This window comes from Pelophylax lessonae (assembly GCF_965119305.1).
Source record: "Pelophylax lessonae genome assembly, chromosome: 2".
NCBI lineage: Eukaryota > Metazoa > Chordata > Amphibia > Anura > Ranidae > Pelophylax > Pelophylax lessonae.
In genome coordinates this window covers 583,444,842-583,566,737 of record NC_138769.1, presented here as the reverse complement: position 1 = coordinate 583,566,737, position 121,896 = coordinate 583,444,842, and the positions used below count along the sequence as shown (strand labels likewise).

Genomic DNA, 121,896 nt, shown 5'->3' with positions numbered 1-121,896 from the left:
CGTAGAAGGAACAGGGTAGGCACTGCTGACAGACCCCCCCTTCATCAGAAAGGGGGGCTGTCGGCCAGGAGGAACATTGCGACTTAGGCCGAGGCCGGGTTGTATGCACCCTCGCGAGATGTTTAACTCGCAGGTCAGCCCACGTCCAGTGGGGCAATGTCGCAGCCGAACTAGCGCGGAGCTGAGGCCTCTGCACGCCGGACCCTCTGGATCTAGATTATCCAGTCCGTTGCCCAGTCCAAGAGTTGATTGTAGATTCTCACAGGAACAAAATAAAGCTAGGAAAAAGTTCAATTTAAAAAGGAGAAAATTGACAAAACCAGAGATCCCAGCAAGGAACTAGGTCCTTACTCCTGACAAGGCAGAAAAAAAACAAAGTGCCTATAGCTGAGAGTAGGAGTAAACCCCTGGGACTGCCCCATAGGCATAGTCAAGCTTTTTCCTGTCTGGTGTTCTACTCCTGTAGGGGGCAGTATAACCCAATGGTTAAGAAGATAAGGAGCTGTGTCCCTCAATGGATGAAAGAGAAAGTAAAATTGGAAAGACAGGAAAGCATATGTAAATGCATATAGAGCAGGAGTTATGTATTGGAAATTAAATTAAAATAGTTGGCTAAACAAAATTATTCTGCAGTCACTTGACTCTTTCATAGTACACACAGATTAATTTATTTTCATATTAAGGTAGTTTACATGAATACTCTGAAATGTTTGCCGCCCTTTGAACTCAGAATCTTAATGAACAAATCACATTTTATAAAGCAGAGCAGGTGTGGTTAATCTGTAGCTGTCTGGTGGCTGTGGTACTGCAAGTCACAGCAAGTCTTGCAGGCGGGCAACCAGAAGTTACATAAGCATAAAATAAAAAAAAAAGGTAAGTATATGAACAGAATCTGCAGTTAACCAACTTTGTTCTCCAGTTAACAAATCTCATATTTCCTATTCCAAAAAACAAAAAGGTGTCCATACACATTATAGAATCACTCAGTGTTTGACACCTTCAAATGTGGGCAGATACCCAGGCTGACTAATCTCTGGGAGAAAAATTGATAGGTCAAGCTGAACTTTCCTGCTGATTGCCATTACTGTATTTCTCATAGAATTAAAGGATAAGTTCACCTTAAAAAAAAAAAAAAAAAAAAAGTGCATTTACTATTTTTTTTTTAAAAAAAAAAGGTGCCTGGAAAGAATTTTACCAATGATCACTAGATCACTCATCCTATGCAGGTCTCCTGTGCCCATACATTGTGCAGGCAGGCACTTGTACACTGATCAGTATAATTAATGAATTACTACAGTGTTTAACTGCACAGTGGTACTTCACTGAGGACTACAAGCAGACAACCGCAAAAGCGGTTGGTAGTCGTAGTCCATTCATTCACAGAACAATGTAAATGAATGATGCAGCTGGGCGTCTTTTTTTTTTAGATTGTGGCAGCGAGCGCGGGAGAAAATTCCATGCTCACTGCCAAAAGAGGGATGGGGGGGCTGGTATATTTGTAACATGTTACACCCTGAATAGGAGTATAAAATATTACAAAAGATTAAATTATCCGTTAAGCATTTGCTTGATAAATGAACGCAGTGCCTAAATGATACATGTGTGCATACATTGATCAGGGGAATGCCTGTTTGATGATCAAATTGTAAATCTAATGACCACGGGCAGCAAGATGTGATCTTATTCACAGGTAGCTGAATGCCTCCACCCTGGGCCATCTGTGCAAATAGTGTTTGAAAGGATACATTATACACATGTAATCTAAAGTGGCTTTGCGTATCAGTATTCACTGACATTTTGTTTTTTGCCAAATATAACCAAACCCTAGCATGCAGCACCCTGCACTAAACTGAGTATAGACACCAGTACGCTTGACACATGCTAATGGCCATTTCACACACTGTGTATGACAGCGCAGCAACAAAGTGTGCCTGAAAGGTGTTAGTACTAAAAGCAGGTATTCCTCACAATAACCAATCAGATTCAAACCTGTCTGTCTGACAAGTGATTGTGGACAGCCAATTCTTAGCACTGACATTTGATATACAAGGCGCTGTTCCCATAACTTTAATTTACAGCTTTGACTGGGAAAAAGTTAAAGAATCCCAGGTATTAAGTGACGGTGCAAAATTTTCAGAAACCAGTAGTCTGCTGGCAAAAAAACATTCCAAATAATAAATTATTCTCAAATTACCTTTTTATTATTTAAAAATTGAATAAAGGATTAAAGCACCTCTTTGCATTTTTTATTGATCATCCTTCAACTCTTCACATATGAAACATGCAGCATTACATTACTCTTGCTTTGACGCATACAAACATTTCCAAAAGGTAGTTTACTCCTTGGCAACCAGTACAGAAATGTACTTTAAACAGTGACATTAACTTTGTGTAAAACAAAAAAAAAAAAAAAAAAAACTGTGCCAGTGCAAATAATTACACCCAGCGACTACATATGGTCATCACATCTTCTATAAAAGGATTACGAAGACCTGCCTTGGATACATATTGTATGCGGACAGTTATCTACATGTTCCTTCTGAAAAGATGATCTAACATGTACTAAGTGAAGTACTACTGCAAAATATCAGTATCCTCAAGAGTTCAATATCTGTCATGCTGGACTGGAGTACTGTCCATTCTTGTAAGCACTAGCACAAGGAATTTAGATTTAACAAAAATGTTTACAGAATTTAAAATAGATGTACCAGTATTAAAGAAGACTCTTCATATATGTGCACAATATTTACTTTTTGCCCTTTATGCAGCTATTATGTCCCATTAACAGGAATCTTCCAGCCCGAGTCAACAATCTGCCAAGACCTCAGGTTATCTTGAAGAAGGCCTGTTCACTTACAATAAAAAGATGAAGGTATGTGCAGGAGGTAGGAAGTGGTATAAAGGGGATGCTAAGCTTTAACAGTATATATATATTTTGTATTTTATTTTACTTTAAAGGACCTCCTTTTCCTATAACAGGAGTACAGAAAGCACCGAGCAGACATCCCACTTCAACTTGTGTCTAAACATCCTGTATTCTATTTTGGGTTAATATTCTAAAGCAGAACGTTGTGGGAAGTGCTCACGCAGTGATGTCATTCGTTGTATAAAAGAGTTAGCCCGCTTTATTTTGATTTTTTTTTTTTTTTTTTTTTGCTGCTTCTTTATGCCCCCTTCCGTGCCTCAGAATTCTTCTCACCACATGGTGTAACCTCCGTCCGAGCCACCCATGAAGTAATTGCCTTTTCTTTGTGTAACCACAACATTGGCACCTTGCATGGCTGCCAGCTGGGCTGCATTTGGAGGACAGCCAGGTGGTGGTGGCTAAAAAAGAAAGAAAAAAAAAAACATGAAAAATGCTTCTGGGTAGGTTTACAATTATTGTGATTTAAACAGGAACAAGAATAGGATGACTGTCTCTACTGCAGTTATTTAATGTAATTTACACACTAAAGCATCTCTTGGCGAAAGGGCTACGCTTTTTTTTTTTTTTTTTTTTTTGTGAAAACTCCAGGAAGAAGAAGAGAAAAAACAAAGAACTAAGCTTTTGCTAAACCCTACGATTGTTTGCAATAAAAAAACAAAATTAAACAAAATTAAATGAGCCTTTTAATGCCCATTCACTGAGCTACCCCACTCCCCCTCTCCAGAAATGCATACTAACGTGACATCGACACAATGGTTGCAGCTCTAATATTGGTTTACATCCAGCTACCCAAGTCTTTACTGTCTTGATCACACCTGCACATTACCACCCTATAGGCTTCCATCTATCATCCAGCATCAAGATATGACACCTTTAGAATTCAATGTGGCACTACTGCACAAGCATGGCCAGGACATGGGCAAAGATGACTTCCAGTATTGGACGTAGACAAATAGCGGAACTGCGGCTGTTGAATCAAAGTAAATAAGCATCTGTTGAGGGTGGGGTAAAGTAGGTTAGGTCAGGGGAAGGTAGCAAGGGGTTTTAAAGTGCACTTCTCTTTTAAATGGTTTTTAACCACTTGACAACCAGCAACGTACTAGTACGTCACTGGAATTTGAGGAGTTACACTGGAATAATGCCTGCAGCTTTTCAGCCAGTGGTCAGCTAATTTGCCGCCGGATTGCTTTTACAAGCAGCAGGAGGGGAGACCCGAGTGTTCAGTCGGCTGACCATAATGCTCATGGGAGTTTGAGATGGCCCCATTCAGCTCTATGGTCTAGGAAACGGGAAGCGATGATCATTTAATTACTTCTGGTTTCACTGGATGTAAAACAAACCTTTTCGTGGTTAAAAAAGGCATTGGATCATACCGATCATGGTATGATCCGAAGCTTTCGAGGGGAGATCTGTCATTTTACTCCAACCTTTCAATATTTTTTTTTTTTTTTTTTTTTTAGAAAATGTCCCCATTTCAGTAAAATGTGTCCTTTTGAAATCTAAAATTTGTGTTTTTGTAGAAGATTTTTCAGTTCTTGTTTTTATATTAAAGTGAAAGTCTTTTTTTTTTTTCAATATAACAAACATGTTATACTTACTTGCTCTGTGCAGTTGGTTTTGCACATAGTGTCTCTGATCCTCCTCTTCTCGAGTCCCTCTTTGGTGACAAAAAGTGTCACTTAGGTGTCAGATTTGTCTGCCACAATGTCGCAGACCCGCTAGAAATCGCTGATCGCCGCCATTACTAATAACAATAAAAAAAATAAAAATAAATCTATCCCTCTATCCCATAGTTTGTAAACGCTATAACTTTCGCGCAAACCAATTAACCGGGAACGACAAACCTCAGGCGCCAGGTCGCTATTGCGACTAGAAAATGCAGACTGGTGCCTGGTGTCAGTCCCAGTGGCTAGCATGGGGGGGGGGGGGAGCAGCCAGGTGCACCATTGCCTGGGCAGCCGGCACAAACTTTTGTTTTTTGAAGCCTGGGGTGACGAAGGGAAGCGCTGTGATGCCGGGTTAAAGGAGGAAAGGGGCAGGACTGTGAGGGGTGGGTTAGAGCAGACAAAGGGCTGTAAAGTAGTAGGAACAGCGGGTCTGAAGAGGGGCGGAGCTGACAGGGGCAGAGTGGAGCCCCTGGCAAAAGTGTGCCCTGTGCGTCTCTCTCCTCCCCCCTGCTGAGTATGCATCTAGATCGAGCTTTCCGGGGAGACTCCCTGGAACAGGAACCGGCGGCTCTGAATAGGCTCAGCAATAATCCCGAGCTGGATACCACCTTGCAGGGATACCCCGAGCACTCCGGTTCCCCCCACTGGATGAGCCCTGACTGCGGCCCTGAATCAGATCCAGCCAGCCCAAGAGCCCTCTACCCCCTGAACAGCCGGTGTGGCCACCTATTAGTGCCCATATTAGTGAACATCAATGCTACCTTATCACTGCAGCCTTATCAGTGCCCATCAAAATGCTACATTATCAGTGCAGCCTCAGTGCCCATGTTAATGTCCATTAATGCTGCCTTATCAGTGCAGCCTCATCAGTGCCCATGTTAGTGTCAAATTCTGCCTTTTCAGTGCAGCCTCATCCAAGCACATCAGTGAAGAAAAATTACCTATTTGCAAAATTTTAGAACAGAAATTAAGAAATTAGCTTTTTTGTTTTTTTAATGTATTTAGCAAAAAATAAAAAACCTAGTGGTGATCAAAAACCACTAGAAGAAAAATAGGTCTCAAATAAAATTGGAAAAATTTAATTTGGGTACAGTATTGCATGACCGCGCAATTGCCTTTAAAAGTACAACAGCGCTGAAAATTGGCCTGGGTGGGAACGAGATGAAAGTAACCAGTAGGCAAAAGGTTTAAAAAAAAAATAAAAATAAAAGAAAGAAGGACGATTTTTGGAAGGAACAATTGACATGGACCAAGAAACACCTTATCCCTGTAAACCACCAGGAGGGGTGAATGACAAGACAGCGCCGCAGTTCAGACACCCTGTGCGCAGAAGTAATGGCCACCAAAAAAGCCACCTTACGAGACAATTTAAGCAGGGGAATCTCCCTAATATTTTCAAAGGGAGGCTTCTGGAGAACAAACACCAAATTGAGGTCCCACGGTGGCAATGGAGACCGCACCGGGGGAACCAAGCATCTCACGCCCTGTAGAAAGGTACGCACTAACAAGTGTGTGGCCAACGGACGTTGAAAGAAATCCGCCAAGGCTGAGAAATTGCCCTTGAAGGTACCCAAGACCAGGTGCTGCTTAACCCCTCGGAGGGAAGCCAAGACCCGAGTCACCGAAAAGGAGGAGAGGAGGAACTCGGGAGGGATTCACACCATGCAATGTACGTCTTCCACGTACAATGGTAGCTCTTCCCACAAGATGATTTTCTAGTTTTTAACAGCGTAGGAATCACCAAGTCAGACAACCCTCTAACCTTCAGCACCTGGTGTTCAACAGCCAAGCCGTCAAAGACAGCGACTGTAAAGCAGGATGGAAGATTGGCCCTTGGGACAGCAGATCTTCTCTGAGAGGAAGTCTCCAAGGAGCATTAGCGACCAGCCATACCAGATCAGTGTACCAAAACTAGCGAGGCCAGTCTGGAGCCACTAGGATGACCGGAACCCCTTCTGCCTCAAACCTGCGTACGAGTCTCGGCAGAAGCTGAAGAGGAGGAAAGGCATAAATCAGACGATATTGACTCCAAGGAGCCACCAGCGCATCTGTAGCGTCGGCTAGAGGATCCCGAGACCATGCCACAAACCTATGAACTTTTCTGTTGAGGCAAGAGGCCAACAGAACCACCTTGGGAGTACCCCACCAGAGACACAACTGATGCAACACCTCTAGATAAAAAGGGACCATTCTCCCTGGTCTAACGCCTGTCAACTGAGAGAAAACGCTTGCCAATTTTCCACCCCAATTTTACAGCAGAGAAGGCTGGAATGAATAGTTCTGCCCACCTTAGAATGCCGGCTACTTCCCGAGCCGTCAGGACACTTCTTGTTGCCCCTTGGTGATTGACATAGGCCACAGCCGTGGCATTGCCTGATTTAATCCGTACAGGACACCTCTCGAGACGACGTGTTCAAAGATCCAGACAAAGTCTGATCGCTCAGAACGCCAGTACATTGATTGGTAGCCTAGACTCTTCCAGAGACCAGACCCCTGGGCACACTGTGCCAAGCATGCCTTCCCACCCGGACTGGCTGGCATCCATGGGGATAACCGTCCAGTACAGGGGAAGAAATTTTCCCTGACGAAGTGCAGGAGAATGCAGCCACCAAACCAGGGACCCTTTCGTACTCTGGCTCAACAGGATCAGATTGTCCAGAGATCTCGTGTTGAACTATGCAAACGGAACCGCCTCGAAGGTAGACACTATCAGCACCAGCATCTGCATTGCAAGTCCGAAGAGACGACTGTCTGCTGAAAAGCAGAAGCCGAATTGCCTCCTGCAACATTTGAAGTTTCTCCAGGAAGAAACACTCTGGCTGAGGACGATTCCAGAGATAGGCCCAGGTAGTCCAGGCTTGTGGACGGAACCAGAGCAGACTTCTGAAGATTCAGAATCCAACCACACTCCCTCAGCATTTGCAGAGTATTCTCCAAGTTGTCCAACAAGGCAGTCGAAGACTCTGCTCGTAAGTGCATATCGTCCAGGTACCCCAGTACCACGATTCCCAGCTGATGCGGTAATGCTAGGACCGGGGCCAACACTTTCGTGAAGACCCGATGAGCGGATGCGAGACCAAAGGGTAACGCCACAAATTGATAATGCTCCTCGCCCACGGCAAAGCTTAGGAAGCGCAGATGGGTGACACATATTGGGTTGTGAAGGTAGGCATCCTTGATGTTGACGGAGGCGAGAAAGTTCCCCTAATGTAAGGATGCCACCACCGTGCGAATGGACTCCCATTTGGAACTTCTGTACCCGCACAAAACAGTTTAGCTCCTGGAGGTCCAGTATTGGATGCACCTTGCCCTCCTTCCTGGGGACTGTAAACAGGTTTGAGTAAAAACCTTGAAAATGTTCCGACTTTGGAACCGGAACAATCACCCCTTGAAGTAACACGTCTTTCACCACGCCATAGAGCTTCTTTAGGCGATCTGGGGACAGGTGCAGGTTGGAAGGGAAGAACCTTTCCAGAGGATATGATCAAAACTCAGTCTTGTAGCCGGAGCGAATGACTTCGTGGACCCACTTGGGTCAGCGAGGTCCACGGATCCGGAAAACAGTGAAGACGTCCCTCCACCCCAGATACGAGTGAGGGCGCCCCTTCATGCAGAGGAATGTTTGTCTGCAGGTCTGGCAGAACCCACTCGTGGTTTGCCCTACCAAAACTTCCTTACCCTTGGAAGCCTGAGGAAGAAGAGTACTCTTTTCCCTGTGAGGCCTTTTCCAAGCAAGCTCCAAACAGGCGATCCCGCACGAATGGAAGAGCAGACAAGCTCTTTTGAGAAACCGGGTCCACAGACGAGCATTTCAGCTGGATAATGCGCCATAGGACCACCGCTGAGACAGTCAGTCTAGAAAGCAGGGGAGCGTGGTTTCTTCTCCAGGACCCGGCGTAGAATTTTAGCCCAATCAGTCATAGCTTTTGACACTAGGGCAATAGTAAATACCGGACTAAGTGCCGACCCAACCACAGTGACCATATGGGGGGTCAAGGCCTCCGACCGCCTAGCAGCCAGGTCTGAAGACCGGGGACTCCTGAACCGGAATTACAGTGGCTTTATTTACCTGGAAACCAGGGAGTCCACTACATTTTTTAAAGGAGGGACTCACCGTAAGGGTACCACATTGCAAAACGCTTAGGGATTGCAAAGGTGTGCTTAGGGCACCCCCATTGTTTTGAGACAATATAGTCAAAGGCGGCGGGAAAGGGGAACTCTAGACCACCAAGATGGGGGGGGGGGAACGTGAACTGGAAGGGAGAGGAGCTTGGGGGTCCTACCATCCCAGGGAGGGGCCCACGTCCACCCCAAAACCCGCCAGGGGTAGGGGGGCTGCTTACCACACCAGGAGCGGTGCTCAAGGCCCTGTTCCGGACAACACTCCAGGATAATGTGGGTGCTGTCGGCCAGGAGGAAACCCTGTGACTCAGGCTGAAGCCAGTTCGCATGTGCCCTCACGAGACGTTTAACTCGCAGGCAAGCCCCCGCCCAGTCGAACTAGGTCAGGCCACCCTAGCGCAGAGCTGCGGTCTGCACGCGCTCACTGGCCGGACGGGGGGGGGGGGGCACTAAAGATCTAGATTATCCAGTGCGTGGCCCATTCCGGCACTTAATTGTAGATTCTCACAGGAACAAAAATAATAAAGGTAGGAAAAAAAATTCCATTTAAGAAAAATGGCCAGGACCAGAGATCCCAGCAAGGAACTAGGGTCCTTACTCCTGACTGGGAGACCCTTTAGCAGGAAATGGGAGTATACTCCCAGGGACTGCCCCATAGGCGTGTTCCAGCTTTTTTCCCTGCCTAGTATCCTACTCCTGTAGGGGGCAGTATAACCCTACGGTCAAGAAGATGAAGTGCTGTGTCCGTCAATGAATGAAAGAGAAATAAAAAAAACGAAGAGGTGATCAATACCATCAAAAGAAAGCTCCATTTGTGGGGATAAAAAAAGGACATCAATTTTATTTGGGTACAGCGTCGCACAACCACACAATTGTCAGTTAAAGCAATGCAATCCCGTATCGCAAAAAAATACCTGGTCATTAAGGGGGGTAAAACCTTTCCAGGGCCGAAGTGGTCAAACCAAAAATATTGGTGATCACTAGAAGCTAAAAATTCTATCCCACCACAACATTGGACAGTCGTTTCCCATTTATCAGTACTAGGTCTAGATTATCGTCACTTTTTTTTTTTTTTTTTTAAACAGATACTTGCTCCCACTTCCTCATTCATCACTATGTTCAGTCTGGCATTCCAAATCCCCTCCACCCGCAGCCTCCTTGGATCACGTCACACATCCCAGGAGGCTACAGGGCTAGTCTCCCAGCAGTCAACTGTCTCATGCATGCACAGTAGGGAGCGCTGGTTGTGAGCCATCAGGAAGTGACAGCCAGCTCCCAAATCCAAGATGCAGCAAGGGAACCTAAAACTGGGCATACATGGGTAGTTTTTTTTTTTTTTTTTTTTAATCAACCAGCAGGCTGACAAAAAACTGAACTGATTCCGCCAACCACACCAATAAGGTGGATAGAGGAATCCTCCCTGCTGTGTTGTTCCGATAGAGCTGTAGCGCTGATCGAACAAAAATTTTCCAACAAGCCTGTAGGAAGGTGCAGTATGCTTCCTCCACTGCAGGTGGCGCCTGAGTGGAGAGGCATCACAGCTTGGAGAGGAAGTCAAAGAAAATTGGGATTCTCTGTGGTTTCCTGGATTCTGGAGATAGCGTTCCAGTTGGCTGCACTGTATCCGAGTGACCCTTGGCGGCTATGTTGGGTCAACAGAGTCTTTGTCCCTGTTCCCCCAAGTTTTGGCGTCCATTCACGAGTGGGCAATGTAGGGACAGGTCACCCGTCTGTCAGGGACAGTATTCCAGATGAGAAGGGAAAGGTTCCAGATGAGAAGGGAAAAACTTAGGGCTCATTAGTTCCTTGGACATCTTCCTATTGGGGTACGAGACAGCCAGGCAGCATTCTGCCCCCTCCAGACAAATGCTGTCAGTTCAGCGCATACCTGCTCCTTTACATGCTGTAAAGAACAGGAAGCCCCCCCCTTATATAACCCCTCCCATACAGGAAGTACCTCACCAGGTTTTTTGCGAGTGTCTTGAAGATGAGGGGCACAGTTGTTAAGCTGAAATTTCTGCCTAGGCTGATTCATTTGAGAATTAAGAGATGGATTTATCGGATTCATTTGGAAGGCAGAATGCTAAAATAAATGGTACCGGAGCCTCGAAAAGACAGAAGACTCAGTAAGGTTTTGCCTGTAATGCAACTTTTTGGTGCTGGACTCTGCCTGACGGAATCCTGGGCACTACAGAATGAATGCAATTCTGGAAGGGTGCTGTACAGGTCCAAGGGAGTAAAACCAGATAATAAAAAGGGTACCCATTCCTTAAAGGTGCTTAAGTGACAAATCCTGTTGTGATGTGGGAAGATTTGGCTCTAAAATCCATAGGTTAAAGTGTTAGCCCACCCTAAAAATCAAAATCCCTGCATCTGTAGACCTCCATGATCTAACACTAATCTATTTAGCCCTGTAAAAGACAAATCATTATACATAACTTTTTTGAAGCCCATCCGATCCGGTCTCCAGCGGCAGCAGCTTTGCAGAGGACACAGCCGACAACGGCTGTGAAATAAATGGGGAGTGACGTCACCAATAGAATTACTATGGGCCTTCCATTGTCAGATGTGTCCTCTATACCCGCCTCCACAGCAAACCCGCAGCTGACAGGTCAGCATGGGATCGGGTCAGATCAGCTTAAACAAAAAAAAAAAAAAAAAAAAAAAAAAAAAAAAAAAAAAAAAAGAAGGTATGTATACTGATTTTTTTCTTTTCTTTACAGGGTTAGATAGGTTAGTGGTAGATCAAGGAGGACTATAAATGCAGAGATTTTAGTGGTAGGATGTACTTCCTTTCTAAGCCCTGCAGCGAGATTGGTAAGTAAAGCCCCTTTATTTACACAAATGGGGTTATAGGATGGCTGCCTTTTTTGTTTTATGCAACTTTCAGTGGTCAGCCATTTTTATTGAATTAGACTGTTTCTATTGCTCTGTTTGACCACCAGGGGGGCACTGGCACAGAGGCCTTGCTTCATAGCTCCAGAATGGCACCAAGGAGACATAGGAGCAAGCAGGCTTATTGCTCCTCTTTCATTAGTCTCTCTTCCTGGTACCTTGGGGCCAGTAAGGTAGGTAGTGAACAAGGCCCACAAGGCTGAAAACGCGTTTACATCTCCATGTCTTTTATGGAGAATCAATACATTTTAAAGATCTTAACCACCTCCTTCCCAAGCCTTATCCGACACTTAGCACCTACAAGAAAAACATCTTTTTTTGCTAGAAAATTACTTAGAACCCCCAAACATTATAATATATATATATATATATATATATATATATATATATATATATATATATATATATATATATATATATATATATATATATATATATATATTCTTCTTTTTTTTTTTTTTAGCAGAGAGCCTTTAGAATAAAATGGTGTTTGTTACAATTGATTTTTTTGTCACACGGGATTTGCGCAGTAATTTTCCAAACACAATTTTTTTTGAAAAAAAAAAAAAACAGTAAAGTTAGCCCAATTTTTTTGTATAATGTGAAAGATGATGTTACACCAAGTTAATAGATACCCAACATGTCACGCTTTAAAATTGCATCTGCCCATAAAACTGCTGCAAACGACAGTGCATTAAATTATCCATAGGTGACACTTTAAAACACCCTTACAGGTTACCAGTTTGGAGTGGCACAGGAGGTCGGGTGCTAGAACTATTGCTCTTACTGACATTCACAAAATACCTCATGTGTGGTGCGATCACCGTTTACATATGCGTAAAAAAAATTTTACACCTTTTTTTGTACAAACTTTGTTGCTATCACAAGGGATGAAGGCCCTCTTTATGGAGAGATTTGGGGTCTATTAGACCCCAAATATCTCCTCTGGCCTCCCATGCAGCCGATCAGACCGAGATCCGTCTGATCGGCTGCTTTTCTGGCCGCTGGTGGCCAGGTAAACAAAGATACGGAACCGGAAGTGACGAATATTCGTTGCTCCCAGTTTCCAGGTTTATAGAGGGAGGGGAACGACGTCAGTTCCTCTCCCTTTGTACCAGGCAGCCATCGCCCTCGTGGCTCCCAGCCTCCGTGATGAGACCAGAGAGCCCGGGAGAGGCGGTGGCAGGAGGTGGTGGAGCCCCCTTCCACCACCCGCAGAAGTGATCGAATGGCTAATTAGCCACTCAGATCACTTCTGCCTTGTAGAGATTCGCTGGCTGCAAACAATGGTATCGGTATGATGCCTGGTGATTATGATGAATGGTACTCATTGGAAATGGAGTATGACTTGTCATGCGACTTGCAGTCCCAAGTTGCAGCACAAGTCACCCAAGTGTGAAAAAGGGCCTTACGATTCATTTCTGCCCACAGGCGCCATATAAAAAGATCCATATTGACTAGATTTGAATATAGTGCCATAACAACCCAAGCCAGGTATAAGGACCGAGTGATAGCAAATAATGATAGGCTGAAACACCCATAAAACGATGCACATACAATATGCTGCAGATCATCACGTGAATGACCTGGCTGCCTCTGCGCCCTGGCCCGGGATATACTATTGTACAGAACATAGACACTATGAAAAAATGTGGTGGCCCCACATCCTTAGCGTATGCACACCCTCATATAGTGCCATAACTTGAGGACCATCTCTACTGCAGGGATGTCAGCATAAACACAATTGCTCTTGAGGAGATAAGGGATATACCATAAACCCCTGAAGCTAGAGGATTGGAATCATGTCCTATAAGCTACCAGTGACAGGCCCAGGGAATAGGTCTGTTAATGCCTGAATGTGTGGGATATGATTGTCTGCTGGATGAAGCCTCAGGAGCTAGGTCTCCTGGACAATCCATATACAGATACAACTCCTCTGATTGCACCCAGACTGAAGGGGGAGGAAGGTGCCTGGCTTCTTTTAAAGAGGAGACTAATCTTTTTTTAGGACCCCAAAGGATTCTTTTGCACCAGATTTGCTTATTTGCAAATATTTTTAGCCAAAAATCGCTGCTACCACTAATTAGCATTATGTGCATAGTGGTTTACTAAGTACAGAGGTGGCTTCAGCATACTCTGAGCTTGCCTTGGAGCGGTCCTGGCAAGCAGCATCTACAGGGCAGGGTGGGAGACATCCTAAAATGGCCAGTCTCAGAAAGGGAACCGCAGCATTGGGACCTTTAACTGCTTCCTGCTTTGCCCCCAGCTGCCCCCATGCAGGTTGGTGGAGATACCTGCATTGTCGCCTTCTGGTATCCTGTGGTCAGCCTCTCCTGATGAAAGTCAGTCCATTTGCCGTTAATTTTTGGATTACTTTTGCTACTTTTCTCTTTTGAAAATCGTGCCGCCGCCCGTAAGTGACATCTGCCTCCGGCATCCACGAGATGGCTATAGACCAGAGGCGCGTCACCGGAAGAGATGCAACCAGGAGGATGCTACAAGGGGAATGTCCGCGGTCAGCCTGGACAGGCTCCCACAGAACAGAGGTGCGCCCCCCCTGCTTGCTCGAGAGGATTGCTGTGGCTAGCAGGAACTAGCCTAGAAGATCCCTGCAGTAATCGTTGCTCCATGTATGGTGTAGGGGGGATGCCTCCTGCATCTTCACAGCTAAGGGGATGGTTGCATACCCCTCAGTAGGGGTGAAACCTCAGACAGGGGCTAGCTTGCCCCAATAGTGCTGCTCCTGACCCGCACTGCCCAAGGCTCGATGAGCTAAATTCCTGTCTGTTTTTGGTCTGCCAGTGTTCATTCATATATAGGTGACACATAACCCAGATAGTTAAAGCGGAGTTCCGGGCACAAAATCAACCTTTTTTTTTGTGCCCATCCGCTTGGTCTCCTTCACCTGAAAAGGAATTGGATAGTTAGGGTTTTTTGTTTTTTTTTACTTACCTTGTAATTGTAGAAAGAAATACTTCGTCACTTCCTCCCTCTGTGGCCGCGCTGCCACTTCCGGTTTGCAATGATTCCTGGGAGCTGAATGTCATCGCTCCCAGGAATCAATGCGACGGCACTGGCCCCGCTCGTCACTTCCGGGGCGACGCCGCATTCCCTGCTAAACAAGCATGCCCAGAAGCTGTGGAGGAATGCGGAGCTGCACCGGAAGTGACGAGAGGAGCCGGTGAAGGCGCATTCTGGGAGAAGAAGACGCGGAAGAGGACGCAGAAGAGGATCGCGCCGGCTTCAGCTGCCCACAACAGAGATGGCAACGCTGGAGAAGAAATTTTAAAAGTGAGTATTTCTTCTTGCAGGTAAGTGCGAACCGGGACAGATCAGAGGCTAGCCATTGTGTAATGTACTAGCCCTGACTGTCCCGGGGGTATGTTTATTGAAATTTTGTTTTTGTGCCCAGAATTCCGCTTTAAGTATATAGCCTGCTCTGTGTCCTGTGATGTACTCCAAGAAATGGATTTTCATCAAATTTTTTTCAGCACTGGTAAAGATGAGAAAGATCAGAAAAAATCCGCTTTAACAGGTCAAGCCACTCCTGATGTGAAAAGGGATACCACACGTGTGCAATACTTGCTGTTTGCACCCATAGTAGGTCCCTGAAACAATAGTGCGCATTTAGCATTCAATTTGTAATAATGCAGGAGCACTGCAAGGTTCATACAAGATCAATCCTGCTGCCAGATGTAGAGGATTAGAAGTTCCAATTAATTCTGTTTTATTAAACACTTAAGTCCCGGAAGATTTTACCCCCTTCCTGACTAGGGCCTATTTTGCGATTCAGCACTGCATTGCTTTAACGGACAATTGCGCGGTCATGCGACGCTGTACCTAAACGAGTTTGACGTCCTTTTTTTCCCCACAAACAGAGCTTTCTTTTGGTGGTATTTGATCACCTGTGCGATTTTTTTGATCATGCGCTATAAACAAAAAAAGAGCGTCAATTTTGCAAAAATAACAATATTTTTCACATTTTTTTTTATATGAAATTCCCCCAAAAAAATATATAAAAATCAAAATTTTTTAACATTTTAGGCCAATTTGTTTTATGCTACATATGTTCGGTAAAAAAAAAAAAAAAAAAAAAAGCGTATTTTGATTGGTTTGCGCAAAAGTGCGTTTACTAAGGGAAAGATTTTTGTCATTTTTTTTTTTTTAACGAGTAATGGCGGCGATCTGCGATTTTTTTTTGCGGGACTGCGACATTGCGGGCGGACAGATCGGACCCTTGACTGACATTTTTGACACTTTTGGGGTTACCAGTGACATTACTACAGTAATCAGTGCTATACATATGCACTGTTACTGGAAAAATGACACTGGCAGTGAAGGGGTTAACTTTTGAGAGGGAGGGGTTAAGTGTGTCCCTAGGGGCGTGCTTCTAACTGTGATTGGATGTGGCTACTGGTGTAAGAACAGAGATCAACGGTCCTACATAGCAGAACCGTATGATCTCCATTCTTACACAGGGAAGAATGACAGGCGGCTTTGTTTACATTAGCCGCCTGCCTTTCTCCCGGTGTAACGGACAATCGCGAGTGCCCGGCGGACATCGGGTCCTCCGGGCACACGCCGGGAGGGGGGTCCGTGACCGAGCGGGAGCGCGCCTCCGGCGGCCCGCGCTCGCTCCCTAGAGCCTCACAGGCTAGCGACGTAATCCTACGTCGCTTTGCCTGTGAGGAGCTGACCGCCGCAGTAAATAGTCGTGCGGCGGTCAGCAAGTGGTTAAATGAACATTAATTTGAGGAATATAGTGTTTTTATTAAAATTAAAGTTTACATAAATTTGTTTTAATTCAAACACTTTAATGACTATGTTAAATAGTAGAGAGTCCCAATGATCCAACGTTAGTTCACAGATCAGGCGTTTCAGCCTTGTTGCCCCAGAAGGACTACTTACAACCAATTAAAGTACATGCAAGACATACAGTATCTCACAAAAATAAGTATACCCTTCACATTTGTGTAAATATTTTAATTTATCCTTTTCATGTGACAAAACTGAAGAAATTACACTTTGCTGCAATGTAAAGTAGTGAGAGTACAGCTTGTATAACCGTGTAAATTTGCTGTCCCCTCAAAATAACTTAACACAGCCATTATATAAAGGGGGAGGGGAGTACAATGGATAATAGGAAAGGTATTATGGGATCGGCATATTGGGTAAGATAATAGAATATAGGTATAATCCGTGACATATGGTATTATTCTTAAAAAGCCGATACCCAACATATTTGGTAAGATAAAATGGGAAAGGGGGGACAAACGGGACTTTATATGAGGTGTGTGGAGTCGGTGGACATAATAAATTGGTACAGTCACCTATTATAGGGTAAAATATTTAATATGCATCATATAGTGGATATCATATAAAGCATGAACAAAAACATGCATGATACATCAGAATTACATACATGTAATAATACAGTAAAACACAGTCAACACAGCCATTAATGTCTAAACCTCTGGCAACAAAAGTGAGTACACCCCTAAGTCGAAATTGGGCCCCTTTAGACATTTTCCCCCACCAGTGTTATGTGACTCGTTAGTGTTACAAGGTCTCAGGTGTGAATGGGGGGGGGGGGGGGGGAAGCAAGAGTGGTAAATTTGGTAATATCGCTCTCACTCTCTCATACTGGTCACTAGAAGTTCAACATGACACCTCATGGCAAGGAACTCTGAGGATCTGAAAAAAAAAAATAATTGTTGCTCTACATGAAGATGACCTAGGCTATAAGAAGATTGCTAAGACCGTGAAACGCAGCTGCAGCACGGTGGCAAAGACCATACAGCAGTTTAACAGGACAGGTTCTACTTAGAACAGGCCTCGCCATGGTCAACCAAAGAAGGGGAGTGCACGTGCTCAGCATCCTATCCAGAGGATGTCTTTGGAAAATAGACGGAGTGCTGCCAGCTTTGCTACAGACGTTGAAGGGGTGGGGGGGAGGGTAAACCTGTAAGTGCTCGGACCATACACCGCACACTGCATCAAATTGGTCTGCATGGCGTCCCAGAAGGAAGCTTCTTCTAAAGATGATGCACAAGAAAGCCCACTAACAGTTTTCTGAAGACAAGCAGACTAAGGACATGGATTACTGGAACCATGTCCTGTGGTCTGAAGAGATAAAAAAAAAAAAAAATGATTTAGTTTAGATGTTGTCACGGGTGTGTGGTGGCAGCCAGGTGAAAAGTACAAAAGACAAGTGTGTCTTGCCTACAGTCAAGCATGGTGGTGGGAGTGTCATGGTCTGGGGCTGCACGAATGCTGCCGGCAATGGGGAGCTACAGTTCATTAAGGGAACCACGAATGCCAACATGTACTGTGACATACTGAAGCAGATCATGATCCCCTCCCTTCGAATACTGGGCCTCAGGGCAGTATTCCAACATGATAACGACCCCAAACACACCTCCAAGATGACCGCTACCTTGCTAAAGAAGCTGGGGGTAAAGGTGATGGACTGGCCAAGCATGTTTCCAGACCAAAGTCCTATTGAGCATTTGTGGGGCATCCTCAAAACGAAAGGTGGAGGAGCCCAAGGTCATCACCATCCACCATCCACCAGCTCTGTGATGTCGACAAAAAGGAGTAGAAGAGGACTCCAGTGGTAACCTGTGAAGCTCTGGTAAACTCCATGCCCAAGGGGGTTAAGGCACATAATAGTGGCCAAACAAAATATTGACACAATAGGCCCCAATTTGGACATATTCAGTTGGGGGTGTACTCACTTTGGTTGCCAGCGGTTTAGACATCTATGGCTGTGCGTGGAGTTATTTTGAGGGGACCGCAAATTTACACTGTTATACAAGCTGTACACTCACTACATTGTAGCAAAGTGTAATTTCTTCAGTGTTGTCACACGAAAAGATATTATAAAATATTTACAAAAATGGGAGGGGTGTACTCACTTTTGTAAGATATTGTATGTCCCTCAATTTTCTGAAATTTGAAGCTTTTGATGGTAATCACACGCTTCAAAAAAATAAATAAATACATAAAAGGACTGGTGTATTTCTGTGCTAATAAGAGCCGGGTTAACACTGAGGCGACACGACTCCTTACTATTTCGGGGGGCGACTTGTGCATTACCATGCACCACGACTTCGGAGCGACTTGCAGGGACTTCACATAATGGAAGTCTATGCAAGTCGCTCCGAGGTCGTCGCGAAATAATACAGGACCCTTTTTCTAAGTCTGAGTGACTTGTGTTGCTCCTATTAAAACGGGTCCTGTAGCGGTCAATGGACCGCGACTTGTCAGGCTGACAAGTCGCCTGACAATGCGCGCTGGTGTGAACCGGCTCTAAGACTTTTTGCTTTGGTTAAGAGGATTGTAGCAATCTACTAGCAGTATTGGAAACAGTAAACAACAGTAAAGAGAATACTTACTGGCACAGATCCACTACTCCCAGCACCGAACCTTGCACCTGCATCAAACCCACCATCCACAAGGACTGTAGAGCCATGGGGATACATAGGTCCAATTGGGTAGTAAGCCAGGGGAACGGAGGAAGCCATTTGTGCTACTGGCATCGTTTGAGGCATTGGCACATACATGGAGGTTCCAGGGTATGGGGCTGAGAGAGTTGGCATATTAGGAGCAGGTTGGTGAACATACCCTTGGCGATAAAGCTGCAGAAAAGCAGAAAAACAGAATTAGGAAAAAAAAAAAAAAAAAACATTGCGACCACAATGTCAACTAACTTCCAGAACCCCTGAAGCCACGTATTTCACAGATTTCCTGGAAATATGAGCAAGACAAAACATTTTAAACAGTAATTTCGTTCACAATAATTTTTCCACCTACAAATACATCTGTGGTCGCTGTAAAGTGATGTGTTACTTTACCTCAGAATAGGCAGGAGGAGCATCTGTGTAGGGAGGAGCTGGTGGAAGATGCATGGCTGGTGGATAGACAGACTGTGGATTGGGAGGCTGGGTTGGATAGGCTGGGGCTGAAGGGTACTGGCCTGTAGAGGAAAAGCAAGGAGAGATATATAGGTAAACAGAATGTTATGACTGGTGTTTGTGAACTTTCAGTCACATACATAAGCATGCCATTGGGCGATTCCATATATCAAGCATCTTACACAATTCACAAATTTCCACAATTAGACTATCATATCAGTCTACTGAAACAAGTAAAGAAGCCCTCTACAAATTGTCCTTTTTATGTGCTGGGACAAGGATCAACCCCATAACAAAAACTTGAAGCCAGCAATTATGTTCTTTCTTTAAACGCAGGGTAATAAAAAAAAAAAAAAAAAAAAAAAAAAAAAAGGCTAAAGCCAGTGTAAATTCATTGATTTAACTGTTTCCCAACATTTTTCATAAATGGTATTGAATCCTCAATATATCTTTGTTTCCCACAGTGTTTTTATTTACATTCTGCCTACTAACACATGCGCAGTGAATGCTACATTCAAGTCATTGCCATTCCATTGCCAGTGTACTTATGTCATCTCTTAACTGAACTTTCAAGCCCTCAAATTAGTGGTGTCATGGGTTTATCACATGTACAGCATCATGGCATATATAGATTACAATAGAGGCCAAGATGGTGCCATCTTTGGCTGCAAAAGTGTATGAGGGTTTAGTTCCGCTTTAGCATACAGTGGTCACTGTTTAGGTATGTTGGCTACATGGGCCCTTGGGAACAGTCCTGCCCTGCATCAGGGTTGCCTATAAAGAAACTCTGCCTTTACAAAATTTATACAAAAGCACAGAACCAACCAAGCCTTAAAAATGTCATCCACTGGTTTAGAGCAGTCTGCAAAACTATGACTGTGGAAAAAATGCAGCTCACTCGAAGATTTTATCTGGCCCTCTCATCTGGTAAAGGATGACTGATAGGGTGACTCTCATAAGTGAGAACTCTAATGTAAGGGCAATTTTAATGGGGACTTTTCTGTTCTGGATCATATAAAAGTTAATTATACAAAAAATACCCCAAGTAAAACATTCATTTAATTTTTTCACTTCTAAAACATATTTTTGGCCTGCAAATATTTTAAAAATGAAAAGCAATGTGGCCCTTGAACTGAACAGTTTGGAGACCACCTGGCTTTCAATATGGTCAGCTATGGGAAAAGTATCATGTATTGTTAACAGTGAGTATGGATGGGCTCAGGTGTGTTTGGATCATATCCGCCAGGAAGCCGTCACCGCACACCGCCAATCATAGGCATTGAGGCATTTCCCGGCCCGCAGCTGCACATATACACGCCGAGTCCATCATTACCAGTGAGCACTATACTGAGTGAGGATTGCAGCACTTACTTTGCTGCCACCTTCAGGTGATTGGACACAGCCAAAGGAAAGACGGGAATCCTTGCCCAGGCATAGCCCATCCCAGATCAACACAGTTTCAGATTTCTAGCAAGCCATGAACAACAAAATGAAAAAGGGTGGGATCCCTGTGTCTTGTAATGTGCTCCAAGAAAAATGTTTTACAGCTAAGCTATTTTCTCTATTGTACATCACAGTAAACAGGACATCTGCATATTCATTACAATAGGGATGTCCCAACGCACTGTAAATGAGGGGATGGCAACAAGACATAGGGATGTCCCAAAAGAACCAAACTAGAACAGGTGAGAACCTCACACAGCTGCCTGCAAGGACCAGATAGTAGCCTTACAAGCTTGAGCTGCAGAAGCCTGATGTTAGATAGCCCAGGAAGCACCAACACTCCTGTTAGAAAAGGCACCTACAGAAAACAGAGGACCCTTGCCTTTAATCCAATAGCATGAGAAATAAGCCAACAAACCCATTAAAGAAACTGTAGATTCGGGAGCTGCGTGATCCTTCCTAAATTGAGGTTCCATGACCAGTGGAACAATCAAGCCAAGAGTCAACAACCGGCGTAACAAGATGCGTGAAACCTTGTATGAATGCACGTACCAAGGAATGAAACACAATGAGTCTTTGTAAAAACCTCCAGGATCTAAAACTGATCTTTGATACTTGGTACTTAGGGCCAGACTGGTGAAGAACTGAATGAAGACAAGCCAGGATGCTGCCCACACTTACAAGGTTAAAGCCTCAGAGCCTCGTACCAGGCAAAGAAAGACTTCCAAGTTTGTCACCTTCCTATCTTTCAGAAGTGTCAAAAGGCACCCCATGTCTCACAAGACCCTGGCTTTAACAGCATTGGTAAAGAAGACTGGAAAATCAGACCCCGTGACAGAAGGTCTGGTTAATCTGGCAGCCTCCACGGATTACCCACTGACAAGTTTATGATATCAGAGTACCATGTTCTGCTGGGCCAGGTCAGTGCAATCAAAATCACTGGAATCCTAAGTGCAGCCTGCAAAGAAGACAAGGTAGAAGCTTTTCCAGAGGAAAGGCATAAACTAGAGAGAGACCTGTCCCATGGTGTCACCAGAGCACCCACCACAAAATGTTTGAGAATCTGTGGTCCTGGATACAAATCTGTCCAACTTACATTGAATCCAAATGCTAGAGGATCCACATCCAGCATTCCCCATCTCTAACAGAGTATCTTGAACATCGCTGTGTGAAGAACCTATTCCCCTGGATTCAGCCATTGACAGTCTTTTGAGCAGTTTGAGCAGTGTGACTTCCAGTCAGTGGCGGAGCTAGACTTTTAAAACAGGGGTGGCAAGGTATTATTATATATATATATATATATATATATATATATATATATATATACACATACATACACACACACACACACTTTTAGATCCCGTTCACACTGGGGCGACGCTACTTGCCGGGGCGACCTCACAGGTCGTGGTGCGCAGCTCGCACCACGACCTCGGAGCGGCCGGCACGGACTTCATATCATTGAAGTCAATGCAGGTCGCTCCAGGTCGCCCCAAAGAAGCTCCGGACCCTTTTTCTAAGTCGGAGCGACTTGTGTCGCTCCAATTAGAACGGGTCCACAGCTACTCTATGGCAGGCGACCTACAGCGACCTGTCAGGCGACCAGGTCGCCTGACAGGTCGCCCCAGTGTGAACAGAGTCTTATAAATAAATGTAAACCTAAACAAACATTCTAAGCGGTATTAACCGCTTGCCGACCGCCGCAAGTAGATTTACTGCGGCGGTCAGCCCCTGCCAGGCAGAGTGACGTTAATTAACGTCACTAGCCTGGGAGGGTCTGGGGAGCGAGCGCGCGCGCCCGTGGAGGCGCGCTCCCGCTCCCGCACGGTCACGGACCCCCCCGCGCGTGTGACCAGCGGACCTGATGTCCGCCGGTCACTCGGCGATCGTCGGGGGAGAGGGAGAATGTCAGGCAGCTTGTGTAAACAAGCCACCTGTCATTCTCCTCGGTGTAAAGACACTGATCACACGGATCTACTATGTAGATCCGTTGATCAGTGTCCTTACAGCTCAAGCCACAGCCAATCACAGTAGAAAGCACGCCCCTAGGGACACACACAGCCCCTCCCTCCCAAATAAAGTTAACCCCTTCACTACCAGTGTATTTTTACAGTAACAGTGCATATGTATAGCACTGATTACTGTAGAAATGTCACTGGTAACCCCAAAAGTGTCAAAAATGTCAGTCAAGGGTCCGATCTGTCCGCCGCAATGTCGCAGTACCGCAAAAAAAAAAAACGCAGATCGCCGCCATTACGCGTTAAAAAAAAAAAACAACAAAAATGACAAAAATCTTTCCCTTTGTTAGTAAACTCGATAACTTTTGCGCAAACCAATAAAAATACGCTTTTTGCGATTTTTTTTACCAAACATAGGTAGGATAAAACAAATTGGCCGAAAATGTTAAAAAATTTTGATTTTTACTTTTTTTTGGGGGGGAATTTCATATAAAAAAAAAATGTGAAAAATATTGTTATTTTTGCAAAATTGTCGCTCTTTTTTTGTTTATAGTGCGTGATCAAAAAAAAAAAAAAAAATCGCACAGGTGATCAAATACCACCAAAAGAAAGCTCTGTTTGTGGGGAAAAAAAGGACGTCAATTTCGTTTAGGTACAGCGTCGCACGACCGCGCAATTGTCTGTTAAAGTCACGCAGTGCCGAATCGCAAAATACCCCCTGGTCTTTTAGCAGGAAAATCCTCCGGGGCTTAAGTGGTTAAAACATTTTTAATTAAACAAACAATTATCAAAAGTAAACATTCTTTTAAGGCCGCACACCGATCACAGGGCTCTGCTCTAAAGGGGATCTATGGGGACCCTGCTCTAAATGGGGGATCTATGGCATAGATCCCCTTTAGAGCAGGATCCCCATATATCCCCCTTTAGAGCAGGCTAGGGCAGGTCCCCCATAGATCCTCCTTTACAGCAGGCCAGGGTGAGGTGAGGTCCCCTATATAGATCCCCCTTACAGCAGGCCAAAGTCCTCCCCCAGACAGCCCCTCTCAGTCTCTGCACTGACAGGATTGGGTTCGGGAGCTGAGCAGCCAGGGGCAGAGAGCAGCAGACACAGCGGCGGCGGCCATGGCAGAAGCACTGCACGAGGGTGATTAGGGTGTGCCTAGGCACACCGGCACACCCCGTGCGCATGCCTATGAGTAGGGCTGCACAATATTGCCCCCCATCAATGTAGTGACCAGCATGCCCCCCCCCCCTCAATTGACAATGTAGTAACCAGCATCCCAACCCATCAATCTAGTGACCAGCATGCCCCCCCCCCCCCCATCAATTGACAATGTAGTGACCAGCATCCCAACCCATCAATGTAGTGACCAGCATGCCCCCCCATCAGTTGACAATGTAGTAACCAGCATCCCAACCCATCAATGTAGTGACCAGCACGCCCCCCCCCATCAATTGACAATGTAGTGACCAGCATGCCGTGTCCCCTTCAATCATGCAGAGACCAGAGAGTCTTACCTAAGGTTACAGGTAGAAGAAGAAGAACTGAACGAGTGGGCGCCTGTGCAGCTAGTTCTCTGTGACTGAGCGTGGTGAGCAGCAGCAGTGCCGTGAGCTGCTGCACAGCTAAACAATCACGCGTGCCTGCACACCTGATTGGTTCGCTGTGCCGCTACTCACCGTGAGTAGCGGCACAGCGAACCAATCAGGTGTGCAGGCACGCGTGATTGGTTAGCTGTGCAGCGGCTCACTGCGCCGCTGCTGCTCACCGCGCTCAGTCACAGAGAACTTGCTGCACAGGCGCCCACTCGTTCAGCTAATGTAATGTTATGAGCATAAGCGAGCAGGGTGGCAACAGGGGTGGCAAGGATTTTGTCTGGGGTGGCAATTGCCACCCCAGCTAGCCCTCTGGCTCCGCCACTGCTTCCAGTTCCCCTGATGATTAATTTATGCCACTGTTGTGAAATTGTGCCACTGGATTCTCAACCATAGACCCCCCCCCTTAAGTGTGCAAACCCATGCATCAGAGCAAGTCAAATTGCCCTTAGTTCTAGAATTTCCTATGTCCTATGACGACAAAAGTTCCCTCAGCCAAGAGGTTCTCCAGAACTCCACCCCAACCTACCATGACAGATGCAGAAACAATTCCCTTCTCCAGAACTGGTGTAGAAATCCACTAATCCAGAGACACTCTTGAGATTTATGCCCCATACACACGTGCAGATTATCTGCAGACTTACCAAAACCATATAATATGAGGTCAAACCTAAACACTTTCAATTTGTATGCAATCCGGCAGGCCCTTGCACTACATAGAAAAGGTAAATCTGCAGACAAAAGTCTGCAGATAATCTGCACGTGTGTATGGGGCATTAGAAGCATTAGAAAAGTCCAGCAACTGCATTCTTATGTCCCATGCTGCCAAGACATTCAGTTGAAGAGCCCTGGACAGAAACTGGGCAAAGAGTATTGATCTTTGATGTGTTTTTTAGAAAAACTATACTCACAAAAGCTTATGGCTAAAAAATGCTCATAAACCCTGAATATCATACAGTTGAAAAACTCCTCTTCAAACCAACTAATTCTGGGATTTTTTTTGAGCCAGAAAATGTTGGCGCCAAAAAAAAAAAAAAAACACTGATAAAAGCCTATATGTGCTTGGACACAGGATAACATGCTGGGGGAGTTTACTGTCTGCAGAAAAAAAAAAAAAAAAAAAAAAAAAACACACACACACACACACACACACACACACACACACACACACACACACACCTAAAGCCAAAAACAACAGCTGTAAAAAATGTCCAGTGTACATGAGGCCTTACAGTTTAGAATCACTTTAAAGATTTCGGGGGGGGGGGGTTGAGTTCTCTCTTACAGCAACTAGACCATATATTTGAGCAGGTTTACATCAGCTAATAAGCAACTAGCTTCTTATATTTTTTCTTCTCCATTTCTGGAAAGCCAACTTTTTTTTTTTTTTTTTTTTAATTGGGGGGGGGGCATGAAAATAACTATTTGAAATAACCTTTATTTTTTTTAAATATGGTCAAGATGTCTAGGAGGAAGCAATACTTTGATTAATATGCAACAATGGGACATAGCTGTTTACTTCTTGTTAATCTTGCATACAACACCTGTACAGCATATTAATGCTAGTCCGTTGTTGAGAGAGTAGCGTGCATAGAAACTTAACATCAATCCCCAAGGCTTAAGGCTTCCCTTCAGGCAGCACAGAGGGCCTATGTGCTGCTTGGCAAAGAACCATCCAGCAAGGATTCCACATCCCAGGTCATAAACACAGCACAAAAATAATTATTAGAAAATGCTATGTCAGCCTTTCTGCCATGGAATAGAACTGAAATATACAATCATTTTTCACTATATGAAACCTATGGTGCTAAAGAAATCAGTAGTCAGAGATGCTTCTGCAGTATGACGTAGCACAGTCACTCCGTTCTGCAATCTCAGCACTTCCTAATGCTGTACAGACCTAAGAACACAAGATGTATGGAGCTCTGGAACAAAGTGAAATGACTGAACTGGGCAAACACTTGACTGGCATTCTGCCTGCTTTTTTCTGCTTGTGTTAACTAAGGACAAGCATGTTGCAAATACAAGAAAGAAAACCCATGCAGCAAGTTAAAGCAAGAAAACTTGAATGATTTTATTCAGCAAGGTTTTCAAAAAACAAGATGAAAGAATGTTGATGAATAATTCTTCTAGGCTACAATTCAAGAAACTGAAATCCATGGTCTCCAATAGGCTCAGTTTACATCAGCACGTTACGTTGACGTGCGCTTTGTGAAAACGGAACATGCTGCATTTAAACAGTTGAACACATTACAACACATCAGAGTTGCCTGCAAAGCACATTCTTTAGTCTGTTTGAAAAAAAAAAAAAAAAAGTCAGCAGCTACAAATTCTGTAGCTGCTGACTTAATAAAAGGACATTTACCTGTCCAGGTATCCAGCACTTTCCTCATCTGCGTCGTTACGTTTACTGTGGGAAGCTGGCTGTGATTGCCTGCTGCTTTACAACCAGCTTCACACTGAGCATGTGTGACCGGACGTGTCCTATAAAGGTTGCTGGCAGGGAGGAAGATAGTTAACATTTCCGCTTAGATAGGCAATCTGAACGAAAGTGGGAGCGGGTACCTATCAAAACTAGGTATCCGCTCCAAACACAAACCCCCAAAAACTACAAAAGCGAGATATGGGGAGGGGAGATAAAGTGGAACTTCCCTTTACAGGTGAAGTTCTGCTTTAAAGGGAAATAGAAAAATATCTATGGAACGTTAAAACAAAAATACAGATCAACGCAACGCACTATAAAACAGATGTCAATAGGTCAGCTCGGGTGTATTTAATGCGCATCAGTGTGCTAAATGCAGTTTCTGCGATGTAAATCTAACCTTACAGGTAATTCCTAGATTCTGAGATTTAAAGAGGAAGTAAAGCTCCCTCTGTAGCTTGTACCTATAGGTAAGCCTATGATAAGGCTTACCTATAGGTACTAAACATGCATCGTTTAGGAGATATTTACTTTGCATGCAGCCAGTGACATCACTGGCACATGCGCTCTGAAGGAAAGGCCACCTGTGTAGTTTCTTCAGACCCCTGTGCCGTAAACGGCGGCTCCCGCACGCATGCGTGGGAGTGACGTCATTGCGGCTTCGGCCAATCAGCTGACAGAGGACGCAAACCCGGAAGGAAGATGGGTGAACATGCCGGGCCGTGCCAGTGCTGAGTGGTTGGTGCTGCAGGGGCTTCGTTCCAAGTTAAGTTTTTCATAATGAGCTAGTATGCGGTTCATACTAGCTCATTATGCCTTTCTCTTTCAGGGTTTTTTTTTTTTTTTGTGGAGGTTTACAACCGCTTTAAGCATCAGGAAATGTACAAGAACAAAATTGGAGTACAATCCAGATCTTTCATGTCAAGCATTGTCAAAAGGGAGCAATTAGTTATGACAGAAGTTCTGTATAAGGGTTTTTCACATCTGCATGCTTTGGTCATTCCTTAGATGCTTTCTAAAGCTATAGAAAGCAGACGTGACATATCATTGCTATTCTTAGTGTACACTGGCTTCAACAAGAAAACACTAGAGCAAGGAATAGCTCAAGCACTTACAAAGCTTCCAGCAAACTCTATGCACCTTACCTCATCAAGCTGTTATATCACGTTTCAGCACCAGTGTGGAAATGCTAAGCACTGCTCTAAAAATTGCTTTAAACAGAATCTGATTTGGCCTATATACCAATTTAAAAGTGACAAATGTGCTAAAATGTATATCTCTAGATGAGCATAAAACGACTTGTTATTTTTCACATCAATCCATCTGCTGGCATGGAACCCTTTAGACCAAGTTGCTCAAACCCTGCAGCGCCTCTGGCATAAGCTATGCCCCCGTCATTCAACTGTCAAATGCCAGCACTTCAGTGTGAAGAGATTTTGGCCTTTACCAGCTGAATGATAGGAGGTGGGGCATAGCATCATGAGGGGGTGTGGCTTATTGCAACTTTGGCAGAAGGGGCCCAAGGACAGCCATTGCCTAGGTTCCAAGAAGCTCTACAGAGATCACTCTGAAGATTAACAAGTGCTTGGAGACACCACAAGCCTTCTTTACTTCAACATGGTCTTTACCATGGAAATGCTTTAGGTCAGGTCAACACCAATCAGAATTCAAGGTAATTCACTGCAGAATATACAGTGTCAGTGGACAGACAGTGTACTGCCTAAAGCCTGTGCACATGCAGATTGACAGGCAGATATAAATCCATCCAATTACTGTAAGAAAGGTTTCTGTACTGCATTTTTATACTTCAAGCTTCCTTAGACAGGCAGGCAGCAAAGAGGGTTGTCCCATCATCACAAGCAGGTGTGTTTAAAGATCAATTACCAGCAACAAAAGTGAGTACACCCCTAAGTCAAAATGTCCAAATTGGGCCCAATTAGCCATTTTCCCTCCTCTGTGTCATGTGACTCATAAGTGTTACAAGGTCTCAGGTGTGAATAGGGAGCAGGTGTGTTAAATTTGGTGTTATCTCTCTTACTCTCTCATACTGGTCACTGGAAGTTCAATATGGCACTTCATGGCAAAGAACTCTCTGAGAATCTGAAAAAAAGAATTGTTGCTCTACATAAAGATGGCCTAGGCTACAAGATGATTACAAAAACCCTGAAACTGAGCTGCAGCATGGTGACCAAGATCATACAGCAGTTTAACAGGACAGGTTCCACTCAGAACAGGCTTTGCCATGGTCGACCAATGAAGTTAAAGAGGTTGTAAACCCTCTCTTTGAACTTGCTCCTATAGGTAAGCCTTTCATAAGGCTTACCTATAGGTACTGTAAATATCTCCTAAACTTGCACCGTTTAGGAGATATTTACTTTTAATGCAGCCGATGACGTCATCGGCGCAATCGCTCTGAAGGAACGGCCACCTGTGCCATTCCTTCAGAGCCCTGTGCCGTGAACGGCGGCTCCCGCGTGCATGCCCAGGAGAGACGTAATTTTGCCTCCGGCCAATCAGACGTCCGGAGGACGCGAACCAGGATGGCTGAACATGTCGGCCGTCATGTCGCTGAGCGGACAGCACTGCGGGGGCTTCATTCTAAGGTAAGTATTTCATAATGAGCTAGTATGCGATGCATACTAGCTCATTATGCCTTTGTCTAAAGCCCCGTACACAGGTTCAGATAATAGGATGACTTATCGTTCGCATTTTGTTGCATGATACCAACATCAAATTCAACAATGCATACAAACCGTATGATTTTTGTCGTACGATTCAGGAAAAGCTTCCCGGTTGCTTAGCTTAGTTTACTTTTGTCACCACCGGTTTAGTGAGTGGAGTTATTTTGAGAGAACAGCAGATTTACACTGTTCTACAAGCTGTACACACTACTTTACATTGCAGCAAAGTGTAATTTCTTCAGTGTTGTCACATGAAAAGATATAATAAAATATTTACAAAAATGTGAGGGGTGTACTCACTATTGTGAGATACTGTATATATACAAACACTGCAAAATAAGTATTGAGCAGGTCACTATTTTTCCTGGTAAATATATTTACAAAAGGTACTATTGACATGAACTTTTCACCACGTCGGTAACAACCCATACATACAAAGAAACCAAAACAAATAAGTTCGGAAATAAAGTTAGTGTAATAAAATGGAATGACACAGGAAAAAGTATTGAACACATGAAGAAAGGGGGAGGTGCTAAAAGGCATGAAAAGCCAAGACACCAGCTGAAATTTATCAGTAATTAGAAAGCAATCCTGCCCCTAGTCAGTACAAATTAATATCAGCTGGTTCAGTCTCAACGGATGGCCTATAAAAAGGTGTCTCATTACCAAGGTGTCACACAAGAGACATCTCATGACGGTTAAAAGCAAAGAGCCAGACCTTTGCAAACGTATTGTTGCAAAACATACTGATGGCATTGATTACAGAAGGATTTTTAAACTTCTGAATGTTCCAGTGAACATTGTTGGGGCCATAATCCGGAATGTCATGTCAGTAGCACCTTTAGAAATAAATTTACCTAGCAAAATGGTGACGTGTTCAATACTTATTTTACCTTGTGTGTCTGTCTACACACACACACACACACACACACACACACACACACACACACACACACACATACACACATACATACATACATACATACATACATACATACATACATACATACATACATACATACATACATACATACATACATACATACATACATACATACATACATACATACATATATATATATATATATATATATATATATACACACACACACACATACACATACATATATACACACAGTGCTCAGCATAAATTAGTACACCCCTTTTCAAAGTAAGATCACAATCAATACCTAAATGAACACAAGAACCATTTCCAAAATGTGGATAAAACTGAGTTTTTTTAGAACATTTGTTTAGCTTCATTACATGAAGGTAAGGTTAATAATATAACTTAGATTACAAAATTTTCAGGTTTTACTCAAATTAGTTGATGCAAAAATGAATACACCCCACAACAAAAACTACTACATCTAGTATTTTCAATGACCTCCATGATTTGTATGAACAGCACCAAGTCTTCTATGCATGGAATAAACATATTGCAACATCTGTCTTTTTCCATTCTTCAATAATGACCTCTTTTAGAGTCTGGATGCTGGATGGAGAGTGATGGTCAACTTGTCTCTTTAGAATACAGGTGTTCGATTTGGGTTCAGATCAGGAGGCATACTTGGCCACTGAATTCCTTTCACCCTGTTCTTCAGAAATGCAACAGTGGCCTTAGATGTGTGTTTTGGATCATTATGTTGGAAAAGTGCACGGCGACCAAATACACAGAGTGATGGTAGCATCTTCTCTTTTATTAGAAATCAGTACATCTGTGAATTCATGATACCATCAATGAAATGCAGCTCCTTGACACTAGCAGCACTCATGCAGCCCCACAGAAAGACACTACCATCACCATGTTTCACTGTTGGCATCATACATTTCTTTGTACTCCTCACCTTTGCGCTACCATCAGCTCCAAAAATATTTATCTTGGTCTCATCACTCCAGAGTCCCAGTAGTCTTTTTGAGCATGGGCCCTGGGAAATTCTAGGTAGGCTTTTTGTGCATGGGCTTTAGGAGAGGTTTCCTTTGTGGACGACATCCATGCATGCCATTTCTCTGCAGTATATGCCGTATTGTGTCATGGGTAACAATCACCCCAGTTTGGCTTTTTACTTCTTTAGATAACTGCAATTAACAAATCTTGGTTGCAATCAATGGCCTGCATTTGTAGGAGTAATTTGTAGTATAGTGACCCATAGAAAATGTTGATTCAGACAGGAAAAGTTTTCTGACAAACCTGTTGTCTGTTGGGGTGTGTGTATATATATTTTTTTTTTTTTACACATATACATACACACACATACACACAAATTTGTTCAGCTATTTTTCTACCCATACCAGGCACCACTATCCATCCAGATCTGACTTCATTTCAATCTACTGCAGTTATAGGTAAAGCAGCTTGGTCAAGAGCCAAAATTGTACTGATTAGCGGAGTTCTGTAATTCCTAAGATCCGACAGACATATCTGCCTATTTATTGTATTAATACAATATTATATTAACATACTTTTATATGAAACTGATTCATTATTTGTTGTTACTAAGACATAAACCTGCTGTTCCACTTATTATAAGGTAAAGAATATTTTGCCTTAAGTAAAGTACTTATGTTACCGGGAATGCAGCCAAGAACAAACAGTATCCAATTAGTACATATGTAGCCTTTCAGTTCCTAAGATCTGGCTGAGTCATGGGCACTATGACTTCACAAGGGATCAGTTCATTTTCCATTTCTTAATTAAGAGATAGTCATGAAATGGTCCTTAGTGAAAGATATATATTAAGAGGCTTAAAGTGTTACTAAACCCAGACCCTGAATTCACTATATCTGGTCTCCTACAGAACATGGAAATGCAACTATTTTAGTAAATATAAACTGATAACTACCTTTTCTCATCAGCTGTATATAGCAATTAGAGCAATCTTGTGACATGTATTCAGTGAGTGCTGATAGTTTGTAGGAGTTTTTTTATCCCACGATTGTCCTATCAGGCTTCAAGATCCTTAATTCTCTGTCTGAACATGTCTGGACAGTGCTGATTGGCCCTGTGCTGATCACATGTACCCTCCGAAGAAGAAAAAAAAAAAATCCATCAATCAAGATGTGACATCCCTCAATCAAGATGTGACACCACTGTGTTCTTTTTTAGTTACTGGGCATGGAGGGAGGGAGGGACTGGGCTGTTATTTAGGATCTGTATATACACCCATATGCAGTGTTGGTCATCTTACTTTAAAAAAGTAATTAGTTACAGTTACAAATTACTTCTCCCAAAAAGTAATTGAGTTAGTGACTCAGTTACCACATTGAAAAGGTAATTAGTTACTCAGCAAAGTAACTGCGACTTTTTTAATTATTCTATAATGCAATTACGTTCTAAAAGATCTTTAATAGTTGTGGCGGTGTGGCACACTGTGGAGGTCTCAGTCCTGAGTCCTCCTGACTGTGAGTAACTGTATTTTGTTTTGTTTTTTGGTACCTGCTGCCTGGAGTGGCTGGCTGTTGGTGGTGTGGCACACTGGTGGTGGCGGCGGTGTGGCACACTGGTGGTGGCGGCGGTGTGGCACACTGGTGGTGGCGGCGGTGTGGCACACTGGGGGTGGCGGCGGTGTGGCACACTGGGGGTGGCGGCGGTGTGGCACACTGGGGGTGGCGGCGGTGTGGCACACTGGGGGTGGCGGCGGTGTGGCACACTGGGGGTGGCGGCGGTGTGGCACACTGGGGGTGGCGGCGGTGTGGCACACTGGGGGTGGCGGCGGTGTGGCACACTGGGGGTGGCGGTCTGAGTCCTGACTGAGGTTTTTTTTTTTGGTACCTGCTGTGCTGGGCTGGCTGCTGGAGTTGGTGTGGCCTGGCAGGCACTTGCACACTGTCCGGGTCCGTCTGGCTCCGTCCTCCTCCTGGGGCTGGCGCGCTGTGCTCTCTGCCTCTCAGGTCGCCCCCGAAGTCGGAGCGACCTAGTGTGAACCGGTGTAGCGTGAAAAATCGATCTCCCAGAGAGAAGCAAATGCGCAGGATTTCCACCGAACAAGCCGAGCGCCGAGCCCGCTTATACCCATTATGAGATGATGGCTGCAGAGGGGCGGAGATGATGGCTACAGCTGCGGAGGCAGAGATGATGGGGAGATGCACAGCTCTGGCAGAACCTGCCTGGCTACATATCTATCCATGGAGGGTCCTGCAAACTACGGAGATGAATACAGCGGGAGGAGGCAGATCGTTTTTCATGCTACGGAGCTGCGGTGTGGAGTACGGGGAGATGCACTGCTCTGGGGGGGGACTGCAGATGAGTGTGCGTTGGGCCTGTTTAGTAGTGGGATGGGAGTTAGTTGCCTTATGGTGGATGGCAACCCCCAACTCCTGATGTTTGCAGGACCCTCCATGGATATACATGTAGCCAGGCAGGTTCTGCCAGAGCAGTGCATCTCCCCGTCATCTCCCCCTCCACAGCTGTAGCCATCATCTCCGCCCCTCTGCAGCCATCATCGATCTCATAATGGGTTAATCATAACAAGGTATAATCGGGCTTGGCTTGTTCGGTAAATCCTGCGCATGCAGACCGCTTCTCTCTGGGAGATCGATTTTCACACCGGTGTACTGCCGATTCCCTCGTGTCTCCTTGTCCGAGTCTCCTCCTCTTCTCTTTCCTGTGCCGCAGACAGCGGTCATAGAGGAGAGGGGAAATTACAATTACATCTACTGCCATCTGGTGGCGGTAGATAATTGCAGTAACGCAGCCGAAAGTAGGGGCAACGGCGTTCCAGGGAGGGAACGGGTAATCAGATAGATTACTCGTTACCCTCAAAAGTAACTGCGTTAAGTAACGCCGTTTACTTAAACGCAGTTACTACCATCACTGCCCATATGTGTGATGTTAATACCATCTGACCTGAATAGCTCAGCTAAAACCAGGAAGTATTCTCTGAGCAATAGAGACAAAACTGAGCATGTGCAGCTGAACTACACTTACTGTGCTTATCTGGACTTGTCTACAGTGAACTTGCAGGAGGGGGAGGATCTGTGCATACAGGTTTACACAGTGCAGAGGATTAATCACTTTAGTGATTATAACAAGCATGCTATTCTGCAACTATAGACAGATTTTACTGTTGTGGGTTTAGTAACATTTTAAAGCAACTTGCATATCAGCAGTCAGCAAATATATATGAAGTGAATATTATAGATTCTCTAGATTAATTTACAAGGTGATGATTACCCTCCAGATTTCTTGGATCCCAAAACAAAATCAAGTAATTATTCACTTCCCGCAAAGCGACGTAGCTGTACGTTGGCTTGAAGACGTGGTTGTACCGGGATGATGCCTGCAGCTGCAGACCCGGTACCTTTTTTTTTTTTTTTTTTTTTTTTAAGAGCCGGCGGTCTGCTTTCAGGAGATACCAACCAATGCAGCTCAGCAGCCATTTGGCCTATATTCCAGTGAGCCGGAGGGGACGCACAAACCCCCCCCCCCCCCGGCTCCGCCTGGGTCTCCCGTCCCACCAGGAGACTCGAGCATCCAGCCGGCATGACCGCCGTCTGGTTGGAGTCCCGAATGAAGCTGAGTTCGGCTTTGATCGGGTCTCCGATCCTGTAACCTGGAAGCGACGTCACTATGTCACTTCCGGTTTTGCTCGGATGCCAATGGAACCGATTTAAAAAAAGTGTGAGTATTCAAAAAAATACAGATTTATGCATTTTAAATACTTTAAAGTGCAGTGGACCCCAGATCCCTCCATATAGAGTACCTGTCACTGCCTAGTACTGTCACAAGGGATGTTTACATTTCTTGTGACAGCAAAAAATGTGATCAGTTTTTTTTTTTGTTTTTTAAACAGTATAAAATAAAATGAAAAAAAATAAAAGCGCCCCTGTCCCCGTGACTCAAGCAACAAAAAAAAAAAAACGCATACGTAAGTCACACCCCCAAAAATGAAAACAGTGTTCAAATCACATATGTGAGGTATCGCCATGATCGTCAGACTGTAGTTTGTCGCCGTTCCACGAGTGTGCGCAATTCTAAACTGCAACAGGTTAGGTATCTATTTACTCAACCTGACATCTTTCACAATATACAAAAAAATTGGGCTAACTTTACCGTTTATTTTTTTTAATTCAGTGAAATGAATTTTTTCCAACAAAAAAAATTGGAGTTTGAAAGACTACTGTGCAAATACCGCATGACAAAAATATTGCAATGACCACCATTTTATTTTCCAGAGTCTTTTTTTTTAGCAAAAACATATATAAAATGTTTGAGGGTTCTAAGTAATTTTCTAACAAAAAATACTGATTTTAACCTGTAAACAACATGTGTCAGAAATAGGCTTGGTCTTAAGTGGTTAATATACAACTAAAGGCAAAATGTTTTTTTTGGATAGAGAGGAGAGGGATTAGTACACCTGTCTGGTTTTTATTGCTTTCTGTGCCCACCCTGTTGCCACGGAAAGTAAAAGAAAATCCCACTTTCTGGACTGTCCCTAGAACAGTAATACAGGGGAAATGATCCAATGAAGACTAGTTCAGTGACAAGCAGGGGTTCTCTCTCCCTTTTCTGTTTTGGCCATGGGACAGAAAGTGAAGGTAAATCTCACCAATGGGACACAGATGGCGAAACAAATCTGACAGGTGTTAAAACCGTTTTGTACTCTATCCAGAACAAAAAAAAAAAGTGCCTTTAATTCTTCTTTAACTTATAGTCATAATTATGTGGAATAAATAATGAATCAGTCTTGAATACATAAAGTTGGGGCACAGCTTCAGCTGACTGGCAGTGATCACATTGAACCTATACTTTTGTTTTTAACTTTTTTTAAGCCATACCCAAGACATCATAGCATGCCCATTATATTTATTACACATTAAAGCGGTTGTAAACCCTATAAAAAAAAAAAACCTGCAAGACAAAGGCATAATGAGCTAGTATGCATCGCATACTAGCCCATTATGTGTAACTTACCTTAGAACGAAGCCCCGACACGGACCCCCGGACATCGCTGCGGACGCTGCCATGATCCCTCGTCGTCTCTTCCGGGTTCGGCGGCTCCGGCGCGCTGATTGACCGGAAGAGACGGCTCCGGCGCGATGATTGGCCGGAGCCGCGATGACGTCACTCCAGCGCATGCGCGCGGGAGTGATTTTTCCGGCAAGCTCCCGGCAACTTAATTGAAGGTCCCCCCGGACCTTCAGAGCGCATGCGCCGCTCGCGCGAGCGGCTGCATGCACTGTAAATATCTCCTAAACCGTGCCGGTTTAGGAGATATTATTTGTACCTACAGGTAAGCCTTATTATAGGCTTACCTGTAGGTAAAAGTGTCAAAAAGCGGGATACTACCGCTTTAAAGCCTAGCTTCAGCTTAGCCATCAGGCCCAGAAACAAAGTTTAAAAATAACTCCATTTCGGTTGAGAAAACAACTTTCCCCTCCGAGTGATGTATGTACATTGAAAGGATTTTAACAAATTTTATTGCAGATTCCTACCTTCTGTTATTCTGAAGAAATAGCTGTTTGTGTTACAGAGTCTGCATCCCATTAGATTTTCCCTTTGGGAGTATCTCACCAAAAATGATATTTTTGTTGCAGGGGATGGCCAAAAATCTAATTTGCAGACTTCTGAGAAAATCAATAAATGCATCAGGACAAGCAGGAAATTACATTTTTAGGGGGCATTCTGTACACCGCGCATGTACAGAACGCCCCCTTCCCCCCAGGTAGCCATATTTCTCTGCATTTTACAAAAAACTACAGTGCTGCAGATTGAATGGTCATTCTTAACATTCAATTAAAATTGACCTATATAATTACAATTGTATGGGCTATATTTTTTTTATGTGCAATTTTCTTTCCCATGAAAGTGGACTTACCCTTTAAACTAAATTAAAGCAAGGTACAAATGGACATACTGTGGATTTTGTAATGTTTGCTCTCCAATTCAAGTTTATTATGGAATAAAGTTTCCCTATAAAACTGACTCCAGACTTCCCTTCCCTCTTCCACAGGTGTACAGGCTCTTTCACTTTACTAAAATTGCTCATATCAATTTCACTGCACACTGTGAGCTTTCCTTACTATGCATTAACACTACAGCAAGTCACATAAAGCCTGCCTTTAAAGCTAAAGATTAGTCATTTTCTATAAAGATTTAGTAAGCCAACTTGCCTATGATGAAGTTTGTCCTCCATTGTGCAGGCAGCTGGATCCTGCAGAAATCTTCACACCGGGATGCCACTTTTTGTGTCTGAGTTTCCTCTCAGGTCATCTGTGAAGCTGTTGTGCAAAAGTTCCATCCAGGACCCTTCCATATAGAAATGTTCTCTCTTTGCTATCAATGCATGTAACACAATCTGTGAATGGGGGAAATGCTGGTGGGTAACAGGATTCCCTTCCCCATTCACAGATCGCATACCAGGTAGTGAAAGTAAGGAAAAAATATTTCCCAATAAAAAGGAGGAGGTGGGAGGGTCCCTGCCAGGAACTTTTTCACAGCAGACCTGAAACGATTATTCCCCACAGCGCCGGATGTTCAGCAGCAGGAAGAGGACGGGGCAACCCTGAAGTGAAAATTTCTACAGAATTCAGCAGCCTGCATGATGTGGGATATCCTTTATTCTAGTTACCTCAAAAAGCTAGAGAATAATTTTTAAGGCTAAATTTCAGCTTTTAAAGTGGTTGTAAAGGCTGTTTTTTTACCTTTCATTCATTCTATGCATGAACGTAAAAAGAAACGTGTGTGCTGCTCCCCCATGGCCCACTTACCCGAGCCCCCTCTCGACCCAGTGATGTGCACGAGAGCCTCGGCTGTCCCAGGACTCCCTCTTCCCATTGACTGTCATTGGCTCCCACTGATGTCAATCACAGCCAGTGAGCCAATGAGGAAAGAGCAGGGGCAGGGCTGAGCCGCAGTTCTATGTATCTGATGGACACAGCCTACTAACATAGCCCACAGCTCAGGAGCAAGCACCTACCAGTGCCCCCATAGAAAGCGGCTTGCTATTGGGGGGTACTGGCCAAGGGGGAGAAGCACCAACCGGAGACCTGAGACGAAGAGGATAAGGGCTGCTCTGTGCAAAACCATTACACAGAGCAGGCAAGTATGACATGTTTGTTTTTGTTTTGGATTTTTTTAAAGCCAAACCCTTAGGCCCCGTTCACATAGGGGCGACGCTACTTCGCACCGCGACCTCCGAGGTCGCGGTGCGAGCAGCGCGCCGCGACCTCGGAGCGGCCGCCATGGACTTCATAACATTGAAGTTTATGGGGGTTGCCTCCTGGTCGCCGCAAAGAAGCTCCGGACCCTTTTTCTAGGTCGGAGCGACTTGTGTCGCTCCTATTAGAACGGGTCCGCAGCTTCCCTATGGGAGGCGACCTGTGAGGCGACCAGGTCGCCTCACAGGTCGCCCTAGTGTGAACCGGGACTTATACCACTTTAAGCAAGCAGAAATCAGTTAGTATGCATAATAGATAAACTCCCACCTTCAGAATCTGGGGTAAAATAGGGTAAGATTTGAGATCTAGAGTTCTGCTATAAGACACTATAAAGATATTTTTACTTCGACACAGCAGCAATAATTTAGGGGCACTACAGTTTTTTTTTATAGTTCCCAGCTACGTTCTATACATTTCCAAGTGTTTAAATGAGCTCTGGATGGGAGTCTATACAATACAAGCCTGAAAATCAGTGTGTTGTCAGTCTGCAAGCTTTGTCACATGCTTTAAACTTGAATGGCTTCTGAAATTCCAGCTGTCCTTGATGTCATTTACATGCTGGTCAATCCCTACCCTGAAAGCAGAGGCACTCTGTTTAGCACTTAGAACTGTATATTTGACACAGGCTGCCATTTCAGAAACGGTCAGCCCAGTAAGCTAATTCAATTCTAATTATAAGCAATATGCGATGGACATTTGGAAGTTTAAAGGAAAATGTAACAAGGTGACTTTCTTGCACATGGTATATTTAGCCCCCATTCACACCTGTTAACTTGTCATGCTATTTGACAGGTCAAATTGCATGACAAGTCGCACCCTATTGTCAGCAATGGAACTATTCAAATCAGTCACACTACCTAGCAGGGACACAGACTGCAATAAAATCTCAACAGGGATTCTCATCCATACTTACCCTATATAAAAAAAGAAAGAAAGCTTTGGCTATATTATACAGTAGATCCAGAATATAAGTAGTTTAAGTGCCACATCACTAAATATGAATAATAATGTATAGAAAGAGGATGGGATTTTTTTAGGCACCCAAAAAAAAAACTATATAAAATTAACAAAATGTTATTCAGCATAGTACTTGGTATGGTCCGAAACAATATACCAACATTACCCCAAACTTTTAGAAATAGCAGTTAACCTCAACACGTTTGGCTATACATACACCAAGTCAATAATGACATTTAATTCTATACTCATGCTACTGGAAACCGGGAGGAATGGAAACCTACCCAGAAAAGTCTAACTGTAAAAAAATAAGAAAACTTGCCGTGGGGCACTGCGATGGTAAGAGAATTGTTAAGGGAGTATGAAAAGAGGCTGTAATACCCTAATTCCTTACTCTGACTTGTGGGCAGGCCCTCAGTGTAATAAAGGTACAAATGCAGGCCTATTTGGCAACTATTACACCACCTTCCTCTATCCCAAGACTTTACGGGCATTTAACCCTTGCCGTGGCTGGAGAAGCACTGAGAGGGTCATTTTTTGATGCCCAGAGTGGTTTTTGCTGTTTTGTGCCATGACTACCCAATACAAATGGTCAAAAAGATTGTACCAACTTTCATTTTTGCGCGCTACCAGTTTGGAGTGAATCTGTCTAAGTAGGAAACAAAACTGCTGTTGCCAACTTCTTTTTAAAACCCCTAGTTTCCTGGCTACAATGCTCACCATCTGACACAAAATCCCAACCTTTATACTTTTTCTGAGTCAGTAATGCAAAAGACCTATCCTGACATATAGAAATGTCTATAAGAACTTTTCAAGGGAAGCACCCGATTTTTCTAAATGCCGGTTTACATTGGTACGATGTGGGAACTCTGTAAATCCACTGCGAGTTCCCGCATTGCACCTGACTTGCAGGCAGTTCACGTTACCATATGCAAACTGCTGTGATTTGCATAGCAGTGCAGTGCGAATCCCGCGCGATGTCTGACAATCGCTATAGTGTGAACCGGCACTTACCAATATGGACTAAGTAATGTGTTCAGAACGAAAGGATGCCACATTGTTTGATGGAAATGAAAATTATCAACCTACAGAGGGCTGAATTCAAAGACACCCCAAAAATCAAAGTGAAAAAAATGATGCAGCAGGCTAGTCCATTTTACTGAAATTTCATTGCAGCAACTCAAAAATGGTACTCAGTAGTTTGTATGGCCCCCATGTGCTTGTACGCATGCCTGACAACTTTGGGACATGCTCCTAATGAGGCGATGGTGTCCTGAGGTATTTCCTCCTAAATCTGGACCAGGACATCACTGAGCTCCTGAACAGATTGAGGTGCAACCTGGCAGCATCGAATGGACCGAAACATAATGTCCCAGAGGTGTTCCATTGGATTTAGATCAGGCGAGCGTGGGGGCCATTCAATGGTATCAATTCCTTCATCCTCCAGGAACTTGTTGCATACACTCTCCACAAGAGGCCGAGCATTGTCGTGCACCAGGAGGTACCCAGGACCCACTGCACCAGTATAGGGTCTAACAATGGGTCCAAGGATTTCATTCCAATGCCTAATGGCATTTAGGGTACCATTGTCTAGCCTGTAGGGGGTCTGTGCGTCCCTCCATGGATATGCCTCCACCAACCATCACTGACCCACCACCAAACCAGTCATCGTGAACAATTTTACAGGCAGCATAATGTTCTCTGTGGCTTCTCCAGGCCCTTTCATGTCCATCACGTGCTCAGGTTGAACCTTCTTTCATCTGAAAAGCAAAGGGCACCAGTGACGGACCTGCTATATCTGGTATTCAATGGCAAATGCCATTAAGGACCTTCTTTGGCCATGTCCAGCTCTCCTAGAGTAACTGCCTGTCTCCTGGAATCTCCTCTATGCTCTTGACACTGTGCTGGAGACACGGCAAACCTTCTGGCAATTGCACGTATTGATGTGTCCTCCTGGAGGAGTTGGACTGCATGTAAAACCTCTATAGGATCCAGGTATCGCCTCATGCAACCAGTAGTGACAATGACCCTAGCCAAATGCAAAACAATCAGAAAAGATTAAGAAATGTCAGTGGCCTCCACCTGTAAAACCATTCCTGTTTTGGAAGTCCTCTCATTGTTGCTCATTTAGTGCACCTGTTAATTACCACCAAAGCAGCTGAAACTGATTAAAAACCCCCTCTGCTACTTAACTGACCAGAACAATATCCCAGGAGTTTAACTGACTTGATGCTATACTCCGATTAGAAAGTGTTCCTTCCATTTTTTTGAGCAGTGTAGGGGCCTGGTCAAATCAGCTGTTTACTAAAGCACAATTCTGGGGGAATGGACTAAAACTTGAGCAGACGGAATCTGGTGAAGCTGTACTTCATTACCAAGCTGCCACAAGCATCAGCTTCTTCAATTGGGCTTTGAAAATGAAAGCTACAAACGGATTTGTTACCATACACAGCTGCTCCGGTTTTATAATGGTCATACACACTTCTCCTGATAGCAATAATCAGTTTATAGTTGACAACCCATTTGACTGATATGCCACACAATAGGAAGTGGCTTTCAATTGATAGTTTGAAGATAGGATCGTAAGATATCAATCACCGCTCTGTTTTCATACTGCAATCTCATAACCTGCTTGAATGAAACACGACTGAATCTGTGAAAAAAGTAGCTCAGTGCTTGCAATACAACATGATTGATATTTTCCACCCTGACCAATTAACCTTGTTAAATCAAATTTGATCTAAACTGAATCTGAATTGATTAAAAGATATGTCTATTCAAATTGTTTGTGAATTATATCATTTTGACTGGATTGCTCATTGATCAGGTAATAAAATCGAATCATGTGTGGGCAGCATACACTATAAAATCACCTGTAGATCTACCAACAACTATGTAATGCAAGGGACTCCCTGACTAGCTAGCTTAGCTAGGTCATTATATTACATAGCTTTGGCAAAGCTAAAGTTGATTGTACAAGCAATATATGGTCAGAATGTAACATGTACAGTGACCCTTAGAGTCGGTTCACACTAAGGCAACACGACTCCTTACTACTTCTGGGGCGACTTGTGCATTCCCATGCACCACGACTTCGGAGCGACTTGCAGGGACTTCACATAATGGAAGTCTATGCAAGTCGCTGCGAGGTCGCCCCGAAGTAGTACAGGACCCTTTTTCTAAGTCGGAGCGACTTGTGTCGCTCCTATTAGAATGGGTCCTGTACTACTCAATGGACCGCGACTTGTCAGGCTGACAAGTCACCTGACAAGTCGCGCTAGTGTGGACCGGCTCTTAAGGTGACTATACCCTACATAATCTGATTGTACAATTGCCTTTAAATAGACCAACAACTATGTAATGCAAAGGCCTGTGAATTTAGATAGAAATGAATTGGATAGGTTTGTCCACTCCTCATTTTACAGTATTGGTAAATGTAAATGAAACTGTACAATCAGATTGCAGTGTGCACATGGCCAGCCTAAAGCCAATACACAAAGGATGAACATCCGATGGCATCAGCTGGTTCAATAGAAACCGGCCAACAGTCATGAATATGGGGAGATGGCTGTACTGACATTGGATCGTTAGTATAGCGGCTCCGACCTGAGCTGTCCGTTTTTAGTAGTGTGTAAGAGGATTTAGACCTACCATCATTTATGTAGGGCAGAGCCCTGCCTGACTGGATACTAACTGGATACTAACGGAACAGATTACTTAGGTATGTCCTGATATTACATAGTTTTGTTAGCTCTAATGGAAATTGTACAACTACACGTTTTATCACGTGGGCTGCTGCCTAACATGCCAAAGGTGGGGGAGAGGTGAGGTGCACTGTTTCAGGGCAAAGCCCTGTTTTACCTTTTATTTTTAGAACTTCATTGAAGCGTAACAAATTTACTCTTACTTCCTGGTCTCCGCACAGCAGTGCATTGCGGGTGTGATCTGTGGTGCAATCTGATTCAGTACATGGTGTCGGCAATTTACAGCACATACCACCAGTGTTGTGGTGAGAACAGGGCACACAGGAAACAACTGCTATCTAAGTGGCCTTGCTCTTAATGGGAGTTAATCAGCTGCCGACAAAAGCCCATCACCATGGTATATACATTGATCAGCCAAAACATTGTGATCACTGAGATAGTGAGCAACAGTTATTTTATTACAATGAAAGTATGTGGGATCTTTTAGGCAGCTCATAAACATGTTGTCCCTGAAATATACTGTAATGAAAGCGGGAAAAAAATTAGCAAAGGTAGGCATTTGAGCAACTTTGACAAGGGCAAAATTGTAATAGCTGAAAAACCAGGTCAGAGCAACTCTGAACTGCAGCTCATGTGGGATGTCCCCAGTCTGCAGTGGTCAGGACCCATCAAAAGGGGTCCAAAAAAGAAAAATGTGAACCAGCAACAGGGTCATGGGTGGCCACAGCTCACTGATGTACATGTGGAGCAAAACCTGGCCTGTGTAGTCTGAACTAATAGAAGAGCTACTGTAGATTAAAATAATGAAAAAGTAAATTCTGGTTGTTACTGAAGGGTGTCAGTGTATGGGAAAAACAGTTAGGGTGCCCATGCTGACTCCTGTCCACATCCAAAAAGCTCCTACAATGGGCATGTGGCCATCAGAACTGAACTACGAGACCAAAGGAAGGTGACCTGGTCTGCTGAATTCAAGAATGGTTCGAGGAACACAAAAGGGAGTTTGAGGTGTTGACTTGGCCCCCAAATCTCAATCCAATGCAGCATCTGTAGGATGTGCTAGAAAAAAAAGCCTAATTCATGGAGGCCGCACCTCACACCTTACAGGACTTGTTCTGTTAATGACAGCTTGGTGCCAGATAGCAAAGCATACCCTTTGAGGTCTAGTGGAGTCCATGTCTCCATGGGATATGGTGGGCGGTCATAATGTTAAGGCTGATTGGTGTAAAGTGCAGACATGAAGACACGGCTTGGTGCCAGATAACACAGCATACCTATAGAGGTCTACTGGAATCCATGTCTCGATGGGTGGTCATAATGTTAAGGCTGATTGGTGTAACGTGCATACATGGAGACACGGCTTGGTGCCAGATAGCACAGCATACCTACAGAGGTCTAATGGAGTCCATGTCTCAATAGTGGGTCATAATGTTATGGCTGATTGGTGTAATGTGCATACATGGAGACACGGCTTGGTGCCAGATAGCACAGCATACCTACAGAGGTCTAATGAAGTCCATGTCTCAATGGGTGGTCATAATGTTATGGCTGATTGGTGTAAAGTGCAGACACACACAATTCTACTCCATGGCCTGTAGAGCTGACATGTCATCCTGGTGTAGGACAGGCTCTGTGTGCTCCCCCAGGTGGAGGGGTGTCCATTGCCCCGCACAGTGCAGCACCCCGGACAGCTCGCCTCCCTGCAGGTGCATGTAGCAGTGTGGGGGCGGATGGCCGCAAAGCATGCTGGGAGCCGACTCCGGCCTGCACAGCTCGAGCTCCTCGTACTCCGGTATACTGTCGGGACGCCTATGAGCCAAGGCAGCCTATTCCGTTCCCGTCCCCACCTTCCTAGCTTACATAAGTGCCCCTTCCCAGACACCCCAAACCCGCACCCCGGGCTCACCCTCCCGCCCCGCACAGAGGTGGCAGTAACCCCCCTCCCTCCTCGTATTCCTCTCACTGAAGCCCGCCAGGCCCATACTCGCCTTTATTATTCATGCCTACGGTGCGGCTAAGATTACAGCGTCTCTGTGTTTTTCCGTGTTGTTGTTGGTGATGATTCCACTTCCGCTTCTGTCCACTTCCTGGTTGTGCGCTCTACTCACTACAGAGGCAAGATATTCGCAACAAGCGGCTGCGAAGAGTATCACCCCCTGCAGGCCGTGCGTGGAACAGCAAGAATCCCTCCTCCACACGTGCACGTGTACGCCGCTGTCTTCCCACGCTGAGCGCGCGCACTTCTTTGTTTGCGCGTCCCCGCTCTCCTGCTCCAGTGGCCATGAAGGGGCAGAGATGATGATCTTGCATGAATTAACCCCTCATCGCTAGAAGTCCTACAAATATTGTTAGAACCTCTTCCTATACTAGCAGCATCTCAGTTTCCTACACTGGGGTTTCCCTGGGGATGTGGGAGTGTGTGTTAGCTTTTCCCACCCGCCTGCATATAAGGGTTGTCTCTTCATCCCTTTAATCCAGGACATATATCACATGTGTCAAACACAAGGCCCGCGGGCCTATTTTGGCCCTTGGATGCAGGGCAATTTTTATAGCCAGAAGTTAGATTTAGAAAGCATGTGAAAGAGAGCTAAACCTAGCACACAGTGCATAGCACACCCCTAAAGCCTGCACTCTGTATGTAATGCACTCCTCAACCCTGCACTCCGTACACAGCGCAGCCCTGAACTCTGCATTCTGTGCATAGGGCACCCCTAAAGCCTGCACTCTGTATGTAATGCACTCCTCAACCCTGCACTCCGTACACAGCGCAGCCCATGAACTCTGCATTCTGTGTATAGGGCACCCCTAAAGCTGCACTCTGTACATAACGCACCTCTGAACCCTGCACTCAGTACCTAGAGCTCCCTTGACCTCTGCACTCTGGGAATAGGGCACCCCTGAAACTGCACTCTGTACATCTCTGAACTCAGAATAAAACACACATGTGGTATTTATTGCCCCTTTAAGATCCTTCCACTTTTGCAATTTGGCCACACACCCACTGTCTGATGCGGTTTTAGGGGGGGGGGGGGGATTAAAATTGTATAGTCTTACAGATACAACCGGCCCTTTGAGGGTAACCATAATGATAATGCGGCCCCCGAGGTAATGGAGTTTGGCACCCCTGACATATATGAATTACACAGGTTCTGAGGCTAATATAATGCATAGGGCACCCCTAAAGCTGCACTCTGTATGTAATGCACTCCTCAACCCTGCACTCTGTACACAGCGCACCCCTGAACTCTGCATTCTGTGCATAGGGCACCCCTAAAGCTGCACTCTGTAGGTAGCACACTCCTCAACCCTGCACTCTGTACACAGCGCACCCCTAAACTCTGCATTCTGTGCATAGGGCACCCCTAAAGCTGCACTCTGTATGTAGCACACTCCTCAACCATGCACTCTGTACACAGCGCACCCATAAACTCTGCATTCTGTGCATAGGGCACCCCTAAAGCTGCACTCTGTATGTAGCACACTCCTCAACCCTGCACTCTGTACACAGCGCACCCCTGAACTCTGCATTCTGTGCATAGGCCACCCCTAAAGCTGCACTCTGTATGTAATGCACTCCTCAACCCTGCACTCTGTACACAGCGCACCCCTGAACTCTGCATTCTGTGCATAGGGCACTTCTAAAGCTGCACTCTGTATGTAGCACACTCCTCAACCCTGCACTCTGTACACAGCGCACCCCTAAACTCTGCATTCTGTGCATAGCACACCCCTAAAGCCTGCACTCTGTATGTAATGCACTCCTCAACCCTGCACTCTGTACACAGCGCACCCCTAAACTCTGCATTCTGTGCATAGGGCACCCCTAAAGCTGCACTCTGTATGTAGCACACTCCTCAACCCTGCACTCTGTACACAGCGCACCCCTAAACTCGGCATTCTGTGCATAGGGCACCCCTAAAGCTGCACTCTGTACATAACGCACCTCTGAACCCTGCACTCAGTACCTAGAGCTCCCTTGACCTCTGTACTCTGGGAATAGGGCACCCCTGAAACTGCACTCTGTACATCTCTGAACTCAGAATAAAACACACATGTGGTATTTATTGCCCCTTTAAGATCCTTCCACTTTTGCAATTTGGCCACACACCCACTGTCTGATGCGGTTTTAGGGGGGGGGGGATTGAAATTGTATAGTCTTACAGATACAGCCGGCCCTTTGATGGTAACCATAATGATAATGCGGCCCCCGAGGTAATGGAGTTTGGCACCCCTGACATATATGAATTACACAGGTTCTGAGGCTAATATAATGCACATAAGGCACCAAGTGAGTTTAATTACCACCTTAATCATTTAAGGACAGGAAGGTTTTACCCCCTTAACCACTTGCTGACTGCCTGCTGCAGATATACTGTGGCAGGCTGACTCAGCTGTGAGAACATGAACAACGGTTTGCGGGAGCGCTCCTGGGGGCATCCCTGCCCCATTAGGCAAAGCCGATCCACAGGGTTGGCGGCCGCGATTGTCGCTGGGCACCCATGATTACTCCCCGTGGAGAGAGAACGACGGTCTGCTGTTGTAAACACAGCAGACCGTTGTTCTCTCTGGAATGAACACAGAGCACCTGTGATCATCCTATATAGGATAACAGGTTTTGTGTTCATTCCACAAGTCCCTCTTCCATACAGTTAGAAAACACCCCCTAGGCTCACACTTAACCCTTTGATCGCCCCTGAGTTAACCCCTTCCCTTCCAGTGTCATTATTACAGTAACAGTGCATATTTTTAGCACTGTTTACTGTAGTAATGTCACTAGTCCCCTAAAAGTGTCAAAAATGTCAGCCTGCACTCTGTATGTAATGCACTCCTCAACCCTGCACTCCGTACACAGCGCAGCCCATGAACTCTGCATTCTGTGTATAGGGCACCCCTAAAGCTGCACTCTGTACATAACGCACCTCTGAACCCTGCACTCAGTACCTAGAGCTCCCTTGACCTCTGCACTCTGGGAATAGGGCACCCCTGAAACTGCACTCTGTACATCTCTGAACTCAGAATAAAACACACATGTGGTATTTATTGCCCCTTTAAGATCCTTCCACTTTTGCAATTTGGCCACACACCCACTGTCTGATGCGGTTTTAGGGGGGGGGGGGGATTAAAATTGTATAGTCTTACAGATACAACCGGCCCTTTGAGGGTAACCATAATGATAATGCGGCCCCCGAGGTAATGGAGTTTGGCACCCCTGACATATATGAATTACACAGGTTCTGAGGCTAATATAATGCATAGGGCACCCCTAAAGCTGCACTCTGTATGTAATGCACTCCTCAACCCTGCACTCTGTACACAGCGCACCCCTGAACTCTGCATTCTGTGCATAGGGCACCCCTAAAGCTGCACTCTGTAGGTAGCACACTCCTCAACCCTGCACTCTGTACACAGCGCACCCCTAAACTCTGCATTCTGTGCATAGGGCACCCCTAAAGCTGCACTCTGTATGTAGCACACTCCTCAACCATGCACTCTGTACACAGCGCACCCATAAACTCTGCATTCTGTGCATAGGGCACCCCTAAAGCTGCACTCTGTATGTAGCACACTCCTCAACCCTGCACTCTGTACACAGCGCACCCCTGAACTCTGCATTCTGTGCATAGGCCACCCCTAAAGCTGCACTCTGTATGTAATGCACTCCTCAACCCTGCACTCTGTACACAGCGCACCCCTGAACTCTGCATTCTGTGCATAGGGCACTTCTAAAGCTGCACTCTGTATGTAGCACACTCCTCAACCCTGCACTCTGTACACAGCGCACCCCTAAACTCTGCATTCTGTGCATAGCACACCCCTAAAGCCTGCACTCTGTATGTAATGCACTCCTCAACCCTGCACTCTGTACACAGCGCACCCCTAAACTCTGCATTCTGTGCATAGGGCACCCCTAAAGCTGCACTCTGTATGTAGCACACTCCTCAACCCTGCACTCTGTACACAGCGCACCCCTAAACTCGGCATTCTGTGCATAGGGCACCCCTAAAGCTGCACTCTGTACATAACGCACCTCTGAACCCTGCACTCAGTACCTAGAGCTCCCTTGACCTCTGTACTCTGGGAATAGGGCACCCCTGAAACTGCACTCTGTACATCTCTGAACTCAGAATAAAACACACATGTGGTATTTATTGCCCCTTTAAGATCCTTCCACTTTTGCAATTTGGCCACACACCCACTGTCTGATGCGGTTTTAGGGGGGGGGGGATTGAAATTGTATAGTCTTACAGATACAGCCGGCCCTTTGATGGTAACCATAATGATAATGCGGCCCCCGAGGTAATGGAGTTTGGCACCCCTGACATATATGAATTACACAGGTTCTGAGGCTAATATAATGCACATAAGGCACCAAGTGAGTTTAATTACCACCTTAATCATTTAAGGACAGGAAGGTTTTACCCCCTTAACCACTTGCTGACTGCCTGCTGCAGATATACTGTGGCAGGCTGACTCAGCTGTGAGAACATGAACAACGGTTTGCGGGAGCGCTCCTGGGGGCATCCCTGCCCCATTAGGCAAAGCCGATCCACAGGGCTGGCGGCCGCGATTGTCGCTGGGCACCCATGATTACTCCCCGTGGAGAGAGAACGACGGTCTGCTGTTGTAAACACAGCAGACCGTTGTTCTCTCTGGAATGAACACAGAGCACCTGTGATCATCCTATATAGGATAACAGGTTTTGTGTTCATTCCACAAGTCCCTCTTCCATACAGTTAGAAAACACCCCCTAGGCTCACACTTAACCCTTTGATCGCCCCTGAGTTAACCCCTTCCCTTCCAGTGTCATTATTACAGTAACAGTGCATATTTTTAGCACTGTTTACTGTAGTAATGTCACTAGTCCCCTAAAAGTGTCAAAAATGTCAGTTAGGGGTCTGATCTGTCCGCCACAATGTTGCAGTCCCGCTAAAAATCGCAGATTGCCGCCAGTACTAGTAAACAAAAAAATAAAAATGATATAAATCTTTCCCCTAGTTTGTAGATGCGATAACTTTTGCGCAAACCAATCAAAATACGCTTATTGGGATTTTTTTATACAAAAAATATGTAGCAGAATACAAATTGGCCTAAAATGATGAAAAAAAAAACATTTTTTATTTTTTTGGGGAATGTCATATAGCAGAAACTTTCAGAAAGTAAAAAATATATATATATTTTTTTTCAGAATTGTCGCTCTTTTTTATAGCGTAATAAATAAAAATAAAACTACACAGGTGATCAAATACCACCAAAAGAAAAATTGGGGTAGTGGGGTAGTGCTGCGCTACCTCTAGGAAGTAGTAGATAGTAAAATAGAAACAGCTCAAAAACATAAATGTAGGGATGATCGAACTTTTGAAAAGTTTGGTTCGACCAGAACACCCGAACTTCCTGAAAGTTCGGGTCCGGATTTCAGAACCCCATTGAAATCAATGGGACCCGAACTTCGGTAATCAAAAAACACCAGTTTGAATGTTATGCCTGCCTCCAAAGACGCCCAAAAAATGCCCAAAAAAACGCCTGCAACAACATACCTTGGCGTTTTTGTTGCAGGCGTTTTTTTGGACATTTTTTGGGCGTCTTTGGAGGCAGGCATAACATCTGAACTTCTGTATAGGGGTATATATACACACACACATATATGTATATATACACATACACACATATAGGTGTTATAGGAGCGGAGCCCTATGCCTGCAAATAATTTCATTAGTGCAGGCATAGGGTTCTGCTACTTTCACACCTATATGTGTGTATGTGTATATATACATATATGTGTGTGTGTATATATACCCCTATACAGAAGTTCAGATGTTATGCCTGCCTCCAAAGATGCCCAAAAAATGACCAAAAAAACGCCTGCAACAAAAACGCCCAGGTGTGTTGTTGCAGGTGGTTTTTTTTGGGCATTTTTTGGGCGTCTTTGGAGGCAGGCATAACATCTGAACTTCTGTATAGGGGTACATATACACACACAAATATATGTATATATACACATACACACATATACGTGTGATAGGAGCGGAGCCCTATGCCTGCAAATAATTTCATTAGCGCAGGCATAGGGTTCCGCTATTTTCACACCTATATGTGTGTATATGTATATATACATATATGTGTGTGTGTATATATACCCCTACACAGAAGTTCAGATGTCATGCCTGCCTCCAAAGACGTCCACAAAAAAGCCCAATAAATACCTGAAACAAAAACGGCCAGGTGTAAAAGTAGCAGAGCCACTACCCTGCTCTACTGCAATTCTAATACAAACAATCTTTTTTCTATGGCGGTCACCCTGACATGGAAGAGTTTGGTCACCCTGCCATAGCAGTCAGAGTCAGTTCACCCTACACTACACTACGGTCACCCTGACACTTAACACTTTCCCTACAGAAACTAGATTATTGAATCTAACTATAATGGAAAATAGTACCCTAACTACACTAGATATCCCTTTCCTCACACTAATAATTGCTAAATGACACTTTTGAAGCAGGAGTAACAGAACTGCTTCCAGTCTCTTCCACAGCCCCTGTATTACAGTGCTAGAGATTTGGCGGGGCTATGTTATATACTGGGGGGCGTATTCACTACTGATTGGCCTCTGGACCCCCTAGTCACTCCAATCACATTCCTAGCATCCTCCCGCCCCCTCAATTGGCTTTTACTGATGGTTCTGGTCCAATCACAGACTTTTAAAGCCCAGTTCCTGTCCCATTGCATTTTGGTCAGTTCTGGTTGCCAAATTCCGAACTTTTTCTGCAAAAAGTTCGGAATTCGGCCGAATTTCGAACAGTCAATGTTCGGGTCGTACCGATGGTCGACCCGAACCGTTCGATCATCCCTAATCTCTATCAGTCGAGCAGGAAATAGGTGGATATATGAAATGTAAACCAACTCATAAATATAAAACCAAGGTAAGCAGAATGTAATACCAGTAAGCAATAAATATGAAGAACAATAAATAGTGCGAGTGCAATAATAAAATGCTAGAGGCCCTGGATCTAATTGAGCAATTTGGCCGCTTCTCAGGCCTTAAAATTAATTGGGACAAATCTCAAATATTGCCCATAGACGATGTCTCCTCCTTCCCTATTGACCGAGTCTTCCCCTGCAGAGGGTAGATCATATTAAATATCTAGGAATCCAGTTTACCGGCTCACCGACAGACTATATAACTGACAATCTGCAGTCCCTGTTTGCTCTAGTCAAGACCAAGACACAAACCTGGGCCCGTCTCCATCTGGGGGTGATGGGCTGCGTCAATCTGGTGAAGATGGTGTTGCTGCCCAAGCTACTTTACGTGCTCTGGCATTCCCCAGTCTACCTCCCTCTCAAGTACTTCCTACAGCTGGAATCCCTTCTTAAGCCCTTCATATGGGGATCTAGCAGACACAAGCTAGTCTGGCGCAAACTTAAAAACCCCACTGATCTGGGCGGGCTTTAATTTGTATTATCTGGCATCACAGCTTTACCAGTTTTTCCACCTAAACAACTCAGACAGGGAGAGGTTCCTGGCTCTTCTGGCTCCCTCCTGGGCACATGCATCCGCAGATCCTTTGTCGATTGTTACAACGGGATTCTGAGGGGCTGAGACCCGCGGAGGTAGGACATCTATGCTCTTCCACTATAGACAAATCTGGGACGTGGTGTCTGATAAACTGGATCTCCCTTCGCTTCATGAGCATACACTGCTGTGGCATAATGCTCGGCTCCCCGAGTTCGCCTCCATCCCAGATGCGCATGCGTGGGCCCAGTTTGGAATTTGTTTCCTTTCTTATATGCTCACGAATGGCACACTCAAGACCTTTGATGCTGTAAAACGTCAATTTGGGTTGCCTAACTATATGTTTTTCCACTACTTGCAGATTCGCCATGCATTTCACTCACAATTGCCGCAGCCTGTGCGTGATATAGCCCTGATCTCCATACTGGAGGTGGTCAGGGGCTCAGACCCTAAACATCTCATCTCGAACCTTTATAATATACTACATTTACCAGCTTCTACGGTTTTAGCATATGCCCCCAAGACCAAATGGGAGGGGGATGTGGGAGCTCTGGAGGACGAGGACTGGGGTGACACACTTGACACGTGTAAATTGTTCTACCCCAAGCAGTCCGACCGCCTCACCCAAATGTACATCCTTCACTGAGCCTATCTCACGCCTACTATGACGGCCAGGTACAGAAGTGACGCTTCCCAACTCTGCCCCATGTGCCAGTCGGAGCGGGGCACCTTCTACCACCTCCTATTGAGCTGGCCGGAATTGCAGGGATTTTGGATGCAGGTGGTCAGATTTCTGCATGACACAATGGGCTCCCCTCTGACGTTAATCCCCAAGCCATGCTTGCTGGGGATATTCCCCGATACCAGTGTAGACAAATTCACTACCCTCTTCTTGCATGAGACACTATTTCTGGCTAGGACAGTGATTGCACGGCAATGGATGCGCGGCAAACCCCCCATGTTTCATGACTGGCTACGAGAGGTTAATAACACGCTAACCTATAAAAAGCTAATATATGCCCACCGCGGGTGTCCTTCCAAGTATAACAAAATACGGGATAGATGGATACAGGCTTCAGAGATATGTATTTAACTTTGCACTGTTTACGCTGCAATTTTTTTTTTTTATTCACCACATCTCCTGCTCTGGTTTACTGTTAGGAACATAGACCTATTACTGTTTCAGGTTTGGCAATTTTCACACTCAATACATGTGATGGATGTACCAAGGTATTCCTTCTTTGACGGTCTTTATTGTACTGTATTCTCATGACAGTTTCTCGATTTGTATTTTTTATCAATAAAGCACTTGTTTGAACGGAAAAAAAAAAATAAAGTGCTAGAGGATGGTGCAAATACTGATAAGAACAAAGGTGCTATATGCTGATATAGTCAAAAAGTGCCTAGTGCAAGGGGATAAAATAATGGTACATAATTAGTGTTGAGCGAACACGGACTGTATTATTCGTGTTCGTACCGAATAATTGGATTTTTTGTACCCGAACACGGACACGGACACTTTACTGTATGTTCGGGTAAAAATCCGTGTTCGGTCGTTTTATTTCCGGGTTTTGCATGCTTTGGCGCTCTTTTCATGGCGGGCTTTCAACAGCCAATCAACAATCGTTTAACTGGTGTGCCTTAAGCCATCCCAGCCATGCCTGCAAATGTCTCAGTAGCTGTGATTGGCCGTCTGAAGCATGTGACCAAGTCTTTATAAGTTCGAGGCAGCCGCAGCGGCGTCATTATGCTGCTTAGATTCAGGGACAGAGCACACATCAACGTGCTGGCTGCTGATTAGGGAAAGATAGGCAGGAAAAAACCATTTGTGTCCGGATAGAATTGAGGGACAGGTCGGAGTGTTTAGGCAGGGCGAGTTGTAGGCATTTTAGGGATAGAGTCTGCTGAATTATATAGGGTCAGTGTCTTCTACAAACTACAATCGATATTGCTGTGTGGGGGGTGGGGTCTGCACTCAATCCTGATCTACGATCTCTTCTCAATCCTGTTAGGGACAGAGTCTGCTGAATTTTAGGGAAACTGTGTTCTACAAACTACAATCGATATTGCTGTGTGGTGTGGGATTGGAGATAGGCAGGTGTCAGTGATCCACATCCATTTTTCTGTGTGTGAGCTGCAGTGAACACAATCTTTTTGGGCTGCAGTGAACACAATCTTTTTGGGCTGCAGTGAACACAATCTTTTTGGGCTGCAGTGAACACAATCTTTTTGGGCTGCAGTGAACACAATCTTTTTGGGGTGCAGTGAACAAAATCTTTTTGGGGTGCAGTGAACACAATCCTTTTTGGTGTGCAGTGAACACAATCTTTGTGGGGTGCAGTGAACAAAATCCTTTGTGGGGTGCAGTGAACACAATCTTTTTGGGGTGCAGTGAACAAAATCCTTTTTGGGGTGCAGTGAACAACATCCTTTTTGGGGTGCAGTGAACACAATCTTTTTGGGGTGCAGTGAACAAAATCCTTTGTGGGGTGCAGTGAACACAATCTTTTTGGGGTGCAGTGAACACAATCTTTTTGGGGTGGAGTGAACAACATCCTTTTTGGGGTGCAGTGAACAAAATCCTTTTTGGGGTGCAGTGAACACAATCTTTTTGGGGTGCAGTGAACACAATCTTTGTGGGGTGCAGTGAACACAATCTTTTTGGGGTGGAGTGAACAACATCCTTTTTGGGGTGCAGTGAACAACATCCTTTTTGGGGTGCAGTGAACACAATCTTTTTGGGGTGCAGTGAACACAATCTTTGTGGGGTACAGTGAACAGAATCTTTGTGGGGTGCAGTGAACACAATCTTTGGGGGGTACAGTGAACACAATCTTTGTGAGGTGCAGTGAACACAATCTTTGTGGGGTGCAGTGAACACAATCATTGTGGGGTGCAGTGAACTCAATCTTTGTGGGGTACAGTGAACACAATCTCATACTGAAGGTTTGAGGGTGCTGCCTGTTCCATACTCCCCCTACTCCTCATCTAGCCTTTTAGGGGTACAAACAATAGTAATTGGGGCCTAGTGTGGTTGTGTACGTGTGATATACATACACTTTTTTGGGATCATATTTTCTATTCCGCTATTTAATCAAAAACCTTTGGGGATCAGTTAAATTGGGGGATAGTCTGTGTTGGTACGTGTGAGAGAGATCCACCTTTCCAAGTTGTTGGGGTTCATCTCATACTTCTGAAGGTTTGAGGGTGCTGCCTGTTCCATACTCCCCCTACTCCTAGCCTTTTAGGGGTACAAACAATAGTAATTGGGGCCTAGTGTGGTTGTGTACGTGTGATATACATACACTTTTTTGGGATCATATTTTCTATTCCGCTATTTAATCAAAAACCTTTGGGGATCAGTTAAATTGGGGGATAGTCTGTGTTGGTACGTGTGAGAGAGATCCACCTTTCCAAGTTGTTGGGGTTCATCTCATACTTCTGAAGGTTTGAGGGTGCTGCCTGTTCCATACTCCCCCTACTCCTAGCCTTTTAGGGGTACAAACAATAGTAATTGGGGCCTAGTGTGGTTGTGTACGTGTGATATACATACACTTTTTTGGGATCATATTTTCTATTCCGCTATTTAATCAAAAACCTTTGGGGATCAGTTAAATTGGGGGATAGTCTGTGTTGGTACGTGTGAGAGAGATCCACCTTTCCAAGTTGTTGAGGTTCATCTCATACTTCTGAAGGTTTGAGGGTGCTGCCTGTTCCATACTCCCCCTACTCCTAGCCTTTTAGGGGTACAAACAATAGTAATTGGGGCCTAGTGTGGTTGTGTACGTGTGATATACATACACTTTTTTGGGATCATATTTTCTATTCCGCTATTTAATCAAAAACCTTTGGGGATCAGTTAAATTGGGGGATAGTCTGTGTTGGTACGTGTGAGAGAGATCCACCTTTCCAAGTTGTTGGGGTTCATCTCATACTTCTGAAGGTTTGAGGGTGCTGCCTGTTCCATACTCCCCCTACTCCTAGCCTTTTAGGGGTACAAACAATAGTAATTGGGGCCTAGTGTGGTTGTGTACGTGTGATATACATACACTTTTTTGGGATCATATTTTCTATTCCGCTATTTAATCAAAAACCTTTGGGGATCAGTTAAATTGGGGGATAGTCTGTGTTGGTACGTGTGAGAGAGATCCACCTTTCCAAGTTGTTGAGGTTCATCTCATACTTCTGAAGGTTTGAGGGTGCTGCCTGTTCCATACTCCCCCTACTCCTAGCCTTTTAGGGGTACAAACAATAGTAATTGGGGCCTAGTGTGGTTGTGTACGTGTGATATACATACACTTTTTTGGGATCATATTTTCTATTCCGCTATTTAATCAAAAACCTTTGGGGATCAGTTAAATTGGGGGATAGTCTGTGTTGGTACGTGTGAGAGAGATCCACCTTTCCAAGTTGTTGGGGTTCATCTCATACTTCTGAAGGTTTGAGGGTGCTGCCTGTTCCATACTCCCCCTACTCCTAGCCTTTTAGGGGTACAAACAATAGTAATTGGGGCCTAGTGTGGTTGTGTACGTGTGATATACATACACTTTTTTGGGATCATATTTTCTATTCCGCTATTTAATCAAAAACCTTTGGGGATCAGTTAAATTGGGGGATAGTCTGTGTTGGTACGTGTGAGAGAGATCCACCTTTCCAAGTTGTTGGGGTTCATCTCATACTTCTGAAGGTTTGAGGGTGCTGCCTGTTCCATACTCCCCCTACTCCTAGCCTTTTAGGGGTACAAACAATAGTAATTGGGGCCTAGTGTGGTTGTGTACGTGTGATATACATACACTTTTTTGGGATCATATTTTCTATTCCGCTATTTAATCAAAAACCTTTGGGGATCAGTTAAATTGGGGGATAGTCTGTGTTGGTACGTGTGAGAGAGATCCACCTTTCCAAGTTGTTGGGGTTCATCTCATACTTCTGAAGGTTTGAGGGTGCTGCCTGTTCCATACCCCCCCTACTCCTAGCCTTTTAGGGGTACAAACAATAGTAATTGGGGCCTAGTGTGGTTGTGTACGTGTGATATACATACACTTTTTTGGGATCATATTTTCTATTCCGCTATTTAATCAAAAACCTTTGGGGATCAGTTAAATTGGGGGATAGTCTGTGTTGGTACGTGTGAGAGAGATCCACCTTTCCAAGTTGTTGGGGTTCATCTCATACTTCTGAAGGTTTGAGGGTGCTGCCTGTTCCATACTCCCCCTACTCCTAGCCTTTTAGGGGTACAAACAATAGTAATTGGGGCCTAGTGTGGTTGTGTACGTGTGATATACATACACTTTTTTGGGATCATATTTTCTATTCCGCTATTTAATCAAAAACCTTTGGGGATCAGTTAAATTGGGGGATAGTCTGTGTTGGTACGTGTGAGAGAGATCCACCTTTCCAAGTTGTTGAGGTTCATCTCATACTTCTGAAGGTTTGAGGGTGCTGCCTGTTCCATACTCCCCCTACTCCTAGCCTTTTAGGGGTACAAACAATAGTAATTGGGGCCTAGTGTGGTTGTGTACGTGTGATATACATACACTTTTTTGGGATCATATTTTCTATTCCGCTATTTAATCAAAAACCTTTGGGGATCAGTTAAATTGGGGGATAGTCTGTGTTGGTACGTGTGAGAGAGATCCACCTTTCCAAGTTGTTGGGGTTCATCTCATACTTCTGAAGGTTTGAGGGTGCTGCCTGTTCCATACTCCCCCTACTCCTAGCCTTTTAGGGGTACAAACAATAGTAATTGGGGCCTAGTGTGGTTGTGTACGTGTGATATACATACACTTTTTTGGGATCATATTTTCTATTCCGCTATTTAATCAAAAACCTTTGGGGATCAGTTAAATTGGGGGATAGTCTGTGTTGGTACGTGTGAGAGAGATCCACCTTTCCAAGTTGTTGGGGTTCATCTCATACTTCTGAAGGTTTGAGGGTGCTGCCTGTTCCATACCCCCCCTACTCCTAGCCTTTTAGGGGTACAAACAATAGTAATTGGGGCCTAGTGTGGTTGTGTACGTGTGATATACATACACTTTTTTGGGATCATATTTTCTATTCCGCTATTTAATCAAAAACCTTTGGGGATCAGTTAAATTGGGGGATAGTCTGTGTTGGTACGTGTGAGAGAGATCCACCTTTCCAAGTTGTTGGGGTTCATCTCATACTTCTGAAGGTTTGAGGGTGCTGCCTGTTCCATACTCCCCCTACTCCTAGCCTTTTAGGGGTACAAACAATAGTAATTGGGGCCTAGTGTGGTTGTGTACGTGTGATATACATACACTTTTTTGGGATCATATTTTCTATTCCGCTATTTAATCAAAAACCTTTGGGGATCAGTTAAATTGGGGGATAGTCTGTGTTGGTACGTGTGAGAGAGATCCACCTTTCCAAGTTGTTGAGGTTCATCTCATACTTCTGAAGGTTTGAGGGTGCTGCCTGTTCCATACTCCCCCTACTCCTAGCCTTTTAGGGGTACAAACAATAGTAATTGGGGCCTAGTGTGGTTGTGTACGTGTGATATACATACACTTTTTTGGGATCATATTTTCTATTCCGCTATTTAATCAAAAACCTTTGGGGATCAGTTAAATTGGGGGATAGTCTGTGTTGGTACGTGTGAGAGAGATCCACCTTTCCAAGTTGTTGGGGTTCATCTCATACTTCTGAAGGTTTGAGGGTGCTGCCTGTTCCATACCCCCCCTACTCCTCATCTAGCCTTTTAGGGGTACAAACAATAGTAATTGGGGCCTAGTGTGGTTGTGTACGTGCGAGATACATACACTTTTTTTGATCATATTTCCTATTCCGCTATTCAATAAAAACCTTTGAGGATCAATTGAATTGCGGGATAGTCTGTGTCGGTACGTGTGAGAGAGATCCACCTTTCCAAGTTGTTGGGGTTCATCTCATACTTCTGAAGGTTTGAGGGTGCTGCCTGTTCCATACCCCCCCTACTCCTCATCTAGCCTTTTAGGGGTACAAACAATAGTAATTGGGGCCTAGTGTGGTTGTGTACGTGTGATATACATACACTTTTTTTGGATCATATTTTCTATTCCGCTATTCAATAAAAACCTTTCTAGGGCAAGATCTTAAATTACAGAAATATGAGGAGACCGTCAAATAAGGGCCGTGGCCTGGGTCGTGGTGCTGCTGGTAGAGCTCCTGTTGCAAGGAGAGGACATGGTCGATCTGTGCCAGCTACACGCACAAGTGAAACACCTTCCTCAAGTGTGAGTAGGCGACAGAACCTGCATCAGTATTTGGTAGGGCATCAAACGCCCCTAGAAGTGATGAGGCCAGAACAAGTTGAGGCGATAGTAGATTGGTTTGCTGCTGACAGTGCCTCCAGTTCCTTCACATTGTCTCCCACCCAGTCTACTGCAGAAAGGTCAGAGTTGGCACCTGCAGCCAATGTCCAACCGTCTTTCACCTCACCCCCTTGCAAATCAGGCCAGCAGTCTGAGCCCCAAGCCATACAGCAGTCTCTTATTCTTTTTGAGGACTCTGTCAGCAGGGTTTCCCAGGGCCATCCACCTAGCCCTGCCCCAGAAGTGGAAGAGATTGAGTGCAGCGATGCCCAACCACTTATTTCTCAAGATGAGTACATGCAAGGATCATCGCAGCACGTCTCCGATGATGACGAAACGCAGGTGCCAACTGCTGCGGCGTTCAGCATTGTGGAGACCGACAAGGAGGGCAGGGGTGAAGACTGGGTGGAAGATGATGTGGAGGACGATGAGGTCCTCGACCCCACATGGAATGAACGTCATGCAGGTGAACTGAGTAGTTTGGAGGAAGAGGCGGTGGTCGCACAGAGCCACCAGCACAGCAGAAGAGGGAGCAGGGTGCAGAAGCGGAGCGGCCGTGCCCTAGACACTACGCCCGCTACTGCCCAACGCAGCAAGGGAACGAGCGCACCAAAGTCAGCTCAAAGGAGTTCTCTAGCGTGGAAGTTCTTTAGAAAATGTGCTGATGACAGGACACGAGTGGTTTGCACCCTGTGCAATCAGAGCTTGAAGCGAGGCATGAACCTTCTCAACCTGAGCACAACCTGCATGATCAGGCATCTAAGTGCAAAGCACGAGCTGCAGTGGAGTACACACCTTCAAAACCAAGAAACGTCTCTGGCTCATCCTGCTTCCTCTTCTGCTGCAGTCTCGGCCGCTCCAGCCACATCTGTAGTGATACCGGCACCTGCCACCCCGCAAACAGACGATCTGTCAGCAACACCACCACCTGGGTCACCAACAACCATCTCCACAATGTCCCGTGGAAGCGTTCAGCTTTCCATCTCCCAAACACTTGAGAGGAAGAGGAAGTACCCCCCTACCCACCCGCGATCCCTGGCCCTGAATGCCAGCATTTCAAAATTATTGGCCTTTATTGGCCTTTGAAATGCTGTCATTCCGTCTGGTGGAGACGCACAGTTTTAAAAACCTTATGTCGGTGGCTGTCCCACAGTACGTCGTGCCCAGCCGCCACTACTTTTCCAGGCAAGCCATCCCTTCCCTGCACAACCAAGTGGGGGAAAAAATCAGGTGTGCACTGCGCAACGCCATCTGTGCCAAGGTCCACCTAACTACGGATACGTGGACCAGTAAGCACGGTCAGGGGCGTTATATCTCCCTAACGGCACACTGGGTAAATGCAGTGGCGGATGGGCCTGAGGCGGATAGCAATTCCACCACCGAGGATTGCAGGGCGCTTCAGTTTGCCTCCTGTTCCTAACTCCTCCTACTCCGCTTCCTCATCCTCTACCGCCTCCTCATCCGGACAGCGTAACACCTTCACCACCAACTTCAGCACGGCCAGGGGTAAACGACAGCAGGCAGTTTTACAACTTGCCTGTTTGGGGGACAAACCACACACCGCGCAGGAGTTGTGGAGGAGCATGGAACAGCAGACAAATGAGTGGTTGCTGCCAGCGAGCCTCAAGCCCGGCCTGGTGGTGTGCGATAACGGGCGAAATCTCATAGCAGCTCTGGGCCTAGCCGGTTTGACGCACATCCCTTGCCTGGCGCATGTGCTGAATTTGGTGGTGCAGAGGTTCCTTAAAAACTACCCCGATATGTCAGAGCTGCTGCAGAAAGTGCGGGCCGTTTGTGCGCACTTTCGGCGTTCTCACCCTGCTGCTGCTCGCCTGGCAGCGCTGCAGCGTAACTTCGGCCTTCCCGCTCACCGCCTCATATGTGACGTGCCCACAAGGTGGAACTCCACCTTGCACATGCTGGAAAGACTGTGCGAGCAGCAGCAGGCCATAGTGGAGTTTCAGCTGCAGCACGCACGCGTGAGTCGCTCTGCGGAACAGCACCACTTCACCACCAATAACTGGGCCTCCATGCGAGACCTGTGTGCCTTGTTGCGCTGTTTTGAGTACTCCACCAACATGGCCAGTGGCAATGACGCCGTTCTCAGCTTAACTATCCCACTTCTATGCCTCCTTGAAAAAACAATTCGGGCGATGATGGAAGAGGATGTGGCACAGGATGAGGAGGAGGAGGAGGATGAAGAGGTAACATTTCCAAGGCTTTCAGGGCAGTCATTCGCAAGGGGCTCCGAGGGTGGGTTCCTGCACACGCAAACGCCAGGGACGCAATTGTCCAGCAGGGGCACAGTTCTGGAGGATGAGGAGGATGAGGAGGAGGAGGAGCTGGAGGAGGAGATGGAACCATGTTCACAGCAGGGTGGCACCCAGGCCAGCTCATGGCCATCACTGGTGCGTGGCTGGGGGGATACAGAGGACACGGACCATACACCTCCCACAGAGGACAGCCTTTCGTTGCCTCTGGGCAGCCTGGCACACATGAGCGATTACATGCTGCAGTGTCTCCACAACGACCGCCGAGTTGCCCACATTCTAACTTGTGCTGATTACTGGGTGGCCACGCTGCTGGATCCCCGTTACAAGGACAACGTACCGTCCTTAATTCACTCACTGGAGCGCGATCGCAAGATGCGCGAGTACAAGCGCACGCTGGTAGACGCCATGCTGCTGGCATTCCCATCTGACAGCGGGGCCACAGTGGAAGCACAAGGCAGAGGAGGAGGAGGAGGAGGTCGCCAACGCAACCAGGGCACCGCCAGCACCTCAGAAGGCAGGGTTAGCATGGCCGAAATGTGGAAAAGCTTTGTCAGCACGCCACAACAAACAGCAGCACCAGCAGCTCAGATGGAACGTCTTAGCAGGAGGCAGCATTTTACCAACATGGTGGAGCAGTATGTGTGCACACGCCTACATGTAGTGAATGACGGGTCTGCCCCCTTCAACTTCTGGGTCTCCAAATTGGGCACATGGCTTGAGCTTGCCCTTTACGCCTTGGAGGTGCTGGTGTGCCCTGCAGCCAGTGTATTATCTGAACGGGTATTTAGCACGGCTGGGGGCGTTATAACAGACAAGCGCAGCCGCCTGTCCAGAGACAATGTGGACAAGCTCACGTTCATTAAAATGAACCAGGCATGGATCCCACGGGACTTTTCCGTACCTTATGCAGAATAGCAATGGATACCGACCTTACCCACCCATTGTTCCATTTTTGCTCTTTCTCACTCTTTTGGGGTGTACCCTCATTTAAAATTTTTGAAAAGAAGCAGTGTTGGCTACCTCGTCCTCCTCCTCAGGGCCAGATTAATGTAGGGGCTATTGGAGCTGCAGCTCCAGGCCCCTACCTTTTATATAGGCCCCGGGTTGGCCATATTCACTGTTACCGCTCTTCTGTCACTTGTAAACACAGAAGTCTGGCTTCTATGCTCGCTTCCCCAGGCAGCACCCTCAGAACCTCCCCACACAGCGTGAAGGCCGGACAAGGAGGGACAGTTGGCGATGCATGGATGTGTTTATGGGCTTCAGAGACAGCATCCCATGTTGAATTAGGCATGCATGGCTGCACCCTTCCTCCTCTGGGTGCATGGCAAGGCACGGCCCTTAAGGCCCTTCAAAATCCTCAGCACCAAGCCCATGATGCTGTTAATCCGGCCCTGGTCCTCCTCCACCGCCGCTTCCACCTACACCGCCCATAGGTGTGCGCAGCCTATTGCATTAAGGTGTGCACCCCAAAGTTGAAATACACATGCATGTGTTTGCCAGCAGGGAGAGTAATGTATCGGGGCCATGTACCTGTAGGCAAGGAGAAATAGAGCAGAGCAGGTCCCAGGGAGATCTTTCCCATCTCCTCACTGGCAATGCTATGTGCCCTAGGTGATTAGGGTGTGCCCAGGCACACCCAGCACACCCTGTGCGCACGCCTATGTCACCGCCACATCCACCACCACCTCAACCTCCCTCCTACTCCATATGGGCCTCGTCCTTCAGAGATGAAGAAGAACATTGTTTTATTTTTCTGTTTTTTTTTGTTGTTTTAAGTTATTTCCCTATCCACATTTGTTTGCAGAGCACTTGCCATGCTCTTAATTACGTTTTGCTGCCATTTGCAGCACTCTAGCCCTTTCCTTTGGTGTTTTAGAGCCATTTTAGTGCCTTAAAGTTCGGGTCCCCATTGACTTCAATGGGGTTCGGTGTCCGGGAAAAGTTCGGTAAAAGTCCGGGACACGGACCCGGACTTTTTTTTAAAGTTCGGCCGAACCCGTCGAACACGGACATCTAGGTGTCCGCTCAACCCTATACATAATAAATCATAAAACCATAATTCAAAATCATCACCAAAAGAAAGCTCTATTTGTGGGGAAAAAAGGATATACATTTTTTAGGGTACAGGGTCGCACGACCGCGCAAATGTCAGTTAAAAGTAATGCAATACCAAATCGCAAAAAATTCCATTTTTTTCTAAATGTGAGGGGGATGGGCTTATTGGATCAACACAGGGACCTGTGTTCCTAAATAGGAGGAACACAAGAGCCCTGTGATGATAACTGACAGAACAACGGTCTGCCATGTTTACAACGGCAGACCGCCGTTCTGTCTTCCCGGGGAGTGATCGTGAGTGCCCGGCTGCAATCACAACCGCAGATTAGCTTCCCGTCTCGTCAATTGCGGCACGCGTGCGCCCCCCATGCTCGCCCCCGAGGAGTGACGTATGGGAATGGTGATTCGCTGGTGCATTTTTGGCAGGGTTTTAACCACTTGCCTACAAGGCACTTTCACCCCCTTCCTGCCCAGGCCAATTTTCAGCTTTCAGCACTGTCACACTTTGAATGACAATTGTGCAGTAATGCAATGCTGTACCCATATGACAATTTCATCATTTTTTTGAGACAAACAGAGCTTTCTCTTGGTGATATTTAATTGCCACTGAGTATTTAATTTTTTTGCTAAATAAATGAAATAAGACTGAAAATGTTGAAAAAAAAAGCTTTTCTTACTTTGGCTTCTTTCACACGGAGTGGACCGTATTGCGATCCACTCCGGCACTTTTTTTTTTTTTTTTCACGAACACGGATGACACTTGTGTCATCCGGTCCGTATGTCCACATATCATCCCATCCGTTTGCGGATGATATACGGACATAATGCATGTCTATGAGGATTGTGGATGTCAGCGGATGACACCGCTGACATCCGATTTTGCATCCTTTCCGTTTTTTAAATGGAAGAAAAATAGGGTTCTGTTTCGTTCCAAAAACGGAACAGAACTGAAAGGACGCAAATCGGATGTCAGCGGATGGTCATCCGATGACATCCGCAATCCCATTGCCATGCATTATGTCCGTATATCACCCGCAAACGGATGGGGTGATATACGGACATACGGAACGCCCGTGTGAAAGGGGCCTTTCTGTTACAAAATTTTGTAAATAAGTAATTTTTCTCCTTCACTGATGTTCGCTGATGGGGCTGCAATGACCAGCACTGATAGGCTGCACTGATGGGAACTGATGAGGTGGCACTGATGGGCACTGATGAAGAGGCACTAATATGCAGCACTGATATGTGCACTGATAGGCAGTCTTTATGGGCATTGATGAGGAGGCACTGACTGGCATCACTGATGGGCACTAAAAGGCAGCACTGATGGGCACTGGCAGGCATCGCTGATGGGACTGCACTGGTAATCAATGCACTGATTATCAGTGCAGACCCCCTCCCCTCCCCCATCAGAAAAGCCGCTTATCGGCTCTCCTCTACTCACGCGCTGTCAGCGTGAGTAGAGGAATGCCCATAACTCACACTTCCTATTTACAATGTGATCGGCTGTGATTGGACACAGCTGATCATATGGTAAAGAGCTTACATCAGAGGCTTTTTACCGCAATCGGAGATGCGGTGTGTCACAGACAGCACATTACAGCCAAAATTAAATGGCATATAGCTTTTACAGCAGTGTAGGCAAGTGCCTGTACTGTCATTTATACTTTTCATACAAAGTTACTGTGTAGTAATGTAAGGGTTAAAGCGGAATTAAACCCTTCTATCCTTTTCAGCCAAGGAAGCTGCCATCTTAGGCTGTGTTTGATCTGCAGACGCCACGTGACTGTGATCAGTTATGATACCAGCCATTTGATGGTTTGACAGTTTAGTTAAGGACACAAGCAAATGTCACATTTAGCAATCCTGATTTGCCAGGAATATAACTGTTTTTTGAAACTGTTAAATCGATAGGTTTAGTTTAATTTTAACATGCTTGAAAGTATCTGCTGTTACCGTAGCAGGGGTGTTTATGTGAGAAGGGGTTATGCCTTGTACCAGGCCCGGACTGGGACAAAAAATAGGCCCGGGCATTTTGGACTGAGCAGCCCGTAATGGGGGGGGGGCGTGACGGGGGCATGACTGGGGCATGGCGGGGCGTGGCGTTCGTCGGGATGGTTGATGACAGGATTTAATATTCCAGGATGTGTGGATTCAATTACGGTAACTTTTTTAGTTTAATCTGACAGACTGGGTCCAATTTAGATCAGAGCTGCCATATGATGCTGTTTTTTTTGTCTTACTTTAAATCCTGTTTTGATGGTCCTAAAAATAGTATGAAGCAGCACAAGATGAGGGTTACTCTAATCAAGGGGTAGACATCCTTTTTGGGCACAGTGTGCCGAAAAATGTTTTCAAAGAAATTGGGAGTGCCAGATACATAAAAAACAACTGTCAACTTCATATAAAGTAACTGCTGTAAACTGCCTGAATAATAGTAAGAAATCAAGTGAGCTTTGCACCTTCACACCTCAGATCACCCTAATTCCTGCATCTTCACACCTCAGATCACCCCAATTCCTGCACCTTCACACCTCAGATCACCCCAATTCCTGCACTTTCACACCTCAGATCAGCCCCAATTCCTGCACCTTCACAAATCAGATCACCCCAATTCCTGCACCTTCACACCTCAGATCACCCTAATTCCTGCATCTTCACACCTCAGATCACCCCAATTCCTGCACTATCACACCTCAGATCACCCCAATTCCTGCACCTTCACACCTCAGATCACCCCAATTCCTGCACTTTCACACCTCAGATCAGCCCCAATTCCTGCACCTTCACAAATCAGATCACCCCAATTCCTGCACCTTCACACCTCAGATCAGCCCCTGGTAGGCTGGCACTGGCAGCAACAATTTTATTCAAATCAGGATTTCTTCTGCAAATAGGCTGGCATCAGAGTCAGACAATTACCAAAAACCAATGTCATCATGACACATGATCAAAAAAATGAGAAAAAATAAGGATTTCTTCTGCAAATAGCCTGGTAGTGACATCATCAGATCAGACAATTAACAAATCCAATCTCATCAGACAGGCTGATTCACTTAATCTATTTAGTACTCAATTTCTCACCATGTTTGGTGTTAATGCATGCTTTACCGCAAATTCTGCAATGCATGTTATGTGTGCATAAAAATGGTGGCACAGCGCATTTCCCGATGGACGCACTCTGCAGTGCAACTATGCTGCGGTGTGACGTGCTGCCAAAAAAAAGTGCATGCACTTATCCTAAAACCATTTTTTCACACAAAAAAGTATTCCAGCTTAAGTCAGATTTTTTTTTTCTGTGAATTGCTAGGATTCTAGAATGTATTGTCTCCATATCTCAAAAGGTGATCGGGGGAACTCAGTAGAAGACCTGCAGCATGTTCCATAGGCGTCAAGAGTCTAGTGACGTCCCTGGCACCTGTATATTGGGAATATTGGATTTTCGAATTGGCAATATCCAATATTCCCAATAAAAGGGACGTCACTAGACTGACACCTATGGAACACGCTGCAGGACTAGAGTGCACCCCCCCCTCTCCTTTAGAGATATTGGAAGGATATGGAAAGAGTTTTGGGTTGGTGAATGCTATAGGGACCTTTACTGATCAAGGGCCGGCGTTAGGGGGGGGGCAAACTGGGCAACTGCCCAGGGCCCCGGATGTCCAGGGGCCCCGGGCCCCGTGCAGGGCCGGACTGGCCAATCGGCAGGGGTCGGCAAGGTGTCCGCACAAGGACACTGGTGTCCGTGAGCGGTCCTTGCAGTGTCCGCCGCCCGCGCCGCAAGTGTCACTCTGCCCATCTGAGTTCAATCCCCGATGCAATGCGAACGCTCGGGGGCGGAGCCTCAGGCCTCCCTCGGATTTTCCGCTCCCGCCTCCCGCTTGGCTCTACCTCTTGGCACCGCCCACAAAGTCGAGTGGTGGGGGAGACTGGAGAGAGACCTGCGTGCGCGGCTGCGCAGTGATCTCTCTCTCTGTGACTGACTCTGGGCTGGCTGGGGTAGGGACTGTCTGACTGACCAGGAGAACTTCTGACCTGGAGAAGAAAAGGAGGATGGTAACGGTAGGTTGTGTGGACTCACTGAACTGGAGGTCTGGGAAGGGAACCCTGCTTGGCCTGCTCTAAGGGGGATCTATGGGGGACTTGGGATGGCTGACCTGCCTGCCCTTGCCTGCTCTAAAGAGGGATTTATAAATATGGGGGACCCTCACCCTGGCCTAGGCCTGCTCTAAAGGGGGATCTAGGGGGTCCCCCTAGATCCCCCTTTAGAGCAGGCCTAGGCCAGGGTGAGGGTCCCCCATATTTATAAATCCCCCTTTAGAGCAGGCAGATCAGCCATCCCAGGCCCCTCCCCCCTAGATCCCCCTTTAGAGCAGGCCTAGGCCAGGGTGAGGGTCCCCCATATTTATAAATCCACCTTTAGAGCAGGCAGGTCAGCCATCCCAGGTCCCCCACAGATCCCCCTTTAGAGCAGGCCAGGGGGAGGGTCCCCCATATTTATACATCCCCCTTAAGAGCAGCCAAGGGAGTCCCTTGCCTGCTCTAAAGGGGGATGTATAAATATGGGAGACCCTCACCCTGGCCTATGCCTGCTCTAAAGGGGGATCTATGGGGGACCTACCTGCCCTTGCCTGCACTAAAGGGGGATCTATGGGGGATGGTGGACCTGCCTGCCCTTGTCTTCTCTAAAAGGGGATCTATGGGGGGCCTGCCTGCCCTTGCCTGCTCTAAAGGGGGATGTATAATTATGGGGCACCCTCACTCTGGCCTGCTCTAAAGGGGGATCTATGGGGGACCTGCCTCCCTTACCTGCTCTAAAGAGGGATGTATAAATATGGGTGACCCTCACCCTGGTCAGGCCTGCTCTAAAGCGGGATCTATGGGGGACCGGCCTGTATGGGGCACGCTGTGGTCACTCTGCATTGAAATGGGGCACGCTGTGGTCACTCTGCATTGAAAGGGGGCACGCTGTGGTCAGTCTGCATTGAAAGGGGGCACGCTGTAGTCACTCTGCATTGAAATGGGGCACGCTGTGGTCACTCTGCATTGAAAGGGGGCACGCTGTGGTCAGTCTGCATTGAAAGAGGGCACGCTGTGGTCAGTCTGCATTGAAAGGGGGCATGCTGTGGTCTCTCTGCATTGAAAGGGGGCACGCTGTGGTCAGTCTGCATTGAAAGGGGGCACGCTGTGGTCTCTCTGCATTGAAAGGGGGCACGCTGTGGTCTCTCTGCATTGAATGGGGGCACGCTGTGGTCAGTCTGCATTGAAAGGGGGCACGCTGTGGTCAGTCTGCATTGAAAGGGGGCACGCTGTGGTCTCTCTGCATTGAAAGGGGGCACGCTGTGGTCTCTCTGCATTGAAAGGGGGCACGCTGTGGTCAGTCTGCATTGAAAGGGGGCACGCTGTGGTCAGTCTGCATTGAAAGGGGGCACGCTGTGGTCAGTCTGCATTGAAAGGGGGCACGCTGTGGTCAGTCTGCATTGAAAGGGCACGCTGTGGTCACTCTGCATTGAAAGGGGGCACGCTGTGGTCAGTCTGCATTGAAAGGGGGCACGCTGTGGTCAGTCTGCATTGAAAGGGGGCATGCTGTGGTCAGTCTGCATTGAAAGGGGGCACGCTGTGGTTTCTCTGCATTGAAAGGGGGCACGCTGTGGTCAGTCTGCATTGAAAGGGGGCACGCTGTGGTCACTCTGCATTGAAAGGGGGCACGCTGTAGTCACTCTGCATTGAAATGGGGCACGATGTGGTCACTCTGCATTGAAAGGGGGCACGCTGTGGTCAGTCTGCATTGAAAGAGGGCACGCTGTGGTCAGTCTGCATTGAAAGGGGGCATGCTGTGGTCTCTCTGCATTGAAAGGGGGCACGCTGTGGTCAGTCTGCATTGAAAGGGGGCACGCTGTGGTCTCTCTGCATTGAAAGGGGGCACACTGTGGTCTCTCTGCATTGAAAGGGGGCACGCTGTGGTCAGTCTGCATTGAAAGGGGGCACGCTGTGGTCAGTCTGCATTGAAAGGGGGCACGCTGTGGTCTCTCTGCATTGAAAGGGGGCACGCTGTGGTCTCTCTGCATTGAAAGGGGGCACGCTGTGGTCAGTCTGCATTGAAAGGGGGCACGCTGTGGTCAGTCTGCATTGAAAGGGGGCACGCTGTGGTCAGTCTGCATTGAAAGGGGGCACGCTGTGGTCACTCTGCATTGAAAGGGGGCACGCTGTGGTCACTCTGCATTGAAAGGGGGCACGCTGTGGTCAGTCTGCATTGAAAGGGGGCACGCTGTGGTCAGTCTGCATTGAAAGGGGGCATGCTGTGGTCAGTCTGCATTGAAAGGGGGCACGCTGTGGTTTCTCTGCATTGAAAGGGGGCACGCTGTGGTCAGTCTGCATTGAAAGGGGGCACGCTGTGGTCACTCTGCATTGAAAGGGGGCACGCTGTGGTCACTCTGCATTGAAAGGGGGCACGCTGTGGTCAGTCTGCATTGAAAGGGGGCACGCTGTGGTCAGTCTGCATTGACGGGGCACGCACTGCATGATTTTACCTTTTATGAACAAGAAATCAACGTTGTGCTGGTATGATGACGCAATGCTATGGGGCTGGTATGTAATTTTTTCCAGGGCTGGTTTTCATACCCAGTCCGGCCCTGGCCCTGTGTCACTGTCAGCAGAGGGCTCCATTTTACAAAGGGGCCCCGTCACTGTCAGGAGCCGGCTTCATCTTCCAAAGGGCCCCCAGCCGCCCCCTGTCAGTGTCACGCCGCCTCCGCTCCACTATGTGCCGGAGGGCGGATACAATGCGCTGCGCAGCGCTGTGCTGGCCTTAAAGCCTTGTCTACACTGGATTTTTTCTCGATGAAAAATTCATAGTTGCATTGATTTTGTTATATTTTATTTATTCTATTTAATGTTATTTAATTAAAGCATATTTTCATGTAGTTGTATGTTTTATTTGGCTAAATTGATTAAATGCGCCTATATTTTTGGTAGAATATAAAAAAATTTGGGGCCCCACTTTTAGGTTTGCCCAGGGCCACACTTTGTCTAAAACCGGCCCTGATTAGCATTGAGGATCAATATAGTTGGATATATTTTGGATCATATCATTGGTATTACCATCATTGTTTTCTTTTTTTTTTCTTTTTTTTTTGTAGAAGGTTGTGTTAGGAGTAACACATCATCATTGTAATTCAGAAGATTCGGTGATTGCTAAATGAAATAAGAAGTTACTAACCTCTGCCCAGACCCCCACCCTGCTCACTATTGTAACCTCAACCCTCAAACAGCCTCTGCCATAGTCCTGGCATTCAAAAATTGCTTAAGGTAAAAAAAAAAAAAAAAAAGAAATGTTGCCAATGTCACAAAAAGTGGTGTAATGCTCCTTGCTAAGTATTTCCTATTGGTTTGTGCATTGTAGGAATGTCATTCCCATTTCCCAGCCTGGGAGACGGTCACGTTGCCCTCAGGCTGCCAGCATTTGGAAAGCTCAAGCTGTATCAAGTTACGAGGCAGTAAACTTCACGTTACAGAGCGGCAGCATCCTGAGCCACCCCATCTACCTCCTATTCAGCTGTCACGGGGTAACGTGGCAGAGCCTGACGTAAGAGGAGTGGCTTACCGGGTAACTGGCATGGCACAGGTTCACCAGAGGCGCGGAGTCTAAGTGTTAGCCGGTTTTCACCAGGGCCCCAGATGGTGGGGATGGATTTGGCTGCTTGCTAACACCAGGTCGCGGCCCCCCGGATTCCCTGGGAGAGCCAGGAACAGATCCAGGGTCAATAGCCGGTAGCAGGTAAACAGATCAAGACGAGACAGGAGGATAGTCAGGACAAGCCAAGGTCAGGGCGGGCAGCAGGTAATCAGAATCCAAAGACAAGCCGGGTCAGGTAAACAGGAACAGCAGATATAACAGGCACAGGATACAGGAGAGCTGAAGACAACACAGCAAAGTGCAGTGCTGCTGGGCTGTTTAAATAAGGCAGCCTGTTTGCCAATTATTGCAATTAGTCTGCTCTAGGTTAACCCTTTAGGTTGTAGACTGATGACAGCACATCAGTGTGCTCAGGAAGCGTTCCTAACAACGCCTACGCAGGGTATTGAGTCTCTGACATCAGCACACACGGTAGGCTGGTGTTGTGCCGATATCGGTTTCCCCTGACTGCAGCTGCTTGAGAGATGCGGGCTGGGCTGGCCGCGCCGAGCATGACACTGGCGGGAAGGAACATTTGACTGAGTGAGTGTTGACTACTTCCTTGTCCGGCTTCGTGGCCAGTTAGCCTTCTGCTCAGGGGGGGTGTGACTCACACCCCCCCCCTTAGCAGAAGGTTGATTGGCCGCGAAGCCGGCCGGCAGCCGCAGTGAGGGAGCTTTTTGTGATGTCTGCTGACCGCGGCCCACCGGGAAAATGCCCTGTCTGCCCTATGGCCAGTCCGGGCCTGGTTATTAGTATTTTGAATTTAATTAGTTGAGTGAGCAGAAGCCAGTGTAGGGATTGACAGAGAGGAGTAGCGGACACTGAGCGATTGGTAAGATGGATGAGTATAGTAGCAGGATTTATGATGGATTGAACGGGGATAGCCTATATAGAGGTAAGCCAATGAGAAGGGAATTGCAGTAGTTGAGGCGCGAGATGACCAGGGAGTGAACTAGGAGCTTTGTTGTGTCATTGGTTAGAAAGGGGCGTATTTTGGAGATGTTGCAGAGGTTGAGGCGGCAATATTTTTTTAAAGGTTAACTGATTTTGAGTTTAGCTGCTATTTATTGTATCTCTCAGAGCAGGTGGAGAGCAAAATTGCATGGTGGCATGCTGGGAGCTTGGGGGGGGGGGGGCAATAAATTGCTTGCCCAGGGTCCAATCAATGTTAAAGACGGGCCTGGTAAGTGGTGTGACATCCAGACTGATATATCTGCTAGTAAATTAGTGATACATGAGGAGACTGAGGGAGTGAGCTGAGGGGTGAATAAATAGATTTGGATATCGTCAGCATAGAGATGGTAATGAATCAGCTGACCCAGAGAGGAGATGTAGATTGAAAATAGGAGAGGTCCAAGAACAGAACCTTGGGTGACCCCAACAGAGAAAGGAAGAGGAGAGGAGGAAGTAGAATTGTAAGTAACGCTAAAGGTGCGGTTGGATAAGTAGAAAGAGAACCAGTGAAGAGTACAGTCATGGAGACCAAAGGCATGGAGTTTTTTGAGGAGGAGGGAGTGGTTAACCATATCAAAGGCAGCAGAAAGGTCCAGGAGTAGGAGTAGTGCCCATTGGTTTTGGCCGTTAGTATATTGTTTGTTAGTTTTAGGAGAGCAGTTTCTGTGAAGTGTTGAGGCCAAAATCCAGACTGAAGGAGATCAAGAAGGCTATTCTCTGCAAGGTGGTCGCTCAATCGGTTGTAGACCAGACGTTCAAGGAGTTTGGATAAAAAGGGGAGCAAGAAAATAGGGCGTAGGGATGTTTAGATTGGTTGGGCCAGTGAGGGCTTTTTAAGTATGGGGCTGACTAGTTTATATTTTTAAGAGTTGGGGAAGATGCCAGGGAGAGATTGAAGATGTGGGTTAGAGAGTGTGGAATAGAGCCAGAGGGTGAACGTAGAATTTACAAGGGAACAGGATCCAGAGGGCAGGTGGTTAGCTGGATGTTAGCAAGTAGTTTAGCAACCTTGTCTATAGTGGTGGGGTTGAATGAGGGAAAAAGTGATTGTACCTGTAGACATGAAGTGTAAAGCGTGAAAGGTATCTGAACAACAGAGAACCCCTCACGAATTGTATCAATCTTCTGATTGAAGTGATTGCGATCTCCTGGGCAGTGAGTGAATAGTGGGTGAAGGCAGTGGAGGACAAATTAGATAGTTGAAGGTAGAAAAGAGTTACTGGGGATGGGATGATAAGTTGTTTATGAGAGTGAAAAATAGGTATGCTTGAGAGATGTGTGTGGAGTGTGGGAATTGTATTTTTGGAGGGCAGATTTATATTGGTTGAAATTTTTCTGAGACCTAGTCTTATGCCAGGGGAGAATTAAACTAATAAGGTAGTGATCAGAGAGATAGAAAGGATAGTTGGAGAGGTTGTATGGAGTGCATAGGTGGGAGAAAACAAGGTCAGGAATATTGCCGTCAGAGTGAGTAGAAGCATGCTTCAGGTTACAGTCACAGGAGGAGGTTAGACTGAGAAGTTTGGAAGTGGCAGGAGTGTTAGTATTAATAGGGATGTTGAAGTCACCGAGAATGATTGCGGGAATTTCCGAAGAGAACTGGAGAGAAAAGACGAATGCAGTGTGCCTCAAATGAGGAGAGTGACAGAGAGGGAGGTGGGTGAAATACCTGAAAGGTGCTATGTGGGGCTAGAAGGATCCTGACACCCTTGCGTCCACTGGGTCTGGGGGAGTGAGTCCAGAGAAGGCCACCATAGGATAGGGCAGCAGATGGCGCAGTGTCGGATTCATGAAGCCAGGTTTCGGTAACGGCGAGTGGAATAATGAGTTAGCAATAAAAAGGTAATGGAGAGAGGTGAGTTTATTACAGACAGAGCGGGCATTCCAAAGGGCACAAGAGAAAGGGAGTCTGGTCTTGGGAAGAAGAGAAATGGTAACTAAATTGTGTTGATTGCGGCTGCAGCCAGAGGTTGCAGGGTAATGGGTGTGTTGAGTACAGGTAAATGATGGAGGTCCAGGGTTTGGGGATATATCTCCAGAGGTTAGGAGAAGCAGAAAGATAAGGGAGGTAATATTAGAGTGTGATTTATACGAAGGTACATGCCCCAGTGTCCTTGACATTTTGTGTGTGTGTGGATTTAGAAATAGCAGGAGCTGGTGAGTGCAGTAATAAGGAGAGGACAGAAGCGAGGATGATATATATAAGCTGTGGGGTGGAGAAGAGGGGTGAAGGAGAGAGAGTTTAAGGATAGAGGACTCGGCTGTCTCAGAAGGAGTGGTAGAGAGTGCATGTTACAAGGAGAAAGAGCTGAAGGGGTAAACAAGGTCACCTGTGTGGTGTTTATCTCAGCATTTCCTGTGTTCGTTCACTTTGTGCAATCGCTGAAGTGCAGAGTCAGAAGTGCTCCCACTTATAGAAATAGCCCCACTTTGAGAAAGAGCTCCCACAACAAATATACCCCCCTCCCCTTTGCAAACTTGCCTTCCCCAAGAGATGCTTAGTTATATACTGTTAGAGATGGGGTTGGGTACTTTCCAGTTAGCTAATCAGAAGTTAATAAAGTAAGGCTGGCTAAACAGAGCAACATTTTCACTTCAGAAACAGACTTACAAGTGGACAGGTAATAAAGATAAGAACAGGCTATAATTTAAGGTAAGATATAGGGAGAAAATAAAGCATTGCAATGAGAACAATCTACAGATGGTTAAGCAAAATAAACATACAACAGACAAAACATAAAGAGAGGAGTTTTCAGTATCACAGTTTTGGGTGGAGTTGCAGCAGTAAGAACATACCATGCCATCCAATGCGTACAACTGTTTTGCTAGCTGTGAATGGTCAGTTTGATCACATGGTACAGACAGGGCCAATCACAGCCGATCTGTACTATGTGATTAGCTTTGACCAATCACAGCTAATCACAACAAGTTTTATTCAGTAAAATGCTCACTTATAGCAATGTAATGTACTGCTATATGCAAACATAATGTGTAAAAAAAAAAAAAAATCCTGATCACTTCCCCAGAGCAGTACAATGTTACTATGGGAACATTATATTGCTCCGGTCACAGTGTGTTTAAAGTAAAAAAAGAAAATAATTTAAAAAAAGAAAAATGTAATAAAAAACAAAAATTATAAAAAAAAATGTTCATACTGTCGCCAGTCAGTGTGCCTGATCACCGCCCAACCAGTTATATGATGATGCTGTACTGCATTTGGTTACAGCATGTTAAAAAAAAAAAAAAAAAGTGAAACATTATTTTTTTAATTTCCTAATTTTTCCAAAAAATCATGACAAAAAAATTACAACTTTAAAAAACCAGGCATGCCTCCTACTAAAAATTGTGGACTGTTACTTTCCACAAAAAGGGTAATTTGGGGTATTTCTACTGTCTTGGCATTTTAGGGCCCCAAGAAATGTCATTCTGTCAGTACATCAGGATTGATCAATTTTCAGATATACTGTATATACCATAGTTTGTAGACTCTATAACTTTCACACAGACTGAGGCTGGGTTCATACCAGCTGCGGGTGTCGCTTGCAGCAGGGGGTCCAATGCATCCCTGTTCTCCGTTTCAGATGCGAATGAGGTCCGAAATTTTGCCTGAATTGAACACATCCCCCCTGATGAGGACACGCAGAGCCCTGTGTCGATACGTGTAGGGGAGGGGCCATAGGCCGGAGTCTGTGTTAAGATACGAGCAGTATTGGAGCTCACTAAGCGGACAGTTACACTCAATTCGGGATCCTTGCCTGGACACCCGGGTTATAATTTGCATTACCTGGTACACTTCAAGCACCTTATAAATGTAAGTGCAAATACTTTTATTTAATAAAGCGCATATTTTATCAAAATGTTATTGGCACTATGGATACCTTTTCTTCCACCTACATGAGCCATCCTGGAGGATTATGAGCACCACGCACCACCATAGGAGAAGCAAGCCAGGACTCAATGCATTTGGATCACACACAAGCTTTCCAATTACCAAGCTCAATTGGCAGGCATTGTTTCATGACTGTGCAATAGTCATTTTCAAGTGCAACAGCGCTGAAAGCTGAAAATTGGTTTGGGCAGGAAGGGAGTAAAAGTGTTTGGTATTAAAGTGGTTAATGAGGAACGCTGTTCACATAATGCTTGCTGCACTGCCATGTGATTGCTGAAACAGACAATATAAAGACAAAGTTATGTAACTCTTCCATTTATTCAGTAGGCATAGTTGCTACCTAAATCAATTGTTTGGTCTGATTTAACTGGAGTACAAAGTGAGAGTTATTTCTTACAGTGTATGGGAATGGGGAACAAAGTGTAAATCTCCACATTGACCTTCTGCGTGACGGACAAACAAGAGGTAAAAGGAAGGAGAAGTTGCGTCATCTGGAGAGGAGTTGGTGGTGGCTGGTGATGGGGGTTATGTTGGAGGGCTGAATTAGTTGGATAAGGTCTACCCATATAAGAGGCAGGAACCCAAAGTTTAGGGCCTGCTGCATAGTAGAAATTTCCTATGGATGGGACCTGGCCCATGATGTATGAGGCCTCACAAAAAGTATACAGCAGCTTCCCTCCATGACATTATCCTTCTGGTGTGAAGCCCACTGTAATAGTGTTGCTCTGGCCACACAAGACATTACTTCACACAAGAGAGAGAGTAATATCATCAAGCCAACACTTAAGCCAATGCCTCCTGCTGCTGTGTCTGAGCCTGTGAGGAGAGAGAGAAAGAGCATGGCTGCTGCCGTCAGACACAGCGCTGGATCGAGATTGGGCTTAGGTAAGTACGCTGTACATTTACACTGCTATGGACCGGGTTTTATTGCCATTAAAGTGCCTCTGTAGCCAAAAATCGACAATGATCCTTTGCAAGGTTTTCCCTACATATGATCAATGACATAATGTTCTATTTTCATAGCCTTAAATGAGATATCTATTTTACCCATTGATCCTTCTGCTGCACTGAATATCTTCTTACTTGCTTTGCAGAGCAAATAACAAGGATTAGATGCTATTGACTGACTGATCCCCCTAGGGTTTTTGAGACCCAGAAGCAGCATTGCCTCACTTTTATTCAAAACCCTTGGTCACATCTGTGGCTATTAGTGATACGTGAGGAGACTGAGGAAGTGAGCTGAGGGGTGAATAAATAGATTTGGATATCGTCAGCATAGAGATGGTAATGAATCAGCTGACCCAGAGAGGAGGTGTAGATTGAAAATAGGAGAGGTCCAAGAACAGAACCTTGGGTGACCCCAACAGAGAAAGGAAGAGGAGAGGAGGAAGTAGAATTGTAAGTAACGCTAAAGGTGCGGTTGGATAAGTAGGAAGAGAACCAGTGAAGAGTACAGTCATGGAGACCAAAGGCATGGAGTTTTTTGAGGAGGAGGGAGTGGTTAACCATATCAAAGGCAGCAGAAAGGTCCAGGATTAGGAGTAGTGCCCATTGGTTTTGGCCGTTAGTATATTGTTTGTTAGTTTTAGGAGAGCAGTTTCTGTGAAGTGTTGAGGCCAAAATCCAGACTGAAGGAGATCAAGAAGGCTATTCTCTGCAAGGTGGTCGCTCAGTCGGTTGTAGACCAGACGTTCAAGGAGTTTGGATAAAAAGGGGAGCAAGAAAATAGGGCGTAGGGATGTTTAGATTGGTTGGGCCAGTGAGGGCTTTTTAAGTATGGGGCTGACTAGTGTATATATTTAAGAGTTGGGGAAGATGCCAGGGAGAGATTGAAGATGTGGGTTAGAGAGTGTGGAATAGAGCCAGAGGGTGAACGTAGAATTTACGAGGGAACAGGATCCAGAGGGCAGGTGGTTAGCTGGATGTTAGCAAGTAGTTTAGCAACCTTGTCTATAGTGGTGGGGTTGAATGAGGGAAAAAGTGATTGTACCTGTAGACATGAAGTGTAAAGCGTGAAAGGTATCTGAACAACAGAGATCCCCTCACGAATTGTATCAATCTTCTGATTGAAGTGATTGCGATCTCCTGGGCAGTGAGTGAATAGTGGGTGAAGGCAGTGGAGGACAAATTAGATAGTTGAAGGTAGAAAAGAGTTACTGGGGATGGGATGATAAGTTGTTTATGAGAGTGAAAAATAGGTATGCTTGGCAGTGTGGAGATGGGAATTGTATTTTTGAAGGGCAGATTTTTCTGAGACCTAGTCTTATGCCAGGGGAGAATTAAACTAATAAGGTAGTGATCAGAGAGATAGAAAGGATAGTTGGAGAGGTTGTATGGAGTGCATAGGTGGGAGAAAACAAGGTCAGGAATATTGCCGTCAGAGTGAGTAGAAGCATGCTTCAGGTTACAGTCACAGGAGGAGGTTAGACTGAGAAGTTTGGAAGTGGCAGGAGTGTTAGTATTAATAGGGATGTTGAAGTCACCGAGAATGATTGCGGGGATTTCCGAAGAGAGAAAGTAGGGTGGCCATGCAGAGAAGTCATCAAGAATGTTTGATACTGGTCCAAGGGATGGTAGATCACAGCTATCCTTAGAGAAACTGGAGAGAAAAGACGAATGCAGTGTGCCTCAAATGAGGAGAGTGACAGAGAGGGAGGTGGGTGAAATACCTGAAAGGTGCTAAGTGGGGCTAGAAGGATCCTGACACCCTTGCGTCCACTGGGTCTGGGGGAGTGAGTCCAGAGAAGGCCACCATAGGATAGGGCAGCAGATGGCGCAGTGTCGGATTCATGAAGCCAGGTGTCGGTAACGGCGAGTGGATTAATGAGTTAGCAATAAAAAGGTAATGGAGAGAGGTGAGTTTATTACAGACAGAGCGGGCATTCCAAAGGGCACAAGAGAAAGGGAGTCTGGTCTTGGGAAGAAGAGAAATGGTAATTGTGTTGATTGCGGCTGCAGCCAGAGGTTGCAGGGTAATGGGTGTGTTGAGTACAGGTAAATGATGGAGGTCCAGGGTTTGGGGATATATCTCCAGAGGTTAGGAGAAGCAGAAAGATAAGGGAGGTAATATTAGAGTGTGATTTATACGAAGGTACATGCCCCAGTGTCCTTGACATTTTGTGTGTGTGTGGATTTAGAAATAGCAGGAGCTAGTGAGTGCAGTAATAAGGAGAGGACAGAAGCGAGGGTGATATATATAAGCTGTGGGGTGGAGAAGAGGGGTGAAGGAGAGAGAGTTTAAGGATTGAATTGAACACATCCCCCCTGATGAGGACACGCAGAGCCCTGTGTCGATACGCGTAGGGGAGGGGCCATAGGCCGGAGTCTGTGTTAAGATACGAGCAGTATTGGAGCTCACTAAGCGGACAGTTACACTCAATTCGGGATCCTTGCCTGGACACCCGGGTTATAATTTGCATTACCTGGTACACTTCAAGCACCTTATAAATGTAAGTGCAAATACTTTTATTTAATAAAGCGCATATTTTATCAAAATGTTATTGGCACTATGGATACCTTTTCTTCCACCTACATGAGCCATCCTGGAGGATTATGAGCACCACGCACCACCATAGGAGAAGCAAGCCAGGACTCAATGCATTTGGATCACACACAAGCTTTCCAATTACCAAGCTCAATTGGCAGGCATTGTTTCATGACTGTGCAATAGTCATTCAAAGTTCAACAGCGCTGAAAGCTGAAAATTGGTTTGGGCAGGAAGGGAGTAAAAGTGTTTGGTATTAAAGTGGTTAATGAGGAACGCTGTTCACATAATGCTTGCTGCACTGCCATGTGATTGCTGAAACAGACAATATAAAGACAAAGTTATGTAACTCTTCCATTTATTCAGTAGGCATAGTTGCTACCTAAGTCAATTGTTTGGTCTGATTTAACTGGAGTACAAAGTGAGAGTTATTTCTTACAGTGTATGGGAATGGGGAACAAAGTGTAAATCTCCACATTGACCTTCTGCGTGACGGACAAACAAGAGGTAAAAGGAAGGAGAAGTTGCGTCATCTGGAGAGGAGTTGGTGGTGGCTGGTGATGGGGGTTCTGTTGGAGGGCTGAATTAGTTGGATAAGGTGAAAAGATAAATTCGGATTCTGTGTTTTAAACCTGGAATCTTGCCAACATCCCTAATGAATATGGAACAAAAAATAACCCCTGAGGATTGGGACTTTCAACGGCAAGAACCAGGACTTGAGTATGAAAATATATAAATTTTATTACACGTATTACAAAGATGAAACATACATAATCACACATAAAATATATAATAAAAACCAGGTCATAGATACGTCTTGGAACCAAGAGGGTCTGAGGTGTCTGGATCGGACTAGACGCGTTTCGGTCCAATTGCCTTTCTCGATAGTCCAGAGAACACCAGAGCTCAGACAGATATGTAAGACCTCTGTGGAATCCAGGACGTGAGACCAAAGGGATGGGCCTTGGTGGATGAGAAAAAGGCCTTCAATTGTCTATGGCCGCAAGTAGTATACGCCAGTTTGGCTGGGTCTATGCAAGATAGGCTCAGAACAATTTATTAATGTTGTATGGGCTTCCAAAGGAGATTTGAATGGTTATAAGCCAAATACACAGTGGTTTGGCAAATGACAGTGAGAAGAGAGCTCCACGATCAGAAATTCCCACGAGGATCTCCAAGGTAAGGTCAAAAACACACAGATCATCTGTGAATTAGTAGTAGAATGGAGGTGTCCCCCGATAGATATATAGTGCTGGGACGTATCCAGCACTGCATCCCTGTTGACCTGTACAGCCCTGTATGTGTGAGTAATGGCGGCGCGCCACCTCTGGCCATGCATCTGGTGAGTCCAGCCTGTGCTGGAACATGGCATGTATATAATAATATAGGAGGGTGTGTGATATTAATACCTGCATGAAGCTAGCTCATCTGTCAGTCTTAGCTGATTGATTGTCCTTCTGACTATCAGGATTGGGACTTCACTGGCTGCATACTTTTTCTGAGATAGTGGCTCAGTGTATTGAAGGTGTAAAGTCATGATATTCAAACAAACTAGAAAGGCTTTATTTATTACGGTTTTCAAGGTTTTAATTGGAAAGTGCGCAACTCTTCACATGACCTGTGACATGCCTGTGACATGACCTGTGACATGCCTGTGCCATGACCTGTGACATGACCTGTGCCATGACCTGTGACATGACCTGTGACATGACCTGTGACATGCCTGTGCCATGACCTGTGCCATGCCTATACCATCATCTGTGCCATGCCTGTACCATCACCTGTGCCATGACCTGTGCCATGCCCTTACCATGACCTGTGCCATGCCTATACCATCTCCTGTACCATGACCTGTGACATGCCTGTACCATCACCTGTGCCATGCCTATAGCATCACCTATGCCATGCCTGTACCATCACCTGTGCCATGCCTGTACCATGACCTCAAAGTCACGCAATTTTTTACCGCGTTTTTTGCCGCGAAGCAATACCTATTACATTTTTCTTTTTGCGCCCCCCCCCCCCCCAAAAAAATTTTGAGCACCAGCCCCCACTGATCTACAACGTAGTTCAACCAAAAAAAAAAAGAAAGAAATAAATGGAATAAATAAACACTAAACCTTCATATACATATTCCTATACCAAAAGTTCATCCAGTGGAAGGAAAGCCTATAAAGCATGGTTCAATCTGCTCAGTGAAAAATAAATTTCTTCCTAATTCCACAGGAGTCAATCAGATATTCCGTGGATCAACACTCTCTGGTGTAAATACCCATACATTTTAATATACAGTTACATTTTGTGCATTTAGGAATGCATCCATTTTTAAAACATTATACTGAGCTTATCAGTACTAGTTCTTAAGGAATACTATTTCACATTTTCACTCCTTCTACTGTGAAGAAGCCTTTCTGTATTAGGAGAATAAATCTCTTTTCCTCCGTACATAAATAGTGCCCCCTCTCCCTTGAAATGACCTTAAAGTGAAAAACCCTACATCAGGTTCACTATATGGACCATTTATTTATGGTGATTATATCACCCCTTAATCACCATTGGCTAAATTCAATTTAGCTAATGTTTCCTTAATTTAGCTGAGCTCCTCTGCGCCTCTTAATCAGTTTGTTTGCCTTTCTCTGCACTCTCTTTGGTTCCCTAATACTCATTTAGTGAACTGGTGCTCAAAACTAGAAACAATGTGTAAAGGCCCATATAAGTGCTAAACCTCATTAACTGCTGCCCCTTTAAATGTGATTGCACACTAAATAGCTGAAAATAGTGTAAAGTAAGGCGCTGTTAAATGTATACATGTGTATCTTAAAGTGTCTTGTTGCATATGCTAAATTAAATAAATACGGTAATAAAAATATCTGAATTCATAACTCTAGATACAAAAATCCCCTAATGCCAACACCGTGCCTGAAGAGTCACTGCTTTTTAGCTATTTCCCCTAGTGAGTCAGCCCACAATTATGCTCCCCAAAAGTCCCAGGTCACTGGGACCAAAACAGCCTTTTCACAAGTCTGGATTTCCAATCCAGAAACTGATCGCTCCCCTTCCAGATACCGAAATGAAATATGGAAGTAAGAAACTGAAACCAATAATAGCGCAACTCTGTTTTAATGTTGAAGAAGGCCTACTCAAAAAAGCAACAATGGTAATGCTTACAGAGAATTGTGCCCAGACTGGCACCAGCTGAAGTGGCAAGATTGCATCCCCTCGTTGCAGCCAGATGACAAGCTTACCTTTCACCGTACACTCTGAGGTCGCGGCCGGCGTGCATTCCATGTAGATGTAGGAAATGACGTCACTGGTTGCTCAGGAAGCTCAGACAGTGAGCGAACATCAATGCATTTCGCCGTTTGGTGTCATCAGGAAATCTGGTTCACTGTCTTAGGGATTAAAATAGCCAATAGATCCATATGATTGGATAGCTGCCATGGAGCGCAGACCAACTTTATAGTCCCGCTTTTCCATAAACAACAATATACTCATTATACTTCTTCAGCTCATATAGCAGGATGCAATTTCCACTGTCTCACTGGTGACGCTATTACAATTTAGTCATTGATGCAACCTAACAAAATTACAGAATATTGCACTCACATTCTTTAATTACCTTTATTCATATCCTCGGCTAAAAAACTTTTAAAAATAAAAAATATTTTATAAAAACAAAGTAACCTGACACCTGTGCAGCATAGGTGTCAGCTTACTGTCACATGTTAAAAATACAGAAATATAAGTGGTATTACAATGAGTGTTATTAGACTTGGTTCACACTAGCGAAAACTATGAAAAGTGATCTGTGGTGGATCGGTTTTCAGAGTGCAGCTAAGCGGCTGGAGGCCGAATGGCAGTTTATAATGGTGTTAATGCGCCAAAGGCATGAGTGCCCATTCACACTAGGAACTGCATGGGAGTTTTGTCTGATCAGTCTCCAATAAAGTTTCATATGGATGATACCAACAGTGTACAACCCTCCTTTCCACTGGCATAGAATTGTATTATTCCCATAATACTCATAATAGATATAAGCAGATACTCCCCCCCCCATCCTTACATGAAATGTCGAGAGCCCCCTGCCATCGGGAGTCAAGAATCCCCCAACCTTCCATACATCACAGTGCACCCCTTTAGCTTATGCTGCCAGGAAGAAGCTGGGGATGGAGCTAAGAAGCAGAAAGTGCAGGGTCTGGAGCAGGACCAGAGAAGAGCTGCAGTCAGCTACCAGAATCTGCTGAATGCTGAGACCAGAGGAAGCAGGGAAGAGTGGGCACTGCCCTTGCCCTGCTGACTGCTGAGACGGGAGGGGGGGGGCAGAAACTAGACTCTCCACGACTGCACAGAGAAGTGCAGGATCTGGTAAAGGAGTGCTGTCCTCTCTCTGCTGCCAACTGCTACAGCTGCAGGAGAGTTACGAGGGCCACATGAAATGGCCTGGCGGGCCGCATTTGGTTTATGGTCATGTGGTCTAGACAATTATCTATCCTTTTACAAACTGATCTTTCTAAGTCTATTCACTGTAACTTACACATTAGTCATGTGGAGGGGGGGCAGAAACTAGGGGGGGGGGCAGAAACTAGACTCTCCACGACTGCACAGAGAAGTGCAGGATCTGGTAAAGGAGTGCTGTCCTCTCTCTGCTGCCAACTGCTACAGCTGCAGGAGAGTTACGAGGGCCACATGAAATGGCCTGGCGGGCCGCATTTGGTTTATGGTCATGTGGTCTAGACAATTATCTATCCTTTTACAAACTGATCTTTCTAAGTCTATTCACTGTAACTTACACATTAGTCATGTGTGGGAAACTGTGTAAAATGCTTTTGCAAAGTCCAACAGCCACTCCTTTTTCTAAGTTTTTGCCTACTTTTTTTAAAAAATAATTGTTTGATAATTTTGGTTGTCAACTGTATATTGCTTAAAATATTTTTTCTAGCATAGACATATCTACTGTATGTGGTCTTTTATCAAACTCTTGAGTATCTTCCTGAATAAAGACAATAGTCCATCCAGTTCAACCTGTGAAGGTGTGAATCATTTCCCATACCCCTGAATGTTTTGATCCTTGAGATGTATGTCCAAGAGTCTTTTTAAATGTAGCCATACTCCCCGCAGTTACTACCGTTTGTGGCAGAGAATTCCACAGTCTTGTAGACTGTAAAGAACCCCCTGCGTAGCCTGAGGTTAAAACACTTCTCCTCTAATCGCATTGTATGGCCTTGTGTCCTCATGCATTCCTTGCAACTGAATAGTTTTTTTTCTATGCTCTGATCACCGTTGAGGTATTTGTAAATTGCTATCATGTCCCCTCTCAGGCGTCTCTTCTCCAGGGAGAATAAATTAAGCACTTCTAAACGCTCTTCGTAATTAAGGTCCTCTAATCCCCTAATAAGTTTTGTTGCACTTCTCTGTACTCACTCTAGCTCCAACACATCCCTACTGAGGACCGGCGACCAGAACTGGACAGAATACTCCAGATGTGGTCGGACCAGTGATTTATAAAGTGGAAGGATTACCGCTTTGTCTCTGGAATACATCCCCTTCCTTATGCATGCTAATATTCCACCGGCTTTGGCAGCTTCAGCTTGACATTGCATGCTATTGCTAAATCTATCTTCTACTAAGACCCCCAGATCTTTCTCCATTTTTGATACCCCCAGAGGTTCCCCCCCTAGCGTGTATTTTGCTTTTACGTTACCTTACACTTATCCACATTAAACCTCATTTGCCATGTAGTTGCCCACTCTGTTATTTTGTTCAGGTCATTCTGCAAGATTTCTGCCTCCCGATGTAAAGTTATTGCCCTGCTCAATTTTGTGTCATCTGCAAAAACTGAGATCGAGCTACTGACCCCGTCCTCAATGCTATTTATGAATAATTTTAACAAAATTGGACCTTGGTAAAGACTGATCCCTTTTTAAATATAAACACCACTTGACCTTGTGCCAATCTTGTGGCACTAAGCCAGTCATTAAGGAGTCTTTAAAAATTAGAAATAATGGCTTCAAAATAACAGAGCTCAGCTTTTTGAGGACATGTGGGTGAAAGCTATCTGGTCCTGGTGCTTTATTCAACTTTATTTTATCTAAATGTTTTTGGACCTTATTAATTTTAAACCATTGTGGTTCTTTTTGGGCTATATCAATACTATTCTTACTATGGACTTATTCCCCATTTTCCTCCGGAAGATTTACCCCCCTTCTTGATCAGGCCATTTTTTGCAATACAGCACTGCATTATTTTACTAACAATTGAGCGGTCGTGCGACACTGTACCCAAATAAAATTGATGTCCTTTTTTTTCCCCCACAAATAGAGATTTCTTTTGGTGGTATTTGATCACCTATGCGTTGTTTTTTTTTTTTTTCTGTGCGAAAAAAAACAAGGAACGACCAACAATTTTGAAGAAAAAAAAAAAATAATTTTTACTTTCTGCTCTAAAACACATCCAATCCAGATCCAGCACCATTCCTCTCAAAATGGGAACGGGAATTGAATGTAGCCCATGAATTTATGGAATGGGGCAAAACACTGGTGCTTTCCTTTAAATTGTCTATCTCTTCTCATGCCCAAGAACGGAATTACTGAACTGTGTCTAGGTGGTATTGCTGCCCTACTTTACTGCACAAAATTGATCAAACCATACCAAACACGTGCTGGAGATGATTACAGGCCCCTGGCACCATGTCGCACATCTGTGGCACATGTCCACGCATTGTCCCTTTTTGGGATAAAATTCTCCACCTAAATGACAAACTTGTTGGAGACAAATTCCCAAATGAACCTCGCATAACCATTCATTTCACAAGGGGTAGCAAGGGTTTATGGGATTGCAAATAGACCAACATGCATTACTATGTACTAAAACAATTTGACAACAGGGGGGGCAGGACTGTCAGGATATGTGTATAACATTTGTTGAATGAAATACACATTGGGATTGATAAATGCAGTTCAAGTTATGTGATTTTTATATGTACGAGAATATGGATGGGTTTAGATATGTATTTGGATTTTGTTTTTAATTTTAAAATAATTGTAAAGAGCGATGCCAGCATGATAGCCATTACCTTACCCGGAAGTGGAGGATTAATAAAGTATTAATTGGTTGGCATATTAATGTCAGGGCGCTATGTGGAGTTATATCCATATAGCTGAATGAATAACAATATTATTATTCCAAACCCGTTCTACAAAACAAGCAATTGTGTTCAATGGTGGTTCACCAATGAGAAGAGACCAGTAACTATTTCGATTTCAGCGTTTAAGGCGGCAACTGGATTTCCTGATGATGCCTATGACAGGCGAAATGCAGAGAATCGAGATCTCGTTGCTGCTTGAAGTCTTACCATTGAGGTCATATCCGGTACCTCCATGGAATGCACGCCAGCCGGCGGATCAAAGTGAGGGGTGAGACCTTACCGGTGTCGAGGATTGAGGGGTTTAGTAGAGGCAATTAGAGATGGTGCCGGTCTAGACACGTTAAATGTAAGCGGATTACCTAGAGATGTTTTATAGGGGATTATTATAATAAACTATGTTGCATGATCACCTTGTTTTTTTGGCTTTATGTTGGATGCTATTGTCAGGGTGCCAGTAAACCAGACCACACGGGAATGCAGGTAAAATAAAGCAGTTTGTTGGAGAAAACAACAATAAACGCACAGCAAGAGTGGGAGGCGAGATGAGGAACAAGCCTGGGTCAAATCCAGAATCAGGTAGTCATCCAAGCCGGGGTTGAGTGATGATGCATTCAGAGTGTATAAGAGGCAGCAGTCTGCACACGCCCAAGATGTCTGCCAACAGGAGGGCAAGGTAAGACCTTGACAGTACCCTCCCCTCAACGACCCCTTGTCAGGGTGCCCTGAAACCAGACCACACGAAGATGCAAGTAAAATAAAGCAGTTTATTAGAGCAACAACAAAAAATGCACAGCAAGAGCAAGGAGTGAAATCAAGAACAGCTGGGGTCAAGTCCAGATCGGGTAGTCGTCCAAGCCGGGATCGAGTCTAGAAGTGGGTAGTCATCCAAGCCGGGATCGAGTCTAGAAGCAGGTAGTCATCCAAGCTGAGTCCAGAGGCGGGTAGTCTGCCGATGCCGGGTTGTCTGCCGATGCAGAATCGAGAGCCAGGAAAGTCGTCAGCCAAGCCAGGTCATGCACAGAGGAACACAGAGAACAGAAGACTGCTAGCAGTGATGCACCTTGGAGCACAAACACAAGGGCAAAGTACTACAAGCCAACAGGTGTTATATACTGTATAGTCAGGTGTGCATCATCATCACTGAGCGATGCCCAGGCAGCAGGCAACAGGAAGGCAAGGTAAGACCTTGACAGTATCCTTCTCTCAACGGGCCCCTCCTCCGCGGAGCAAAAAATGGTTTCTAAGGAAAGCAAGCATGGAAACCGTGGAGAAGGATGGGAGCATGAACATCACTGGAGGGAACCCAGGAGCACTCCTCAGGACCAGAACCCTTCCATTGCACCAGGTATTGAACCTGACCTCAGAACAGACAAGAATCCAACCTGCTAACCTCATATGATTGCCCACAGGAATGGGACGAGGGCAAGGAAGGGAAGAAGTATAGCGATTGCAAACCAGTGGCTTCAAAAGTGACACATGAAAGACATTGGAGATACGTATGCCAGGAGGAAGATCAAGGGCAAAGGCCACCGGGTTCTCCTTACGGAGGATGCGAAAAGACCCACCAAAGCAGGGTGCCAGTTTAGGAGTGGGTACCCTGAGGTTGAGATTAAGGGTTGACAATCACCTCCTCTCCCCAACCTTGTACGAAGGAGCAGATAAACGTCTCCGGTCTGCCTGGAGCATCTGACGCTGTGCAGAGACCCGTAAAGACTCTTGAATCTGCACCCAAGAGGAACGGAGGACACGAAAATGATCCTCCACAGCTAGGATGTCCTGTGGCGAGAACGGCTCTGGCAACACAATGGGTTGGAACCCATAATTGGCCATGAATGGAAACATTCCGGAAGACGAGTTAATGGCAGAGTTCCTGGCAAACTCTGCCCAGGGTAGCAGATCAACCCACTTGTCCTGATGGTCAGAGATATAGCAGCAGAGAAATTGCTCCAGAGCTTGGTTGGAACACTCAGGGGCACCATTGGACTGTGGATGGTAGGCTGAGGAGAAGGAGATTCGAATACCCAACTGGGAGTAAAAGGCGCGCCAAAACCTGGAGACAAACTGGCTCCCACAGTCCGGGACAATCTCCTCAGGCAACCCGTGTATGCGGAAAACCTCCCTGGCAAACACTGAGGTAATCTCCTGGGATGCAGTAGGCCCAAGGGAAGGTGCCATGGAGATTTCTTCGGGGCACAGACCGAACAAGTAGCCACATAGGCCGCAACATCAGTGTGGAGAAATGGCCACCAGGACTTATGGTAAATGCGCAACAGTCTGATGTGCAACCCCTAAGGTAGAAAACATTTTCCAGCAGGTCTCTCTGTGGGTGCATCAAGTTGGGCAGCCAAAATCTGTTCCCCAAAAGGAGAGATTACGTTGGTGCGGATGGCAGCCATGATATAATCCGAAGGTATGCCCGGTGTCGGCACAAAGTCCTCCCTGGACAACTCAGAATACTGGCGAGACAAGGCATCAACTTTAACATTCTTGGAGCCGGGCAAATAGGAGATCACATAGTTAAAACAAGACAAGGATAAGGCCCATCTGACCTGAAGGGGTGTGAGCCTCTTGGCCCTTGAGAGATACGTCATATTCTTATGATCAGTGAGAATGAGAACTGAAACCATAGAATCTTCAAGCAAGTGTCTCCACTCCTTGAGAGCCAGGATAATGGCCAAGAGCTGTCTGTTTCCAATCTCATACGTACATTCAGCTGGAGACAGCTTCTTGGAGTGGAACCCACAAGGAAGTAAGGGTTCATCAGGTGTTCGCTGCTGAAACAGGAGGGCGCCTACTTCCGTCTGAGACGCATTCACCTCTAGGACAAAGGGCAAACCAGGATTAGGATGAGACAGAATGGGAGCTGAAGCAAAAGCAGACTTGAGGGCCTCGAAAACCTGGATGGCAGCAGGGGTCCAGTTGTGGGGATCACTGCCCTTCTTGGTCAGATCTGAAATAGGTTTGGCCAAAGAGGAAAAGTTACTGATAAATTTCCGATTGACAAACCCAAGAAAACTCTCAATGGAACAGAGACCACTAGGGCGAGGCCATTATAGAACAGCCGAAACCTTCTGAGGGTCCATGGAGAACCCTTCAGCAGAAATGATGTAGCCTAAGAAGGCAACCTGAGTCAGATGGAATTTACTTTTCTCAAGCTTACAGAAAAGCCCATTCTCACGTAACCATTGCAACACCCGTCTGACATCCAGGTAGTGTGATTCAATGGAGTCTGAGTAAATCAAGATGTCTTCCAAATAGACTACCATGCATTGCTGCAACATATCACAAAATACATCATTGATGATCTCCTGGAAGACAGCGGGTGCATTGCACAAGCCAAAGGGCATCACTAAATATTCGTAATGACCAGTTCTGGTATTAAACGTGGTCTTCCACTCATCACCCTCCTTGATCCTTACAAGGTTATACACGGCCCTTAGGTCAAGCTTGGTAAAGACTGTTGCTCCCTTGAGGCGGTCGAACAATTCTGTAATCAACGTTCTCAGGTATGCATTCTTGACCGTGATGCGATTGAGGCCCCAATAACCAATGCAAGCTCTCAACCTATCCCCCTTCTTCTTTACAAAGAAAAAACCGTCACCCGCGGGAGAAGTGGACTTACGAATGTGCACCCAGGCAAGCTCATCCACCATGTACTCCTCCATGGCCTTATTCCCCGCAACCGAGAGAGGATAAACCCTGCCAAAAGGGGAAATGGCACTAGGTTGCAAGTTTATGGCATAATCGTATGGACGATGAGGGGGAAGAGTACCAGCACGCACCTTGTCAAATACATCTTGATACTCATGATATTCAGTAGGCAACACTGAATCCGAGGAGGTACAAAGTACCTTAACAGGCCCATGGATACAAACAGCACCACACTGTGGAGACCAAGAGAGGATTTTGACCGACTGCCAATCAAAGGTTGGATTGTGTTTCTGAAGCCAAAGGTACCCCAAAACAACAGAGTAGTGTGGTGACGATATAACCTGGAAACAGGTTGACTCCCTGTGAACAGCCCCTATCGCCATGTAAACCGGAACAGCCTCATGGGTAACCTGTGCCGGTTCCAGGGGTCTGCCATCAATCGCCTCTATGGCTAGTGGAGAAACACGGGGCTGCAAGGGGATCGAATTTGTAGCAGCAAACATACTGTCAAAAAAGTAATGGCCAGCAACGGAGTCTACCAATGCCTGAATAACCACCAAACCTGCTGCCTAGAAGAGGACAACTGTGATTAGCGGTTTATCTTTACGGAAAACCGGGGAGGAGAAAATTCCACCTAAGATTTGCCCCCGACAGGACCTTAGGTACGAGCGTTTCCCGGGCAGGTAGGACAAGATTTCAGGAAATGCCCACCAAGGCCGCAATGCAGGCACTACCTCCTCCTAAAGGCCCGCTCAGCTATGGAAAGGCGAGTGAACCACAGCTGCATGGGTTTACAGCCAGACACACCATCCCCAGGAGGGGTGGGAGGTGAGGGAGGAATGAGTGGGGAAGAAAACATAGGAGCCAATCTGGTAGGAGGCCTCCTCAGGAAACGATGGTCTCTCCCTGAGCCTGGTATCGATCAAAATCAGGAAAGAAATGAGCGCCTCGAGTTCGTCAGTGAGATCCTTGGCTACAATCTCATCCTTCAATGCATCGGAGAGACCATGAGAGAAGACACCCACCAGAGCCTCATTATTCCAGCACACCTCTGCTGCCAGGGTACGAAATTCGATGGCATTCTCAGCAATGGTTCGTATACCCTGTTGTATGGACAGGAACAGCTTAGCAGCAGAGGCAGAGCGAGCAGGCACATCGAATACCCTACGGAAAGAGGCAAAACCCAGGTAATCGAGTATCCCAGGATTATCGTTCTCCCATAAGGGATTCGCCCAGGCTAAGACCTTGTCCAAGAGCAACGAGATTAGGAAGCACACATTGGACCTGTCAGAGAGAAAACGCCTGAGAGACCATTACAAAATAAATGCCCACTTGGTTTAGGAAGCCACGACACTGACTCGGTTCACCCCCATAGTGCTGCGGGAGGGGGACTAAACCATTCATCCCTCTGGTAACAGCGATTCCAGCCGCAGGAGCAGGAGCGGCAACAGGAGCAGAAGTAGGAGGAACCACCGGCCTAGCAGCACCAGGAGCAAGGTATGCTGTGCGTCTAAGCAACGTCTGCAACGCCTGAGCGAAGTGACCCAAAAGGTGATCTTGTTGATCGAGCCTGGAAACCAGCATGGGGAGTGTAGGAGCACCTGCAACATCAGGATTCATGGCGCTTGTGTACTGTCAGGGTGCCAGGAAACCAGACCACACAAAGATGCAAGTAAAATTAAGAATTTTATAAGAGCAACAACAATAAATGCACAGCAAGTGTGAGGAGTGAAATCAGGAACAGCCGGAGTCAAGTCCAGAGCGGGTAGTCATCCAAGCCGGGATCGAGTCTACAAGCGGTAGTCACCCAAGCCGGGGTCGAGTCTTTCTGGGCTGGCAATTGGTCTGCTTCAACTCCAGCAAGATGTCAACGCAGTGCCCACACTGGCCCCACGCTCACAGCTGCATGGATACATTCAAGTATCTGCCACATACCAGTCCAAGATGCTCCGTGTCATCTGTGGTGCACAAGGCCAAACTTCCTTGGGGCATAGATCGGACTCCTGTATTCAACAGGGTCAGATTCTAGGTCCCAGTCTGCTCTGCAGGCTCTCTGCCGACACATGGGATAGCCTCTGCGCTCCGGCTCACTCCAACATCTGCCATCTTGCTCCTGTGACACGTGTCTTCTGCTCAGCTACACCCGACGGTAGAAGTGACGTCTCAGCTCCCTTTCTCCGCTCAGATTGGCAGCCTGTGGACGGCGACTCCGCCCACATCCCCCGACTAGCTGACTCTCTGGCAGTGGCTCCACTAAGACTATTTCATTTAATTCAACATATATATATTTTGTAATAATTGTTTGGGAGATTTTGTGATTTTTTTTTTTGTCAATGTGTTTTATTTATAGTGGCACATATGTTTTTCTTTCTGAATGCACATACAGTATATAGTAATTTGATGCACAAGGCATCACAGTGGAGATTTATCGAGATTGAGTAAGCACTGCATCAATTGATTTAGTGAAGATATAGAAGAGGCTAATAAAACCCCTGGTTTATATAGATACTCTATAGAATGGTATCACACTTACTCAGAGTATCTTACTCCCACATTACTGGCTATGTATTCTGAAGCCTTTGATCAACCTGCTTTCTTACATGAGGCCCTGATTGTTCTAATACCAAAGCGGAACCAGGACCCCAGACATTGTGAATCCTATCATTCAAAATCACAGGACTTTCTCAAGGGTAAGGACTTACCCTTGCCTACCCTTGAGAAAGTCACTTGTGGTCAGTTAAGCAACGCGTCGGGAGGAGCCGGGTGACGTCACCGGAAGTATCGGATTCACTGCTATTGCAGAACTCGTCTTGGTTATCCTAACTGTAAGTTCTACTATTGATTTTTTAATAAAGTCTTTTAATACTACACCATGAAGTCCTTTCCTATTGTGTCCCTGTATGAGGGGGAGACCTAAGAAGATTGCCCTATCAATGTATGAGAGAGCGTTGTGGTACTACTCACCAGCTGATCTATCATTGGGAGTGGAGATACCGACTAGTGATCCTGACTAGTCCCTGTGTGGAAAAAGACCCAGAGACAAGCCATTTGTTAACAACGCTCATTTGAGTCAGTTTGGAGGTGAGCGGCCATTGCACTCAGTGTTGGATGGTGGTTTCTGGGATTTACTCACATTGGTGACACATCTGTTGGCAATTGAAGATATATATCATGCAGCTGAAGCACTTTATTCAGTATTTTTGCACCTTGCACATGGACACTTTTCTGTGAGGAACTTTTATTCACCATTAGTGCAATATATTTATTATATTATAATATATAATTTTTGATGTTTTTGGTTTTTCATCATGAGCACCTTTATTCATAATTTTTTGCACTGTGCACATTGGACACTTCTTCATTTTGTGATATTTGCACTATATCATACGCACATGGTCACTTTCTGATATGTGATTTATTATTTATATATATATTCATGCATTTGGTACATGCTTAGTGATCATTGAACACTTTATTTTGGAGTGTTATTCTTCACTTTATCAACGGTGAGTTTTACTGTTGAGGCAACATACATTTATCTGTGGTTGTAGAATTAGTACTTTGGAGGAGAAAACGTTCTCATACGCGGATGATATGCTTTTATATCTAGCAGACGCTGATACCTCCCTATCCACTGCCTAAAGCCCCGTACACACGTACCGATCGTCGGCGAACGATCGGCCGTCTTTTGTCCCCGGGCTGTCGGTGTCTGTTGAAAAGTGCAAAGACAGCACAAGAATTTTGTCCGCCGACTACAGCCGACTGCAGAAGTGATGTCATGTAATGGTTAACTTTCCCTGTGTTTTTTCTTTTCTGAGCATGCCCAGTCTTGCAAATCTGCGGTCTGTCGGCCGAATTCTGTACTGACTGGCGAACAATCGGCCGCTCTGGTGTCGGCATACAAAAATTTTAATGCTTGCATGACAGATTCTTGTCGGCAGAATGTGCGCTGACGGCTGTCGGAGGCATCATACTAACAATCGGCTGATTGGTCGTCAGCCGACGCTTGTCTGCCGACGATCGGTACGTGTGTACGGGCCTTTAGAGACAACTTCTCATTTTGGACAATTCTCTGGTTTTAACCACTTTAAGACCGGAAGATTTTCCTGCTTAATGACTAGGCGACTTTTAACTGACAATTGCGTGGTCATGCAATGCTGTACCCAAATTAAATTTACGTCCTTTTTTTCCCCACAAACAGGGCTTTCTTTTGGTGGTATTTGATCACCTCTGCGCTTTAAATTTTTTGCGATATTGATAAAGAAAGAGTGAAAATTTTACGAAAACTTGACATTTTCTACTTTGGCAGTTAAAAAATATCCAATATATTCAATTTTTGTCATATATTTAGGCCAAAATGTATTTAGCTACATGTCTTTGACAAAAAAATTCTCAATGAGCAAATTTTTAACCACTTTAAGACCAGAAGATTTTACCCCATTCCTGACCAGGCCATATTTTGCGATTCGGCACTGCGTTATTTTAACGGACAATTGAGCAATCATGCAATGCTTTACCTAAATTAAATTTATGTCCTTTGTTTCCCCACAAATAGAGCTTTCTTTTGGTGGTATTTGATCACCTGTGCAATTTTTAATTTTTGAAAAAAAGAGTGACAATTTTGAAAAAAAAACAATATTTTTCACATTCTGAAATACAGTGCCTTGCGAAAGTATTCGGCCCCCTTGAACTTTGCTACCTTTTGCCACATTTCAGGCTTCAAACATAAAGATATAAAACTGTCATTTTTTGTGAAGAATCAACAACAAGTGGGACACAATCATGAAGTGGAATGAAATTTATTGGATATTTCAAAGTTTTTTATCAAATAAAAAGCCTAAAAACTGGGCGTGCAAAATTATTCAGCCCCCTTAAGTTAATACTTTGTAGTGCTACCTTTTGCTGCGATTACACCTTCTTCCACCTGTTTGGTGTGTCTCCCAGGTGGCTTGTGGCAAACTATAAACAACACTTTTTATGGATATCTTTAAGAAATGGCTTTGTTCTTGCCACTCTTCCATAAAGGCCAGATTTGTGCAGTATCCTATGGACAGAGTCTCCCACCTCAGCTGTAGATCTCTGCAGTTCATCCAGAGTGATCATGGGCCTCTTGGCTGCATCTCTGATCAGTCTACTCCTTGTATGAGCTGAAATTTTAGAGGGACGGCCAGGTCTTCGTAGATTTGCAGTGGTCTGATACTCCTTATATTTCAATATTATCGCTTGCATAGTGCTCCTTGGGATGTTTAAAGCTTGGGAAATCTTTTTGTATCCAAATCCGACTTTAAACTTCTCCACAACAGTATCTCGGAGCTGCCTGGTGTGTTCCTTGTTCTTCATAATGCTCTCTGCGCTTTAAACGGACCTCTGAGACTATCACAGTGCAGGTGCATTTATACGGAGACTTGATTACACACAGGTGGATTCTATTTATCATCATTAGTCATTTAGGACAACATTGGATCATTCAGAGATCCTCACTGAACTTCTGGAGAGAGTTTGCTGCAATGAAAGTAAAGGAGCTGAATAATTTTGCACGCCCAATTTTTCTGTTTTTTATTTGTTAACAAAGTTTGAAATATCCAATAAATTTCGTTCCACTTCATGATTGTGTCCCACTTGTTGTTGATTCTTCACAAACAATTACAGTTTTATATCTTTATGTTTGAAGCCTGAAATGTGGCAAAAGGTTGCAAAGTTTAAGGGGGCCGAATACTTTCGCAAGGCACTGTATAACATTCCCCAAAAAAAATTTACAAATCAAAATTTTTTAACATTTTAGGCCAATTTGTTTTCTGCTACATATTTTTGGTAAAAAAAAAATCACAATAAGCTTATTTTGATTGTTTTGCACAAAAGTTATTGCGTTTACTACTTACAGGAAAGATTTGTCATTTTTATTGTTTATTTTTTATTTTACTAATAATGGCGGCGATCTGCGATTTTTTGCGGGACTGCGACATTGCGGACAGATCGGACCCCTAACTGACATTTTTTACACTTTTGGGGGGACCAGTGACATTACTACAGTAATCAGTGCTAAAAATATGCACTGTCACTGTAATAATGACACTGGCAGGGAAGGGGTTAACACTGTTGGTGATGAAGGGGTTAAATGTGTGCCTCATGCTTACTGACGTGTGTGGGGGGATGGGGTTGTGTGACACAGACACAGATCGCAGGTTCAGCTATGCTGAATCCTGTGATCTGTCCCTGCCTGTCACAGAGGAGATCAGCCCGCTTTGTTTACACAAACAGGCGGATTTCCACAGTCTTTCCCCCGATGATCGGGGAAGAGCAGCGGTGATCACCACATCTCCTCCCCTGGCCTGACTCCCACTGTGTCTAAACACAGTGGGAGCGAGCCTCCGGCGGCGTGCGTATTTCGCCAAGAGAGGGAGGAATCTGGCGACGTAGGTCTACGTCGCCAGACCCAGGGCTGCCATTTTGCTGCAGTAGCAGCAACGTGAGCAGTCCGGAAGTGGTTAAAGTCAATTGGAGTAAGTCAGTTATATTCCCCTTTGATCCCCAATATACCCCAGAGTTGCTTTCTTTAATTACTCTACAGGTGGTTGCTAAATTTAAATATTTGGGGGTGGAGGTGCAGTAATCTTTACAATCCTAATTATCCAATTATATTTCCCGGCTGGTACAGAGACTTAAGCAATCTCTAACTACCTGGACCAAATTCCCCTTGAATCTACTGGGGAGAATTCACATATTTAAGATCTTCCCCTTTTTTATATTTATTTTGGCAGGCCCTGGTTTATCTCCCTAAGAAACATTTTTTTCAGATATTGATGCCCTTTTCTCCTATTTTTTGTGGTGTTCGGGCCCTGCTAGAACCTCTTTGGATACATTGAAATTGTCCACTTAGGGGGGAGGGTTAGCGATGCCTGATCTGCAATGTTACTATTTGGCAACCCAACTAACACATATACAGTGCATCCGGAAAGTATTCACAGCGCTTCACTTTTTCCACATTTTGTTATGTTACAGCCTTATTCCAAAATGGATTCAATTCATTATTTTCCTCAAAATCCTACAAGTAATGCCCCAATATGGCAACATGAAAGAAGTTTGTTTGGAATCTCTGCAAATTTATTAAAAATAAAAAACTAAACAAATCACATTTACATAAGTTTTCACAGCATTTGCTCAATACTTTGTCTGCACCATTGGCACCAATTATAACCTCAAGTCTTTTTGAGTATGATGCTACAAGCTTGGTACACCTATTTTTGGGCAGTTTCTTCCATTCTTCTTTGCAGAACCTCTCAAGCTCCATCAGGTTTGATGAGGAGCTTTGGTGTATAGCCATTTTCAGAACTCTCAAGAGATGTTCAATCGGGTTCAAGTCTGGGCTCTGGCTGGGCTACTCAGGGACATTTACAGAGTTGTCCCATAGCCACACATTTGTTATCTTGGCTGTGTGCTTAGGGTCATTGTCCTGTTGGCAGGTGATCCTTCTCCCCAGTCTGAGGTCCTGAGTGCTCTGGAGCAGGTTTTCATCAAGGATGTCTTTGTACATTGCTGCATTCATCTTTCCCTTGATCCTGACTAGTCTCCCAGTTCTTGCCGCTGAAAAACATCCTCACAGCATTATGCTGCTACTGCCATGCTTCACTGTAGGGATGGTGTTGGACAGGTGATGAGCGGTGCCTGTTTTCCTCCAGACATGATGCTTGCCATTCAACCCAAAGAGTTCAATCTTTGTCTCATCAGACCAGAAAATGTTGTTTCTCATGGTCCGAGAGTCCTTCATGTGCCTTTTGGGAATGCTGCAGAAAACTTTTCTGTACCCTTCCTCAGATCTGTGCCTTCGATACAATCCTGTCTCAGAGGTCTATAGACAGTTCCTTGGACTTCCTGGTTTGGTTTGTCCTCTGACATGTACTGTTAACTGTGGGACCTTTTATAGACAGGCTTGTGCCTTTCAATGTCCAATCAACTGAATTTACCACAGGTGGACTCCAATCAAGTTGTAGAAATATCTCAAGGATGATCAGTGGAAACCGGATGCACCTGAGCTCAATTTTGAGTGTCATGGCAAAGGCTGTGAATTAAAGGAGAAAAAACAACTGCGCTAATTCAAAAAAGCAAAGCAGCAGCTTCAAGTGCGACTGACACCCCAAGAAGAAAATATATAAATAAAGCTGCGCTAACAAATGAAACAGTCCATGTGAATGTCCATAAATAAGAGGGAAAAATGATGACCCTTGTGCAGGTACCGCTTACCAGATTCCAATCATTAAAGAGCCAAGAAATTTAAAGGCAGAGTCTTCAAATGTGGAACACAGCAAGCTTCATAGGGCTCCGATGTAAATCTCCTCAGTGGTATATGAATAGAAAGAGAAAAACAACACCATAGTGTAAACCAGTAACAAAAATGGAAAAAATTGCGTTATAACTTGTGCGGGTACCGCTTACCAGAAGTAGCAGATACTGTAGCCAAAATAATGGGAACCGAATCCACAGACCTCAGAAGGCAGCAACCCGTACCGTGGTGATGCAGGTGTCCAGGGATACGTTTAAATGAGGGAAAAAAAGGCAAACGCCATAGCGTAAAACCACAAAACAAACGATGATAACACCCAAATAGTGATAACTAAAAATCCAATAGTGGTGAATAGTGACAGCCACCACCGAAGAGGGTAGGTTCCCTTATAGACTGTACCAAGAAGTTTAAGCAGGTAGTGAGATAAACCGCTTACCAGATAGACTAGAAGGTAGACGTATAATAGAACCTAAAGGGCACCAGTGAGAATGGGTACTCTTACCAGCTCCAGATATTAATTGAGCGGGGGTTCAAAGTGACGCTGGACAACACTCCTGATAGCGCTCGTCAACCAGACTCAGGGAGGGATGCAAGTTACCCAAGAAATGAGGAGGGGAGAGCCATAGCATAAAATCCAACGACTATTTATTGACACAAAAATGTATTGCACTTACAAATATCAGACGACAAGGAACGTGGATGAGAGGGGTTGGAGGGAGGTAACAGCCGCCGGCCGGACGGCTCCGCTCGCCCGTCCTTCACAACAAGTAGGTGGGTGTGACGTCAGCACGCCGTGACCTGACTAGTTTCATCAAAGATGATTTTTTCAAAGGTACGGGCGGCGTGCTGACGCCACCTATAAATATAGTTGAATCAATGACCGGAAGTTCCCTTTCGGCCATTTTCGTTATGGTAATAGAAGACCGGAAATACACGTCATAAACCGGAAGAGGATATGACGTATGTTGCCCAAATGTAAACAAATAGCAAAAGTGGAGCTCCGCATCCAAGGGATCAGAGATTGCATCAACACAGACCTGAGGTCCACTACGAGATCCGGGCTTTAGCGCCGAGACTCCAAAACAGCCCCAGATGGCAGATTTGTCAAAAATGCCATCTCATCGGCCAATGAAAAATTAAATTAATATAAATAATATTATAACTGAGTAATTAAAATAGGATATTCCGGTCATGGATTCCTAAATACAATACAAATGAAAAGCTAAAACTAAAATCACTAAATTAATTAAAAATGCATTGCAACATATTAAAAAAGTACATAAAAAGCACCTATACAGAACGTATTGTCCCCTAAAAAGAAACTAAAAATTCACCAACCAAAAAGGTAATTATTCTTTGAAAATCCTAATCAGCTCAGGAGTTATCAATGAATGCGTTGATCTCTGTATCAACATTCAAGCCAAAAGGTGTGTATGTTTTGACCCTATATATCCAGGCCATCTCAAGGCGGGAAATACCCCTCTTAAGAGGTTCACCCCGCCAGTGTGGGGTAAACTTGTCAATTCCCAGAAATAGTGTATTCTTGGGATCACTATTGTGGGCCTGGGCATAATGTTTCGATACCGAGTGCTTCGGAAATGATTTTCGAATGTTTGCCACATGTTCATTGAGTCTGACATTCATAGGGCGTTTGGTTCTGCCTATGTATTGATAGCCACAAGGGCATTGAAGCAGATAGACAACTCCCTTGGTAGTGCACGAAATGAAAGGCTCAATGTCATGTGGCTTGCCAGTACATGTGATTTTTTGTTTTTTTATTTTTAATACATTTGCAAAGATTTCAAACAAACGTCTTACACGTTGTCATTATGGGTGTATTGTTTGGAGAATTTTGAGGAAAATGAATTTAATCCATTTTGCAATAAGGCTGTAACATAACAAAATGTGTAAAACATGAAGAACTGTGAATAATTTCCAGATTTATTGTCTATTGCCTATTTTTTTCCGGATCTGCCAAACACTGCGGTTACAACCCAAGCAACATTAATGAGATGTTATGAGGCTTTAATTAATTTATTTTATCTAAATGGTCCATATCCAATTGAGGGGGCGGCAATCCTTAAATTCTCATACAAAATATTTCATATTTCTAATAAAAAGCCACACAGAACATCACTAGGTAACTCTCCTAATGCCCCTTTGTGGTATAACCCAAATTTGAGAGAAATGTATAAACTGTCTGAAGCCCAACACTGGGCGAGGTTTGACCTTAAATATGCCCATCAGTTATTCTTCAAACGGGAGTTTAAAACTTTTTCTACTTTTCGGACTGAACTGGGGGTCCTGTCCTATTATGTGCTCTCTTATATAAAACTTAGACATGCGGTGGCAGCGCAGTTTGGTTTAAGGGCAGTTCATCTACATCCCTCAAGATTGGAGAAAGAGCTAATAAATGGAGAACATGCAAAACTCATCTCTAGATACTATTCTCTCCTTTTCTCTGGTTCTTCACCACAGATGGATAAAATTAAGTTACAATGGAGGTCTGACGTGCAGAATTTGGAAGACAATGTCTGGGAGGAGGTGGTGGGGGTCCCAATTTACTGGGAATATTGCGTCAGGAGACAGAATAGTCCAATTAAAATATTTCCATAGAATCTATTACACGCCCTATAGACTATATAAGATGGGAAAAACTCAATCTCCAGACTGTCAGAAATGTCATGCTGCTGTCAGAGATTTCTTTCATATGGTCGAGGATTGCTCCAAGGTGCGTATCTTTTGGAGTGAATTATGTACATTTATTGAGGAGAAGCTGGCTCTTCCTAACATTTGCACTCCTGCTCAATGTTTATTCGGAAATCTAGATGAGGAGGAGCTCAGAGAATCCCAAAAGTCCCTACTCCAACTCCTTTCTTTTTACACTTAAACAATATATTGTACTGCAGTGGAATGAAGCCAGATCCTCCTTGTTTGAAGAGTTGGATTGAGTTGGTTAATAAAGCCTTTCCGATGTATAAATTGACTTACCTTGCCAGAGGCTGTCAAAAGAAATTCGATAAACTGTGGTCGGGTAACTACTGTGTCTGGTGATACTGAAGTCTGATTGGCTTTCTCTATACGGGCCTTGGGTCTGATTAAGAAACTCTATTTTGGGGTAATTTTAACGGGTTTTGTTTATTTTTTGCGTATAGTCTGCTCCAGTTGAAGGTCCCTTTACCTGTGACAATTTAACTTTTATGTTTTTCTATAGTAAGAGAGTCAAATCACCAGCAGGTTATTGTTTGACTTTTTGTTTTGTTTGTTTTATGTGCACTACCATGGGTAAACTACCTGGGTAAACTTTATGTATCACTGTATTGAATGCTATGCTGGTATGCCTTATATATGTACATTAACCACTTCCTGCCCGCCCTATAACAGAATGACGGCGGGAATGTGGTTGTGTTATCCTGACCGGACGTCATATGACGGTGGCAGGATAACACAGCTCTGGGCGCCCCCCGGGGGCGATCGGTGATGCGAGGTGTCAGTCTGACACCCTGCACCTCCGATCTCGGTAAAGAGACTACTGACGTAGCTCTTTACCATGTGATCAGCCGTGTCCAATCACGGCTGGTCACATCGTAAACAGGAACAGCCGTTGATCGGCTTTCCTTAGTTCGTGCCTGACAGGAGTAAAGGAGCGCCGATCGGCGGGCGGCTCCCCTGACAGGGGGGGGTCGGCACTGGTAATCAGATCATTGATTACCAGTGCAGACCCTCGGGGGGGGATGCCACTAGATTCACCAGGGATGCCCACTATGACCCCAGGGATGCCCACTATGACCCCAGGGATGCCCACTATGGCCACCAGGGATGGCAATCAGGGCACAGGGAGCCCCCCATTGCCCTCACCATCAGTGATGCCCACCAGTGTCCTCTCTATCAGTGCTGCCCACAAGTGCCCATCATTGCCATCCTTTAGTGTCGCCCACCAGTGCCCATTATTGCCCACCAGTGCCGCCTATCAGTGCCCATCAGTGCCGCCCGTCAGTGCCGATCAGTGCCGCCCATCAGTGCCCATCAGTGCCCACAAGTGCCGCCTATCAGTGCCCATTAGTGCCCGTCAGTGCCACCTATCAGTGCCCGTCAGTGCCACCTATCAGTGTCCATCAATGCCGCCTATCAGTGCCCAGCAGTGCCGCCTATCAGTGCCCACCAATGCTGCATATCTGTGCTACCTATCAGTGCCACATATCAGTGCCTATCAGTGCCGCATATCAGTGCCGCCTATCAGTGCCGCCTATCAGTGCCACCCCATCAGTGCCACCCCATCAGTGCCTCCTCATCAGTGCCTGTCAGTGCACTCTCATCAGTGCTCATCAGTGCAGGAAAAAACTTATTTATTTACAAAATTGTATAACATAAACAAAAAAACTTTTTTTTTTTTCAAACTTTTCGGTCTTTTTTTATTTGTTTAGCAAAAAGTAAAAATCGCACAGGTGATCAAATACCACCAAAAGAAAGCTCTATTTGTGGGAGGAAAATGACATAAATTTGGTGTAGGTACAGTGTTGCATGACCGCGCAATTGTCATTCAAAATGCAACAGCGCTAAAAGGGGAAAATTGGCCTGGGCAGGAAGGGAGGGAAGTATTAAGTGCCCTGTATTAAAGTGGTTAATATGGTATGTTGTGCATTGTTTTTGTCTCTTTTTCAAAACACTAATAAAATTACCTTTAAAAAAAATGTATATTTAAAAAATGTTTGGGGGTTTGTCCAACTCTCTTTCACAAACTGTCATTTGTTTTAAATTTTTGCAGCCTTGATTTCTTTTTTCATTATTCTGATATATTATATATTTGTAATTATTAAATTTTTATATTTTTTAATTGCCCTGCATAAACATAGGGATATATAGTAAAAAATTCAAGAATTACCAGGTGCAAGCACCGGCAAGGTACGTTTCATAACCAAAACAGAGTCCAAATAGGTGCAAAACATAGTACCATCTCTGTTCAACAGAAGAAGGTACTAGGACCTCATCAACAACATAGCATAACAAGGCACATAAACTTCCATAGGAATGTCAGTAAGGCAACAAGGCATTTCCAACTGTCACTGTCATACATTTTCAAGTTATTAGGAACATAGGATAAGAAAACTCAGTTTATTTCTTTTTTACTTTGGACACAAGTCACATTTTACTTTAAGCCTTTTAAACATATTGCCTATGGGAAAATATTTTGCAGTGTGTTTGCATACAGTCAATTTGGAACATTCCTATTTCTGTTCTGTGTTCTTTGATGACAATATTTCCTCCCAGTCTAAGTTTTGCAGAGCAGCCCGCAGCCTTGGAAATTTTTCTCTCTTAAAATAAAGTGTAACTAAACTTACCTTCACTCTGATGGTCCTGTCCAGTGGCGTAACTAGAACCTTCAGGGCCCCGATGCAAGAAACCATAAAGGGCCCCCTGGACGGGGCCCTTCCCTCCCAGCCTGGTGGCAGAACACCAGGGTCGGTCGCAAGTGTTTGTGTGGTAGTTCTGCCACTGGCGTCGGTAGTTTTTCATTTTAATTACATTTTTCTACCATTTGCTTTATTCATTTTTTACAATATTATTTTTTTATTTAAATATTTTTTTACAATTGCTTTGGGGGGGGGGGGGGGCTTTGGTGAAATATCAGGAGTCTGAACAGACCCCTGATATTCCACCTTTGAGACACAGCTTTCCATCTCCTACTCTGAAGCCTCAACTGCACAGAATAAATGGATAGGAATAGCTCTGTACAGAGCTTCCCATTCATTCACATTCTAAAGCATTGTAAACACAGTTTAATATGTTTCAGTTATGAATAGACAGAGTCAGTGATCGGTATGGATCACTGACTCTCCATTCAGAAGAGGCTTCATCCTGACAGATTCCCTGCAGCCTGCAGCAGCCAGTGGGAGAGGGGAGGGGGGAACCTTGCAGAGCTGCAGGGACGAGGGGTGGGGGCAGCAGAAAGAAGCTGCATAGGAGGGGCTGTGGTGGTAGCTGCATATAAAGGAACCAATCTCTTAATTTCCCCCCGCTTCTGCCCCTCTCCTTCCCACAGGCATTCAGCAGCTGCAGGAGGAAAATGGAGAGATGGGTTCCTCTATGTCGGTTATGCACACACACATATAAACATGCACACACACATACATACATGCACACACATACATATATAAATGCACATATGCACACACACATATAAACACACATACACACACATACATGCACACACACACACACATACATACATAAATGCACATACATACAGAAAGCATTTTTAAAAACAGCAGAGGACTGTACCTTAACTTCCTGCCGGGTATTGCACTGTAGGGGGAGGAAGAGAGCACAAAACACACTGTGCTTTCACTTTCCAATGCGAGACCAGCTCCCTCAGCGCCAATTTACAGTTTGGCTGAGGTGGGGGAGGATCAGGGAGCTCGGTCTCAGCTGCGCTTGCCGCTCCTCCTATCTATACATACAGGGGGACCTCTTGGGCCACCTGCAGCATGGGGCCCGGTCGCCATGGTGACTCCTGCAACCCCTGTAAGTCCACCCCTGGTCCTGTCCCTCACCAGCACCGGCTCTGCATGGTTCTAAATAAGCTATGCATGGTTCTGAAATTACCAGGTCGTCGAGCAGAGCATCATTTATGCTTCGGGCTTCTATAAACTACCTTAAAAATTATGTTGTAATAGGTTTATAAATTCCTGCCCTTTTGCTGTTCCAGAAAGTCCCATTAATCCAGTGAATTTTTGGGTAGTTAAAATCTACCATTATTACCGGTCCCCACTTCTTTATTAACACTGCGGGACCTGTAACAAATTCTAATATTTACCATTGAAGAACTCACACTCACATGCAGCGCCACCTATAATGACACAGCACCATCACACTCACCATCAACAAGGTCCTCTTTCACACTTACTTTAAGATAACTTCTCACATAGAGACAGACACCACCATCTTTTAATTTTACCCTGTCTCTCCAAAAGCAAAACATATCAAAGAATATTCCTAGCCCATTTATTTGGCAAATAAAGCCAAATTCAGAATTACCCATTAAATCATAGCTCTCTTCATGCACCAAAGCTTACAACTCTCCTGTTTTGCTTGGCAGACTTCTGGCATTGGTGAACAAACACTTGAATCCATTGTTGCATTTTGCACTTGTGTTTTCCTGGTGACAAATTATACTATCAATCCTTCTAAATATAGAATCCCCAATTACCACCAACTCTCTAGGCCCTCCTGCAATACCCTTATTACTCCTACTTAGCTGTTGTCCTGGCTGTTAGGGGTAGCAGTGACATCTAGGACTGCCACCTGTGAAACAGGCATGAAGCTGACAAATTGGGCTGCCTCAAGGCATACCTGCCCTTAATTTATCCATTGCTATTTATGCTCCAAAATTGAGACTCTAAAATATAAGAGTTAGGATCGCAAATTACAGAGGGGCCTTGATGAAGCAGGACAGCTTCCACATATACAGTATTTGCAAATTTGTGGAACTAATATCACCGTTTTTAATGCATAATTGTTAGATAGTGCCATTTTGTTTTGTTTTTTTGCAGGCTAGCTGGTAAGCTTGCTGTAGACAATATTACAAAACACATAAGATCTTTTTTTAGGTAATTACATTTACATATGTCAAAAAATAATATGCAATACAAAATGTTAAAAACAAAAGGTTAAAGTGATTGTAAATGCATAAAAAATAAATAACAAACAGCTTTATACTTACCTGCTCTGTGAAATTCCAGAGCTGCCGCAAACATCCTCTTCTGACTCCTCCTCTTCGGTGCGTGCCCCCATAGAAAGCCACTTCCTATGGGGGAACCCGTTCAGACTCACTTCCGAGCCTCGCTGTCTGTGTCTATAGAAACATGTAAGCAGGTGCTTGCGGATTGTCATTGACTATATATCTGCTGTTGTATTGTATTGTATGTAGTTATACAGACAGTTATAGGCTGCCAAAGATCAGAAGGGGATAACTGTGGCTAGACTCTTTTCCCGGACTTTCAGAGGCATGCCATGCGGCATATTACGTGTAACAGTAATCTGCACTGTATACCATTTCTTAAACTACATGTGTTTTTATATCTGCATTTTGGGTTTTATACCCATTATACATCATATTTGTATGTTTTGTACTCTTGTGTGATCATTATTCTGTACGGTCACAATCTTTTGTATATTTTGATGCTATGATTTGTTTTATATGATACCAATAAAATACATTTTTATCTACATTGGAAGTGTGCTTGCCTACACAGTCCCATCCCCAGGGGAATTCCTTTTGTTTTTAAATAGCAGGATAGGGCTTAGAGCAAGCTCTCTCTTTCATGTTGGATTTACAGAAAAAGAGCTGCTGCAACATGTAGTCTTAGGGCTCTTTCACACTGTCCGCCTCCGTAGGCGGATCCATGCTGCTCAGCGGGTAACGATCCGCCGATCCCCGCTGAGCCGGCGGGTGACAGCTCCGTCTCTGCTTGCAGTGCGGAGAGGGAGGTGTCACAGCTCCCGCTGCTCTCTATGGGGGATCGGATGAGAGCGGACCGCCTGTCTGCTCTCATCCGATCCGTTCCCTGAACGGATGGAAACATAGGGTTTCCATCCGTCCAGATTTCACGGACAGGATCGGATACGGATGGCAGCGGGTGTCAGCGGAGGTGTCTCCGCTGACATCCGCTGCCCCATAGAGCTGCATTGAGGATCCGATCAGATCCGCCTAAAAAACTGACAGGCGGATCTGATCGGATCGCCCGTGTGAAAGAGCCCTTACTGGAGCATGTGGCTCTCCCGGCTGGGATTCTCCCTGGACTAGAAACCTATCGTCACTAGACTTTTCCTGAATGCAGTTTGTTTCCCCAGAATGAGCCTGGCAGCCTGCTTTATTTAATTAGGCCTGGACTCTGTTTCATGTGTGAGGTGCTGTTAAACTGTGTTTATGAATTTTCAATAAAGCTTTGTTAAATGTTTCAAGTTTAAAATCCATTGAAAGGGGTGCATGAAGGTACATGGCGTATGAGAAGAACAGGGTCTGTATAGCATACATGGGGTGTGAAAGCAAGTCCACTACAAAAGGTTAACTCTGCAGAAACATCAGAGCAGGAGAGTAGTTGCCACAGGTAGCCATGAACTGTTAGGAGTGTAGCAGCCGGTCAACAAGAGTGGTACCTGGAGTAGGTAAACAGGTGCTCTGGTAGCAAGGTGGTCGGTGCTCTGGCTTTCTCATGGTCGGCTCCCCAAAAGTAACTGGGACCAAACCTGCGTTATGGAGACTCCATATACCTAGCTGTATGGTATAGTAGAGCCAAAGGAGCTGAGTAAGTGCACGCATGAAGTCTGCACTAGTGGCAGGATCCATATCTGACACTGGTGCCATGGCAGGGTTACACTAAACTGGTGGAGAGGGCATAGGCTCAGCAGTGTCCCTCCTAAATGCAATATACAACGAGGAAGGTGTTTTGTGACTTGGGACGAAGCACTTCACAGAGGAACTCTTTATATTACATCACCGCGCAAGGTGTATCTCTAATTCGAGGTACGGCATAATGTTGACTTTCACATGACCTCCCAGGCATTGATGAGAGTGTACACAGGAGAAGAGGTACCCCCGTATGTGTGCAGAGGGAGTAGGCCTCACCCACACAGCGGAACTCTACCCTGCCTCCCACTCCCTCGTCACTGGTTTTGATTGACAACTGCAGGAGCCAATGGCTCCCATTGCCTCAACAAGGCCTGTGAGACTAAGAAGTGAGGGGAGAGAAGAGCTGCAGATGGGCACAGTGCTGGATTAAATGAGGGCTCAGGTAAGTAAAAGGAGGGTGATACTGATGCCTAAACATATTTTACCTTAATGAAAGGAATGCATTAAAGCAAAACATATTTAGGCTTTGTAACCATATTATGGTAATTTTGGTTTTAATTTTTACATCCACAAGATGGCAGCCTTGTCTGCTAGCTGTTTATTAAAACACTGTAACTAAAGGCTAACGCAATAATTCCTCAGAATATTTTAAATCTAGTACAAAATAATAAATTGCTATAAAGCATATTAAAGCAGCCCTAAAATAAAATCTAAGGTCTGCTTATTTACACCAGGCCCCACAAGCCATCCTATACTGCTGCATGGTAGCTGTAAAAAACACCTAGGACAAGCAAAATTTGGAATGTACAGCAGCAGCTGGCTGCTGCATAGAAACAATGATGTCAGAATTTCTCTGACAAAATCCTGAGAACAATTAGGCCCCAGTCACACTGTTGCGCTGCAAAGCCGTACGCACATTTATGCCCTTTATGTGTTAACGTGTGCTGCATTAAAACACCCACTTCAATGGGTACCTTCCTAATGCACCAGGAAAGGTGCATGCAGCATTTTTAGTCAGAGCAGTGCATGGCAACGTACTTAAATGTGTTGTCGTATGTTGCCATGCAGTGCAACACATGTGCTGTGGGGTGCCATTCAGAATGGCAGGTCATTGCACCAATGCATGTAACGTGTGTTACTGTGCTCTGTCGTAACAAAAAGTGTGGGCGATGGCTAGCTGTAGTGGGCCCAGTTGTCACTTTTCTTCCTATGAATTCTATATTTAGGCCTCATGCAGACTGGACATTTTTATAGCTGCTGTTTTTGGCCCGGAACCGGAAGACAGGTGACGGCATCGGCCAGATCACACAGCGAGGACAGCGGGAGGATGGCGGGGGAATCACAGTGGAAGAGAAGTGTGATTCTGGGGTAATCGCGAGTGTGGCTCAGGGTTACCGCTTTTGGCACTGTATATTAAGCCCCAGCCACACTCGGGAATACCGCCAGGGAGGTAAACAGACAAATGCACATCCAGAACCGCCCTGTCCTGAAATTAGGGATGTTTACTCATATTTTTTGGATGTGATGGAATGTTACATGTGAATACCTTCTGTTTTAAAAAGGCTTTACAGTGCTGAAGCTATTCACAGAAGATTTTAAAGCCACACTCTGGCTGCTGTTAAATTTATGCATTCTGTGTGGTACTTTCCCGCATTGCATAGGTTTATTGCTTGTTTGACTAGGGAGGAAAGGAGTAAGTACAAACACTTAAGTAGTGATGACTGGGCCCTTTAAACTTTGTCCAAGAAGCATTGAGATCTAGGCTGCACAGATGTGTATTTTTTATCTCTCTCCTGCTTGAATGGCAGTTGCAAAGAGAGAGTAGGCAGCGCTGGACTGTGATTGATTGCTGGTACAGATGAAGAGGACACTCCCCTAGCAACAGGGGCAAAAGAAGGCTGGTGATCAGCTGGGTGGGCCAGAAGCTATCTGATTAGCCATTCAGTCAAGGGTGAAGTTTCCATCCCATTGATGGGAGGGACTGTCACTGGGACCTGCATGGGGAGCGGGCGTCACAGAGGGGAGCTCTGGTTCCTCCAACTTGTGATTTTTTTGTCCCAGATGAGTGCTGTGCTGGCTAAAGCTGTGTTTTATCCTGGAAGCCTGTGCTTGATAGCTGTGTGGGTAGCCTGGGAAGTGTGTGTCAGGACCAGATGCTTCAGCCGGGACCTTCAAGAAGGATGTGGGCGCTGGGCTGTGTGCATCTGCCTAGAGCCCAGGGAGAGCACCCAGGAGCTGAAGAGAGTGAGATCTGTTTGCCATCTTGAAGTGTTTCTATGCCAAGGTTGTTACTAATATTGCCCCCTATGTGGAGACTGTGCTTTGTCAACCCTGTGAATCAAAGATCTCCCATGTGAGAAGTAAGCGTGCCACAGATAGGGCCCCAACACTGGCAGGACTTTAGTCATTAAGTTCACTGTACAGTGAAGTAGCAGTAGGCAGGGCCTTTTGCTCCTAGTTAGCCCAGATTTATGCCAAGTATGTGATAGTTGTCTTGTTCCTTTTAAGGTGTACCTTCCTGTATTGTACTTTTTCCTACACAGCTTTGCCATTCAATAAAGATAATTTAAATCATTACCAGGTGTTTTGTGGTGTCATTCAGATCTAAGTAAGGGTGAGTAAGGGAGAGTGCTGGGTAGAACCCACAGCTCCTCTGGGGAGAGCTCTGTTCTTAGTTTATTTCTCACTTTCCCACCTGATGGCACTCTCCGAACATGTCCAATGCTGTGAAATTTTGGCAAACCCTTTCTGCTCTCCAGTACAATACCCAGCATTGAACATGATGATGTCAAGCATTTAACTCTTGCAGTGGTGGTGGGGGACAATTTAAAACTTAAAAGCAGCCCAGAGTGGAGCTTTAAAGCTGAATTGTAGGACACCGTGTTCATGTGAAAAACATCCATATAAAAAAAGTGTGCCTAAGCACCCACTATTCATAACACAAAAGTATTCCTATATTCTATAACTTAGAAAAAAGATTATGTACAATAATTCCCAAGAAATTACTACTCTTATTTGCTTCCTTTTGGTCTGTTATTATACCATTGAACGTGTTTTGTTAAATCTCTTTGATAAGTGCAACGATAACTTGTTTATCCAGCCAGTGCTGTATCTTGGACTAGACCAACAAGGCCCAGGCCTAGGGCCGCACTTTGTAGGGGGGCAGCAAAAAAGCTGCACCCCACACAAAAAAAAACAGTCTTTTCCAGGCTTCCGCACGGAAAGGGTCCCTGCCTGCTTGCGCTACACTTATAGTATAGTGCCAGTCTTATGGGGCAAATTGGGCCGGAGGTCAGGGTCCTGGAGGCAAATCAGTATGGCAGCCCCATAAAGTGGTCTGATAATACCGGCCGGTGAGGACATTCAGACAGACCCCAGGCTGCCGACCACACTTAATACAACTGGCCCGACGTCCGCCAATGCTAATAAGTGTGGCACTGCACCCTAATGCTCCGCCTACCTTCCTCCGCCACCAGGTATTGCAGGCATCATGTCAATAATATAATTTCATTTCTTTTAAACATCCTTGTCCTTGAGCGAGCATATTGAATTGCATCATATACAATTAAGACGTTTAATTGTATATGATTGCAATAATATTTTGGACCTGCTCACCTCATATGTGCTATCGCAATATGTCACTGGGTTAGTAAGATAACGCCAATCTTATAAGATATTTGGACTTGTGTTTGCTACCACTGATTATTTCACTTTTTTGTATAATGACTATGGACTTCCTAGTCATACAAATAAGTGAAATAATCCTAGGATTACAATCAGTGGCAGCAAACACAAGTCCAAATATCCTAAAAGAAAGGAGCAATCTTACTAATCCAGTGACATAAGGCTGTACTAATAGGCACTGATAAGGCTGCACTGATGGCCATTGATGAGATGGCACTGATAAGCTGCACTAGCAGGATAAGGCCACTGCACTTGAGAAAAGAGCGTGCACGCCCTAGGAGGCTCCTGCGCATGCTCTGAAACGCGTTGTGCGATTGGCTGCTGGACTTGTTGACGTCACAAAAAGCTTCTCTGCTTGTCAGAGTTGGAGGAACGGAGAAGTACCCTGAAGCCGCCAGCCATTCAGCCACGTGAACCTTTGGCTTACCACGCTTCCCCCTCCTGCACCACCTCCTGCATGACCACCTTGGAGCTTTAACATCTGGACGTGGACCCCAATGTTCCTGCAGACCACTAAACAGATGAGCTTTTTGATATTGTTCTTAAGTGAGCAGTTTTCTTGCACTTGCCTGATTCTTTTTAATTAAACTGATTACACGTAGAGGCACTCCGATTTTCCACTTTAATACTGATAGGCTTCACTTATGGGGCTGCACTGATAAGGCAGCACTGATATGCTGCACTGATGGGCACTGATATGCTGCACTGATGGGCACTAGTAGGCTGTACTGATGGGCACTGGTAAGACGGCACTGATAAGCTGCACTGATGGAGCTGCATTGATAAGGCAGCACTGATGGGCACTGATATGATGCACTGATAGCCTGCACTAATGGGCACTGATAGGCTGCACTGGTGGCCAATGATGGGGCTGTACTGATGGCCACTAATGAGGCTGCACTGATTTGCTCTGATGATAAGGGACACTGATGGGCAGTAATGAGGCTGCACTGATGAGCACTGATAAGGCTGCACTGATGGGCACTGATAAAGCTGAATTTATGGGAACTGATGAGGCTGCACTGATGGGCACTGATAGACTGTGGTTGTGGTCTGTGGTTTACTGATGACAGGGAGGGTCATAAACAGGAAAGGGTGTGGCCTTTACAGGAAGGGGTGGGTCTTATTTAAATTAGGGGGTGCCCAAGTTTAGTCAGGCCTAAGGCAGCACAAAACCTTAATACACCACTAGATCCAGCCCAAAATCATGTAAGTAAGGCCACAATAAATTGCTTGAAATAAACCAGGGCTGGACAATCGCTTGTCAGTACCAAAGGTTAAAATAAGGGTGGGCTTCAGATAAAGTGCTGGATGCTATTAACTTAATCGAGTATTATAGATAAAACACAATAAGTGATAAATAGCAAAAAATTAAAATAATTGAGGTAGATATCAGAATAACAATATAGGAATATAATAAACGACGGATAAGCAGTAAAATAGTGGTGAGGAAGGTACTATATATGAGTGATTAAAGCAATCAAATTAGAATTAGTAATAACAAAACAAATAAATATATTCAATAAATTTCATTGATAAGTGTCTCAAGTGCAAAATGTGCAGGTAGGAGGAGTCCATAAATAAAAGTTCATGAGGGGCTCAAGTGAAAATGCAGGTATAACTTGAGTGCCAATAAAAGGCAAAGTGCAGGTGCTCTGTGTTGAATCCTCCAATGATCCAATGCTGGTAATTGTGGTGTCACCGTGGGGGATAATAGGAGAACACACTCACCAGATGATGTGGGTCTTATATACCATACGATATTAAGACCTATAATCGCTTTATGGCCACCAGGGCCAGAGAAGACACTGCTGGGCTCTGTAGTACCGCAATACTCAGGATCCCGTCTCCTGGATAACCTCGATCCTCAGGGTCTGGTCAGGGTATGCAGGGTAAAGAAAGGTTCCAGATAGTGTAGTACCATTAAAAAGCACTTTACTAGAGTAGGTAGGTGTACAATATATAAAAACAAGAAAAACCACCAGCCGAAATGGTGCCCGTGAATACCAGCTTGCGTTCCACTCAGGCACCCGTGACGTATGCAGCATGCGTTCCACTTTACGCGCGTTTCGTCAATGCGTATGACGTCTTCAGAGGTGGAGCAGCAGACTGACTCGGGGCCTTAGATATGGTAATCGCTGCCCCTCACTCCTCCTAAACCAGGAATTGTGCATGCATAAGGCGTCTTCTGCTGCTAAGCAACAATACGAGGCGGAAATAGCATTACAAAAGCTCCATGGCGGGGATTTAAATGACAGCTGGTAACAAAAATGTATGTATTTGCAAGTAATCCATATATTGCTTCCATATATTATACATACTTTACTTGAAAGGAATATAAAATAAATTTGTATGATATTGTAATAATGATAGACCTTTCAATTTAAAAGGAAAAGGTGTATTCCATGGGGATTATGATGTGATAAATAAGTGATATATTATGACGTGATGAATAAATAAATTAATAATACAATAAATACAATATGTGACTAAAAAATGAATTTAATCATGTGGACTGTGTTCCTTATGCGTGTTGTAATATTATTATTATTAATTAAAATAGGTTAAAAATTATGGGTATAAATGTAAGTGGTAAATAAGTGGCTACATAGATTTCTCTAAAAAAAGTTAATCTCTATAAAAAGGATGTAAAAAATGGAAGGTAATTGTATAATGAACAAGACTGTAGTATTATATATTAAAATTAATCAATATATTAAATGTGGTGGATAGAGTTTCAAATAATCACTAAATATATCACTGGATGGGTCAATATAAATGTGCCTCCAAATGTGTGGACAATATTCAGACAATTGGGGCCTGACCTAACAATCATAAATCAATGAATTTTATAATAATTTAAAATGTATAAATATATCATAGCATGGTGGTCTATATAACATAAACAAAGTTTCAAAGCAGGTGGAGTGTTGGAATGATGTTATGTAGAATGTTTATGGATCTGAGATGAAGCAATTTAGATCAATGTCAATATTCATTCCTTGAGGTTGTAAAGTAGATAAATAGTGGGAAAAAGCTGCGCTAAATGACATAGACCATATATGATAGGTCTATTAAATAAATTTGTTTACACCAACGCTCATCTTACTGCTACGTCCGGTAAGCAGTACCTATTCACATTGAATTTTTCTGTGTCGTGTTGGATTGGACTTTAACAGTTTATTCATCATTTAATACTTTGGACTATTATTTTTTGGGACTTACCACTTTATTTAATAGACCTATCATATATGGTCTATGTCATTTAGCGCAGCTTTTTCCCACTATTTGTTACACATATGTTTGTCACATTTTAGTTGCAGCTATTAGGATTTTGATATTTAGCGCAGTTTTTTCTTTTTCCATGTTGTAAAGTAGATAATTCGTAAATCCACCTGGATTCATTTTGTGACACCGCTATCCTCATGTTCTTTCCTCTCCAGTCAGGTTCTATTTTATCAATCCCACATACGGAGAGTAGAGTGGGGTCCTTATTGTGTGCTATCATAAAATGGTTGGATACACTATGGTTTTTAAACCCCTTTTTTATATTATCTATATGTTCGCCCAACCTAACTCTAAGTTTTCTGGTTGTGCATCCTACGTACTGGAGCCCGCAAGGGCACATAAGTAGGTAGGTCACGTGAGTACTATCACAAGTTATAAGTTTTTTTATGTTGTAAACTTTCTTCGTTACATTAGACTTAAAGTTTTCTGTTTTACGTTTTCGAGTTTTTATCGTTTTACCGGTCTTGCATCTGCCACAGGAGAAGAAACCTTTCTGGTCTAAAAAAGTTGTTAGTTTCTTTGGGGGGTCTGGTACATTTTTTACTAAATGATCTCTAAGGTTTTGTCCTCTTCTGTAAATACATTTTGGGCGGGCCGGTAGCACATCCTTAAGTTTGTCGTGCCTAAGGAGTATAGGCCAGTATTTAAGTATGATCCGTTCAACTTCCTTGTATTTAGTATTAAATTGTGTGATAAATGTGAGGGTATAGCAAAAGCCATTTCTTTTGGCTTGTTCTTCAATAGTTGTGTTCTGTCCATATTTTGAACCTCCTCTTTGACTTTGGTTAATGTACTTTGTTTGTAACCTTTTTCCCGGAATCTTTTAATCAGAATATCACTTTGGTGTTCGAAGTCTTCTTGTGTTTTGCAGTTTCTTCTCATGCGCATAATCTGTCCTTTGGGTATTCCTTTTATCCAGTTTGGGTGATGGCAGCTATGGGTAGGGATGTAGACATTTCTATCCATGGTCTTGAAGTAAGTCTTTGTATAGAGGCCATCTTCTTTTTCTAAAATAGTAAGATCTAAAAAGTTAATTTCCCGTTTATTCCAAGTACCCGTGAATTTAATTTGGTATTTATTGATGTTAATTTTTTGTAGGAATGTTTTCAAGGATTCCTCCGTTCCCTTCCAGATGATGAAAATGTAATCTATGAATCTTTTGTACATTTTCAACTTCTCTTTCTCTTTTCCAAATATTTCTTCACTCTTCCACTTGCTTAAAAATAGATTGGCTACGCTCGGGGCATATTGTGCGCCCATAGAAACTCCTTTGTGTTGGCGATAGTAGGATCCTTGGTGCCAGAAGTAGTTTTTCTTCATCACCATTTTCAACATCTTTAGGATAAATGTTATTTGTTCTTGTCCCAACTGTGATTGATTATTCAAGGCCCATTCGATTGCTGACAATGCGTCTTCCTGCGCAATGTTAGTGTAAAGGGACTCTACATCTACAGTGGCAAGGATAACTTCCCCCATCCCACTGTGCGGAGTCTAGCAAGATGATCAAGTGCTTACTATCCTTCAAATGTGATGGGTAAACTTCCACCATAGGTTGGAGATAGGTGTCAAGATACTCGCCTAACCGGGCAAAAAGGGAATTTATTCCACTAATGATTGGTCGTCCGGGTGGTCTTTCAAGATTTTTGTGTATTTTTGGAAGTTGATATATGATTGGTAACCTGGGCGCTTTCGTAAGGAGGTATTTATATTCCTTATTGTTTAATATGCCTTTTTTGTGTGCCTTTTTCAGGTGATTTTTTTAATTTGTTTCTGTATTTGATTAGGGGGTTATTCTTCAATTTTATGTAAGTTTCATTATCCTGTACAAACTTATTTAATTCTTCATAGTTATCTTCTTTTTTTAAGGATCACAATGCCCCCCCCCCCCCCTGTCTGCTGGGCGAATGACCACATTTCTTCTTTCTTCAAGCTCACGTATCCCCGTGATTATATTCTGTTTTGGTCGATGACATTTTTTCTTTACAGTCTTAAGATCTTGTTCAACTAATGATTTAAAAGTTTCAGTAGAATGATTATTAGTGTACTTAGGGTTAAAAGTGGATTTATTGTGGAGTCCACTGTGCATAAAATCTTCTTGTTCTTTTTCTTTGTCCAAGGGATGATCATTTTTTCCAATAAAATGTTTTTTTTATATTTACCTTCCTAATACATTTTTGTATGTCCACATAATCATTAAAAGGGTCTAGTTTTTGGTCTGGAGCATATTTCAGCCCCATATCAAATACAGCCATTTCTTTGTCCGAAAAATTTTGAAAGACCACACGGACGACCAATCATTAGTGGAATAAATTCCCTTTTTTCTCGGTTAGGCAAGTATCTTGACACCTACCTCCAACCTATGGTGGAAGCTTACCCATCACATCTGAAGGATAGTAAGCACTTGATCAACTTGCTAGACTCTGCACAGTGGGATGGGGAAGTTATCCTTGCCACTGTAGATGTAGAGTCCTTCTACACTAACATTGCGCAGGAAGACGCATTGTCAGCAATCGAATGGGCCTTGAATAATCAATCACAGTTGGGACAAGAACAAAAAATATTTATCCTGAAGATGTTGAAAATGGTGATGAAGAAAAACTACTTCTGGCACCAAGAATCCTACTATAGCCAACACAAAGGAGTTGCTATGGGCGCACGATATGCCCTGAGCATAGCCAATCTATTTTTAAGCAAGTGGAAGAGTGAAGAAATATTTGGAAAAGAGAAAGAGAAGTTAAAAATGTACAAAAGATTCATAGATGACATTTTCATCATCTGAAAGGGAACTGAGGAATCCCTGAAAACATTCCTACAAGAAATTAACATCAATAAATACCAAATTAAATTCACTGGTACTTGGAATAAACGGGAAAATAACTTTTTAGATCTTACTATTTTACAAAAAGAAGATGGCCTCTATACAAAGACTTACTTCAAGCCCACGGATAGAAATGTCTACATCCCTACCCATAGCTGCCATCACCCAAACTGGATAAAAGGAATACCCAAAGGACAGATTATGCACATGAGGAGAAACTGCAAAACACAAGAAGACTTTGAACACCAAAGTGATATCCTGATTAAAAGATTCCGGGAAAAAGGTTACAAACAAAGTACATTAACCAAAGTCAAAGAGGAGGTTCAAATATGGACAGAACACAAATATTGAAGACCAAGCCAAAAGAAATGGGAAACTATACCTTCACATTTATCACACAATTTAATACTAAATACAAGGAAGTTGAACGGATCATACTTAAGGATGTGCTACTGGCCCGCCCAAAATGTATTTACAGAAGAGGACGAAACCTTAGGGATCATTTAGTAAAAAATGTACCAGACCCCCCAAAGAAACTAACAACTTTTTTTAGACCAGAAAGGTTTCTTCTCCTATGGCAGATGCAAGACCTGTAAAATGATAAAAACTCGAAAACGTAAAACAGAAAACTTTAAGTCTAATGTAACGAAGAAAGTTTACAACATAAAAAAATGTATAACTTGTGACAGTACTCACGTGACCTACCTACTTATGTGCCCTTGCGGGCTCCAGTACATAGGACGCACAACCAGAAAACTTAGAGTTAGGTTGGGTGAACATATAGATAATATAAAAAAGGGATTTAAAAACCATAGTGTATCCAACCATTTTATGATAGCACACAATAAGGACCCCTACTCTCCTCTCCGTATGTGGGGTTGATAACATAGAACCTGACTGGAGAGGAAAGAACATGAGGATAGCATAGTCACAAAATGAATCCAGGTGGATTTACGAATTATCTACTTTACAACCTCAAGGAATGAATATTGACATTGATCTAAATTGCTTCATCTCAGATCCATAAACATTCTAAATAATATCATTCCAACACTCCACCTGCTTTGAAACCCCGTATATGTTATATAGACCACCATGCCATGATATATGTATAAATTTTAAATTATTATAAAATTCATTGATTTATGATTGTTAGGTCAGGCCACAAATTGTCTGAATATTGTCCACACATTTGGAGGCACATTTATATTGACCTACCCAGTGATATATTTAATGATTATTTGAAACTCTATCCACCACATTTAATATATTGATTAATTTTAATATATAATACTACAGTCTTGTTCATTATACAATTACCTTCCATTGTTTACATCCTTTTTATAGAGATTAACCTTTTCTAGAGAAATCTATGTAGCCACTTATTTACCACATAAATTTATACCCATAATTTTTAACCTACAGTATTTTAATTAATAATAATAATATTACAACACGCATAAGGAACACAGTCCACATGATTAAATTCATTTTTTAGTCACATATTGTATTTATTGTATTATTAATTTATTTATTCATCACGTCAGCTAATAGCCTCCCATGGCTTCCACTACCATTTCTATGCTGATGACACCCAAATCTACCTCTCTACCCCTCAGCTCACCCCATCAGTCTCCTCCCGCATCACTGATCTACTAACAGACATATCAGCCTGGATGTCTCACCACTTCCTCAAACTGAATCTAAAACCAAGCTCATAATATTTCCTCCTCTACGTGCCCCTTCCCCGGAATTCTCTGTCAAGATCAATGGAACAACTATTAGTCCTTCCACACATGCCAGGGTGCTAGGGGTAACCCTGGACTCTGCACTGTCCTTTCAGGCTCACATCCAATCCCTGTCCAAATCATGCCGCCTTAACCTTCGCAACATCGCTAGAATACGGCCCTTTTTAACCAATGACACCACCAAGCTTTTAATTCACGCCCTGGTTATCTCTCGCCTCGACTATTGCAACTCCCTCCTCATTGGATTACCCTTGCATAGATTATTCCCCCTTCAATCCATAATGAATGCTGCTGCAAGACTTATCCACCTTACTAACCGTTGTAACAGGAAGTCAGCTAAATCTGGGAATGTAGTCACAGGAAGGAGATACATTTCCAGCTGACTTAGAAAGTCCATTAATTAATTTAGGGTGTTGGCTACAGAGCTAGCCAGCAGGAAGTTGAAAGGCCTTCAGCTGTTCAGAATGAGGAGATCAAGGCCTCTATAATTTGTCCAGAGAAAATCTATTGAGTGCTGCCTCCTGTCGCCGTGTAGGCTGGGAGAGGAGGACAGACATACGTGTACCTCCCGAAGCTGGTGGGCATGGGAGAAGGACTGCTGCCGCCTGTCGCCGTGTAGGCTGGGAGAGGGGGACAGTCGGATGTGTGCCTCCCGACAAGCTGGTGAGCATGGGAGAAGACCCCCTACAGCGATGTGAAGCTAAGGAGGGTAACCACGAGTGAAGACGTCTCAAAGGTGAGAAGACAAAGTGTTCCATGTGAAGAGTGTGAAGAGTAAAGGATCCTGTTATAAATGGACATGTGCTGTGTGAAAGAAAACAAAGGGACATGTTCAATGGACAATGTTTGTGCTGTGTGAAAAGCAAACAAATGGACATTTGAGTGTCTGCTGTAGGATCAGCAGTGTCGGCCCAACAGTAGGTTGGAAAGACTTCTTAGGTAGGTTCCAGTTGTGAGAAGGTAGCCGCCCACAGAGGCAAGGATTTATTTTGTTTTATTTTATTTTGGATGTTTTGCTGCATGCACTTGTTTGAAGAATAAACCTGTTGTTTGCAAGCACTTTTGGGCTATCTCTCTGTGAAAACGCACCCCCAAAGGGGTCATCCACGCCTACCACCGAGCTAATCCCTCACATATGGTGGAGGTATGCAGTGGGCAGAAGCAGCAAGATCCCTGCAAGGAAGTGCAAATGTTTGATGAACTTTGTCTGGTGCATGAGATTGCACAATCTGTGTGCGCAGGAAAAGAGATCCTGCAAGAGAGAGAAAAACTACATGTGTTGAAGAGACAGTGGTCTGAAAATTGTTTGCTGGACTGTGAAAAATTTGTTTGTGGA

At 44.7% G+C, this 121,896-nt stretch overlaps 1 protein-coding gene across 1 annotated transcript; it reads right to left on the bottom strand.

Moving 5' to 3' along the window:
- Positions 1-2,940: 2,940 nt before the first annotated feature.
- Positions 2,941-45,575, bottom strand: DAZAP2 (DAZ associated protein 2). The gene is made up of 4 exons (XM_082248520.1): positions 45,432-45,575; positions 19,467-19,588; positions 19,008-19,250; positions 2,941-3,324 (listed from the first exon to the last, which is right to left on the bottom strand). Exons 1-4 carry the CDS (start codon positions 45,442-45,444, stop codon positions 3,196-3,198), a joined length of 507 nt encoding a protein of 168 aa, XP_082104646.1. The 5' UTR covers positions 45,445-45,575; the 3' UTR covers positions 2,941-3,195.
- Between the last annotated feature and the right edge of the window lie 76,321 nt (positions 45,576-121,896).

Excerpts from the sequence above, each read along its gene's own strand:
- DAZAP2 (XM_082248520.1), bottom strand. Across the intron at positions 19,251-19,466 it reads CTCCTCCTGCCTATTCTGAG|CTTTATCGCCAAGGGTATGT; the intron begins GTAAAGTAACAC and ends GCTTTTCTGCAG. Across the intron at positions 3,325-19,007 it reads GGAGTAGTGGATCTGTGCCA|CCACCACCACCTGGCTGTCC; the intron begins GTAAGTATTCTC and ends TTTCTTTTTTAG.